General features: G+C 40.6%; 3 protein-coding genes across 4 annotated transcripts in view; 2 read left to right on the forward strand and 1 right to left on the reverse strand.

Moving 5' to 3' along the window:
- Window positions 1-623, forward strand: part of RAG1 (recombination activating 1) — a 3,534-nt gene extending 2,911 nt beyond the window's left edge. Inside the window, exon 1 of the mRNA XM_030332658.1 lies at window positions 1-623. This exon is cut by the window's left edge and continues 2,911 nt beyond it. Coding sequence (XP_030188518.1) covers window positions 1-221 — 221 coding nt within the window. The 3' untranslated portion in view covers window positions 222-623.
- A 10,986-nt stretch (window positions 624-11,609) lies between these two features.
- RAG2 (recombination activating 2) lies at window positions 11,610-13,193 on the reverse strand. The gene has a single exon (XM_030330747.1). It carries the CDS (start codon window positions 13,191-13,193, stop codon window positions 11,610-11,612), a length of 1,584 nt encoding a protein of 527 aa, XP_030186607.1.
- Window positions 13,194-13,560: 367 nt separating this feature from the next.
- On the forward strand, window positions 13,561-79,242 carry IFTAP (intraflagellar transport associated protein). 2 transcript variants are annotated; one of them, XM_030333577.1, is made up of 7 exons: window positions 13,561-13,677; window positions 30,783-30,942; window positions 56,424-56,497; window positions 57,939-58,010; window positions 59,401-59,467; window positions 70,325-70,464; window positions 78,994-79,242. In XM_030333577.1, exons 2-7 carry the CDS (start codon window positions 30,810-30,812, stop codon window positions 79,156-79,158), a joined length of 651 nt encoding a protein of 216 aa, XP_030189437.1. In that variant the 5' UTR covers window positions 13,561-13,677; window positions 30,783-30,809; the 3' UTR covers window positions 79,159-79,242. The 2 variants fall into 2 exon arrangements, with proteins under 2 accessions (XP_030189437.1, XP_030189438.1); XM_030333578.1 differs by having other exon boundaries at window positions 30,787-30,942.
- The last annotated feature ends 64,937 nt before the right edge of the window (window positions 79,243-144,179 follow it).

Genomic DNA, 144,179 nt, shown 5'->3' on the forward strand with positions numbered 1-144,179 from the left:
TCAGGCGCTTCCGAAAAATGAATGCCAGACAGTCCAAGTGCTACGAGATGGAAGATGTCTTGAAACATCACTGGTTGTATACCTCCAAATATCTGCAGAAGTTTATGAACGCTCATAACGCGTATAGAAACTCTGGGTTTACCTTAAACTCGCAGTCAGGCGTGGGGGACCCAATAGGCCTAGAGGACTCTCTGGAAACTCAAGATTCGATGGATTTTTAAGCAGGGCAGCCGCCTTTGTGTTGGTTTTGCAAATAAGTTTTCTTCTGGGTTGCACTGAGACCTTCTCCTGGCACCCTTCACTTCTGTGTGTGGGGCTTCACCACCCGAGCAGTGGTAGATCGGAGAGGCCAGAGGTGCCGAATCCATGTCAGCAATGGATAACTGATGAGCTGAGTGCTTGAGCCATTTAGGGAGTTCAGGAAAGCAACAGGAGAAATCAGTTATTTGGAAGCTCAATAACTCAGAACAGGAGTAACTGCAGGGGCCCAGAGATGAACAAAGATGTGCGTGTGTGACTGAGTGCCGTGGAAAATCAAAGCTAAGGTTGTCAAAGAAATAGCCAGGGAAGTCAGGAAAGGGATTTGTCTTGTGGTTTGCATTCCCCACCCCCTCAATTTATTATTCTTTGTATTGCGATATAAGTGTTTTTTTTTAACTACCATTTCTGTAGAATTCTTTATTTTATAAATTTCACAGATCTTGGCTTATTCCACAGGATTCAAAAATCTTTAAAAGCTTTTCAGATTTCTATGATAATAACATCTTACACTTGTATGGCATGGTGACCTTTACAAAGTGCTCAGTGCATTTTCTCATTTGGTATCTTTATGCAGAAATACCCTACATCCAGAAAATTTTTGGAAAATCAGCCTTCTTCTGAGTCTCAATGATGTCAACGTCGAGTGACCTTAAGGGGCCTAGGGGGTCATCTGCCACCATGAATTTTTCAATAATAAAGTTGAAAGAATAAAACTGTTAGCTACAGTTAGTCATGAAATCTTCTGATAATACATTTTTCTTATCTATCAGTAGCCAAATATGATTTTTATTTTTACTTTTTAATTTCAATTAGAGTCTCCAATGTTTTCCTATATAATCTTGAAGACTTTTAAAATCTGGGTTTACTTACTGTATAAAAACAGATTTAATGTTTTACTGAAAAATTTCTGCCAGATTTTCTCCATGTGAAACCGGGGTCAATTTTACTAAATCCAGATTTCATGGAGTCTTTCCCTCTGCAATGTGTTACTCTTTCTATTAAGACCAGTTTACTTTTTTATCATTTATTTTTGTTTTTATTTTTTGAGAGACAGCACAAACAGTGGAGCGGCAGAGAGAGAGAGAGAGAGAGAGACCCAAGCAAGCTTCACGCCCAGTGCAGAGCCTGACATGAGGCTTGATCTTGCCACTGGGAGATCATAACCGGAGCCAAAATCAAGAGTTGGATGCTTAACTGACTGAGCCACCCAGATACCCCAAGATCAGTTTACTTTTAGTGTATTCAGATTTTCATAGCAGGATACCTTTGTACTTTTCACACCTGCTCTGTTTAGATGAATCCTGCTCGTAGTAAAGAGGAAGAGTTAACTTTGTAGAGTGGGTTTTTTGGGTTTTTTTGTGGGGTTTTTTTTGGCCACTTTTGAATATTTTCACATTCATTTTGCCTCATTTTTCCTCACAACAACCCTGTGTGGATGGATATTGTTATTATTCCCATTTGATGGAGGGTTAAACGATCTGCCTGAAGTTACTGTGATAGTAAATATCTGATCTGGAATTTGAACTCAGGCATTTTGTTTCCAAATTCCATGTTCCTTCCACCACAAAAATTAACCACCATCTTTTTTTTCTTTTTATAAGGCGGTATCATTATTTGTTTAGGATCCAGAACTAATCGCACTACAGTTTATAATTCTTAGGAGCAGAGATGAGTGGGTTTTACAAGTCATTATTGTGCTTTGAGCTCTTTGATAGAAGGGAATGCTAATGCCCCCAAGAGGCCCCCAAATCTCTGGTGGCTCCGGTTATTTGGAAACTATTGTCTTCATCCTTAGGAATTTGAGAATTGCCAATTGCTGGCAATTTAGAGCAGGCATGGGATTTTATATGCTAGTGAGTCATAATGATATGTTAGTGTTAATTAGGTTTTTTCCCTTTCTTTGATTTTATTGGCCATAATTGCCACTCTTCATACACAGTATATCAAAGAGCTGTGTAATTTAGTTGTCAAACGTGTGTCAGTGACATTATCCTAAATGACGTGCATTTAGTGCTTTTGCAGGGTTTGAGCCCTGAATTTTCCACTAAAAAATACAACAGTCTTCCTTGCTTTTTATATATAGCATATATATAAATTGCAAAGATATTCGTAATTTAGTTGTCAAAAATATATACAGATTTTAATTGTTTTTGTTTTTCTGGAGAATGTTGAGTTTTGTATTTTGTAAACTAATGGGCTTCTGAGCCACCCCTACCCTTCATCCCATTTAATCCTTACAGCATGTCTCTGCGCTAATAAACAGCTAAATTTATGTAATCATTCATTTCCTGAGGCATGCTGGTGCTGGTTATTTGCAGATTTTCCCCCCATTTCCACTGTTACTTGATTGGTGGCACTGTAAATACTTTCTGATATTAAATTCTCCTTTCTAGCATTGCAGGATCTATTTTGAATGCATGTGACTAACAGCATGATTTATAGCACAACCTTCCCAATAATCTCTTAATCAGATCACATTTTGATAAACCCCAGGAACATCTGGCCGCAGGAGTTTCAATATGTAGAAATGCTGCCTCTGGTTGTTTGAGCCCTCAGTGTTGAGACTGCAATATCGAAGACCTGGTTTTATACTGGAGTTTTGTTTTTGACAATGCCCATTGTAAATGCACGCACATTCTCCAGGGAAATTCACCACACTGAACAGAGCATTTTGTTTTGTTTTTTTTTTTTTTTTTGGAGTGTAGACTGGGACTTCAGAAGTGCAATGCATTTTTCTCCAGTGAAACCTGATTCTACAAGTTTTCCTGCCAACCCACGGAGGCGCACTGCAGGGACCAGTGGTAATGGCTGATGAAAACTGATGAGTGGTTAGGGTGAGGTCAAAAAGTGCTCTGGGATTAATAAACACGCACTGAGAAGCAAGAGCAGGAGAAAAGATGTGTTTTCCTTCCAGGTGAGCTGGAGTTTAGTTTTGCCTCAATTTGTTTTCACAATATAGAGGCGAAGATAAAGATTTTGTTGGTTGAGTATGTAGGTCTCGCATTACATCAAACAGAATTCAAATTCCGGGGACTAGTAGGGTTTGTAAGCCAGTGGTGTTTGAGAGGAACAAATCACCATTTGGATGCAAATGATTTTTCACTGCAGATGTGTATGTGTCTTCAGTCCTTGACTGGGAGATGGTCTGTTCTTTCGTTGTTAAGAAGTAAGGGTGTTTTAAGTAAGTTTACTTTCATTGTTTTAAGTAAGGGTGGATATTTTATTCTATTTCATTTTTTCTCTTTAACTATAGTAATCTACATAAATATACCTCAGAAATCATTTTTGGTAAGATTTTTGTATGAATGGCACTTCACTTTATTTTCTTGACAAATAATCATAAAGTCTGCTTAATGGCTTCCAAGAGCTTTCCTTTTTGTGTTTTAGGGAAAGTTCAGGTGCCAGGATGCAATGGAATTTTATCTGATGCAGCTTACCTGTGTTTCCCTATCAAATGTTTTCAAATTAAACAAACTATGTATTGCAATACTTACTTTTGGATTTTAATATTTTTACTCCTTATTAATATGAATATTGTTTTTGTGAACAATTTTATGTTTAAGTATTTGAAATAAAGTTTAAAATTTGAAAACAGTGTATTGTGATTTATATTCAAATAATAATATTGAGGGTGACATTTGAAACAATGAAGTAACACATTTTTTCTTGAGGAAAATACAAAATAAATTTGGTGAACTTTAGAATAAAGGGCAACAGAGTAGTGATAACGAGTATGATTTATCCTAATATAGGCTGAGACCATTTGTTTCTAGATATTTGAAGTGAATAGTAAGCCTTTTGAAAATATAGAATTTGAAAATCAGTGGTTTTTGACTCTTTTTGAGAATCAAATAAAATATGGGCCTGTTTCTCAGAAAATTCACATTTTCATACCCTGAAAACTTTGGTCAGAGTGGTCGACTTGTCCAGAGCCACACGGGTAATGGCAGGAATGAGCTAGACCCCGCGTTCTTTTGTCCAGTGTTTTTTCTAATGGTGATATTGATGGTGATGGTGATGATGATGATGATGATACAAACATCAACAACGTCTGCCACTTAGCAAACAGGGTGTGGTAAGCAATGGCACATGGTTTTCTCATTGGATTCTTTCAGAGCGGGTACTGTTACCTCCACGTTGCACATGAGGTCACTGAAGCTTAGCTCAGCCAGAAAAGGGCAGGCCTGCAGCTCCACAAGTTCCCCTCCACCTCTGTCCAGCTTACCTGTACACTACTCAGTCATCTCTTCATCATCCATGGATTTTCAAGCATCTCAGCACATCTTTGCTAGAGACCTCTGAGCTCCCTTCTGCTTAGAACAGAGATTCAGCCTGTCTGCTTCTGTGCAACCGTACCAGCTTTTTAAAAAAATATTTTTAAGGGTATTTATTTATTTTAGAGAGAAAGGGAGAATGAGTGGGGGAGGGGCACAGAGAGAGAGAAAGAATCCCAAGCAGGTTCTGCACTGTCAGCATAGAGCCCAGTGCAGGGCTCAGCCCCACGAACCATGAGATCATGACCTGAGCTGAAATCAAGATTTGGACCGTTAGCCAACTGATTCACCCAGGTGCCCTGTACCAGTTTTTAAAATATTGAAATTTGTTTGTACTTGTAGGCAAACAGCCTGTGTCCCCAAGGCCCCAGTACCCTTCCAACTCTGGCAGCCCTGTCTCATCCTCAAGGAACCCAGATCCAGCAAGTAACGGGTTAATACTAGCACATCAGGGGGCCTTAACAACTGCCTCAGCACCATTTTCTTCCATTGATTTTTTAAAACTCTGCTATCCTTGCTTTGCTTTGTTTTTCCAGTTTTGTTGAAATATAATTGACAAACAAAATTGTATATCAAGCGTACAACATAATAGTTTAATACACATTGCAAAATATTTACCATAATCAAACTAATTAATGCATCTATCATTTCACATTGTTACCTTTTATTTTGGCGTGGTGAGGGTGCTTAAGATCTATTCTCAGAAATTTCAAGTGTACAATATGGTATCATTAACTGCCGTCACCATGCTGTTCACTAGATCTTCAGGACTTACTCATCACAAAATTAAAAGTTTGTACCTTCTGACCAAGTATTTGAATATTACTCCTGCCTTTGAGAATGAAGCATCTCCTTACCCCTTAAGGCCCGGCTAAGTTCTATATTGTTCCTGATACCCTTTCTAACTACTTCAGCCTGTATTTTAAAGAAATATGTATAGGATACCTTCTATGCACATGCAGTGTGTGCCTGGCACTGGAGATACAGTGATGAACAGCGCAGTTTTTGCTCACAAAAAGCTAGGTGGAAGCAGACATGAAGATAAGAGTAAGCCTAATAAATGCATCACCGCACACTCTAGTAGATGTTATGAAGAAAAAGCACTAAGTTCAGTTTGAGTATAGTAAGACAATGGAATTTAAATTGGGGGGTCACAAAAAGCAACTAGGAAGAAGGAACCTTTAAGGAGAGATGGGTAGAATGGGTGATGTGGGGGCAAGTGTGGAGGGTTAGACCAAGAGCAGACTTCACCCGTGGGAAGATTCTGAGGTGGAGAGCAGTTGGTAGAGTCTAGGAACAGAAGAAAGGTCTCTCTGACAGGAGCAGATAGAGTGAATGTGAGGAAGGGGTTGTGTGTATTTGGAGAATCAGGCAGAAGCCTTATTATGCAGGACATGGCGGGTGGGGTAAAGACTTGACTACTACCCCGGTGCAAATGGAAACCTTTGAAGAGTTTTAGGCGGGCAATGGATGCCATCCAAGCCACGCCAGGAGTGGGGCATGACTGAAATGTTTTCAGAAGGTATACATGGGAGGGGATTCATCCAAGATTAAGAAGGGTCACGCATAAATATTTCAATGACGGAGTAGCGATTTCAAACATTTTTTTATGTCAATTATGCATGACCTGCTGATTCATATGTCTCACTACCTCACACAACTGTGTCTAACCCTAGGCAGGAGGATGTGAGGGAGGTTCTGCAGCAGCAACATCTTCTCATGAATTTAGCATTTCTTTCCATGACAGTTTTCCTTCTTTCTTGTGGAAAGTTCTTTTCTCCTTGGCTTCTCTATGATTGTTTTTCCTCTCTTCATGGTGACAATGTATCTCTGCCTTCACAAAATACACAGTGAGTTACTTGTAGGGCAAGTATGTGCATTTAAATTTATTTATTTATTTGAGACTCACACAGAGAGAGAGAGAGAGAGAGAGAGAGCACGAGGAGGGGAAGGGCAGAGCGAGAGGGAGAGAGAATCCTAAGCAGGCTCCACACTGTCAGTGCAGAGCTCTATGTGGGGCTTGAACCCATGAACCGTGAGATCATGACCTGAGTCGAAGCCAGACACTTAACCGACTGAGCCACCCGATGCCCCCAAAGTTTGAAGCTTCTAATTAAGGCTTGCTCTCTCGGGTGACCAGCCCCCATGCTGAAGTCATCCAGGGCTGTCTCAATAGAACAAAAGACTCTCCTAGCACCCTTATCACTCAAGAAATGCCAGGAGTTTTAGGAGCTCTATGCCAGAACCAGGGACAAAGACCAAATATCTTCCTATGACACCACATTCATATTTTTTAATGGTTAAAAATTGATGATTTGGTCATCTTTAATATGTACACCCACACCCCTCCTCTTTTGGTTATCACCATACATTTTGGATGGCACTTCGAGCAGTCTTTTCCACATTTTAGAGTTGTCTTGGACACAACATCTCTTCAGCTAAGGCCAATACAACAAAGGAGACTTAGAGATATTTTAGTCCAATTTTTAAATTTTACCACTATATTCCAGGTTAAAAAAAAGAAAACTGTTATTGCAAGGATAGCTTGCACTATACAATTTCAAATTTGTCACCAACTGCTTCCAGTATACGATTTCACTTTCTGTAACTCTCCTGTCCTGCCCCTTGCCCCGTTCTACAGTAGGACAATAAGTTCCCTAAAGATGGGGCTCTTCTTTTGTTCTTTTTCAGGTCCCATAATATTTATTGTGGATCTTGGATTTTATTTTCTTTTTTGTTTTTTAATTTGAGAGAGAAAGTGCATTTGAGTGGGGAGAGGGGAAGAGAGAGAGAGAGAGAGAGAGAGAGAGAAAATCCCAAGCTGGTTCCACACCGAGCATGGAGCCTGATGCATGGCTTGATCCCACAACCCTGGGACCATGACCTGAGCCAAAATCAAAAGTCAGACATTCAACCAACCGAGTCACCCAGGGACTGCCAAGGATGTTGGATTTTCAATAAACACTTACTGATGGGTCCCCTGAAATGGCCTATTAATAGAGGAATTAAGCCAGAGATTCAAGGGATCTTTACCCTTAAGCTATACATACTCACAAGCCTTTTTTTCCCCATGTTTGTTTATTTTTGAGTAAGAGAGCATGCGTGGGGGAGGGGCAGAGAGAGAGGGACAGAGGATCCAAAGCCACCTCTGCACTGACAGCAGCAAGCTTCATCTAGGGCTCGAACTCATGAACTGTGAGATCATGACTTGAGCCCAAGTCAGACACTCAAGCAACTGAGCCACCGAGGAGCCCCATATCTGCCAGCCTTTTTAAAGGGGTGTTATTGATAACTTTTCTTTCCTATTCTAAAAATAATAATTTAAATGAATATACATTTACTGGATTGATATCTAGAGACAGAATGAGGTATTGGTTCTCTTAGTAATAAACGTGCTGTATTAGATGTTTCTTGACAGAACTAGGTTTGGGAAAATGTAATATCATTTATGGCAAATTCCAAGTCAAAAGGCAATGTTCTATGGTAGAGTAGAATTTGGTGGTGTATAAATCATTTGGAATTCTTGTGACTGTGGGTTAGAATGGCTGCCTATTCAAGCTAAGTTTACCAAGAAATGCCCAAGAGTGGTACAGAAATAGACAAGTCCTAGGTGGTCTCACAGAGAGAACTGTGACCATGCTGAGAGAGGAAGGGCAAAATGATCTCCTCCATCATATGAGCCCAGTAGGGACCCAGGAAGCAGCTGAGAGAAAGCTAGATATAATGATGTCTGGTGGTTAAGGCTGAGATACAACTCAGGAGTCATCATGAAGCTGATAACCTTGGCCCTGTGGGGGTGTGGGTATTGTAGCAGAAGCCAGTGACAAGGAATGGCGACCCTTAAGGATCAAATGCTTCAACCCTACTCATTCCCACTTCTGGAAACCCAGTATTATGTTTCTCCCTGGAACCTGGATAAAAAGCTGGGTAAAGAGGGTAGACCCTAAATTTATTGAAATTTAATTTCCAACGCACAGTGAAGGGGATGCATAATACAATGTGAGTTATAGAAAAATACAGATGGTTTTGTCTCTTGTACTGCTGAGTATATAAGCAGAGATTTGTAAGTGCTATGGCCATCAAGGAGGTAATGGGGTTCAGAACAGCCTTCCTGAGGGAGAAGGTATCTGAACTGAGATGTAGAGTGGATAGGAATGGGCCAGATAGCCTAGGATATTAGCAGGAGTTATAAAGCACCAGAGGAAAGGCATGCCCAGCAGAAGGGATGGGTTGCTCAAAAGCTCAGTTTAGCATTTTTGGAGATTGAATACAAAATGCAAAGAGTAGTGAAACAGGAGGGGGAGGGGACAGGGCAAACAGTATGAATGCAGTTGTATGTGACTTTATTTTACCGATGAAAACCTCAGGGAGCAGGCCCCTTGCTTTAGGGTCATGCCATTCCATACTCCCTTTGTTTACTATGTTTTAACCAGACTGACCTTTCAGTTCCTCAAACGTGATAAGCTTCATCTCACCCCAAGGACTTCAGACTAACTATTCCTTTTCCTTATGCTTCCTCTCTTTCTAAGACATTCAGCCCCTTAAAATGGTCACCTTGGAAAGCCAAATGCTTATTTATTGATATTATTCTATGTAAGCAGTTTCCAGACTTATCTTTAGGACATATTTATGAGCCATATCAGAAAGACCATTTGTACTCAGACTTTCTTTTTCCTTTTTCTTTTTAACCTAAAGTGGTAATACTGAGAGTTATACCCTACTAGGGCTTTGGATGACATTTGTTTCCAGAGATGTTTCCTACTCCATCTCTAATGGTGGAAGAGGGACAGTTGTTAAGTGTCTTCAAAGGAATGAACCATAGGACCCGAAGGTGACTGAAGTGTGAGTTCTATAAATGTTTTAAGCAAAGGCAGTATATCATTAGAATAAGTGAATCCTCTTCTAATGTGGTCCATTTGAATGTTTGCATATGCTTACTTCATCATCTTTAATGTCAGCTGCTGAGTTCACTTAGGACTTAAAAAGACATAATTCTACTAAAAAATATGGTAGTAAAACCAAAGTACTTGCTTTCATGACACATACTCATATAACACACACACACACACACACACACACACACACACACACACTCTAAAAGTAGCTATGCTGTTGGCATCTGAGTTTAACTATAGAACCCAGTGAGTTCAGAATTAAATCATTTAGATTATCATTGACTACAAAATAAATATGGTAATAATTCTTCAGCTACTCAGTCACTATAGATGAGTTAAGGGAATGTATCTACCTCTTGAAGAAATAACCCTTTTGAACCCTGTAAAGGATATTTCAGTTCTAACTTATGACACTTCCTATGAACAACAGAAAAAAGAAATCAAAGTAGAGTGATCCTGAGAAAATTAAATAGTATAATTTTGTCCTTAATTGGGTAACTATGCATATTAATAATGAGAAATCAATATAAACAAAAGACATTTTAATGTTTTATTGGTTTTACATAGATGACAAAAACAACAAAAAATCAAAGCAAAGGTATAGCAAATGGTTCAAAAGGAGTATTCATTAAGCAACATTACTGAAACAAACAACAGGATTTAATTCATCCAAGTTAGTTTTAGTAGCTAAGACATGGAACTGGTAGCAGATGACCTTGTATTCCAAGGATTTATCTCCTGTATGGTCATGTGCCCCCTAAATCTGGCAATAGAACTTCACACACTGTGGACTTTCAATGAATACTGATGAATAGGAAGCTGTGGCTTAAGCTCTTAGGATAAAGTAAGATGCTTTTCTAGAAAAATACTCCAAAAGGAAAGACATTTATTTCTAAGGTCATCTAATTATCAGTTGATGTCTTAAAGCCTCAAAGTGAACAGTCTTTTTTAACTCTCTTTCTAGAAAGTATCTAATTGAACCATAGCAAGTTCATTGATTTTGCAATTTTCATTGGCATCCAACTCCACATGTCAACTAGACACATATACACACAAATTTATTTTTCCCCACTTAAAATCTTATACCTATTAACTTTAGAACATTCTTTAACTTCTTTTATTTGGGGGAAATAATACTATTGTTCTTTATGAGATTTTAACTGGTGGTCTTTTCTTAGCGTGCTCTGACTCATTCCCTTTTCCCAGACTGCTAAGTAGCAGTGGACTTCAGTTTTCATTAAATCTCTCAAAGAATTGGTTCAAGAAATTGGCCTTGGTCCATCATCTGTGCACCAGACAGGGCAGAGAGGGGGAATCCTCTGAAGAAAGTCATGCAGGTAACTTGATAAAATATAACAAACTTGATGTAGAGTCCTTTTCTCCTCCTTCATGTCAATGGAGACTATGTTACAGCTTAAATAAGCTTTATGGAACTTTTTCTGTTCATAGACATAATCAAGAGACCAGTTTAGAGTTAGAGACATGGGGCGCCTGGGTGGCGCAGTCGGTTAAGCGTCCGACTTCAGCCAGGTCACGATCTCGCGGTCCGTGAGTTCGAGCCCCGCGTCCGGCTCTGGGCTGATGGCTCAGAGCCTGGAGCCTGTTTCCGGTTCTGTGTCTCCCTCTCTCTCTGCCCCTCCCCCATTCGTGCTCTGTCTCTCTGTCCCAAAAATAAATAAACGTTGAAAAAAAAATTAAAAAAAAATAGAGTTAGAGACATATAAAGAGTACTAGCATGGGATACAGGTGATCTTGGTTTTAATTTTTGGCCAACCACCAAATTATTATATTGTGCAAAATAATTCATTTAATTCCTTTGGGTGTTATTTTCTTTACTGGCTTAATTTTGTCTTAACTACTGTATAGCTTATTTGTTATGAAAAATTATATGAAGGATATAAACATATCTTGATTATTACTACCGTCTCTGTATTGAAGATTGCTTGAATGAAAAAATTCAGGTCAGAAATTCTCATTTAAGATACCTTTGACTAAAATTTTTTCAAGCATTTAGCATTGTATTATGAGCACTTTCCCCTGGCACTTGATTCATAAGACTAAAAGAAAACACGGACATTTTCAATAAACAAAAATAGAAATATAATTTTCATCATTGTTATGATTCTTTAAAACAAGTTTAAAAATTTGATGCACTTGAATTTGGAAGACATTTGTGAAACTAATCAAACAGCCTTCTAAGAAAAGATTTCTTGGCAGGAGTAAAAATTTTCCCAGAACCTTTTTTGTGGAGGGATTTCAGTGGAGGCTTTTTTAAGGGTAGGACTCTTTTGGGGGTTTGTAGTGCTCTTGCTATCTTCACATGCTCATTGCAGTAATACTTGTTGCTTCCTTCCGATAGATGGATGAGTGTGCGTTCTGCCAGATCCATGCACTGGGCATGGACCCAGTGCCCATCTCCATGAGAGCAGTAGATCATGGCAGGTTTGTTGAGCTCAGTTGAATAAAATGGTACCCAAGTGTTGATATCCACATCACAAGTAGCGCAGCATGTAATCCAGTAGCCTGTCTCAGACTCATCTTCTTCATCGTCTTCGTTATAGGTGTCAAATTCATCATCGCCATCAAAACTATTTGCTTCTGCACTGAAACAAAATTCTTCTGAGTCTTCAAAGGGAGTGGAGTCCCCTGGGTCTTCTGTTGATGTCTGACTATTTGTGAGTGTTTTCTGATCTTCATTCACATCATCTTCAGCACATTTCAACATATAAAAATAGAATGCCTCTGAAGAAGCCTGTTTATTGTCTCCTGGTATGCCAAGGAAAACATTTCCATTTCCCATGTTGCTCCCAAACCAGATCTTGCTGTGCTTAATATCTGGGGTCCAATCTGGGGTCTCCATCTCACGAATTTCTATCTTGTTGTCTACAAAAGAGACAATGTTGCAGACCATTCTCTTTTGATTTTCAAGCTGATAGCCACCAACAATAACAAATTCATCACTGTTTGTTTGAGTCAGGATCGCACTGGAGACAGAGATTCCTCCTGGCAATACTGTGCAATTCACAGCTGGGCTACCCAGTGGGAGATCAACCTTTATGCTGTATAGGTTGGCAGGGCGGATGTTATTGGCAAGTGAGTGTCCTCCTAAAATATAAATGGTATCATTTCTGGCAATGGAGACATGAAAAGATAACCCATCCTGAAGTTCTGGCAGAATGTATGACGTAGAGCACCCAAATTCAAAATCTACCAGGAAAACATGGGGCAGACAGTCAGCTACACTATTCCATTTTTCTGTGATTCTTTGGGCAGAAGGCATGTATGATCGTCCTCCAAAGAGAACACCCATACTTCTCCCTCGACTATACACCACATCAATGGAATGACCATATCTGGCTTCAGGAACATCTCCTACCAAGTCTTTCTCCGTGCAGCAAAAAGTAACTTTTTTGTTGTTCTTGCCAACAACAGACATGACATAAATCTTATCTGAAAGCTCATTATTTGGTGTTTTCCCTCCATGGATGATATATTGATGCTTTTCAGACTCTAAGCTGCCTCTGAAGATGCAAGTGGCTGGGTAACGAAGAGGAGGAAGGTAGCAGGAATCCTTAGAGAAAACTGCAGGCTTCAGTTTGAGATGGTTATGCTTTACATCAAAGTGGAAAACTCCAGTGGGGCAGGATCTCTTGGGCCAGCCTTTTTGGCCAAAGAAGAAAACTTGCCCATCAAAATTCATCAGTGAGAAGCCTGGTTGTATTAAGGCTGTATTATTACTGACTGTTATCATCTGTAGTGACATATTTTCTGATAGTGGATGGATCTTTTATCTGAAAGAATTACACACACAAAATTACTGTATCTCTTCATATAAATCATTATGTTTGCATCACCTTACATGTAAAACGCTTATTTAGAAAAAGTTCTTCCACAAGCTTGTAGAGGGACTGAATTAGCAAAATCCAGGCAGCTAGGTAAGTAATAAAGAGCCACAGAACCTTCCTTCCTAATAGGATCCAAGCAGTTGGGACATGTTTTCGACATGGACCATCCTCCCTTAGATTTCTGGGAATTGTAGTCCTATCCCCCCCACCCTCTTCACAGATTCACCGCTTGTCGGCCGAAAGAACTACATTTCCCAGGAATCCGTTCTCTATGGGATGCGTGGTTGGAGACCGTTTCTGTTGCTCTAGGAGAAGCGACTCCTGGGATGCCCCTCTGAATAAAGACGCTCGAAGTGCGGAGTGACTAGAAGGGAGCCAAGGCGGAAAACTAGGGAACGGGAGGTGAGCGCGGCTGACGCAGACCCAACATCCGGGTTACGGGAAGGCTGCAGCACCAGGAGGGGCGTCAGGCCGACTGCTGCCGAGTGTTCCCGGTGCCTCTCCGGGGACTCTTAAACAAGTGACCCTGTAGGAAGCACAGTTGTTTCTGGCCCTAGTGGGGTTGCCTGGAAACCGCAGCCTAGAAGGAAGCCCCGGATGAGGCGTCCTAGCGGACTCCTGCCTGGATGCTTTCGAGGACTCGAGTCAGTTACACCCCTGAACGTCCTTAGGTTGCTGGGTCGGGGTGGGAGTGTGGGGGACCTGAGGTCACAGAAGCTGTGACTGTTTTACGGAAGCCAAAGACCAGGCTTTGAATACCTGGAGCGCGGGGGAGAAATTACCTGATAATGATTTCGTAGTGGAAACACTAATTAGATTTCAGCGAGTGTCTTGTCAAAAGCCCCTGGTTTTTCCTCAATCGCTCTTGCTCCTGCATTTAGGGTTCTTTCAGGGAAGCAAAGAAGGTTCCTAAATACCCCCCTGCCTCCATTCTCTCTTCCTCTTACCTCTAGGAAAATACAGTTAGTGGCCGTTATTTCAGATCGCTCTTTCCTGCACAAAACATTTGACATAAGTCTTTAGAAACGCTGTCGTAAGCAGGTACTAAGCAAAGAGGTGCCAGAATTATTCAGGATTTAATATTAGTCATAATATTTTTTAAAAATCTATTTATTAGATGAACTCAGCTGGATACATTTTTATTTTATTATTATCACTTACCTTAGGGAGATGCCAGGAGCCTTAATGAGAAATATACTCTGTTTGCAGAGTGAGGTCCTAGGCACCAAAGGTTAAAGGAATCAAAAGGGTACAGATTCCCGCCTGTTCAGAGTAAATTATTACTATGCTTCAAAAACAGGATGAAACAGTGTCTCTGAATATGGCTCTCAGTAGAGTATGGACTCTGAAGGCCGTTGGCTATAATCAAATCCTTTGTCTGACGCCTATTAACTATATGAACTTGGGCAAGTCATTTAACATCGCTCTGTCTCAGTTTCCTCATCTGTAAAATGAGATAATTTACCTACCTCCTTGGTTGATGTAAATTATCATTAGTAAATTACTGCATGTAAATTATTTACAGTAGGGCTTTGCACACTGTGTTAGTTATAATTATGCTTGAACTTATCAAAAGTAGGGTTGTTAGTACACAATTACCTACAAGTCATGGCAGATGATACTTAATGTTGGAGATGGTTAAAAGGAATTTAGGATCTGGGATCTGGTCAGTGGGTATAGATTGATGAATTTTTTAGACTAATAAGAATTGGATAAGCATACACAATGGAGGTGCGGGTGGTGAGTTCAATTTAAATAACGAAATCATTCAGTCATTCTTCTGTTACCCTTTCTCTAACCTCTCCTTAAAAATGCAGACTTTGGGGGTGCCTGGGTGACTCAGTTGGCTAAGTGTCCGACTTCTGCTCAGGTCATGATCTCACGGTTTGTGGGTTCGAGCCCTGCATTGGGCTCTGTGCTGACAGCTTGGAGCCTGGAGCCTGCTTTGGATTCTGTGTCTCCCTCTCTCTGCCCCTCCCTTGCTCATGCCCTGTCTCTCTCTATCTCTCAAACATAAATAAATGTTAAAACATTTAAAAAAAAATGCAGACTTTGCAGCCTGAGTCCAAATCTTGGTCAAGTTATTTTTTCTCTGTTCTTTCTTTTCTGTAAAATGGGAATAGTATTCGTATGTATTCATTGGGTTGTTTTGAAGGATAAATGGGATAACACGTGTAAATCACATAGCACAGTGCCTGGCACATAATAAGCATTTGATAAATGTTGGTCGATACTATAGTTTTTATTTTGCCTGCAAAGATTCCTTGGCCCATTTAGAATCTATGTGTTCAGTGTAGTGAGATTTTGGTAAGGCTTTTTGCCTTGAAGCACTTCTGTAGATCAGATGTAATTAACCACTAAATGTGCTCTTCTATTTAGTTTTAGTTTACTTGGGAGATTCCTCAAGGTGTGATATTTTAAGAGTCACATCTTGTGGGTTATGAAACCAAGTGAGGACATGGTGAATAAGAAGGGTTATTGTTAAAGTCATGAAAGCAAGCCCGCCTCTTCTTCATGATGGTTTGTAGGTTCAGCAACTTGCCCTGCTTATGAAATCACATGGGTGTCTTTTTTATTCATGGCCCATCCAAGTATGCATGAGAGAAGGCCTGGTGCAACTAAGAACATGCTCTCCATAGGGATTAAAAGGAAGTATCGTTCCCTCAATTCAGTAAATGAAAACTGTAAGTGACTCAGCGTGATACATGCTTGTCAGACAGTTGTCCGCTTCTGGGTAGGGGGAGCACTGAAGCCAAAGCCAGTTTGTTTTAAGTATCTCTGAAGACTGTTATTGGGATAAAAAGCAAGCTCTACGGGGGTCATGGAGTCCATATCCCAAGGGGTGAACATATACCAAGAACACTAGCTTTTAAACAGCAGACATTAAAAAAAAAATTAATGTTTATTTATTTTTGAGAGAGACAGAGACAGAATGTGAGTGGGTTAGGGGCAGAGAGAGAGGGAGACACAGAATCGGAAGCAGGCTCCAGGCTCCGAGCTGTCAGCACAGAGCCCAGTGCGGGTCTTGGACCCACGAACCCTGAGGTCATGACCTGAGCTGAAGTCGGATGCTCAACCGCTCAACCAACTGAGCCACCCAGGTGCCCCAACAGCAGGCTTTTTTAAAAATAAGGTCTCATTGTGGCCTTTTGGCTTCATTTTAAGGTTGTCTTAGGGAATTTGGCTTCTCATAAGTGAAAACATGACTACTACAGATGAAACGGATACATTTTCTTAGCCAAGACATAAGGAATACTACCCATTTTTTTACAGCTTAGTTTGGTTCCCTAAAGATTTCTGACCTGTTCTCCTTTTGATGCCCTGCTCTTGATGCACCTCATAATTTCAGGGCCCTAAAAAACAGGAGAGGTTTATTACTGTTAAGGTGAATTTCCTCCTCTTGTAATGCAGTTCAAGTATCTGTGTATTTAATGTTTAGATTACCCATTTAAAACCATGACCAGATGGCACACTTATTTAAAGAATAAACAGGAACACTGAAAGTGTTTTCACATTAATTTGCCATATTTTTTTAGTTTTTGAAATTTGCTTTATTCACTTAAATATGCCCTCACTGGAGTGGACTATTGTATATTTTCCATAGTTTTAACATGACTATATTAGTCACATCTTGGTTTTTAAGAGTTTTTAAAAGGTAATACTAGAACTAAAATAATCTACTTTCTTTAAATAGTCTAGATAAAAAAGGAAGATTTGGAAAAAAAAAGATACTGTTCTTCAACTGAAGGAAGTTTCAAAGTCCATGCATTAAAGATTCTTTTTAAAAGACAGAAATAGAGGACCAATAAATTTATACAATTTTCCCAACCCCATGCTAACATTCCTCAGCAGGGAGGTTTTCATTTATTCACTGTGAAGCTAGGGCACAGTTGAAAATCAAAAGAGGACTAATGGTGTGAGGTCTGGGTTTGTAGTTTCCTGTGTCTGAACTGACTCTTTTTTTCCTTCCAAAGAAAGGTACTGTACTCAGAGGCATTAAATCTTACTGATCAGTGTTGCCCGTGTTTTCTTGATTGCTCCGAAAGAGTAGGTAACCTCATGTAACCACAGTCATTTCGGGCATGAATTAACACTATCTTGCACAGCTAATTGGGTCTGAGATATACGTTATTTGCTTTTTTTTGCTGGCACTGAAGTCAGGATTAGGTCTTTTTTTTTTTTCCTGACACTTATGCCAGAGAAGCATTTATGTACTAAGATGAACACATGGGCTCTGATGCCACAGGAATTGAATCCTTGCAGCAGCCTGACAGCAGAAAGCCCCATAGTTTCCAAATTTTACAGCATCCCTTCCCCATCTGGACACCCAATGCATCTGTAACTCACCCGCTGCTAAAGCGGGGCATCGTCTTTCCCTTCAAGTTGACAAACGTAGGTGCCCGTCTTTTAGCTTTGATAGAAATGAAGGTATCGGACCTACCTGAAGGCCAGAGAGGCTGCTCACCCCTCTCTGAATCTTTGCCGCTAAACCAGGTATTAAATGTCAGCACTTGGGGAAGATTCACTGACTGCCCACTCTGACCGTGGCAAGAGGAAGGCTCACAGTAAAGAGAATGTGTATATGTGCCTGCAGATGTTCCAGTGAACGCTGATCTAACGGGAGTAACTGACTGTGACCTTTTTTTTTTTTTTTTCTTTTCTTTAGATGGTCGAGGGAGATATCCACCGGGGTACATGCTCAAGATTTAACTATTTCCTTACTGGCAAACAATGGAAACACAGTCAGCTATTTGTAAAGACCAAAACAAAACAAAACCTGGCTGAAACCTGACTTATATTTTTATTAAAAACATTTTAGAAAAATATAGAAGAAAATGAATATAATTGCTATGATTTAAATAACACTATTAAGAATCAAATGATAAATTATTTCCTAAAGCAGAGACCACTGATACCAATGTCAGTTATTTTGATCTGAATTGCTCTTCAACAGTCTCGTTTTCTTTAATGCAAAGCTCAGAAGTCATTCTAATTATTGGAGGCCTACTGCCAACTTCATATCATATATCAGGAGATGCTGTGTAATATTACCCAGCAGAATGATTAAGTAAATGGGCTTTGGAGTCAAACTGACCTGGTTTTCTTTACCAGCTCTGCCATTTTCCACTGGAGTCATCCTAATCTCTAAGCCTCTGATTGTCTGTGTCTATAGTGGGAATAATAGAAATAGTCACCCCAAAAGATAGTTGCAAAAAGATTAAATAAGATAATGTCTTTATTTTTTTTTAATTACAATTTAAAAAAAAATGTTTATTATTTTGAGAGAGAGACAGACAGACAGATAGACAGAGCGCCAGCAGGGGAGGGGTAGAGAGATACAGAACTCGAAGCAGGTCCCAGGCTCTGAGCTGTCAGCACAGAGCCTGATGGGGAGCTCAAACTCGCAGACTGCGAGATTGTGACCTGAGCCAAAGTCAGATACTTAGCCGACTGAGCCACCCAAGTGCCCCTCAGTATCTTTAAAGTGCTCAGTGCCCAGTAGCAACAAATGAACGTTCCTATAGCTGCACATCCTCACCAGCATTTGGTGTTGTCAGTGTTCTGGATTCTGGTCTTTCTAATAGCTGTGTAGTAGGATTTCATTGTTGTTTTAGTTTGTATTTCCCAGATCACATATGATGTGGAGCATCTCTTCAGGTTTTTTGTTTGTTTGTTTGTTTTTGTCATCTGTATGTCTTTGTCAGGTATCTCTGAGCTTTTTTTTTTTTTTAGCCAGGTTGTTTGTTTTCTTATTGTTGACTTTAAGAGTTCTTTGTATATTTTGGATAACAGTCCTTTGTCAGATGTGTTTCTGGCAAATATCTTCTCCCAGTCTGTGGCTTTTCTTTCTATTCTCTTGTCAGTGTCTTTAGCATAGCAGAAGTTTTTAACTTTAATAAGTTATTATCAATTATTTCTTTCCTAGATTGTACCTTTGGTATTATATCTAAAAAGTGGTTGCCAGACCCATGAGCTATGAACTTTATGGTTTTGCATTTTTTTTGTTTAGGTCTGTGATCCATTTGAGTTAATTCTTGTGAAGGGTGTAAGGTCTGTGGCTAGATTAATTTTTCACATGTGGAGATGCAGTTCTAGAATCTTTGTTGAAAAGACTGTGTGTATGTCTACTCTATTGCCTTTGTTTCTTTGTTAAAGATCAGTTGATTGTGTTTATGTGGGTCTATTTCAGTGCTCTCGGCTCTGTTTGATTGATCTGTTTGTCTGTTTCACCAATACCACACTGTCTTGATTACTATAGCTGACTTAATTTTAAAGCAACTCATTAAAAACAGTTCCATCAGGAGAAATATATACCACTCATTAGCTTATTGCCTAATCATAAAATTTTTTATTTGTGCTCTATTACAATGTTTATCCAAATGTATATACATTCTACCTGATTATAAGAATGCATTTAAATTTTATTTTCTCTTTTTAATATAACATTATTTCATATACACTATGAAATGTATATTTTATTTCCACCTTTATGATTTTTAATAACTTTCTAAAATTCCATTCAGTAAATGTAAGATAATTTTTCTGACTAACCACCCTTGTTGGTTATTTAATCAGTTTCCGTGTGGCTTAGATGATAGAATGCATGATCAGAAGTAGACAGATCTGGATTTGAGTCTCAGTTTTGCCACTTACTAGCTAAATTCTCCTTTTGAGCTTCAGTTTCCTTATCTCTAAAACAGGAATGATCCCTGCCTTGTTGTAAGAATTCATGGATACAAAGTGTCTGATATAAAAGAGTGTACTAGTAAATCTTGTCTGATGATGTTGACAATGCTATAAATATATTTGTACAAGTGACTGAGTTTTTGCAAAATTTTAGTATATATATGTTCAGGGTTGATTTTTTAAAAAACTAATGAGTAGCTCAGTTGTTTGGCTGATTTTCATCATTTGAAGTGTTGGTCCATCCTTTAAAAAGGCATCATCATCTCTTCTAGTTACTTCCATGATGATTTTTTTCTTTGTCTGCAAAAGAGTATTGGATTATTTCCCTAATCTGTTTATGGTGTTATATGATGATTATAGTACTTGAAATTCCAGCATCAATGACAGCTCTCATAAAGTTGATGTATTGGGTATCTCCACAGTAAATACAAAATAAGAAATGCAACATAGAAACCATGGGTAGGTTTAGGCAAATATTTTAGCCTTTCTGTGTTACTAACATCAGAAAACAGGCAGTTTGTTGCTGAATGGGTTAGTTGTTTTCTGAAGCAGCTGGAATTAGCAATACATTTGGAAATGGATTTTAAAACCTTTAGCCTTTGCCACACCATTAGGAGAGCATTAGATCTGCAGTGATCTCAGTCAAGATCCCAATCTACTGAAGTGCTCAGCATAGAAACTAAATGTGAAATAGTAAACCGTATTTATTGTGCATCCACTATGTATAGGGGCATGTGGAGAATTAGAAAAATTATCACAGACACAAATCTTGTCTTTAAGAGACATACATAGTAATAGGACGAAGCAACTTTACATCCTTCCTTACACTTACCCTTAGAAGGTCTTAAAAGTTCACCAGGAAATTGTAATTATAGGTTACTCAGCCCATTCTTAAACCCCTTTGGCACAATCAAATTCAAACTTCTGCTGAGGGGCACCTGCATGGCTCAGTCGGTTAAGCATCTGATTTTGGCTCAGGTCATGATCTCCCGATTTGTGGGTTCGAGCCCTGCATCGGGTTCTGTGCTGACAGCTCAGAGCCTATAAAGCCTGCTTCGGATTCTGTGTCTCCCTCTCTCCCTGCCCCTCCCCCACTCACTCTCTGTCTCAAAAATAAACATTTTTTAAAAATTTAAAACAAAACTGCTGAAATATATTAATTTCTCCTACCTTAATCCAAAACACAGTGGATAATTAAAGAATGAGAGTCAGTACAATTACAGGATAAAATAATTTTTCTTTCACAGTGGGGAGATAAAAGTAAGAGGATATACTGACATAGTAATTGAACAATTAGGAAGCATAATTGGAGAAAAATAGAATGCCAGAGATGGAGGACAGCTTCAAGTCCAGTGCCTTTATTTTCACATTCAAACTACTTTAAGGTCAGAGAAGTTAAATAACAGAACAAGGGTAGCAGAGTTGCAGGGGTGTGCATCCATGGTGGGTTGAGGGGAGGCAGGGGAGGGGCACTCTTCTGTGAACTCATGATTGGTTTTCAAGAAGTACAGAGTGCCTCTCAAGCATTTCCATCCCCATTTTGCAAATGGAGAAAAAATTACATTGCTGCTCAACGAATTAATAAGTTTGAGTCAAGGACGACTTTTCATAGCATTCGGATAGGAATAGACAATTTTTACTTTTTAAATAAGTGGCTGATGTTTAAGGAGATAATATAAACAGCCTAGGAAAAGGAGATAGTTGACTTGTTGAGTGAATCCCGTAATGGGAGCCACAGTGGAAACTGGCAGAGAGGAGAAAAGAGGCAGGAAAAGGAAGTCTATGGAAGGAAGCAAACTACAGTTAGTATGATGGATTGTCAAAAGAAGGACGTGACAAGTGACCTGTCACTTTTTATTTAGGACAATTAATTAAATATGGCCACCTGACTGGAATGACTGGTATTTTCCTCTTCATTGTTCTGTGATTTAAGGTGGACTCTGCTGTAAAATAAAATGGAGAAAAATTGCAGAGGTGATTTACAATGTTGTACTAAAAAAAAAAAAAATTCACTTCAAAATTTTATTTTTAGAGAAGGAGGGATTTTGTGTTTCTTAGTTACTGTCTTTGGATATAGAAACCACATTTGTGTATGTGTGTTACGTTGTGTACATTGAGGCAAAATTGCAATTAAAATGCTGAGATTAATTGGAAGCTGGGGAAGTACTGTACTCCCTGTTAAAGCTCATTTATTATTCCACAGTCATAGTCATAGGAATTTAGAATAAAAAATAGTTGGGAAATGCATCTTTAAAATCTTATTTCTTTCAAGAAATGTCAAATGAAAAGGTCGATTTTATTTGCAAGATCTGGCATTTTGAAGCACTTAGAAATGAATTTCTGCAAGCAGAGTTGGTTTAGTTGGGTTTGTCTACACCTGTTTCTAACTGGCTGTGTGGATTTTGCTTTAAAGCAGGGTTTCTGGTATTGTAACAGTACTGTGCACTGTGCAGGTGGCTTACAGGCTCAGGACGCTGGAGAGAAGGGGATAGCTTTAATTAAGAGTGGATACCTTTGTGCTACAATTATTATGCAATACAGGTAACATAAGCATTAATGGGGCATTGCATCCCCTGTGAAGGTGGGATTACAACTGAGCTAAAAAAAATTCTCTTATGATTGAAATATTATTGCATGGTTTTAGAGCTATAAAGTTGACTCAGAAACTCTACTGCCTCTACTGGATTCACAGCTTTATCAGGCACCTTGAAAAAATGTTCGATGAAAGACTCGTCACCATTCATAACACACTGATGTAGTTGATCACATTTCTGAAGATAGGAGATCAGTTTTGAAAGTGGTTGAAGGACATGTGTGGCACAGTTTTCTTGATAAATGGACTAGCCTAGAGTTAATGTACTTGTTGGAGTTTTACTAGGGGGTGAAGATAGTGTATTTACTTGTGATTATCCATAATGAAATTTTTCAACAAAGCAAATAATCAAAAGTGGTAGTGAAAAAGTAGTCTTTCTGATTTCCCAAACAGTGGATTTTCTGAAATTTGTCTTATGGGTATATCCTTCAGATTCCATATCCACTGGTAATCTGCTTTTTAAAAAAATTATAGGAAACAAGTGGGGGGAGGAAGTTTGAATGCTTAACTGTGTGCATTTTTCTTTGCTTAATGGAATTAATAACTGTGTAATTGAAAACAGTCTAATACTCAGTTGACCTGCCTCAGTGAGTCAATGCAGACATTTCTGGATTGACTTAAACAGCTTGAAGGAAGAGTAAATTTTGGGGACATAAAATTGATTTTATACAATCTGCTGATGAACAGTAAGGCTTAATGAATGATAGCCTCAAGAAACCTCATTACAGTAGCTTGGATGGATGAGTAGGAAAGGGAAGCAAATTTTTCAACAGGAAAGTTTCTGCTTAAACATGTAAGTTTATAGATTAGTGTTATTCCCATTCCCCCAGAGCTTTCTGCAGGGGAAAAACAATCAACATGCATAATTTTATTTTCTTAAATCTTTTCTTTTACCTTACTTGCCTTAGCCTTCTTCTCTTGCTCCCCTTTTCCCCTTTTAAACTTTTAACTTTGAAATAATTACAGATCACGGAACGGATTCATGTGAGGTTGCAAAAAAATGTATAGGGAGGGAGATTTTGCGCACTCTTGTTGCAGCCTTTTGCAATGTTAACATCTTGTGTATCTGTGTACATTATAAAAGTCAGGAAATTGATATTGGTACAATCCATAGAACATATCCCGGTTTTACCAGTTACATATGCACAATTTGTGTGTGTAGTTCAGCTGTCTGACATGTGTAGCCACATGTCAAGATACGACAGTCAAGATACCCAGCTCTATCACCACTGCCAGACTAATGTTACCCCACTTATATCCACAACACAAAATTGGTGTTCTCACAATTTTTCTGATGATTTGTCTCACCCATTCTGATGAGTGTGTAGGGGTATCTCATTGTGGCTTTAATTTACATTCCTTTAATGGCTAATGATATTAACATCTTTTCATTAGATTATTTACAATTTATATATCCTCTTTGGTGAAATGTCTGTGCATGTCTTTAGTTTTTTTTTTTTAATTGGACTTTTCTTTAATGTTGGGTTTTGAGAGTTCTTTATATGTTCCGTGTGCTAGTCCTGTGTTGGATGTGTAATTTATAAATGTTTTCTCCCAGCCTGTGATTCTTTTTTATCTTCTTAACAGGTTCTTTCCCAGGGCAAAGTTTTGAATTTTGATGAGGTTTAACTTATCACGTTTTCTTCTTTTTTTATTTCAAGTTTTTATTTAAATTCTTTTTTTTTTTTAATTTTTAATTAATTATTTATTTATTTATTTTGAGACAGAGAGAGACAGCGTTAGCCGGGGAGGGGCAGAGAGATAGGGAGACACAGAAGCAGGCTCCAGGCTCTGAGCTGTCAGCACAGAGCCTGATGCGGGGCTCGAACTCACAAACCGTGAGATCATGACCTGAGCCGAGGTCGGACACTCGACCGACTGAGCCACCCAGGCACCCTGTTAAATTCTACTTAACATATATTGTAAAATTGGTTTCAGGTGTAGAATTTAGTGATTCATCACTTATATATAACACCCAGTGCTCAGCACAAGTGACCTCCTTAATACCCATTACCCATTTAGCCCATCCCCCACCCACCTTCCTCCATCAACCTTCAGTTTGTTCTCTACAGTTAAAAGTCTCTTATGGATTGCTTCTCTCTTTTTTTCCCTCCTTCCCCTATGTTCACCTGTATACATCACCTGTATACACACACACACACACACACACACACACACACACACACATACATATACACCACATCTTTATTTGTTCCTTAGTCAATGGACATTTGGGCCCTTTCCATAATTTGACTATTGTTGATACTGCTGCTATAAACGTTGAGGTGCATGTGCCCCTTTGGATCTGTATTTTTGTATCCTTTGGGTAAATACCTAGTAGTGCAGTTGCTGGTTATAGGGTATATCACTTTTTCTTCTTAGAGACATGCTTTTGGTGTCAGTTCTAAGAACTCTTTGCCTAGTCCTATGTCCTAAAGATTGTCTATATATTTTTTTCCTGCTTCTTTTATAAAATCCACTGTTTTGTCTTGATATGTTTTTATTGTTCTTACTATTACAGCCTTCATTAAAAAATACTTTCACTCCATTCCATATTGCTCTAATTTAAAAATAATCACCAAAAATACAAAAAATAAAAATAATCACCATACATATGGATCATCAGAGTCATTCTTGTTACAAAAATGGAGTCCTGTATAGAGTGCATAGATTATAATCCTCTTTAGGAAAGGAACTAGATCTGTTTCTCTTAAGGCACCTCTTGTATCTGTGTTCATGGTGAGCATGTACTTAGCTCGCATGTTTTATTAGATGCAGCTTTTAGTATGGGTGTCTCTTTTTTCTCTTTTCCTCACGGTGAGATTTTGTCAAGGAAAAAATAAGCTGCGAAATTCCTATTACTAAGACCTTTGCATGGATGACAATACAACTTCTCTCTTCTGAAGCTCTGTAGTCGGCAGTAATCCCCAAGCTTTTTTCACCTCCCTCTAAGTGCTGCCCTTAAAGCTCAATGCAGAAGTGTGCCTAGGGAAGTCTTTATATAGACATGTAGATGCTTATGCCATCAACATTTTGGTGATAATAAAGAATTCCGTGCCTTTAAGTATTAGGAAAGTCTCGTTGGGAGAAGCTTATAACTTGATGTGCAGTGTATTCTTTGATGCTAGAATTGTATGTTTTTATCTCATTCTGATAAAACACAGCAGAGGAGTTACTGTGCACACACGTATACACATATGCTTTGCCTTGCTTTGCCTCAAGGTTTTTGTATGTTGTTGAGGTACAGGATGTAGTTGGGGGCATGGTTATAACAATCCTGATGAGATTGCTGCCTTTTCCTTAATTTCCTGCTGCCTTCATGTTTGCCTTGAAATTCATAGTCATAAGCATGTTGTCATTACTGTTTTGATATGCAAACCATAGTACTGCTCCTCATCAGTAGTCCTTACTTGACAAAAACCCTACCTAAAGTTTCTTTGCCAGATTTATTCATTTATTCTCTGTCATTGGACTAGACCTCCAGGTTTCTCTCAACCCTGAGAATCTGTGACAATTTCAATCACTGGATTTCTTTCTCTCTTTAATATGATCTAAAAGACGTAAAAAATATTAGAGGATGCAAAATAGGTATAGTTCAGTCAAGGCAGAAGAAATCAGTTCATACCAGGTCTCTTCTATCATCTAAATAAGTCAGTACACTTGCAATGTAATTTTGGTCTTTTTGAAATTTGCCCATTTTCCAAAAAATAAAAGAAGACCCATCCTGTGAAGTACCCAGGTTGATAGTTTCATCTCTGTAGGCAAGGTGAATTCTTTTGATAATATTCCATCTTACCATTCGGCACAGCAGGAGATTCTTGTTGAGCAGAACTATGAACATTTGAGAAAGTGGATTTTGACAGCCTCTGCACAACTCTTTAAAAATGTGTTGTTATTTATTATTTTAAAATATCAGCAGTAAACCTCACAGTTTAAAAAAGACAACCCCATTTTTGTCAACGTACAATTCTTTATGCTGTTAAAAGCAGGTTATACACTTTGAGGGGAGACCAGCTCATGGCGACTTGTTTCCGAAGACTTACACTCTTGCCTCTGAAGGTTGCAATTTGTTTAGGTAGGTTGCATTAGGCAGAGGTCTGCAGATAAACATCAAAGATGTGTTAAGTCAATGGTGATAATTCCACATGCCATGTTTCATAATTATGCTTTTCAGAGACCACAGAGCACTAATTGGCTTGGGTGGTTGTTAGTTTCATTATTTGGTAGTAGAAAACAGGACCCCAGGAAGGTTCTGTGATTTTCTCTCCATCTCTCAGTGACTGGATAGGAAGAGAACCAAGCCTGTGGTCTTCCTGTGAAATTTAGTAGTCCAAGCAGAGCAAAATATCCTCCCTGTGTTTCCCTCTGGAGGCTGTGATTGTGAAAGTGTTGTGTGTGATTTTCCAGTCAATATTTCTACACATTTACTTATCATCACAAAAGTTCTGGGTCTTTCATGTGGAGCTCTAAGCCTTAAAATATAAAATCCATGCCAAAATAAAGGATCCTATTATAGGCAAGTCGCTCTCGCTCTCGCTCTCTCTCCCCCTTTTTCCTTTTTAGAAATAATACTTCACGATAAAAACAAATAAACGTGAATGGCAACTGAAAAAGCATTGCTTCCTTCTAGAAAACCACTAGGATTTGCATAAACCACTTGACTGTCTGGTAAATGATTACCTGCTCTGTCAGTCCCTGGGGACTTTTAACATTAGGCTATTTGCATTTTTAGAGATAAGGAAAGTTCTAAATTTGAAGGTGGGTATTTGTTACACTCTTCAGATGATGACAGTTTACAAAACTCTTTATAAAGTCAGTAAAAACATTACCTCTTCTGTATTGGGATAACCACATGAATTAAATTAAAGGCCTTGAAGGAGTTTGAATGTGTCCTGTGCATAGCCTGTTAATTATGTCCTTTTGGTAAAACTGAAATGTGTTAAGGCTAAAATCTCAGAATATTACCACTTTGAGAATTGGAAAGGAAGTTTAAAAGATTTTCTATTGTCACTCTTAAAGCATCCACAAGGAGACATTTACAGCAATGTAAAACAGCCTGGCCGTCTCTGTTCGGTATTTATCGGCTGAAGTAGATTTGAGGAAGAGATTGATTTCATACGGAGCTGGAATTTCACTGGGGTTCCATTCTGGAAAAGCAGATTGACGTTAACATTCTTGTAACTAAGTCCATGTCCTACTGACAGTGAAATAATAGCCACCTTTGAATTTATTATTTTTTATCTGGCAACTGCAAGCATAGTTTATTAAACTTCGAATTGCTGAAGCCTGGCAGTGTTACGGGTGAATTTGCATAAACTCTAACTGATACTTTTTCCTGTATTTAATTTTCAGGTTACAAATAGTTTGAAACAGTTTCTTTCATTTTGAGTTCATATATAGTTACATTAAAATTTTTCCTTTTCGGGGCGCCTGGGTGGCGCAGTCGGTTAAGCGTCCGACTTCAGCCAGGTCACGATCTCACGGTCCGTGAGTTCGAGCCCCGCGTCGGGCTCTGTGCTGACGGCTCAGAGCCTGGAGCCTGTTTCCGATTCTGTGTCTCCCTCTCTCTCTGCCCCTCCCCCGTTCATGCTCTGTCTCTCCCTGTCCCAAAAATAAATAAACGTTGAAAAAAAAAATTAAAAAAAATTTTTTTTCCTTTTATTTTTATTTTATTTTTTGTGGTTTTCAGACTTCGATAGCACCATATTTTGTCTAGGGTTGTAAAGCATGCGGTCTTATCTTGATTTATCTTGAGGTGACATCAATGTCTTCAAAGTCAGAGGGGGCCACACACAGTCAAGGCAGGTCTTTGTGGAGGCAGTGGACAGAATACCAAGGCTGATCCATTATCATCATGATCATCATGGCTAACATTGTTTGAGGGTTCATTTATATCCATTTAATTCTCACCGCAATCCTGTGGAGTATGTGAAACTTAACAATTCCTTATTTAAAACCCTTACGGTCAGATGTGTTTCAGAATTTAGAGTTTTTTGGAGTTTAGAAAGGTAATCAGGGGTAATACCATGTGTTACACAAAATCTTCAGTGGGGTCCGGGAAAACACCTCAAAAGCATCCCCCTTAGAATTTCTTCAGGGAAACGTCTGAGTGGTCACACTGAGTAGAATTAATAAAAACCATAGATGCTTTCGTGCTAATTCAGATCAGGTCTTGCCACCAAATGAGGTTGGCCATCATCTTATGAAAACATTTCTGTGTCTTTCTGAACTTCTGGTAGATACCAAATAAATTTAATAACATAACAAAATTTTGTGCTTGTTTTGGAAAACTAGAAGAAGCTTGGTGCTTTCTCTCCCTCCTGTACACTGTCGGAGAACACCCTCCTTTTTATTATCCCCCACGAATTATACTTCTTAGGCAGTAATTACTCTTCTGCTTTCTGTAGAGAGTAAATTTCTCAAAGCTATGATATTTCATACCGAATGAATGGAACTTAACAAGGTGAAAGATCACAAGGAAAAACGAAGTTAGACTGCAAGGATTGAGGCATTGTGTCCTAGCCGACAGGCGTTTAGCGGTATGTTAAGTAACTGACAATGTGAAGAGGCCACCAGCAATGTGAACACACTTCAGCGTATAGTAGGAGTGCAGTATTCAGAACGTGGGAGTTAGTCAGACCTCACTGGATCCAGAGCATATCGGGAGTCTTGTCTTCATTTCTGGTTGGCATACTTTAAAGGGATGCAGGCAGTGTGAAATCTCTTCCGGGTAGACTGCTCAGGAGAGCGGAACCGCTTGAAGCTGTGTCGTGTTAAGGCACAGGTGAAATAGTTGGGCAAGTTTAGTTGAGCTTTGCCGGTTTCTAGCAGTATTTGACTACGCTACCTGCTCAAATGAGTAACGTTAGCTTCATATTGATGGGTGCCAGCTGTATGCCATGTCCTACGCTATTTAACACTTGGGATACAAAGAAGGAAAGACATGGGCCCTGCCTGTCACAGGCTTCATGTCTAATGGGACACAGAAATCTATACAGCTATTTCCAATACAGTATGTTAAGTGTAACCATAGACACAGTATGAGGCCGCACAGAGAAACTGTGATTAGCTCTCTGTGGTGATGGGGTTGGAAGGCTAAAGCCTCCGGAGAGAAACTGAATTCTTTTTTTTTTTTTTTTTTCATCCAGAGAGAGTGGGGGTGGGGGAGAGGGAGAGAAACTTTTTTGTAATTTTAAATGTTTATTTTGAGACAGAGAGAGGGAGAGTGTACACGTGCAAGTGGGGGAGGGGCAGAGAGAGAGAGGGAGGGAGAAAATCCCAAGCAGACTCTGAGCTGTCAGCATAGAGCCTGACATGGGGCTTGAACTCACTAACCATGAGATCATGATGACCTGAGCCGAAATCAAGAGTCAGACAAGTGTCTGACTGAACCACTCAGGTGTCCTGAAAGAGACAGACAGACAGACAGTGACAGAGAGAATCTTCAGCAGGCTCCACGCTCAGCATGGGGCTTGACGCAGGGCTCAATCCCACGACCCCGGGATCCTGACCTGAGCTGAAATCAAGAGTTGGATACTCAACTGACTGAGCCACCCAGGCACCCTGAGAAACTGAATTCTGAGCTTGGTTTTGGAAAAAAAAAAAAATTGAGTGAGATAAAATTGAGAAAGGACAGCATAGGCTTGTTCAAATATTTGGAAGGATGTTATTTATAAGAAGGATTGAAATTGTGCAATATGATCCCCAGGGGCTCAGGGCCCCGTTGGGGAAATGTGCAGGGAGAGAGATTTTGAAGGAGTCTTTGATAGTGCGGTCCAAAGGCTTCTTTGGAATGTTCGGAGTTCCCAGTCCTTGGATGTGTTAAAGCACAGACGAGTCAGTTGTTTGGTGGCAACAGTACAGTAGCAAGTGGTGGGGGCAGGGGTATCACACAATGGCTAGAGGTGAAGCACAGTGAAGTGCTTAAGGGCATGGGTTCTAGATCTGACTCCTGGAACTGGTCCTTCTAACTACTGGCTCTGTGACCTGAGCTAGGATTTTTCGGAAGTTAACATCGAAGGGCTCAGAACTGCACCCGGTACACAGTAAGTGCTAAATAAGTAGCTAATGAATATTAGCTGTTATTGTTGTCGTTGGATGGGTGGTCGACATACCCTTTGAAGTACCTCTCACGTTGAAAGACTGAATTTCTGCAAATTTCTACAACATTTTCAAGAGAGGCTGGTACCCCAACTCTCTCTAGCTCATGCTTTTCTTTGTCCCATAGATAGATAAAGTGGCCTCGTGAATAGGAATGCCTGCCCGAATATCAGAATTGGAGATCATGGATGAAGATCGATTAACCGAAGAAGTCTTGGATAAGTTTGTTAATTGTCATGAACAAACATATGAAGAATTTCTGAGCACTTTTACTCATCTTTCAAAAGGTAAAATGGGGAAGTCAACTCTCTAGAGCAGTAGAGATAAAGAATTTTATTATAATTTTATGTCTTTGCTGTTTTTTCAAAAAGACTATTTAATAAGCATTCATTCATTCCTTTCCTTTGATCAGCTAATGCATATCAGGGATTTGAGACTGATGCATGCAAATTCCAACATTTTTCTACAACCAAGAGTTGTATTATGGAGTCAGAGCCATCGAATTTGAGAACTAAAAGGGACCCGAGAAATCATTTCGTATAATTCATTTGCTTTTGAAGAGATATAAGCATAAAGAGTAGAGGTTTTTAAAAGCGTGTTTAAAATGTTTAAGAAATATAGCGTAATATAGGCTATGGAGTTACACTGTATCCCTTTGGGTCCTGGCATTGCCACTTTCTAGGTATGTGACCTTGGGAGAGGCGGTTGAGTAAGGGGGGTGGGTAATAATGGTGCCTTAAAGGTTTATGAAGGTTAATTGAGAGACTCCAAGTAAAACCCTGAGCAGAGTGGCTAACACAAGAACTACTCAATGCTAGGCATTGTTGGTTGTTGTCACTGGGATGATAATGATGCTATGGTCACTGGAGAATGGAAACACCCCTCCAGACTGGAAGTGATAAACCGAAGCCTAAAGTCCAAGCCCATGTTGTGTGTTTCATTACGTGTCTTGCTCACCTCATACAGTGGTGTTGTGTTTTTTTCGATTGAGTCAACCTTTAAAAGTTGGGAAATGTTACATAGAAAATCTTTATTTATGGTCTTCTTCTCTGATCAAGAGGGAAGACCTGTTACCTCTGATTTCCCTGATGGCAAGATCAGCTAGAGCTGGGGAGCCCTTGCCCTGTGAGCGCCCTGCCCTGTTTGTCATACCCTCTGGCATTCGCACGTTGTGAAGAAGTGTGTATGCGTTGCCTGCTTCATTCACCGAAGTGGCTCCTGTAGGCATTTGAGTTTGTAGTCTTTGTTCTGGGTTCTGCCTCAGATGGCCTGCCATTGGCTCAGTCTCAACTTTGGTCCTTTCTGGGTCCCTGATCCACATTTGTGAGACAATTGGTTCTCCCCCTTGCTGCACATCGGACTCACCTGAGGGGTTTTTTAGAGCATGGTGATACCAGGGCCCACTCTAAATCTTAGCTGGGGCCCAGAAATTGGTATTTTGTAAAAATTCCCCTGGTGATTCCAATGTGTACCTGATTGAGAATAGGGAGTTTCATAATCTCCGGGGTGATCACACTTTCAAGATACTTCATGATTTTAAGTCATGATTCATGTGCCCTTAACAAATGTAAAAGAGGGGTATTTATAATGAAGAAAAGGAAAAGTGATTCTAACTGGTTACTTTGTGCAAGATAGTGGGAATATTGATATTTGTTTTGTTTACGCTTGAAAACTGTGGGCGATGTGTTTATTTACACTTAATGGAGAAATTAGGAAATATCTTGTTTACTTTGAGGCTGTGAACGATCTGTTTTGACATGATATGTCGATCAAATTAATCTTGCTTAAGGCCAAATCATCTTTTGGTCTATAAACTTGGGTTTGGGAAGATGTTTGCTTTCTCAGAGCCTAATGATTTAGTTCCATCCTTTCTGTACCTAACAAAGCAGTAGGAATGGTTGGGGTGGGGTGTGGAAACAAGGGCAAAACTAGCAGAATTAATACATTTTGTATGACAATTGCATTTTGTGTGTGTGTGTTTTTTTTGTTTTTTTTTGGAAAGAGTGTGTATGCAAGTGGGGGTGGAGTGAGGTGGGGGCAGAAGGCTGGAGGGAGAGAGAATCTTAAACAGGCTCCATGCTCAGTTAGAGCCCAATGAGGGGCTCGATCCCACAACGGTGAGATCATGACCTGAGCCAAAATCAAGAGTCGAATACTTAACTGACTGAGCCACCCAGGCACCCCACCAATGGCATTTTGATAATCCAAATTATTTTGGAAGTTGCAAAGCTGACTTTATTTTCATACTCTGGAAAAGTAAGAACTTCTTGCAAGGACTTGAATGTTTTAAAGGGGTTATGATGTTTTTTGTTTTGGGGGTAAGGGGCATATTGTGTTTTCAGATTTCTGTAAGATCATTGCATGCTGAGAAAGAAATTGTTGCAGATGTGGTGACTTCATTCTGAGTTCAGTTTTGTGCCCCAAATTGAGCTGAAATAAATGATGATGCAAGTTACATTAACTGCATCTCCAAGCACACTCTTTTTTTTTTCCCTTTCAAAATATCCCTAGGCACCAGTTCACATTATAAACTAATGACCTGAAAAAATTCCTCTTAAAGCACAAAGAATTGTGAGTGCAAAAATGTGTCTTAAATCAGTAAGCATCCTTCCCCTCCCCACCCCCGAAACATTTAAGTACCTTCTGAAAAACCAAATAGTACTCAGGGACAGGCCTAGGAGTCTGCAGAATTGATCGAACTGAATGCGGTTAGTTTTGTTTTAAGGAAGAGATGAAAGCTGTTTGTTCAAAGTTTTCCCGTTCTTTCCAGCCCTTCATTTGTCTTGGTGTGCTCGCTTGTTTTGCTGGTGTGTAGAATCTTCTCTCTGTGAAAGTGGTAATCACCACACAGGCTCATGTACATTTCTTGAGTAAGTTTGGTTTCTCAAGTCTATTACAATTTCCTCTGATTGACTGTTCTATTTATTTTTATAATAGTTATATGCCAGAATGCTTATAAGATTCATTTTCTTTCCAAGACTGTTAAAAGGGTCAGTAATCCTATTAAAAATATTTCCCTGGAAAAAGATTAAACTATAGCCTGATTGAAAGAAATTCACATCACTGTTTCAGACTGTTGGAAAATCATTGGAAACTGTGAATATTGTAGCAAAAGTCTCACTCCAATACATTGATGTTGATCCTATTTTGCAAGGGTTTTGTTTTGTTTTTTAAAGCAACTCTGTTTTTTTTTTAACTATGGTACATACTTGATAATAAATACAATGTTCTATCAAAATGTTTATAGAGACACATTAATTATGTGTTTCAAACAGACAGTTGTAATTGAATTCTCAATAGTATCATCAGTTCAAGAGAGTAAGACAAAATTGTGAGATTTGTATTAGAAAATCAGTGTGCAGACTTTGGTTTCATTCATTATTGTTGAGATGTTTATTATATTGTTGATATTATTGAGGGTAAAGATAAGAGGCTAAGTTTCAATCCTTGGCATCTCAATTTCTTTGTGAATGTAATTCTTTTATCCATATAAAGGAAAAAAGCGCCTTTTCCTTCTTGTCTGTCATATTTCTATCATTTGCTTAGGTTAGGAAAACATAGATGTGAAAACTTATATTTGATTTTCTGCTAATGCATTTATTCATTTATTCATTCATTAATTCTGTACCTCCTAATGGTCTAGGTATTGTTTTAGGTGCTAAGGATCCCAAAATAAATTAAGATATACTTTGTGTTTTCAAGCATACATAGTCCAGGATGAGAGATACATAAGTAAACAAAAAAATTACACTATTGTATGATAAATACCATAATAGAGAAAAGCAGGAAGTTCCGTGAGAGCTCACAGGAAGGCCATCCAGCCCCTGCCTGGGTGGGGAGGGCAGTAAAATCTACTCATTGGAGACAATGTCCACGGTGAGCCTGCGGTAACCACTGAACCAGTGGTTCAGTGCAGGAGGTTTTGACAGATAAGAGCCAAATTGAACGATGTTAAAAATGCCTCCATTGTTGGTTGTCCTTTGGATCATATTTCCCTTTGTGTTGGTACTAATATATATATTTTTTAAATAATAGGTTTTTAAGGTAGAGATGTAGCCTTATCTTAATGAGGGTGAGAGTTGTTTCTAATTTCCTTCCACACCAAGATCAACCACCACACGAGTTGATAGGGGAGGCATTTGCTCCCTTTTTTTTTTAATTTTATTTTTTTTTAATTTACATCCAAATTAGTTAGCATATAGTGCAACAATGATTTCAGCTGTAGATTCCTTAATGCCCCTTACCCATTTAGCCCATCCCCCCTCCCATACCCCCTCCAGTAACCCTCTGTTTGTTCTCCATATTTATGAGTCTCTTCTGTTTTGTCCCCTTCGCCGTTTTTATATTATTTTTGTTTCCCTTCCCTTATGTTCATCTGTTTTGTCTCTTAAAGTCCTTGTTTGAGTGAAGTCATATGATATTTGTCTTTCTCTGACTGACTAATTTCACTTAGCGTAATACCTTCCAGTTCCATCCACGTAGTTGCAAATGGCAAGATTTCATTCTTTTTGATTGCCGAGTAATACTCCATTGTATATACATACCACATCTTCTTTATCCATTCATCCATCGATGGACATTTGGGCTCCTTCCATACTTTGGCTATTGTTGATAGTGCTGTTATAAACATTGGGGTGCATGTGTCCCTTCGAAACAGCACACCTGTATCCCTTGGATAAATACCTAGTAGTGCAATTGCTGGGTCGTAGGGTGGTTCTATTTTTAGTTTTTTGAGGAACCTCCATACTGTTTTCCAGAGTGGCTGCACCAGCTTGTGTTCCCACCAACAATGCAAAAGAGATCCTCTTTCTCTGCATCCTCGCCAACATCTGTTGTTATCCGAGTTGTTAATGTTAGCCATTCTGACAGGTGTGAGGTGGTATCTCATTGTGGTGTTGATTTGTATTTCCCTGATGATGAGTGATGTTGAGCATTTTTTCATGTGTCTGTTAGCCATCTGGATGTCTTCTTTGCAGAAGTGTCTATTCATATCTTTTGCTCATTTCTTCACTGGATTATTTGTTTTTTGTATGTTGACTTTGATAAGCTCTTTATAGATTTTGGATACTAACCCTTTATCTGATATGTCATTTGCAAATATCTTCTCCCATTCTGTCGGTTGCCTTTTAGTTTTGCTGCTTGTTTCCTTTGCTGTGCAGAAGCTTTTTATTTTGATGAGGTCCCAGTAGTTCATTTTTGCTTTTGTTTCCCTTGCCTCTGGAGACATGTTGAGTAAGAAGTTGCTGTGGCCAAGATCAGAGAGGTTTTTGCCTGCTTTCTCCTCGAGGATTTTGATGGCTTCCTGTTTTACTTTTAGGTCTTTCATCCATTTTGAGTTTATTTCTGTGTATGGTGTAAGAAAGTGGTCCAGGTTCATTGTTTTGCATGTCGCTGTCCAGTTTTCCCAGCACCACGTGCTGAAGAGACTGTCTTTATTCCATTGGATAGTCTTTCCTGCTTTGTCAAAGATTGGTTGGCCATATGTTTGTGGGTCCATTTCTGGGTTCTCTATTCTGTTCCGTTGATCTGAGCATCTGTTTTTGTGCACTCCCATTTTTTAAAGTGTTAGTTACTACTCATATTGCGGTCACACAGAAATTATATATGTAGGAAGCCAGCGACTTAGAAATTGACATTCAGTCTTTTCAACTCCATTTTGTTACATATGGTAGTAACTTTGGTGGGGGGAGGGTTATAGTGGTTACATCCAGTTCTCAATCTCTCTCTATCATACACATACCCCGTCATTGTTCTGGTTTTGTTCTTCAGGCTGCATGATTAGTTTTCATTAAAGTTATGTACTTTACCAACTGTTTAACTTAAAATAGTTTGGAAGTTGAAATGAATACACTGTGATTTTATTAAAACAATTTTTTTAACATTATTTATTTTTTGAGAGACAGAGACAGAGCGTGAGTGGGGGAGGGGCAGAGAGAGAGGGAGTCAAAGAATCTGAAGCAGGCTCCAGACTCTGAGCTGTCAGCACAGACCCTGATGTGGGGCTCGAACTCATGAACCGCAAGATCATGACCTTAGTCGAAGTTGGACACTTAACTGACTAGCCACCCAGGCACCCCTATAGTGTGATTTTATGATTAACTCTTAAATAAGTCTTTGGTTTTCATTCTCTCCTTTCAATCTTAAAACACATAGGATCCAGTTCCCAAGTGATTTTACCAGTTTTTATGATTACCATATAACAGCTTTCTATTCACTGCTATATTTATCTAGTTTAGCTTGTTTTCTTATGTCTAGATCAAAGATTTTATTTCTGATTTTGATGTGTAATTTCGTTTCTAGTTTTCCTTATGCTACTCTCATTTTACTAATAATACTTTGTGCTTTCAGCATTTTATTATTCTTTCAATATATCTTTGAAAAAACGCCCATCAACTCAACTGCCCTTCTCCCTTCATACTTGTTAATATTTGAATTACATTCCCCCTGAGGTAGAACATTCAGAACAAATGGCCATCCATGTGGCTTTATAAGCTGGTGGTGTTCTGGCCTTTGTTCCAAACTCTTAAGAGTTTCAAAACCTCTGAATAGGTTTCAAGTTTTCTTAGATTTTAGTAATCTTATATAATCATAAGAGAGCTTATTCTATATTTTTCACTTTATTCACATTTAGTTCTTTAAGGAGCTGTGCCAGTGCTCTGTCACCATTACAAATTTCAGGAATGTACAGTTACCATAAGATTTGTGATCATTCGGCCTGCAGTGTCCAGCACGAGAAACACATATGGTGGTTGAGCACTTGAAACGTGGCTAGTGCTGCCCACTTGAGTTTTAAATTTCACTTAATTTTAATTAGTTTAAGTTTAAATAAAAATGCTCATATTCAGCTCAGTTATTGGAAAACTTTTAAATATGTTTAGGACAACTTGGGTATGTGAATTAATTTTTTCAAATGTAAATTTTATGAAATATTGAGGAGTCCCCTTCTGTGGTTTCAATTACCTGTGGTCAACGAGGATCTGCAAGAAGATGGTCCTCCTTCTGAATAATCGTTAGAAGGTCATAGTAGCCTAATACTACATCATAGTGCCTGCCTCATTCACATCATTCCATCTCATCAGATAGGCATTTTATTGTCTCATCATCACAAGAAGAAGTGAATATGGTATAGTAAGATATTTTAAAGAGAGAGTGACCGACAATTCACACTTTTATTATAGTTACTGTTGTAATTATTCTACTTTATTATTATTGTTGTTAATCTCTTACTGTACCTAATTTATAAATCAAAGTTTACCATAGGTATGTATGTACTGGAAAAAACAGTTTATATAGGGTTTGTTGGTACTGATTGGGGTTTCAGGCATCCATTGGGGGTCTTGGAACAAATTCTTCATGGAAAAGCGGGGAACTACTATAAACACAGATCAAGTATTTCTGATGAAAAATTTTCACCTGGGGGCACCTGGGTGGCTCAGTCAGTTGAGTGTCCGACTTTGGCTCAGGTCATGATCTCTTGGTTTGTGAGTTCGAGGCCCACGTCGGGCTCTGTGCTGACAGGTTAGAGCCTGGAGCGTGCTTCAGATTCTGTGTCTCCCTCTCTCTCTGCCCCTCCCCTGCTCATGCTCTGTCTGTCTCTGTCTCTCAAAACTAAGTAAACATTAAAAAATTTTTTAAAAAGTTAAAAAAATTTTTCTTCATCTGAATTGAGATAAGGTATAAATGCAAAATATGCAAGGTTTTTGAAGAATTTGTATAAAAATAGAATATAAAATATCTCAGTAATATTTTCATTTTAACTGCATTTAAAATGACAATATTTTAGAAAATTGACTTAAATAAGATATGCTATTAAAATTAACTTCACTTTCTAAAACTTTAAAAAATGTGGTTGCTTGAAAATTTAAAACCACGCATGTGGCTTACATTATATTTCTACTGAGCATCACTGCTCTAGATCAGTAGTTCTCAAACTTGGCTAAATATCAGAAAAACTTTTATAATGTCAAACTTGTATAAGAATAAAGATTTCCAGGACCACCTGGGTCACTCAGTCAGTTAAGTATCCAACTCTTCATTTTGGCTCAGGTCATGATCTCACAGATCAAGCTCCACATCAGGCTCTGTGCTGACAGCCTAGAGCCTGCTTGGGATTCTCTCCATCTCTCTCTGCCCCTACTCCACTCACACACTCTCTCTCACAAAATAAATAAATAAATAAATAAATAAATAAATAAATAAATAAGCTTAGAAAAAAAAAAAGAATAAAGATTTCCAGATGCTTTCTGGGCTTATTAAATTAGAGGCTCTATAGTGAAGGGTCCAGGAATTTTTACATTCCTAACCCTAACCCTAACCCTAACCCTAACCCTAACCTCTGGTTTAGACTACAATTATGATAATGCAGTCCCTTAAAAGGCAGGACTATCTAAATATCTTTTTTAAGGTATTTAGATTTTTTAAACAATACTTATTTAAGTAATCTTTATAGCCAACGTGGGACTCGAATTCACGATCCCAAGATCTAGAGTCACATGCTCTTATGACTGAGCCAGCCAGGCACCCCCTTGTTTCTGTTTAAACTATAATGTTAGAAGAGACATTCCAGTGCTCTTAATTTTAGCTTAATTCACTGATGTATTCACTAAGCATTTGTCTTGAGTAACTTTAATTGTGACAATGATGCAAAGAAGAGCCATTACTTACCCTTTTTATAGCTCAGAGAACTGAAAGCCATTGTAAATTAACACCTTGCCTGAGGACCAGTTAGGGGTTCAGACCCCAGACATCTGACCCTCCTCTGTATCACTATACTCCCACAGAAACATCTGGGAAGGTGAGATTGTAGGAAAACTAGTCTAATATTATTATTGATAAGCAGCTAGCATTTAGTAGGCACTAGATATTGTGCTAAGCACTTTACCTGGGTCATCTCATTTCTTACAATAGCCTAGTGAATTTTTTCTTATGTTTTGATTTTTACGATTGCCAACTTTTAAACAGGTGAGGACATGAAGGCTTAAGGTTAATAAACACCTTACTATCGTGGACTGAACTGTGTCCTGCCAAAATTTATACAATGAAAACTGAACCACCAACGTGAGTGTATTTAGAGATAGGGTCTATAACGAGGAGATTGAGGCTAAGGGTGGAGTCCTAACCCAATATGATGTGTGTCCTTATGAGAGAGACACCTCAGGGATGTGCACACACAGAGAAAGGCCCCAGGAGGACTCAGCAAGAGGGTGGCCATCTGCAAGCCAAGGAGAGAGGCTCAGGAGAAACTGAACCTTGCTAACACCTTGATCTTGGACTTCTAGTCTCCTGAATTGTGAGAAAATATATTTGCGTTGTTTAAGCCACCCAGTCTGTGATATTTTGTTATGGCATCCCTAACAGACTTTCCAAGGTTATGTAGCTAGTTATTGGTGGAATTAGATTATGGACCGAGTCAGTGTAGCTCCAAAGCCCATAATCAACCACTTTGCTTTTTCTGTCTTCCTCGTAGCATCGGGCAGTTCTTCTCAAGATCTGGGAGTCACTGGCATGCAGATACTGTGGACCACGGGAATAGTTGCACTTCCTCAAAAGATAATTATTTCAATGTTCTTTAGAGTGTAAGCTTCATGAAGGCTGGATTTTGTTCACCGATGTTATTCTAGTGCCTGAAGCAATGCCTGGCAATATAGAATAAATAGATACTTAATAATATTTGTTGAGGGTCACCTGGGTGGTGGCTCAATCAGTTAAGTGTCTGACTCTTGATCTCAGCTCAGGTCTTGATCTTAGGGTATGAGTTCAAGCCTTGCCTTGGGCTCTGCACTGGGTGTGAAGCCTACTTGAAAACAAATATTTGTTGAATAGATGAAAAAAAAATGTACAATGCCAAACAGGAGGGCCTCTGAGATCCAAAGAACATCCACATTTAATGGACGGGTACAAGAAGAAGAAGAAGCCCATGAAGAAGACCCTGTCAGATGCCCCCTGTTTGGATTCAGTATACTAGCTAACTGGGAGCCATAGTAGAATTCACACACACGTAGACACACACACATACACAGGGAGAGAGACAGAAACAGAGACAGAGAGACAGACATTGCAAGTGATTTTGAAAGGCAGAAGCAAAGAAGGAGAGAAACAGTTGGAGTCAGGGAGACCAGCAAGGACCCTGAGCAGAAATACGTCCTTGGAGGTACGGAGGAGGGCAGTGGAGGGGGATACGGGAAGCGGGGAAGCCTATAATGAGACCCTGACAGCACCTGGCACAAGGTGAGTGCCAGAGGAATAGGGAGAGGCGTCAAAGATGAGTCACAAGTGTCTTGCCTGGAGAGGCTGAGGCCCACGGAGGCCGAGTGACTGGTTTGAAGGCACACAAGTCTCATTTCAGGAGGCTTTTGTTTCTTTCCTTTGGGCGTCTGCTCTGTCAAGAGCTTAGAATCTTGGGCTGGGATTTGCTTTACGCTTCCGGACTGATAAGTTTTGAGCTGTCAGTTCAGCCAAAGGAATATCACTACTCATACTTGACAACTTCTAAAAACTGTAATTAAAGAGGAAAGTGGTGACAGTGCGTAAAACAACACGTTTCCAAAGTTGACACATCATTTTGGTCCCCAAAGCTGTTTTGAATTTGAACGCTAGAAATGCATCTTTCAACTTCCATAGGGTTCCAAAGAGTCTCTTCCCAGTCTGAAGAATGAATTTAAAATCTGCGATAGAAAAATACCACAGAGAAAAATAGAGAAAGCAGCTGGCACTCTTACCCACTTCAGAGCAGGAAAGGAATTTCAGCGGAGCATGAAAACAGCTTTCTCTCATGAAAGAAAACACAACAACAAAAAATAATCCCTGCTGTGTAGGCTTTTGCAGTTGTTTCCTGTCGAGTATTAGACAGAGACCGGCGGGCTTAACATTGTTTTGATACCCCTGCAACCCGCAGACAGCGGAGGAAGTTGGAAACGAACCGCCCAGCTTCATGCTTCCAGGTGGCACGTTCGCCACATTTTCTGCGCTGTTGTTATCAGTCACTTAATTCCCTACTGAATATTGAGTGGTGTTTTTAGTTCACAGGCCATTTGCAGTGTCTTTCTGTTTCTCCTTTTTTTCTGTTAGCCACGTGAGAAAAAAAAAAGGCAGCTTGGGAGGCGCTTTTGCGTGAAGTGCACGATGGAAAACAGCACAGCAAATAGCAGTAAACTTGCCTTGACCTAAGACATAGGCCACTGGGATGTTAACCTCAAGAGGAAGTTGTAGGAAGCATAGTATGAGGACTTGCTAATAAAAGCCACTAGGCAATTAAAAATCCCTGCTAATTAGTCTGGCATCCCCAGGGAGAGAATAAGGAAGCGGTGTTATTTTTGAAGATTTCTATTGATTTTTTGTTTGTTTGCTTTTTGGTATTGCTGAAAGAATTTTTTTAAAAAGTTCATGATTTTATATTGACTTATATTAGTTTTATATCAGTAGTTATATGTATGTGACCTCTTTATCAAAACATAGTACCGAGCGGGGGGAAGGGGGGCACCCGGGTAGCTAAATCGGTTAGGCGTGGGACTCTTGATCTCAGCTCAGGTCTTGGATCTCAGGGTCATGAGTTCCAGCCCCGCATTGGGGTCCATGCTGGGCATCAACCAAACAAAACAGAAAAACATAGTACCAAGCATCACATAGAACCCTCAAGGAGGAAGAAAGTGTTGAATAAAGGGAACTCATTTGTAGCAGAGCCCCATGGAAGAAACAGCACCAGCAGCATTAACCTATTCTTTCTCTTTGAGGGAACATCTGCAAACTGTAATTAAGCAATTTTCATTTTTTTCTCTATTTCTTTTGTCATCACTAAATCACTACATTTAGGGAGCAAATTGACAAATTAGATAACACAAAATGGCTGGTTCAGTGGTGGAAGGAAATCTCCCCTCCCTCAAATTATGATGCATTTTGAACTGATTAAGCCATTTTGTTTTAGATACATTAGCGTAAATCTTCAGCTGTGGTTGTTACAATTCATTTTCTACACATGAATATTTGGTCCATAGATAATCATTTGTTTTCTGTGTCTGCTATAAACTCAGGTGCAATTGGGTAAGGAAAGAAAATGTATTGGAGTATTTACAATGTTTTGAATTATAATCATTAAACTTATTTTTGGCAATGTTGTTAACACATAGTATTTTGTTGCAATAAATTTCTAGTGTGTTTTCTCAGTGAAGTAAGATATTATGAGCTTTTAAATTGGGTTTGTGTGTAAATAAAGGATCATTTTCTTTGATTCTCCTTATATGTTTTTAGTGTATATATATTGTATATATTTTGTGTGTGTATATAAATGAGAGAGGTGAATTTTCTTCAGCAAACGGAATCTTGAACTTTTACAAACTAAAGCAGAAAATTGCTAGTGGCCAAATAAACTTTTAAGATGGTCACGGTCAGCCTTTAAGTGGCTGATTAAAACAATATTAAGTGAGTCCGCAGTTGTTTTGTATGCGTTTGTCTTTAACTTGAGACGTTATTTTTACTTATCGTTGTTAAATGTATTATTATACTTGAAGAGAAAGAGTAAATTACTTAACTTGAAACCGAGTTGGTTTTAAGACTGTGTCCTTTGATTCAGTTGAACGGGCCCGTATTCAAATGTGAGTGGTTTTCAAATCTGGAATCTTTCAGCTGTAGAACAATAATATTTTCTTTGAAATGGTCAGCTAAACCCAACGGGATACAAACAGGAAACTTTATGGTAACCAAACTCATATCTTCTTTGTATGAAAATCAAACCACAGTCTGTCTAGTTTGAGATTGTTAGTGTCTTTTTTCTCCTCTACTTGGATTGCCTCCAGATGAGATGGATTTATGTGACACCACTTAGCTCAGTGTTCTTGGAGCCCATTGTTTTTTTAGCACAGAGAAGAATCATTGTACCATTTTTGTGAGTTTTCTGGACTTAACCTGCCTTTGCATTAGCTATTACAGCGTACGGGTTGCTGATTAGAAAAAAGGGATTGTGAATCAAGTACCCTATTTCCTGCCTCTTCTCTATAAATTATACTTTGTGTGACTTGCAGCCCATCATCTAATTTCAGGGTATAAGGCTTAGTCCCCAATTAAAGTGTCAATGCAGTTCTTGCAAATGTTGAGATCATTTCAGTATTGACTGTATTCCTGCTATGTTTAGGCATTGAGCTAAAATCTGGGAATAGAAGATGAATGAGACACAGTCCCTACTCTGATATATCGTTCTTCCTTATTTCTGTGTGCCCTGTGCTCCACACGCTCTAGATGTGTGAAGGCACATTAGCAGTCACAGGCTGCATGGTTAGGGGCTGATTGGTAAGGTAATACTAACTATTCTTTACATAGTGCTGATAAAACACTACCCAGAATATTGCGCTTGGTCTGGGGGACTCAGTTTTAGATTGAATAAACACTCTATCTGAGTTTTAAAAAGAGCAATTAGAATGATTAGAACAGTGGATTCTTCAGAATTTTTCTCCTTTTTTTTCTTTCAAGCTTTTTAAATTTAATTTTATTTTTTATGAAAGATGCCCTGAATTACCCTGAAAAATGAGGGAATGTGAGAGACATGTATAATTTAAGTGTATTCTTCCATTGCCCTAATGCTGTATGCCAATGAATGGGTCTTGGATTATTACAGATTTGTGCAGAAGATGTTATTCCACCTCATAAAGTTTGAAAACTCCTAAAAAGCATCTATTTGTAAAAGAGATGGAAAAAAATTACTTTCTCTAAGTTTCTCCAACCTGTGTGAATAAAAGAGGTTGTTCTTAAGTTGATACATCGTTGTGCAGGTAGGCAGAAGGGCATGATCTCAGGGTGAAGGAAAGTTTTTTCGGTCGATGGGATTTTGTTTTATGAAGAGTTGGGTATACTGCCCTTGTACTTCTCATTTTGTTGCAGGCAGGGCCAGTGTATGGAAAGGATTCTATTCCAGCTTAGGATTCAGAAGACCTGGTCTAGGCATTTATTACTTCTTTGACACTACAGGCCTACCACTTAATCTCTCTGAATTGGTAAATCAGGGATAATTCTGCCTTCTCAGTGTGTCTCATATGGTTGTGATATGAATCAGCTGAAATATACATGAAGGTACTTGGTAGGTTTTAAAGATGTACACCAGTGTAGTTTTATTTATGGGGCCTATTTAGGATTTCAAAGAGAAACATCAAGGTTAAATATTAAAGAAATCTTGAATCTACAATACAGAAAAAAGAAAATATTGTTTACAGTGTTAGTGGTCCACATCCCATTCCTTGATGGAGTCACAACCAATTCTGTATAGTATATATTGTGTAGAGTCTATGTACAGTGTCTATTGTGTAGTGTAAGACTATACAATTCAGGGAATAATCCTACACTGGCCTCTGGTGGATAGAATAAATAGTATGTTTACACATAACCTTCAGGCAAAGGTATTTATCTCCTTTGACAAAGATATCAGATACTACATCTTTATATGATTTTTTTTTAATTTTTATTTTGAGAGACAGAGACTGAGTGTGAACAGGGGAGGGGCAGAGAGAGAGGGAGACACAGAATCCAAAGCAGGCTCCAGGCTCTGAGCAGTTGACACAAAGCCAGACACTGGGCTCGGACTCAGGGGCCACGAGATCATGACCTGAGCTGAAGTCGGACGCTCAACTGACTGAGCCATCCAGGTGCCCCTTTAATTGAAGTATAATTGACACACAATGTTACATGAGCTTCAGGTAGACAACATAGTGATTCAACAAGTGTGCATTATCGTGTGCTCACCACAAGTGTAGCTACCATCTGTCACCATACAACACGATTAAAATTCCTTTGACTATGTTCCTTGTGCTGTACCTTCCATCCATGTGACTTATTCATTCTATAACTAGAAGCCTGTACCACCCTCTGTTTTTAATTCTCAATTTTTACATCCTACTCCCAAGGAATCTTTACTTGGGAGTCTTAAGTATCACCTGGGAGATGCTTATTAAAATGCAGATTCTTGGGGAATCACTCCCCAAATTTTGGTTCAGCAGTGCTAGTGCACAGACTTTTGGATCAGCTTTCAGAAATATGCCCTATATGAGATCAGGGAGAGATATAGGAAGATGTGTTCATTCCATAAAATTCTCTGCTTTTGTATATTGTGTTTTCCTGGGGATAAGATCCACAGCTTTCATGAATCTGTACGGTTATTTCACTTGAACCATTTTTTTTTTTTTGTGCTTAATGTTACCCTATTTATATTATTTAAAAGGAACTTGGACAGTAAAAAGTGTGATGGGTTACAGGAGCAATTTTACTGTGATCTTGCTAATTGTTAGGACATACTGACTCACAGGATTTTAGGGTGGGCTTTGGTTTGGCATACGTTCTGTCCCAGGTCTGAGGGATTATAGAGCATGTGCACACAGGGTTACTCTAGCACAGGGAAATCTCCTGGATATTTGTGTTGCCAGAAGAACTGTGTTCCCTATGAGCATTTTTCCATTCGAAGTGTGCAGGCAAGAGTCTTGGGAGACCACAGGGATAGAGAGGCATCTTTCGTGTACGTTAAGGAGATGCTCCTCCAATAATTTTGGTGCTTTTGGTACATTTTTTGCTGTGTATTTTACACATGAAGGTACTTTTAAAGACTCACTCAAGTGTAAAATTTTATGATTAGGTAACTATGATTTAAAAGAGGGACATCAAAATTGAATATTAAAAGAATCTTGGACCTATAATATAAAAAATGTAATTGTGAAATATTATGTATGTATATGTATTTTTTTTCTTCAGTATTTCCAGGAAGGGCTTAAAAATATTTTTTAATGTTTATTTATTTTTGAGAGAGAGAGAGAGAGACAGAATGTGAGCAGGGGAGGGGCAGAGAGAGAGGGAGACACAGAATCTGAAGCAGGCTCCAGGCTCTGAGCTGTCAGCACAGAGCCCAGCATGGTGCTCAAACTCATGAACCATGAGATCATGACCTGAGCTGAAGTCAGATGCCCAACCGATTGAGTCAGTCAGATGCTCCTTCAGGAAGGACTTTTTAAGAAGGAAGGAAATCTATATAGGTATCCTCCCTAGAAGAAGAGACTTGGTTAGGTAAAATGCTTTTCGCCTATAAATAGGTTTATTTTTTTGTTCATGGTAGGAAAGTTAGAAAATACGGAGGTATGAACACACACATACTCTCTCTCTCTCTCTCTCTCTCACACACACACACACACACACACACATACAAGAAAATAGAAAACATATCCTTTCTATAGCAATAACATTTTTAGCTGCTCCACAGTCACTCAGAATAAAAATGACATCTCATTCTCCCTGCAGCTGGGTATAGCTGTTTGACTAAGTTTGTGCCATTAAAAAGTGAGGGGAACTGATACGTGTAACTTCTGGGTGATACCCTTAAGACACGTGCCCAAGTCTCTTCTAATCCTTTCCCCCTGTCTGGAAATAGGCAATCGTGGAGCAGTCCTTAGACACAGAGGTGGAAGCCATGTGCTGAGGATGGCAGGACATCCTGCCAGCCCAGCTCCCTGGACCATCTCATGGAACAGGGCCTGCCCACTTGTCTAAACTGTTACATAACAAAGAAATAAAATTATGGGGCTCGAACTCACAAACTGTGAGATCATGACCTGAGCTAAAGTCAGACACTTAACTGACTGAGCCACCCAGGCTCCCCTATGAATACCTAAATTATAGTAAGGGCTCAACTTACTATATATATATATATATATATATATATATATATATATACACACACACACACACATATATATGTATATATATGTGTTATATATTTTTTCATTCATTTATATATTCAAATTTATTATGATTATTTTATAAAAGTGATACCATACTATACATACTTTTGTAACTTGCTTTTTCACATAATAAACTTCCCAATTAATAAATATTATTTAACAGAATTTTTAAAGACTGCATAGTATTCAATTGTGTGCCCTAATTTACTTAACCATTCTCTTTTTTGTTGGACACGTAGTTATTTCCAATTTTTGGCTATTAAAAACGATGCTACATTGCACATCCTCATTCATTCAGTAAATGTTTATTGAACATCTGTGTGCCAAGTACTGCTCACATAACTGACCAAAAGAGACAAAGGTCATTACTTTCAGGGAATTTGCATCCTAGAAGGGAGAGAGAGCAATGAATGGTAAACATGATGAGTAAGAAAAATATTTGTGTTAGAAGATAGTAACTGCTCTGGTAAAGAAAAAAATATACAGAACAAGAGGTGGGATCATGAGTGCCGGTAGGGGGTAGAGGGTTGCATTTTTATGTAGAGTGATCTGGTTAGGCCTCCTTGGGAAAGTGAAATGTGAATGAAGTTTGGTAGGAAGCGATGGAGTAAAGCCTATGCATTCTTGAAGAAAAAGCATTTGAGCCCAAGGGAACAACCAGTGTGGAGGCCTGGGGACAACAGCGCCCCTGCCTGGTTGAAGAGCAATGAAGAGGTCACTGAGGCCAGAATGGCATGAGCAAAGTTGAGCAAGGGAGCTGAGACCACAGGGTATGGAGGTGGTGGGGCACGGACAGCCTTGCTGGCCCTAATAATGCCTCGCTCCTTATTTATCTCTTTGGTAGCTCCAGCTTTGCACCCTTCTTTTTTATTTTATTTTTTAATTTTTTTTACGTTTGTTTATTGTTGAGACAGAGAGAGACAGAGCATGAACGGGGGAGGGGCAGAGAGAGAGGGAGACACAGAATCGGAAGCAGGCTCCAGGCTCCGAGCCATCAGCCCAGAGCCCGACGCGGGGCTCGAACCCACGGACCGGGAGATCTTGACCTGAGCTGAAGTGGACGCTCAACCGACTGAGCCACCCAGGCGCCCAGCTTTGCTCCCTTCTTATTCATGGCCTTTGGATAAATTTTTACACATGGAAATGCTGGTTCAAAGACATGCAAAAATTTAAGGCCTTGATTAAGTAAAAATTTTCAAGGGAATAGATTAGATATTTTCTTGTGGATAAATTCTTAGACATGGAAATGCTGGCTGAAAGATATGCAAAATGTTATGTCTTTGAGTGAGTAGAAGTTTTGTTTTTTTTTTTTTTTAATGTTTATTTATTATTGAGAGACAGAGACAGAGTGTGAGCAGGGGAGGGGCAGAGAGAGAAGGACACAGAATCTGAATGAAGCAGGCTCCAGGCTCCGAGCTGTCAGCACAGAGCCCGACACGGAGCTTGAACTTACAACTCACAAACCATGAGATCGTGACCTGAGTCGAAGTCTGATGCTTAACGGACTGAGCCACCCAGGCTCCCCGAGTGAGTAGAAGTTTTAAGAGAATAATTATATGTGTCTCACAGGCAGAGGCCAAGTCTTAATAACTTTCTTATCTCCTCCTCCAGTCTTTCAGCTTAGCACTCAGTGAACTCACTGGTTGAAGGGTTGAGTATCAATCTACATTCAGTCTTAAATGTTACATGTCCTTTGGACTGGAGAATGAATGTTTTCCCTTTTAAGAACTGTAAGTACTTTCCTGACAGAGAGGTTCCTGCTTTCTTTAGGCTTACATTTTAGTGGGAAGAGATAGGCCATGAAGACTTAAGAAAGGTAATTTGAGATGATTTCAGATACATTTGAAGAAAATGGGAACATATACTAGAGTGGCCTCATGCTAAGTCTAGACCATGTGAGGAGATAAGATGATCAGAGAGTTTTAGCTCCAATGACTACTGCATTCCTTCCATTGTCTGGGTGTGGAGGGAAGTTGAAACTATAGTTGTCTTCTGTTTTGGTTTCATCATGTTGTGGCACTGCATGGAACTGGGTTAGCAATGGCGTTCCTGGGATCAAACTCAACATCAGAATCAAGGGGGAGCAAAATGTGGAAACTACCCAAATGTCCATTCACTGGTAAATGGAAAAAACAAAATGTGATCTATCCATACAATAGATAAAAAGGAGCAAAGTGCTAATACATGCTGAACCTCAAAGATGTTATGCTGAGTAAAGAAGTCAGGCACAAAGACCACATATTGTTTGATTACATTTATGTTGTCTAGAAAAGGCAAATCCATAGCTATAAAAAAGTAGATTAGTGGTTGCCTGCCGTTGGAAGTAGGAACAGAGAGGGACTCCAGATGAGCACCAGAGACCTTTTTGGGGTGATGGAAAAGACGTAAAATTTAATTGTGGTGATGGTTGCACAACCCTGTGTTTACTAAAAATCATTGAATTATATATTTAAAATAAGGAATTTTGTAAATTATACCTCAATAAAGCTATGGAGAGGTGGAGCTACTATTCATGGGTACTTAGATCCTTACTGTGAGTTCTTCACTGGATGACTATATGACCTTGTGACTCTGGATTTGGCTCGAGAAGAGGAGCATCCCATTTGTCTGTAAATATTTCCGATTAAGAAAATGAGTTGTTTGTGCACAGACTTGAAAGTTCTAAGTAGGTAAACTTGTGATACAAAAAGAAAGGAACTTTTGGATGCAGCAAGATCCTGCCTTGTGTAGGCAATGTCAGCAGCAACTGTCACCCTGTTATGGACTCTGGGAGGTAAGGGAGGCTGTGCTCACGCATGAGGTATCTGCTGCTAAGGCAGGCCACCTCCCTTCTGTGGCCTTGGCTAAATCAGTTGGGAAGGTGAGCTTATCTTATGGGATGATATGTGTAGCCTTTTTGCACCAAAGTGTAATCCATTTCACAGGTTGCAAGCATGCCGTATTATCTACTTCCATCATCACAGAGCTTGTTAAGAAAAAAGAAGTTACTTAGGGTGTACCAAATTAAATTAAAAGAATAGTACAGGTTGCAGTGGAGAGATAAGGTGAATATTTGGAGATATCTAGAGGGAGGAAATATAACCACCTGGAGATAGTGTCTTCATTTCTGTTTTGGAGAAAAAAATAAAAATAAATAAATAAAACAAAAGAACTCCCTTTGTGAGCTCTTTTTTTCCTTTCTGAAATCCTTTGCTGAGGGTCCCTTTAGCTCTTACCTGGATTACTTCCTGTACTTTCTACTTTTCGCTCCAGTGTCTGATCTCCTCTGCTCCGTTCTCTCCATCATCTCCTTAGAGCACAGCTCTGATTGTGACTCCCAAGGGCCTAGGTTAAACTACAGAGTTTTTGTTTGGCCCTCCGAGTATCACCCCTTCCACCTGTCACTGAAGGTGTGCTCCCACCTTCCTGGAATACTCTGTGATTCTTCCTCAGGCCCCCTGTTTTCCCACCTTGGGAGCTCTGCTCATGCAGTTTTCCCTTTTTGTGGGATAACCTCAGCAGCGCTCCGCTGTTGAAATTGTAGCTGTAGTCTTCCAAAGCCCAGCTCAGATGCTCCACGCCTGTGTGAAGCCTTTTGTGATTCTTCCAAACCTGTTGTGATTTCGCCATTCTCTTACTTTGTACTCCCTTACATCGTCCGCTGTAGTTGTGTTCTGTTTTGGTCGTTGACATATCCAGCTTAACTTCTCTGGAGACTCTGTAAGCGTGGGGACGGGGTCTTGCCCATTTTTGTCACCTTGCATATAGCCGATGCCCACAATATAACTTTCAGATCGAATGGATTGCACGGCTCAGCTGCCACTCGGATTTTCTTCCTGTAAATCACCTTTCGGCTACTTTACACTCCCTTCACAGTTTTCTCTCTGTAAGTACCTAATGCTGGACATTTCAAAAATTTCAACTTATTCCTGTTGTGTCCCGCATCTTGGTCTTTTGACACATGTTTTTCCAGGCCAGGGTTGTACATTTGTGTCTTGGCAGCTTGAGAGCTGACTGTGAATAATGAGTCAATTATCATCCAGCCTCAGGGAAAGCACAATTATTCCTGACTGGCCTGGCTGAGGTAATCCTCTCCTCCCTGTGCCCTTTCAAATGAAGAACATAAAGCAGTTGGAATTCAGAGCACTGCAAAGGGAATTTAGACAAAACCTTTGTCTGCTGAATTTAGCTTCTTTGGATTTATTCTGATTTATGATTGATTGGTTTTTAAATTGCTTATTTAATCCTAACGACTATCGCTCCAGGGGAGGCCGGATACGAAGGAGCATGTGACCAAGAAGCAGTGGAGTGAAGTAGTTTGGCTGGACAAATCAAGAGCAAATATTATTGTCCAGAGAAACATTGCTCTAGGCTAGGAATATAAAGTGAAAATCACCCCCTGACTTTCAAAGTACCCAACCTTGTTATAAGCATGATTGCTTATCCCCTATTCTTTTTGCAGAAGGCTTTTTGCAACTGCCCAGTGTTGCACAGAATTTCCCCCCACGTATTTTTCTTTCCTTCCAGCAACATAGCCAATATCTCTTCGTGACTGAGCACACGCTCTTGATTTATATTGCCGTTGATCGTGGGGCAGAAGGACAGACTCTCGAGGTTGCCGTCAGGAATCAATGGGTCATGAATTCTGATGTCGGTTGTGTTGATCTGTGAAAACTCTCCCACGAGCGTGGTGATGCTGTTCTCAGCACATGGGGTCTAGTCTAGTCTGGCTTTTGTATGGGCAGAATTTGAATTTTTAAAAAGCTTTTTTACAAAATTGAGTTCTCTGAAAGCGATCACTTTCATCTGGAAGATACACAACCAATATGTGGTTAATGTTTAACTTATCAAGGCATCTGTGGTTTCCACCTTTTCAAAGAGTGAAATCTTTTTCCTTGGCCTGAAATTAGACATGGTAGGTATAGTTGGTGGTCTTGTAAAGGACATCTGTTAGAAGCTTATCTGTTTGGTACCAAAAGAAAATTGAAATTCCATTGCTGCAGAATAATGAAACCTTAAAAAACCTTTAGGAAAAAACAAACAAACAGACAAACAAACGAAAAAACCCTTTGTTTCATCCATATTGAAGTTTTGACCCAGAAACACCGCAAGAAACTGTCTTTCAGGTCTCAATAACCTACTTGCATTCTGAAATATTGCTGCTAGATTTCTAAAGTGTATTATATCTGATACTTATTTCTTTTTAAAAAATTTTTTTTTCAACGTTTTATTTATTTTTGGGACAGAGAGAGACAGAGCATGAACGGGGGAGGGGCAGAGAGAGAGGGAGACACAGAATCGGAAACAGGCTCCAGGCTCTGAGCCATCAGCCCAGAGCCTGACGCGGGGCTCGAACTCACGGACCGCGAGATCGTGACCTGGCTGAAGTCGGACGCTTAACCGACTGCGCCACCCAGGCGCCCCACTGATACTTATTTCAAAGCAAGAAACATTACGGATGAGATGAAAGGGGTAAAAGGACCCCGATGGAGCACAGAAGCAGATGAGACGGGCGCTTGGGTGGCACGTTTGGATTGCCACCAGGATAACTCTAGGAAGCAGCAGCTGGCTCTCTGATCAGGCTTTAGGCCACTTTGGATTCTGGGCTGTGCCAACATCTGCCAATTTGACATTATCATATCGAAAAAGAACTTTTTTTCCTATCTTACTCTGCCAAGAGATATATTATTTGCTGTTTTTTTCAAAAAATGATAAAAGCTTTCATAAGAAGCATTCTGGGTCTTTGGAGTGATAGAATATACATTCTTATGAAACTACTTTCAAGGTTCAGGAAGGAGGCTTAAAACTGTAGGTTCCGTCAGAAAGAGAACAAGTTCTTTTCTGAATCTTCTGGTATTTTTTCTTTCTTTTTCTTTTCCCTTTTCTTTTTCTTTTTCTTTTTCTTTTTTTCTTTTCTTTTCTCTTTTCTTTTCTTTTTTTATTCTTAAGTTTATTTATTTATTTTAAAAGGAGGGGGGCGCAGAGAGAGAGGAAGATAGAGAATCCCAAGCAGGCTTGGTGCTGTCAGCACAGAGCCCAACGCAGGGCTCGAACCGACAAACCATGAGATTAAGAGATGATGTTTAAATGACTGAGCCACCAGGCATTCCTCTTCTGGTATTGTTTTTAGTGAAAGCTTTATGTTTACAAAAGGAAGTTTTAAAAGAATGAAGAAGATGTTTTGTTAGATCTGAGATCCCTGCAATAGCTCAACATCAGCATCAGACGATGGGACTTTGTTATGTATTGCTCATTATTTTGAAGGAGTCTCATTTGGTTATCTGTCAAATAACCTGAGCGTTTCATTGGAAATGGCAGAGGAGTGCATTGAGTGATTATGGGAACAATCAGAACTTGTCCTTACAGAGCATCTGTTCTTCTCAGACATCACTGCTTCTCAGGTATTTAAGTCAATAGACTATTACAACAGTGTGTTGGGACGTAGTATGTTCTTAGTAAATACTAGCTTTAGGTTGTGCTGGATTTAAAGGAAAAGCAGGGAGAAGAGAAACTATTCCACCTCCTATTAGGACAGGGCACTGAAGGGGGTGCCTGGGTGGGTTAGCTGGTTAGGCGTCCGACTTCGGCTCAGCTCATGATCTCATAGTTTGTGGGTTTGAGCCCCATGTCGGGCTCTGTGCTGACAGCTCAGAGCCTGGATCCTGCTTCAGAGTCTGTGTCTCCCTCTCTCTCTGCCCCTTCCCCACTTGCACTCTGTCTCTCTGTCTCTCTCTCTCTCAAAAATAAGTAAACATTAAAAAAATAAAAACAAAAACAGTGCGCTTAGGAATGACCGGTAGCCACAGGAAGTCTTCTTGTCTCTAACTTTGATGAAGTTTGAGGAGCCCTTCCGTTCCTCAGGTGAATCCTCCTGTCTCCAGGCATTTCTGTTCAGATCTTGCTCTACCCTGCTACCTTTGCTTATCTTTCCCCCAGGACCGATTTAGGACAGCTCTGGTTGTAAAAGGGGAAGAAATCGGGGAGGTAAGTCCTAAGACCATCACTTCCTCACCTATCTGATCTTTTCTAGTGCTGGTTGCTTACTCCAGCAGTATTATTGGCAACATTCCTATTACCTTACTCACTCAGCACTCCACCCCCTGACCCCCACCCCTCCATGCCAGCTGCCAAGGCTAGTGCTTCCCATCAGAATTTCTGCCTTCCCAGTGGAAGCTACTTAGGAGTCGTGGATGCTGGTGTAGGAGTAAGGAGAGAGAACTGACCTCAGCTTGTGTTATTTATTAATAGAGACTTTTTAAGGAAAAAATGATGCATTCAGTATTTGCATTTTCCCTCTCTTGTTTATTGAGTGTTAATAACGTATTACAGACTAGGTTACCTTACCTCTGTGCCCCAACAGTATTCCAGCGTTAATGTCCTGTAGATACCCCTGCAAGTCTTAATTCTGCCAATGATGGGGTAGACGGAAGCCAACAAAGGACTCTGACTGAACTTGCACTAGGCTGTAAACAACAAGAATCTCACTGCTTTTGATGCCATGCAAGTCACAGCTCCAGAGAAACAAACATGGCCACTCTGCTGGGTTAGGCTGTCTCCTACCGCTTTGGTTAGATACACGCCTAGGAAGCACACAGATCAAAGTTCTCCTGGCTCTACGACTACCATTGGTTCTTCTTGTGCTGTTGTAAACTTTTCTTTGTCTCCTTTCTGGGATTTTTTTTTTTTCTGTTTCATTCTTCTGTACTCTAAACACCCTTTCCCTTCATTTGCTATATCACTCTAAGTGGCATAGCACTGTGATTGGGAGTGTGGATTCTGAGTCAAAAGGCCTGGGTTCAAATCCCCTCTCTGTGATTTGCCAGCTGTGTGACTTTGAACGGGTTACTTGATCTCTCTAGTAGGTCTTGGTTTCCTTGTCTGTAAAATGGGGATAACAGATAGTACCTACCTCTAGGGTTTCTGTGTGCCTTAAATGAGATGTATGAGGCCCTCGTACAAGAGGATTTGACACTCAATCCATGTTAACCCTCATTATTAGTTCTAATATTGAAAATAATTTTATGGCTTAAACCCCTATCCCAGTGTAATTTTGACCAGATATTTACCTCTAGCTATGATACAGCCTATGCCTATGCTGCCTCTGGGATGTTTCCCTCACTATTTCTACTGGCACCTCAAATGAGCATGATCAAAGCTTAATTCATTACCTCTCATCCAAATTTATCCCCCACATTTCTGTTAATGGCATCATGTTATCATAATCTTTTCAGTCTCTTAATTTAGGATTACTCTTAGACCCTTTCCTTATCCTAAGGAGATAATCACAAATGTGAACAGATTTAGCACAAAGATACTATAATTATAAATAGTCAAGAATGGTCAAACATTGCTCTTTAGAATTACATACGTGGACGCACAGATAAAATATGAGAAAAATAGCCATTGGGAAAAAATTTTGTTACAGCTTTTCTGTTTTGTAAGATTAGGAGTGATTTTCTAATTTTAATTTTTTTCTCTTGCAAATTTTCCAAAATCATCCATACATTGTTTCCACATAAGGAAAACCTAACCTCAATTTTAGAAAAAAAAAAAAAAAAGAGAGAAATATAATATCTAAGAGTTTTGCAAATACTGTACTTTACTGACCTTGTAATGGTGGCTGAGAACAGTGTTGGATATATAGTAAGCACTTAATAAGTATTTATTGAAAAGTGAATGAAATAGTGTTATCTTTCTATGCATTTTTAGAAATAATTTTATAAGTTTTTTTTTTAAATAAAAGTTTATTTATTTCTTTTTGAGTGGGGGAGAGGCAGAGAGAGAGGGAGAGAGACAGAATCCCAAGCAGGCTCCATGTTCAGCATGGAGCTCAATGTGGGGCTCGATCCCATGACTGTGAGATCATGACTGGAGCTGAAATCAAGAGTCAGGTGCTCAACCAACTGAGCCACCCAGGCACCCCAGAAATAATTTTGTAAAGTTAAGAGTGCTCAATCCCTCAAGCATTCAGCTTGTAGATTTCTTTGAAAAACATTTTTTTTTTTTGGTTGTTGTTTGGAAGAAAGATTCTCAATAAATGTAAAATTAACTAGACTCCGTGTGGTGGATGTTTTATAATATCATTTCAGAGGATAACGTGACCAAAAGAGGAGCATTTGGAACTGATTCTTCAGAAAACGTATTTCCTTCAGAAGAGGAACAGGTAATACCCCACATTTATAGAAACAGGAAAAAAAAAAACATTTTTTATGAATTAGAAGAAGAGAGAAAGTGTAAGAACATAAGAAACATTGGACAGTACTGGATCAGTAACTCAGACTCTTAATTCTAGGCATGGCATTGGGATACTTCATTGAAAATCATCATTACATTTCATGATTTCAGCAGCCAAAGTTTATGATGGTAACATAGTTATCCCCCAATTTTTAAGTTCCCTTAAGGAACTGCCATCTAAAAATTCTTATCATTGTTTACATATTTTAGCTTGTCCTCTACTTGGAAAAAAAAAAAAGAGTTCCTTTTTATAATTATCTGTGTAAAATAGGAATTTCTTTTACCTGCTCTGGATTCATCTTTTTTTTATTGATTTTTTTTTTTTAATGTCTAGTTTTGAGAGAGACAGACAGACAGACAGATGGCAAGCAGGGGCGGGCAGAGAGTGAGAGGGAGACACAGAGCCCAAAGCAGGCTCCAGGCTCTGAGCTGTCAGCATAGAGCCTGAAGCGGGGCTTGAACTCACAAACCACGAGATCATGACTTGAGCTGAAGTTGGACGCTTAACCAACTGAGCCACCCAGGTGCCCTTGGGTTCATCTCTTAAAGTGAAATCTATTATCCTGGTTTTTCCAAGATGTGGTCAATAAATATTGGATGCTCTCTTCCCAATTTTAAAGACTTAATAGACTATATTCATATTCTCCTTGGCTATGGTTCTTAACTATCAAGGAATCCTAGTGGAAGCTAGTGTACTTTTTACACCATTTGAGTTTCTACTTTCTAGTTCATCACGTCTTCCTTGTGGTATTGTGGAAAAAAGTGTACATGAGATTGTGGTTTCATACAAGGGAACAAAGGTCTCTGTGTTATTAAAGTGTTTATACATAGCAGAGTCCTACAATTCTTTAATTCCAGAACTTGCTCCCAATGAGATGATTATGGGACGTAACCATTTTTTCCCCTGTAAAGGATTCACTTTCTACTGGCAATCACTGTCAATTGGTATATTTTCTATCGAGTCTTTAACCAGCACGTGAGAGGCAAAGAATTGTCCAATGATATTGTTTCCTAATAACTTGAAAATGTTGTACTAGCATTCTCTGGTTTGTCCTTCAGAGGTTCAATGGGATGGAATGGGAGGTGGGGTAATGAGGCGGGGAGTGTTCCTACTTTACACATGAGAAAACTGAGGTTAAGTAATTTACTCTAGGTTATACTGTGGATGAGTGTAGAAGCAGAAGTAGAAGTCAGACCTCCTGAAAACTATTCCCTGACCACTACTATGACTTAGTGGATCTGGTCCATCATGCATAGCTAATTAACAAAAACTGGAAGGGGAGTTTTATTGCCCGAGGGGCTACAATGTCAGCTCCTTTATTTTTGGTTGTTTCATTTTCCCATCAATGTGTCCTCACTGTTTTTTTCAGATAGTGATAGATGAAGGCCAAAAAGTTGGCAGTACCTTTCAAGGTGATCTGAATCGGGCAGGAAAGGTGAAGGTAAGGCTTGATTCAATTTTCTTCCTTGGTTAAAAAAAACAAAACAAAACAAAACAAAAAAACAAAAAACAACCAACAAGAAAAAGAAAAAGTCAAAACAAAACAAAACAAAAAAACCCCACAGGACTTGTTTGCTATCTCTCATACAAAATTGGATAATTCAGCACATTTTACTGGTGTTTAAATATCTTTGAAGTATGCTTGGTCGGTGGGGTTCCAGATCTTTTCCCCTGGAAGCTTAGCAAATGGAAGGGGTGCTTCAGTAGAGAAACATGACTCTAGTCACCCTGAACATACACCATTATTAAGAGAAATGGCAGTCTAACAGTTTTAGTACTGAAACCATCATGGTGAAGATAAATTCTTGCTGTCACTTGGATGCCAGGAAATAACTACAGTTATGTACTTACAAGCAATGGAAGCTTCCATTTTTAATTCATATGCCAGAGCCACGGTCTGGGAAGTAGAGCTGGGGGAAGAAAAACCCAGGCTGTGTTTTGAATTCCATTTACGAGATCTGAATTTCTAACTTTATGATATTTCGTTATGAGCATGTTTTAGGTCACGAGCATTTCGACATTGTGCCTTTAATCTACTAGGTCTCCTTTATGCCGGTGGTGAAATCATTTTCTTATTTACACTCTGGTATTCACCTGAGATGAATTAGTTCGTGTCTGAAATGTTACCGTTTTGTTAATCTAAAATGTCTCATTGTCAGCTTGCTGTGGAGAGCAGGATTCCACGAGGACTAGTCTTTCATTGAAATGCTGCTATTGTGTCTGTAAAGGTCATTTGCTCTGCTTTTTACCTTTGAAGTAATTTTCAGTTTTATTTGTTCGAAAGAGAGAACACTTGATTTTTGGCCCTGCTCACCTCTCTTGTGATTTACCTGGGGCAGGATGATTTATTTCCAATGAACCTTTCTCTTCTGCTTTCTTTAGTTTCTTCTCTCTGACTCTAGAGTGAAAAGCCCATTATGGTAATAGCCAGACCCAACACCATCATTTGGTTGAGAAGCAAAAGCAATAAAACAAAAACAAAAAACCAGAGTCACTGTTTTGGACTGTCTTGGTAGTAGTATATATCCTGGGAGGGAATCTGGGAACAAAGTCCCTTTTCAAAAACTCCTCAGACCATCCTTTCCCTTTCAGTATAGAGATCTTACTATCGTGCCTATAAAACCCAGGCTAACTTCCAAATTTACTGCTTCTTTCAGATGTCTTTGGGAAAGCACAGTGAACACAAAGACAGTTAGTTGAGACTCAGAAGTTAATGAGAAAAGTGGATTCAGTTGCTTACTTTGAATGCTGTGGAAGGGGGTTCATTGATTCTTAATTGTATTTTTTCAGTGGGTCTCATATACATAACAATGATGTTAATCCTTTTTTAGGTGGACAATTTCCTAGATTTAGAAGATTTGGACATAGATGAAGAGACTCAGCCCCAAATGAGCAAGGGTATGCTTTCTGTTTCCTCTCTCTACTGCTTGACCTCTTTCCAGAAACTACAAATAAGACTTTAGACAGGTTTTTCTTTTCTTTTTTTTCTTTTTTTGGCAATCCCTACCTGCACTTACCCTGACGTAGGGAAAACTACAGTCCTGCAATTTCTTTTTCAATAACAAAGATTTCAGCTGAAAGGTCAAAGCCTGTTGAAGGTTGTAAACTCTTTGGTAAAATGAAATAAAGATGCCCCTACCTGCCCCCACCCCATATGGTTGAGTTTCAGATAATTTTAAGCCATTTGAGTCAAACCCTTATTTCTTAGAAGTACCGTGTAAATTGAATTATTTTTGAGTGATACCAAAGGATCAATTGATCGTAGAAATCATAAAAATAGCGGAATTCATCGTAAAATAAAAACATAAAATCAAAATCTTCACTTTTATAAGTATTTATTAAATATATAAGCCAAACATTTACGACTAAAGATATATTGTAAGTGTTTCTTTCAGGGCGTTTTCCCATTTGGGCTGGGCTGGGAGAGGCTTAATGCTAGTCCATTGATGTTTATGTAGATGAGGCCTTTTTCCTTTCCTGCTTAACATTACTGTGTAAACATAGGTGTCCTTTGTTGCTCAAAAAACCTTCGAAATACATTCAAAATTGGAGTCGTTTGGTTTGGAAATTCCTGTTCCTAATTTAATATGCAAGAATATCTTAAAGTTAATGTTGAATGTTAGGGAAGGGGCAGTTTCTCTGGGGGTTTGGTTGCTGGTGTTGAATTGTTGTTTACAGTCTTTAGGTAATTATAAACATGGATGACAGTGATTATTGTTGGGGAGGGTGATTAATTTATAATCACCTACACATTACAGTGTGGGTGTTGTTAGTTCCGGGGATGGTGACTCTGTGTAAACTGGTTGTATGAAAGTCCCTGCTCTGGCTTCTCTGGTTGCCCAAAATTGAGAGGCTTTGGTAATTGGGAATAATGAACATTTTTATTCTGCTCTGAAACATCATACTACTCCACGGAAGGGAGTGTTTCTCATGCACTCTGTTAACCAGTAGACTTTACAGATTTTTTTCCTTACTTACTTGGTTCAAGTGAGATCAGAGATCTAAAGGAATCATGCTCCAGAGAGAGGTTCTTTTAACTTTAATACCCCAGGCAGCTCTGAATGTCTCTATATAAGCAGCTTAAGGGGTCCGATTGGATCAGAAGGGGTAACTAAGGACTTATCAGGAAGCCAAGTTTGTAGAGAAAACACACTGTTTGGGGGAAGAAGAGATGTTAAAAACGCAGATTCCTGGGTCCTATTCCCAAGACAGAGTCTAATTCAGAAGGTCTTTGGTGATAGCTAGTGCTCTACATTTTAATCATTATCCCAGGGGATTCTGATTCAGTTGTCTGTGGATGACACTTGGGGACAAATGGTTCTAGTTCGCATGTACTACATTTGCAATATAAACTTAATATTCTAGGAAGGCACAAAAGTAGACAGGTTGTGCATTTTTTCCATGCCTCAGATGTCTTGCTTCCTGCCATTAACAAGAATGTATGTATACTGGCATAAACCCACTTAGTCCACACATCTGATTTTGGTGATAGCAGTCTTTCAGATTAGCCTTTTTACCTTTCCCATTATTTTTACATTGTTTTCTTTAAACATTTCTTCAAGTTGTGTTTTTTTCTTTTTATTACCAGAGCTATTTCTTTAAAGAAAATAGCATATAAACATCTCCCTGGTATAGCAGATTTTTCCAGAAATCAGATAACAGGCAGTATTGCATTTGTGTATAAAAGGTTGCTGAGGCTAAACCAGGTCTCAGTGGACTTGAAGGAACTAGTCCCCCCGTCCCATGTGGAAAACAATGTGCAAAGGCCAGACAGAACAGCAACCCAGGCTTCGGTGATCGATTCCAATTTCTGAAAAGACCACCAGGACTTCACAATTTTCATAATGCACAATCTGGGTCATTTGAAAGGAAAAAAAAAAAGTTAGTTTGTGCCAAGGTGAATTTTCGTTTGGGCCTAATTTGTATTACACTTCAGGAATGTGAGCAGAAGGCAGATATTTATATCAGATGGGAAATGTGACATTTGAAATAGGCAAGTTGCTTGTATAATCTTGGCAGCTGAGAGGTTTACTGATTAGATTCTGTTGTTATTGTTTAAGCAACAGATTTGCCCAGGGCAACAAGGAAGAGTTGCGTATTGTTTTTCTACCATTGATTTTATTTGCTCACCTTATTTGCTTTCATAAATATTCTCCAAGATTCAGGAGCATGATTCTTTCCCGGGATTTGGCCTATCATTTTGGCTGCTTGGGAGGAGACGGTGTTTCCGAGGAGCCAACTCGGCGCAGCGGTCTCGAGCTGTTGTCTGAGGGACACATTGGCCACCAAACTTGGTGGCCAGTGTGTCTTTGACATCAAATTAACCCCTTTGCCTCCTTTGAATTTGAGATAGGTGGTTAGTCCTGATGGTTACTGTCACACCCGACTCTTATCCAGAAAAATCGTTATTTGGCACAGGTGTTATTGTGCTGAAGCCTTAAAGCAGGAAGAATCTTTTGGTCTTCTTTCTTTATTTTTTCCCCTCATTTGGTCCAGCCTGTGTTCTGGCTGAGTGCAAGTCGACTGAAGAGAGTCTTTCGAGGTTTTATTCTCAGCATGATGCCGTCTTACACAGGTCTCTTGACCGGTGGGTGTGCTTATGCCAGTGGTTATGTGGGTGAAAAAGGGCAAGTGATTCTTGCTCAAGCATTGGCAGCCTTATCTGATTTTCATTTTCAAGCTCTCTGGTACTCCCAATTCTAAGGAAGGCAGTAGTACCTCTTGAGGCGCGTGTGTGTCTCAGTCAGTTAAACTCTTGCTTTCGTTTATAACTCTTGATTCGTACACTCTGTTTCGGCTCAGGTCATGATCTCCACGGTTCATGGGATCCAGCCCTGCCTTGGGCTCTGTGCTGTCAGTGCGGAGCCTGGTTGGGATTCTCTCTCCTCTCTGCCCCTCCCTGCTCATCGCTCTCTCTCTCTCTTAAAAGTAAATAAACATAAAAAAAAATTCTTCCTTCGCTGCAACTTCAAGCGCTTGTGCAGTCTGTGAATGGCCCTGGGACTCATTCCACAGACATATAACAACTATGACTGGAGCCTGGAATATACATGAAGAAATAAGCAGATCCAGTCTGTCCTCATGTAATTCATTACCAGATGTTAACCAGATAATCACAATGTAGGATTACAAGTTGTTTTAGATCTCATGGGAACATATGGTGGGGTAACTTAAATTTGTCTGTGGGATCAGAGAAAGCTCTCCCAGAGCCTGAGATCTAAAGGATTTGTACCTGTAACTAGATGAGAGGGGTGGGGGGTCAGGATGAGGGGAGGGTGGAAGAGTATAGGAACAGCATAAGGAACAGCATGTGTAAAGGTCCTGAGCTCAGAAAGACATATTTCAGCCAACTTTATAGCTTAGGCATTTTGTTTCTTTATACTTAGGACTGTTAATATCATTCTTTTATTGTTAGAAGACTACTAAAAACACTGAGAGAGAAAAATCCTTGCTTCAAAATGTCTCTCTATCCCTGTTCCTCCAGTTTTTTTTTTCCTGTTCTTCCGATTTTTATATGTGCAAACTTACCTACCTATGAAGGCCCAGCTTGAAAGCCACATCAGCCACAGGGGCAAATCTGCCACCCGATCCTCATGATTGTATGAAGAAACTTCCACTCCATTCCTGAGAAGAGAACAGAATTGGGAAGACATTTCTGCCCTTTCAACATCCTCTACCTTTTTCTCTCCAAGGGAAATGTAAGGCTGTATCTACTTAGAGAGATTGGGAAAACAAACTGTGTATATATGGTTCAGTCCCTTTGTTTCTTCTTTTGGGTTCATGATCTTTGGAAGATGTATGTCTTCTTGTCTGGGTCTTTGCCGTCTTTCTTATAATAGACACAGTAATTTGATGGGGCCCATGCCTATCTTATCCAGTGGTTTTCAGCCTTAGAGACACAATGGAATCACTTTAAAAAAAAAAAAAAGATACTTGGATCCTACCTTTGCAGATTCCTTTTCAGTGGTTTGGTGCATGTCCATTTTAAAGCTTCTCAGTGATTCTCCTGTGCAGTTGAGGCTGACAATTGAGATCCTCCTGTGCATCTCTAGACCTCTGGAGGCACTGCTCTCTGAGGTCCTACTTGAAGGGCTCTAGGGATGTGAAGCCGTTCTTATACTTGGATAGATATGTGTCCGCTGTGTGGACTTTCTGTCAGGTGGAATAGCCTAACGTCTAGACTTGTAGGGAAGCTTGATACATAAGAAGCCCACTTTGTGACTACAGGACAAACGCTATTTTCAAATTCAGCTCTATTGGTTGTAAAGCTCCTATTTTAATCCCCATCTTTTGACTTCTGTATGTATTTCTCTTTTGTTTCTGTACTTAAAGATAGAGGGATATGACCTATTATAACTGTCAAATCCAACCCCACCACAGTGAAATGAGTCTTCCTTCATTGTCCCCACCTTGTCCTTGGATGGGCAGTAATCTTCCTCCTTTTGCACTTCCATTTTATTTATTCTGCATTTTTTTCTCAAAGCAAGTGTTAATGTGTCTCTTGAAAGCAGCGTATGGTTTATATGTATGCATCTACATACATACTATAATTTTGAATTTTAATTGGAAGTGTTTATTTCATTTATACTTAATGTAGTAACTGATATATTTGGCTTTAAATCTAGTACCTTACTATTTTACTTTCTATTTGTCCTGCCAGTTTTATGCATTTTTCCCCTCTCATTTCTGGCCTATTTTGGATTAATCAACTATTATTGTATTATTTCATTGCCCACTATTTTTGCTGGGTTGAAAATTCTAGGGTTGTAATTATTTTCTTTCATTATTTTACAGATGATATTCTATTCTTTTCTGGTGTTAATTGTTGAAACTGTTGAAATCCAGATGTCAATCTTACTGTTGTTCCTTTGAAGATTATGTTTTTCCCCTCATCTAGCTGCTTTTATATTTCTTTCTTTTGTTTTTCAGTAATTTCACTACGACTTGGCATTGTTTTATTTGAATGTATTTTGCTTGGGGTTTGTAGAGATTTTTGTTAAGTACTGGGAAATTCTCAGCTCTTGTCTCTTCAGATATTACTTATGCCTTGAACTTTCCACCGTGTCCCATATATCTGTCTCTTATGGGTTTTTTTCCTGCATTTTCCATCCTTTTTAATTTCCTTTCTTGCTTCAGTTAGAATATTTTCAACTATCTATATTCTAGGTCACTAATTCTTTTTCAAATTGTGTCTATCTTCTGTTAAAGCCATCAATATTTCAGTTATTTTAGGTTAAAAAAAATTTTTTTAAGTTTATTTGTTTTGGGGGAGGGACAGAGAGAGGGGGAGAGAGAGAGAATCCCAAGCAGTCTCCACACCATCAGCACAGAGCCTGATGCAGGGCTCAAACTCATGAACCATGAGATCATGACCTGAGCCAAAACCAAGAGTCAGAGGCTTAACCAACAGAGCCACCCAGGTGCCCCTCAGTTATTTTAGCTTTTAAAAGAGATTTGGAATATCTGTTCTTATAGATTTCAGTTTTGTACTGAAATTCTCCATTTTTGTAATGTATTTGGGGGGAACATAATCAATTGTTTTAAAGTTCGTGTCTTATAAATGCCAATACCTGGAATCTCCTGTGGGTCTGTTTATTTTACTCATTTTCCCTTTTGATCTGGTATCTTTGTATATCTGGTAATTTTTGTTTGAATGCTGAATATTGTATATAAAATATTATGTAGGGTCTGGATGATGTTATCTTTTTCTAGCATAGCTTTTCTTCAACATCTTGCTAGCAATTAGAGTAGTAATAGATTACCTTAATCCAATCTAGGGATAGGATGATATAGGATTGGGTTTAAGGCCTTGTGGGGGCTGCTTTACTTCCAGTGCTTGCTTATTCCTAGGGTGTAGCCCTACAAATAAATCACAGCCCCTCCTGTTTGGAGGCCCTAAACTCTAATTTTATCTTCATTGCACTGTGACTCTGTTGGTAAATTCTGCTAAGCTTCTCAGCATCTTAGCCTCTCTCTCCTTTGCTTTTTGGCTTCTCAGCTTCTGCTTGCAAATCAGTAGAAATGCCATCAGTTGAAAAGCATTTTGGACTGTTGGACTCATTTCTCAGTATGTTCCATCTCTCTAGGATCTTGGCACCTCAAGTCCCAGGCTGCCCTGGTAGCTTGCCAATGCCTTTAAGTAGTTGATTTTTTGGTAACTTATCCAGCTTTTCCAGTGTTATTGGTGGGAGAGTTGGACAGACATTCGTTAGACCAGCAGACCCCTAGGGATGTGGTCTGGGAACTCCTAGGGAAATCCCAAGGTCTGAAGGGCAAATGTGTTGATGTTTGCATGGATGTAGCAAAAGCAGTGTGGGTAAAGATTCTGGTAGCTTATTGAAAGTCAAGGTAGTGGCACAAAACTATACTAGTAGTCATTGTAATCTTCACTGCCATGGATTTGTAGTTCAAATAAATGCTAGTTTCCATTGACAATGTTTTTGATGAAGTGGTAAAAATGATTAGTTTTGCTAAATCTTGATCCTTGACTACACCTTTTTTAGTGTTTTGTGTGCTGAAATAGCAAGTATGCAAAGAGCACTTCTGCATTCTGAAATACAGTCGTTGTCTCATGGAAAAATGCTTGTGTGATTGAGTGTATGCTGAACTAGTTTTTCTCTTTCTTTCATGGAACAACATTTTTACTTCAAAGAATGACAGACAAACTATAGTTCTCAAAAATGAATGAAGTGAGCCTTCAAGAAAAACAACTGGTAGTGTTCATGGCCAATGATAAAATTGGCAATGGATCCAGTGAAAATTCATTTTTGGAAAACTTGTAGCTAGTACTGTGAGCTTGACAGCTTCCCAATATCTAAAGGCTTTTCTGATAAAGTTTGTAATGCTAACTAATGTGATTTTTATACTGTATAATGAAATGTGTCAACATTTGGAAGATCTACATAAACAGTGAACCAATATTTTCCAAATGACCAATTTATGATGTTATAAAATTATGCATAGGAGAAAGATCCATTCAGTGTGTAAGATAGACCAATGAATTTTAATGTAACAGTATGAAAAATTCACTGAAATAGTTTCAGATTGCACACTGAAACTATTTTTAAAAACGTTATCATTTGTCAAGATCTGGTATAGTATCAAAGAAGAATATCCACAATTATATAAAAAGGCTATTAAAGTACTCCTCTCTTTTCCAACTACATATCTGCATGAGACTAGATTTTCTTCATTTACTTCAACAGAAAGAGTGTATTCCAAAATTGAATGCAGAAGCGAATATAAAAAACGTAGTTTTTTTTTTCTCTTAAGACAGACATTTACAAATTTTGAAATTGTAAAACAATGCTTTCTTTCCCACTATTTTCCTTATTTTTGGAAAAGAGATTTTTCATAAAAATATTTATTTTACTATGTAATAGTATTATTGTTACTAATTCAATAAGTATGTATAAATTTGTCAGTTTTAATTTCTAATATGGTGAATGTTGATAAGATCTAACCCACATAAACAAAACAGCTCTTTGGGGTCTTCAAAAATGTTTAAGAACAAGAACCAGTGAGATGGACTATCATAGCCGAAAACTATGTGCTGAAAGCAGTTCTTATCTATATTCTCTTTGATCTGGGGGTTGCCCAAATTTTCAGAAAATTTTGGCCATTTCTACATGGCAACAAAGGAACAAATTGGTTAATTCTTATGAATATGCCAGGCAGGGGAGCCTGGGTGGCTCAGTCAGTTAAGCGTCCACTCTCTCTCCAAAAACAAATAAATAACTTAAAAAATATATATATGCCAGGCAGATTGAAAATTATCTAAATGATCAGATGTCAGGTAAATTGCTTAATTTTAAAAAAAAATTTTAAGTTATTTATTTATTTTGAGAGAGAGATAGAGAGAGAGTGAGCATGAGTGGGGGCAGGGGCAGAGAGAGAGGGAGAGAATTTGTCAGTGTAGAGCCTAACGTGGGGCTTTGAACCCATGAACTGTGAGATCATGACCTGAGCTGAAATCAAGAGTCAGATGCTTAACTGAGCCACTTAGGTGTCCCTAGATTGCTTACTTTTTAATGTTGTACTAGACTATGTGATTATAGTTTTTGAATTGTGATTATTGGCTTAATATGGAAGGACACATGGCATCAACACACAGTTTGTACATGTTGAAATTCTTATCATTTAGTTGAGAAAGAAGATATTGGAATGTTTTCAACCCGTCTTGCCCTATGACATCGAGATTTGCTTTTGAGAGATGCCTTGATTCTACAATGCACGTGAGCCAAGATGGTGGTATTTAGTGAAGATGAAAACAAGGCCTTTGGTTGTTTCAGAAACAACCATTAATAAGATCAGATTAAGTTTCACGAAGCATTTCAGTTTTAGAGAGTGAGAACTTCAGAAATTCCATTTCCTCCCATCAATGAATACAATCATTTTCCCCCCAAGAGAATGTAACTTACCTATGATTTTAAAATGGCTGAAAGATAAGATAGCCTTCTTAAAATATGCCTTACCAGACTATTTCTGTATGTATTAGTTTCATTCTTCTATAAATCTGTCCTCTTTAGGGTTAAAGCTGTTCAATTTTGTCCTTAATTATTCTCGGATTGATTTATGTATGAAAATCTTACCCCTCTAATAAAATTTATTTTTTGTGGGGAAGGATTATATACAGTTTACATCATCCACAGTGTCCTATTGGTAGACAGACTCTTGATATTTTCTGTTCAGTTTAAAAGTCGAGATGCAGGGAATTCATTTCCTATCTCAAGTATTTGTTGAGAATTTGCTATGTGTAAGGTGCTGTGTTAGGCATCAGTGAATATGCATTTGTGCATTTTCGGAGGAAACCGAACCTTATTGTTTTGAGAGAATTGTTTCCATGGCAGTAGAATCTTTATGAAAGAAACCATTTTTGTTGAAATCCTATTTTCTCTGCGAACATATTAGGAAGGCAAAGAGTTTCAGCATAGGAATTAGAGAGTTGTCTTCCTTGGCGCATAATATTGTCAATCAGATTTTAAATAGCTCCGAAAACAGAATTGATTTTGATTCACATTTGAACTGATGTTTGCGCTGGCAGCCAGTGGGTCTGGTAGTTACTGGTTTTCACATTAAGAGGCCTGAACCTTTCTCTGCTTGCCTTTGTTGTTGGCAGGCCCTGACCAGCCTTGTATCCATCGTAGGCAGTTCCACCAGGGAGATCAATGCGGGGAGCTGGCTTTGAGCTCATAAATGGATATATTAGAAAGCCAATCTTTCCATCAACCTGATTGAGTTTAAAAATGCTTCTTCTCCGGGTATAAAATGTTTCAATGTAACCATGCTAATGTGCTATAGTAGTGACATTTCTTGGCTCTGAGTTTGGACGTATCATCTGATAGACTTAAATAATTTATGTAATGAAAATGCTTGCTTAGAAGAAGTTCACCATGTGACATAGCGGGCTAAGAGTCTGGGCTGTGCTGCCAGACTGTCCAGCTCTGACACTTTCTAGCTGTGGCACCTTGAATGAGGTTACTCTCAGTGCTTGAAGCCCATTGCCTGGAAAACAGGAAGTAATAGCACTGTTGGGAAGATTAGCTGAATTAATGCATATGAAATGTCACTTCATATAAGTGTTGGCTATTACTGTTGTTTTTATTTCTGCTAATTAATTAGGTCCTATTTTAAGGTTCCCGTAATTCATCATAGCAAAGCTACCTTCTTCACCATACCCCTACCCACACGCGTTCAGTTTCTAGGCTGTGTTCTGTTGCTGGAGTCCTAAGAACTTTGTAGTTACACGTTTTGTGAAGGTGATATCTGCAGTGGTGAGAGATGTATTTCAAATAAGTTTCGGTTTTTGAATATTAATACCTGCTTGATTGTCTCCCTATACGTGCTGCCATTGGCAACAGCCACGGCATGCCTGTTGTTAATTAATCACTTCCACTGAGAACTTAATTAGTGTCTTCATTAGGATCATCATGGAGTAGCAGGCAGCGTCATCCTGAGCCAGCTGCAAGTTATTGGCTAGCTCCAGCAGCCCTTCTGGTCCTATGAAAGCTTACACTGACCAGGAGGCCTGGTGTGCTTCCCTTTTGTGTGTGTGTGTGTCCTCTTTAGAGAAAGTTGTGGAAGATCTGACCATGATGCATCCATGTTCTGTCACACATGCAAAAATAAGGCAACATACCCACTTACAACGTATAGATCAAAAAACCCAGATTGGTTATTGAATTCTTGTCATGGTGCTGAACAAGCTGGAAACAAGTTGTTGTTGTTTGCAATGTCGAAAATCAGACCATGAATCCTGTCTATGACAGAGTGTTTCATTTTTCTGCTGAAAGTCAAAACTCTTTCCTTCTGGCATCATTGTTTTTTTTAATACACACAGAGTCTGAAATATTGCCAGAGTGTTATGGGATGAAATCAGCCCTCCCATTTCCTGTCTCTCCATCCCTTAGGAAAATACAGGGAAATGAGGCAAAGGTAGGCATCTTCTTGCCTTACTTTTCTGCAGAGATAGAGTCTGGGTTGGGGGTGAGAGGCATGAATAAGTCACCCTATAAACGATACTTCTCCCAGAACTTTCGGATGGAATGTAACTTTGGGACAATAAGATAAAAATAAATGCACCAATGACTCCTATTTAATGGAAAACAGAATCCCTTGGGTCAGTCCCCAAATGAGCACAAGCATTGTGAAATGAATGACTTTACTTGAGCATTTCTGCTTCATTCTTTGGCTATTGTAGGCTTCTAGGTAATTTAGGTCAATTGTAAACGTGGTGAAATATTTTGTATCTCACAGATTTGCTGCTGCTTCCAGGAGAAGTGGAGGAGGACGTCCACACACCTGTTCCACCTTACATTCCTTCCGTGGCCCAGCCCTTCACCCCTGAGGTCGAGCTGGTGCCCACTGGGAGAGGGGCACACAAAGAAATGGAAGAGGTACCCCACGGGGAGTTCAATCGGTTTTGAAATTGCCTTGAGTTTGTAACTCGTCCTTTCAGAGAAATACTGCTATATCTGTGTGCCTTTTAATTTTCTTAGATTTGGAAAAATTTTAAATTCAAGTTGCTTAATTGCAATCACTCTGAGTGCCATCTGTTTCTAATGGGTGTATTTCTTTTTAAACATGGGAGCAGAGTGCCTGGGTGGCTCAGTAGGTTGATCCTCCGACTTCAGCTCAGGTGGTGATCTAGAGGCTCGTGGGTTTGAGTCCTGCATTGGGCTGTGTGCTGACAGCTCAGAGCCTGGATCCTGCTTTGGATTCTATGTCTCCCTCTCTGTCCTTCCCCTGTTTGCATTCTGTCTGTCTCTCTCTTACAAATAAATAAACATTAGAAAAAATTAAAAATTACTGAGAGCTATTATGTTTTATGTGGAAACTATTTTTATTTCATGATGTGTGTCGTGCTGTAGGACAGTGTTACCTGGGGGAGGCGGTTATGCAATAGATTCTCTCTTTTTTGTTCTGGACTGGCCATTTTCTTTTTATTCTTGTTTCCAACGTCCTGTAAACATCTGGTGGTCATTAAGGTAAGGCCAAGCTGTTGTCACAGAGAATCCCAACAATAATGCAGTGGCTGAAAAGAGATAGAACTTTGTCTCTCATACAACAGCCTATGGAAAACCTTTAAAGTGAGCATTTGGCACTGTTCCCTGGGGCCATCAGGGGCCCAGTTTCCTTCTCTCTGGATCCCCACTATGCCTTAGGACATTGTCATATTCCCCTGGCCACCGTTAGTTACATGTTCCTATCGAGCACAGGGGGTGTTGGGAAGGGTCATCCAGTCATGTCCTTCACAATCAGGGAGAATGACGTCCCTGCCACATGTCTCTCCCACTTGTACATCTAGAAAGTCGTCTTTTGTCATCCTTTGCAACTCTTCTGTATATACGTTACAAACATGCACTAACCAAGGCTGCCGGTGATGTTGGGTAAGGACCTTTATCACCCTGTTTACTCCAGCATCAAAGAGTATCAGGTACAAGAAGCTGTGAGGGCTCTTTATTATTGCTTCCTAATAAAACCCCTAGGGATTGATTATTTGATCATTCAGTTACTACTAGTCTTGTCACCTGAAGATATTCTGTTATGGAAGCAGTCGTTCAGTCAAAGGTAGTCCACACATTTCAATTTTAAATTGCCTCTTTCTCATGGAACTTTAGTTTACTGACAGCACAAAAGTGTGTCTAGGATGCTTGCAGGCTTATATTAAACCCCCAAATTGGTACCAGATAAACTGGTAGGAACAGCCACTTTTCAATGTGCTTTTTGGATTACAGATTGCTTTCTCTGAGTAATAAGAAATAAAATTGCAATGTTATTTCTGGCAGGAATCAGTTTCTTTTAAAGACTTGTTCACACTCTTGACTTCAGTTGTGACCATACAAATGACTGGACCAGCCAGTGGTCACGGCACCTAGTGCCGTAGAGGAATTGTTATAAAATTGTTTCAGTTGATAGGTTACAGAAACGGAATGATTCCTAGAATCTATCAAATAGCCAGTAAAAATGCAAGTTAAAACCTTGTACATGATTGTATCTTTAAAAGGAATATAGATTTCTTCCCAGAAAATGTGAACATTTTTTAAATGTTGGAATCAAAATGCTGTGAACAATTTCTGTGTGGCAAACTTCTGAAACGTAGATGAAGAACTTTTGCTGTTTTTCAAATATCTGGAATATCTTGGTTGGGATTTTTATTTCTAACCACTATTTGTTAGAGAAACTTTTCAGAACTGTCTAGAATCATAATGCTGTATCAACTGTACCTTGGTTTAACAGTCTTAATCTTATTTTAAGGCACCTACTTCCAGAAAAGATCATAAGAATCATTTTCTAGCAAATATGTCTTGTAAGGACCTACCAAGGGACTACTGTGGGCCCGAGATGATAGCTGCTTTCTGTAACTTCAGTCTCAAAAGACGGAAGTGTAGCCTGGATGTCTTGACTTCCTCTTAGTTGCCGAAGAAGAGGCCACAAATTACCAGGTTTTACACATACGCATCTCCCCCTTCGAGTCAAACATTTTCCAAGAACCTTCTATATTCTATTTGTGAATACCTTCTTGCCTTAGTTATTCTGTTTTGATGAATTTTGGACAGCTTTATAGATGAAAAAAAAATCCACATTAGGAAGATGAAAAATTGTGTATTGTTCCTCATAGAAGAAACTTTTGTAGTATTTCAACGGGAGATCTCCTGTTTTTCTAGTGCATAATGAGACTCTAAATTTTTTCACCTATAAAGACGGTTTATTTACTATATTACTTCGTAAGATAGCCTACAGCTAAATGCTGCTCTTATTGATTTGAGCATTAGTCCTGTTTTCTTTAATTTGCCTGTGTGGTAATCTGAATGAAAATGATTCCTCCTATAACAGGGTCTCTCTTAGAATAAGTCACATGAGCAATTGTAAGGAAACTAGCTGTTTTCTAACAGTGTGCAAATTCTATTCCCTGAGAGGCTACAAAAAAGATTTCAATTAGATTTGAAATGAGACCCCTCAAATCCACATATTTCTCTCAGCTCCTTAGGCAAAAATAACAAGTTAATAACTTAATTCGCAGTTGTTTTCTTTTTAGTAGCAGGGGATTTGGTTTTCCATTGCACAAATTATTCTCTTTGAAATAAATCAGAATTTCAGTTTGTAATCCAAAAACCATGGAGTCTTACAGCTTAGAACCCTGAAATGAACCTAACCTGAAGGAAGAGAATTCCCAGTGTGTGCCACAGTAGCCAAGAGCTGAAATACATAAATAGAATTGCAACCTTTACTGTATTAGAAAAAAAATTTTTTTTAATGTTTATTTTTGAGACAGAGAGAGACAGTATGAACAGGGAGGGGCAGAGAGGAGAGGGAGACACAGAACCCCAAAGCAGCCTCCAGGCTCCCAGCTGTCAGCACAGACAGCACAGACAGCCCCCGACGGGGGCTCGAACTCACAGACCGTGAGATCGTGACCTGAGCCGAAGTCGGACGCTTAACCGACTGAGCCACCCAGGCGCCCCCCTACTGTATTTTAAAAGCTGCCATTTAGAAGATCACAGTGATGTCTTCTGAATTGCAGTATACATCTGCTTTGAATTACATATGTGACCCTCGTCCTGGAGAACTTTGAATTCACTGATGTGTGTCTTCGTAAGCTTACTTTCATTAAAAAGCAAAAAGGTAGAAACTAGTGCCGAGTTCAGTGCTATGCATACGGTAGACACGCAATAAGTGTTGAATGAACAAATAAATAAACAAAAAACCTCACTACCTACCGAGAGTGTTTTTTTCTGGTGTGGTAACATGGTAGGGCCCTTCTCTCTTTTCTTCTCTATTGGTTCATTCTCCTCAACATGTAAACGTGTTCAAGTCTCTCGCATCCTTAATGGAATGAAATGAAACAAAGGAAAAGAAAAAACAGCCTTCTCTTTACCTCAGGCCCTCTTTGGCTACGGTCTGTTCTCCCATTCTCACCTAGACTTGAGAAACTATTAGCCTAGCCGCTTCCTTTCCCGTCATGCCTCATTCAGTCTACCACAGAGTGTCCTTGCTCCAGCACCTGCTGGAGTGTATTCAGAATAAAGGTCCCAATTACTCTCTAACTGCCAGATCCCAATGGACACTTCCCAGCTTTATTTTAATCGACCTCTCTACTGGGCTTCTCACTCCACTGTGCTGGGCCCTTGTGGTCCTTCTGGTTCTCCCCTCACTGCTCTCCGCAGATGCTCTGTGCATTTCTGTTTGTTCTTTCCCCGCCTCCATTGGGGGTTTCCCTGCATCCATCCCTGATGAGTTGGTGTTGCTCAGGGTTCTGTGCCAAACCTCTTCCCACTTACATACTTGAATCCATTTATCTCTAGGCTACTACCTTCTATGCTTGTGTCTCCAAATGTGTATCTCCAGCCTCAGACCTTTTTCTGAGCTTCAGGTTTCTGTTTTCAGTTGCCTGTTGTTATCTCTATCTGGATTCCTTTAGGTGCCTTCAAATCAGCACGTTAGAACAGCTTACCTTTCTTACCTGCTTTCTCCTTGCGTTCATCCCCTCCTTCCCTTTCCCTATCCAGATCAGTTATCAAGTGCTGCCAGTTTTACTTTCTGATATTTTCACATCTCGCTCTCAGCTTCCTGTTCTCATTATCTCTTGCCTGGACTGCTTCAGCAGGCTCCTAACTGGCCTCCTTGACTCCAGATCTACCCTTTGTAATTTCAAAGTAACCTATCTAGATATAACCTCCCAAGAGGGCCGGGCATCTTTCTGTTTTGTGCAGACCTATCTGTCCAGCACTGTCTCATTATAGGTGCTCAGTTAAAATTTGAATGCATGAAGGAATTTATCTGAAATGCATAGATGACCAAGTATCTACTTTGCTTCCAAAAAGTCCTTCAGTGACTTCATCATCTCTAGGATAAACAGCATATTAGACCATCATGATCTGGCACCACCTTTGTCGCTCGCTTCTCTCTACCTTAACATTAACACTTAACTACTTGCAGAGCCTCACATGTGAAACTTTGTATCTTATTTCCTTGGCCTGTTCCCTAGAACTCTCCTTATCTGCAAAGTTCTTCCCTCAACCTTGTTAACTGATAATGACGCTTTAAGATTCTGTTTAGATATCACCTCTGCCAGGAAGCCGTCTCTGATTCTTTCCCGTTGCCTTCCAGTCTGCACTGGGTTAGGTATCCCTTCTCTGTTCCCAATACTCCCTAACTATGTGATTTGTACTTACTGTATTTTACTGTACTAACTTGTTCATATGTCTATCTCCTTTCTCTGTGCTTTCGTACAAGTCTTCATCTTTGTATCCTCAGCACCGAGCACAAAGCCTAGAATTTAATAGGAACATAGTGTTTGTGGAAAGAATGGAAAATATCTGAATGACTACGGGAGGCTCATCCTCTGACGTTTTTGAATCAGGGATATACTGGCCACATTACAGTGATATCCCCAAATCGTTTAAAATGTCTGGAGTATCATCACATTTTGGCATTGCAAATATGAAATTATTCTATTCTTTTTTAAAACAATTATTGATATTCTTGGTTTCTTGCTTTTGTATTTCAGCATTTAACTGATTGCCTAGGGAATTAATCTAACAACAGCTACCATTAATAATTCAGCTTCCAGGTGAAGAAATTTATATTTTTAAGTATGCTTTTATAGCTTTAAGCGTATTATGAATGAATAATTCTTGCCTTGGCATCAAATTTATTGACTAGCTAAAAACTTTATTCTTTGTTCTTGTTTTGGCTAGTACCAAATGATTGATGAAAAGACTCATGCTCCATGACAGAAAAAAATTTGTGTATTAAAAAAAAAAAAAAAACAAACCTTAAAGGAAAATAAGATTTTCCCACTTAAGGATAAACTTCTACATCTCCAGTACTGTAATGTTGGATATTACGGCTGTAAGATATGTTGGGACCTTAGGGAATAGGGAGGTGATGGGTTAGACCATATGTAGATCTAAGTTGGCTATGGGAGTGAGCCCTTATCAGAGTCTAGATGTCCACCATGTGAACTTACTCTGTCTGGGTTGCTAATACAAGGTGGGTCATGAGTGGGGTGATGAGTAGGGAGGCAAGTAGGATTTTTCAGAGAGTGGCAATACTCAGCTGAGGGTAAGGTAAGCTTCAGCACTTCCCCTCTGTGCTTCTCTAACCTTTTTTGCATTGCTCTGTTGGAGAGCATGGCACATGATGTTGAAATCATTCATTTACTTCTGTCTTCTCCCTGAAGTTAGGAAACTTTGTGGACACAGGTTTTGCTGTTTTCATCCTGTGTTCTCCATATCTAATACATATTACACATTCAATAAATGTTTATGGAGTGAGCAACTCAAGGGGAGTGGGGTGGGAACATGAGAGTTGTTTATGTGTTATGTAGGGGGAATGTGAGGAGTGTGGTCCGGCATCACTGGGATTTTAGCACGGCAAAAGGATTTGTCTTCTTTGAAACCGCATTCCAGCCTCGAGGGGAGGTGGGTGAAGACAAAGCAACCTTTAATCTAGTGAGAGTGGCCAGTAAGGTCTAGGTAGGTTTTAGAGACCAGAGTGGGGGTGGAGGTTTCAAATTCCCAGAGGTGTAGGCCCATATGGGTACTTGCAGCCTGAAACTTGGTGGACAAGTAGGTGCCAGGGCTTTAACCGGGCATGAAAGGGCAGCAAGAATCCCGTCAGACTGGATACATGGTAGAGATGGGGTTCCTCCTCGTCCTCTCCCAGGATCTTTTGGAATCAGCTCAGGACGCAATGTGGCCAGGCCTGCCAGCCCCAGTGCTCACTGCTGAGTAGAAGTAGAAATGACAGGGATGCTGATGTTCAGGAAATGAACATATTGTAGCATTGTTTGTTCATACGTTTCCTCATTTGAGATGTTCTTAACAATATTATCACTCTGTCGCTTTAACTTAACCTTAGAAACTGACCAAAATGGACAGATCCACTTACGCCGCAGACTCACGGGTTTCCTGTGTACAGCCACTCTCTTAAAGGCAGTCATGGTGTTACATGGAGCCTTGAATGTGTTTTTGATGATAAGCTCTGAGAATTGCTTAGCTTATTTAGAAAACTTCTTTTCTTCCAAAGAGCTATGTATGACTTGGCTTAGTGAAAAGCTCAAGGTTAATTCTTGCTGGTATTTTTGTTGAAAAGGTAAAGATTTAGCGAAAGCAGATTGCCCTGGATTCAAATCTTGCTTCTCTCCCTTACTAATTGTGTAGCCTTGGGCAAGTGGCTTAATCTTTTAGAGCTTCAGAAGATGGCTTATTTGAAGATTACTGCTAATGCCCACACCGTTCCTGGTACTGGGGCTGGCACGTGGTGGGAACTCACTCAGCAGCAGCTCCCATCATTACTTTTGTCAGGAGAGCATGCAGACACTTTGAAATGAGGAGGAAGTGAACAAGCCTCTGAAATTTGTTCTCTTGCTGGTTTTACTGAGAAAGGATGGTAGATGGCTATGTGATTGCTGTGAGCACCGCACCCCTAACCCCGAGACGCAGCTTGCCAAATAGATGGGGGATGGCCACTTTTCATGCTTTTTATTTCACCTTTAATAACAGCACATAGCTTCTCAGCTACGTGCTCTATTTTCAAGAACATTGCAAAATCCACTCAATGAGATAATTTTGAATGCAAGAATATTTAAAGCTGATTATAGCTTCAGGGCATTTTTTTTTTCATTCTTCCATAAACCATGGTTTTCAATTATTTTAGTATCACCATACATATTACACCACAGAGGTGCTAGATAATTTCATTGTATCACACACCATTTGCTTTTGGAGAGTCTCTTTAAGGGGTGATACAATGTGATTTAAGGTATTCTCTTTTTGTTTATTGGAAAATATGCTTCTTTATCTACCTTCCTCTAGGAAGTCTTTAAAACTCACAGATTATGAATAAATAGGTGCAAAATTATTACATCGCTTTGCAGCTACTCTGACTTGTAGATAAATTATGCAAAAGTTTAAAAATTCTTAGTAGGAAATTGGGGCGCCTGGGTGGCTCAGTCGGTTAAGCGTCTGACTTTGGCTCAGGTCATGATCTCCCAATTTGTGAATTCGAGCCCCACATCGGGCTCTGTGCCGACAGCTCAGAGCCTGGAGTCTGCTTTGGATTCTGTGCCTCCCTCCCTCTCTCTCTCTCTCTTTCTCTCTCTCAAAAATAAATAAACATTAAAACAATTTTTAAAAATTCTTGGTAGGAAAAAGGGATCCTGGACTTTTAAAGGTGATACTAATCCCACTGTTATTGGCCCAAGAATTATAGGTAGTTTCTGAAGAAGTAAGTTTATTGAGTGTAGAGTATTTTTATCTTTGAAAATAGTTTTTTTGAGGGTTGCCTGGGTGGCTCAGTTGATTAAGTGTCTGGCTAGCCATTTTGGCTTGGGTCATGATCTCATAGTTTTGTGAGTTGGAGCCCCGTGTCAGGCTCTGCACTGACAGTGCGGAGGCTGCTTGGGATTCTTCCTCTGTCACTCTCTCTCTGCCCCTCCCCTGTTCATGCTGTCTCTTTCTCCAAAATAAATAAACTTGAAAATTACTGATACAAGGGTTTTTTGTTTTTGTTTTTGTTTTTAGTAAATGGTGAAGGTGTATTTAAGGTTGATCAAAATCTTAAGGTGTATCTTCTCTAATGTAACTCTTAGTTTTTCCATATGCCTCTAGCCCTAACACTACAAGTGGTAAAAATGTAATGAATGTGTGCAAGAGAGACTTTCTGATTCTTGCCGTGGGTGGAATTAGTTAATGATATTCATTCAGATTCAGGATGGTACAAATGGGGCATATCAAGAGACTTAAATTAGGTCAAATTGAATAATTGAATGTATTCCTTTACTTAAAAACATCTTAATCAGCAGAGAGTGCTGAAGTCTGAAAAAAAGTTGAATTAAATATTAATAGGGAGTTTATGTTTTCAACTTTTTCTTTGTTTACAGTGATTGTAAGATTTTTCTCCTTTGTTACCTTTTACAGGTACTTGGAGATGAAGTTCAGCCCTTCTCACTTGATGAAGAATTTGATTATGATGCTGTGACGCTAACCCCCAAGTTCACGCCTGCCGAGAGAGAGGCGATCACGGAGCTATCCAAGCAACAGAGGCAGATCACCAACACAGGTTTAGAGGAACCCCACGCCTGATTTCACCAAGACACCTTTGTGTTAATGTTTACTGTGTTGTTATGCAAGCAGCATCGGAATAAAAGGTAGACCTACCAGAACTCCCTTTGTGGAAATTTACTTGTGCGTTGATCAATCAGGGTTTTTGTCTGTAGGGAGATGTAACTAAGAAGACCAAAGAGATCTCTGCACTTACAGGGTTCTCTTCTGTCATGTGTTGCTGACTCCCATGGCAGGTAGGGGGAGATGGAGGTGGCAGATGGGGGCAGGAAGTGACGCCTACAGAGGGCTTCTTTTTTTTTTTTTTAACTAAAAATTTTTTTATTTGAGTATAGTTGACGCACAACGTTACATTAGTTTCAGGTGTACAGCATAGTGATTGGACAAGTTTGTACATGATGCTACGCTCACCACAAGTGTAGCTACCATTTGTCGCCATGCGATGCTGCTACACCGTCTGCCTTGACTGTATTCCCTATGCTGCGCCTTTTGTTGCTGTCACTGGAAGCCGGTATCTCCCGGTCTCCTTTGCCTGTTTTGCCCATCCCCTCAGCCCCCTCCCCTCCGGCAACCCGCTTTAGTTCCAGCCTGACCCGCCAGGGTACCCTCTGCTCAGAGAGCTCAGGGACTTCCTGGCCCACACCTGCCTCAGCTCCAGCCGCCCTGCCAGGGGACCACCTGTGCAGAGTGCCCCGGGACACCCTGGCCGTCCCATTTCAGCTTCAGCTGTCCTGCCAGGGTGCCCACGGTGCACAGAACAGAAGCGTCCATTTTGATGAGAGCACAGCAACTAAGTAATATACCGGCTATTCCAAGATTGGAAACCACATCCCACCTCCTTGGGGGTGAAGCATCAAAACACACTGTAGCACATAGACAGGAACCGGTGGGGTCGGGAGGTCCCTGGTCCCGGCCAGGCAGACAGTCGTGTGAATGTGAGTGCCGAGAGGCTGGGCTTCTAGGATTGATCGGGAAAGGCTTTGCCAAGAAAGAAGGCATCTGAAAATTGATTATGTGTCATATGTTTATTTCTTGTCCTTTATTATTGCCGTTAAGCCGTGTGTGTGATGATGGTTACAAAGTACAAGGAATGATGTCTGTCTATCTCCAGAAGCTTAACATATAATTTCAGAAGGCAAGACCTAGACAGAGAAGGTAACTGGAGAATGTGGAAACATATTATGAACTGCTAATTGTGAGGAATACGCATAAATGCGTAGGAAGGAGAAAAGAACAGTGAGGGCACAAAAAGGGGGAATAGCATGTCAAAGTAATTTTTACTATTAAAGGGATCAGTGACAAATCAAATGTACGAAGGTTTAATGAGTTTTCACGCAGGCTTGTACTTGTGGGTGCCTCTTACATTCCTCATAGAGAATGTTCTTGATTTAATGTTGGGATAGAGTCAAGTGACTCCCACTTCTCTTTATCTAGTCAACAAGCTTTCATAAAACACCATTTACATGCCAAACCTTAAGCTAGGCGCAGGGGACGATATAGTAAATTGGACATGGTCTGATTTAGTGGGGAAGACAGACCCACACACTAATTATAGCAGAGTTACACTGTCCAATATAATAGCCAAGAGCTGCACGTTGGGCTATGGGGCATTTGAAACATAGCTAGTATGACTGAGGGACTGATTTTTAAATGTTAATTTTACTTTAAATTAAAAAGTAGATGTAATGTACACCATGGGGCATGTAGTCAATAACATTGTATTAACTTTGTAAGGGGACAAATGGTAGGTAATTAGACTTACAGTGGTAACCATTTCACGGTGTATACAAATATCCAATCCTTATTTTGTACACTTGAAAGCAATATACTGTAGGCCAATGACAAAGGAAGAAAGGGCACAAGTCTTTTTTTGTTTTGTTTTTAATTTGAGAGAGAGAGTATATAAGCGGGGGGGGGGGGTTTGAGAGAGAGAGAGAGAGAGAGAGAGAGAGAGAGAGAGAGAGAGAGAGAATCTTAAGCAGACTCCATGCTCAGCAAGGAGCCTGATGGGGTCTCGATCTCATGACTGCAAGATTTTGACCTGAGCTGAAATCAAGAATTGGACACTTAACCCTCTGAGCTACCCAGGAGCCCCACAAGTCTTTTTTTTTTAAAAGTTGCTACTTGATGCAGTTACTGTAATACTTTTGAGTAGGTTTGGAACAATGTGGGTGCATGACTGTACGTTTTCATCTGTAAGTTTTATGACAGGTAAATACAGATCAATTATTTTTTATGACAACTTAGTACCTAATTTAAAAATGCTATAGGGGCGCCTGGGTGGCTCAGTTGGTTAAGCATCCGACTTCAGCTCAGGTCATGATCTTGTGGTCTGTGAGTTCAAGCCCCGCGTCGGGCTCTGTGCTGACAGCTCAGAGCCTGGAGCCTGTTTCAGAGTCTGTGTCTCCCTCTCTCTCTGATCCTCCCCGCGTTCATGCTCTGTCTCTCTCTGTCTCAAAAGTAAATAAATGTTAAAAACAATTTTTTTAAATGCTATAAATGTAAGACACACATTGGATTTTGAAGAATTAAAATGAAAAATTATAGACTATTGTATGCTTTATATTGATTACATGTGGAAGTGATAATATTTTGGATATACCAGATTAAATAAAATGGATTATTAAAATGCATCAATTTCTTTTTACCTTTTTAATGAGGCTACTAGCACATTTAAATTTGCACACATGGCTTGCATATTTTTGACAGCACTGCAGGAGGGAGAAATCTGTGTTGTAGGAGCGGTGTGTACCAAAGGTTACCCGGGCAAAGCAAGTGGAGTTGTTTAATCATGGATGGAGAGCTGGGGAATCTTCACAGGGGAGGTGACATTTGAGCCTGCTCAGGACCATCAGTAGGAGTTTTTGCCTGGAGGCTCTTGGAATAGTTTGTATGGGAGATAAGAGCTCGAATCAAGGCGGTGGAGGTGGAGGGATTTGATTAGAGATTTTGAGGTAGGACAAGCAATAACAAGCAAGGATTATTGATTGATACAGTGTGGGAAAGGAAGAGCAACTGTGAGATGAAGACAAGATTTTAGCACACAATCTGTCTACACACTGACTTGAGGAGTCAACACATTGTGATATAATTGTTCACAAGACCAGAAACTCACTTGACTCAGAATATATATGCAGTATTTTGGTATTTTGAATAAAAAAAAAAGACGTCACCATTTTTAAGACACCTCAATGTTATGGACTTAAATGTTTTGTAATAGAAAAAAACACTATCTTTCTACGTGTTTAAGAACTGCATTTTAGTGGAGTATTTTAGTAAGCAGCCAGGCTAAATGCAGGCGGACAGTACCACAGAGCATCTGTCTGGGTAGCCAGTGCACTAGGTTTCGGCTTTATTCCTTTTGGCAATTTTTGATTCCTGTATTACTTGGGGCAATTGTGTGTTACAGCAAAAGCGACACTGGAAAATGGGTTCCTTAAAGCCTTTGCGTGAAATAGTTGCACTGTGACTCTTGCCCTAACTAGCAAATGCTCCTCCATGACTTTCGGCTTTAGGTATCCCTTGAATTGATGTAAATGGTTCGTTTTACGTCGGCTGGCAAACCCCTAACCAAGCACCTTTAGAAGAAGCCTGCACTTGTATCGATGGATAATGCACACCTCGATTAGGGAGTGGCATCAGAGGTAAGATTAATAAAGAGCAAAAGATAGAAGGGAACACCTGCATATATATATGTGTGTGTGTGTGTGTGTGTGTGTGTGTGTGTGTGTGTGTATATGTCCGTGTGTGTGTGTATGTGTATATACCAAAATGGGAGGGAAGAACACGAACAGTTTAAAAGCGTCTTGAAATAACGCAGGAGTTGCAACACAAGCTGGCTTGAATAGAGACCATTTCGCCTCAAGCCTGCAGCGCCCGTCCTGCCTGCTCCGTGTGGTGGCCCGTGCGTTGAGCGATCCTACGCTTTCAGGTTCCACCTCAAGTGGATCAGCACAAGAAAGTGGATAAGATCTTTGGATCTGATACTGAATTCCCTTGATTCCTCCATCAAGGATTCTCTTTTCTTTTGCCATGAACGTGATGGAACTGTAGCCTCATTTCAAAAAGAAACAAGAAAAAGTTTCTTTAGTCAGAGAAAGACAAATATCATGACTTCACTCATATGAGGAGTTTAAGAGACAAAACAGATGAACATAAGGGAAGGGAAGCAAAAATAATATAAAAACAGGCAGGGGGACAAAGCATAAGAGACTCTTAAATACAGAGAACAAACTGAGGGTTTTTGGAGGGGTTGTGGAAGGGGGGATGGGCTAAACAGGTCAGGGGCATTAAGGAGGGCACTTGTTGAGATGAGCACGGGGTGTTATACATAGGGGATGAATCACTCACTGGGTTCTACTCCTAAAATCATTTTTGCACTATCTGCTAACTAACTTGGATCTAAATTAAAAAATAAATGCGTAAATAAGCAAAATTTTAAAAATTTCAAAAATTTTTTAAAAAAGAAAATTTCCTTAGTGCTCAGCAACCGTATAGTTGAAATAAAATGTGAAAACAACAGTTGAAAAAAACTTCATTTGCTTGTTTCTTGGCAGTTGATGGTGAGTGAATACAATAGTATAGTCAGTCTTATTATGAATTTTCTAGAAAAATATTTCTCCATATGTGAAGAGAAATCCATACTCTTGACCATGGCCTACCCAGCCCTTAAATATTATGGCCCTTGCTTACCTCTCCAATCTTATCTTGAATTGTCTTCCTCATTTTTTGTTACGTTCCCATCAGTTCCTATTCTTTTTTATTCTTCTCTTTTTTTAAATGTTTATTTATTTTTGAGAGAGAGAGAGAAACAGAGTGTGAATGGGGGAGGGGTAAAAGGAGAGGGAGACACAGAATCGGAAGCAGGCTCCAGGCTCTGAGCTGTCAGCACAGACCATGATGTGGGACTCAAACTCATGAACTGCGAGATCATGACCTGAGCCGAAGTCAGATGCTTAATGGACTGGGCCACCCAGGTGCCCCTCATTGTTTATTTTTTAAACACACCACTTCCACTTATCTTTACTTTTGTTATTTTTTCTGCCTGGTCTTCCCTGGTCTTCATATGGCTGGATTCTATCACAATTCAGGTCTCCGGTGAAATGTATCTCCCCAAAATGTGTCTCTGACCACCTATCCAAAGCAATTTCTTTCTCACAACCTTCACCCTGTCACTACGCATCCCTACCCTACCTTGCCTCGTTTATTATCAGACGCTCCCATGAGAACATAAGCTACAAGAGGGCATGGGCTTACTCTGCCTTTTTATTGACAAAAAGGGCCCGGAGAAAAGTAGGGGTTCAATAAGAATTTACTGAATGAACCGAACCTGAAAGTGTAAGCTTATCAGTTTGAATAATCCGGAGATCCATTTCATCTAGTCAGTTTGGTTAGACATATATTGGGCACTTTTTGTATTCACCTTATCAACTTCTGTATAGGAATATGTAAGTTCTTACTTCCTAGACTCATGATAGTCTGATGGCCAATGCAAATGTGGAACACCTAACCTAATCGAATAGAATGGTTCCATGTTCCACATTGCCTTCTTTTCCTCACCATAGCCCCATGGAGAGTTGAGAGAATCTTGGAAGCTTCACCTACTTCTCAACTGCTCTTTTGAAATTTTGTTATGACTTCTTCCACTAAAGATCTCATTCTGGAGCCATTCATACAATCCTGGTATGACCAACAATCCGCATTAAAAGAGTGCATTGATGACTGAAGTCAAACTGAAAGGGAAAAGAACACAAGCCTCGAGGAGAGAGGTAGGAAGAAGAAAAGCTCCATTTTGGTAGCTGTCTGTAGAGCAGAATCCTTTATCCATTCATTCAAAAATGTTAATGCTCATGAGAGTCATCCGACTTTAGAAGTGGTCTTAAAGTCCAATTCCCCTGTTTTCTTTATATTTTTATTTTTTCTGAGAGCACAGAAGGTTTGAAACAGAGGAGGGACCTGGTCTGACTTCTATTTGGGGGGAGATGGGTGGGAAGGGGGCTGGGCTGGATTGTGCTGGGGAGAGGTGACCCTGGAGGGGGTGGTATGCATGGCTGGATTGTGAAGGAAATGTATGCAAGTTCGTTATCCTCAGCATTCTGAAAATGTATGATGATGTGTGTTGACATAAGACTGTTTTTGTCTTTTGATACTGGGCATTTCAGTAGCCTTTTAGTTTGGAAAACTATGTCCAGAGTTCTGAGAAATTGTCTTGAATTATTTTTTGATTATTCTCTTCCTTCAATTCTCTTCCTCTTTCCTTTCTTCCTAGAATGTCCACTTTTCAGATGTTGAATTTCTTTGATCTCTGATCCTTTCTCTCCTATTTTACATTCCCTTCTCTCCTATTTTCCTCTCTTTTTGCTCTATTTTTCTGAGATTGTGTTCAACTTTATCATCCACATTTTTTAAAAATAAGGGCTTTAAAAATTTTTTTTAACGTTTATTCATTTTTGAGACACAGAGTGTGAGCAGAGGAGGGGCAGAGAGAGAGGGAGACACAGAATCTGAAAGAGGCTCCAGGCTCTGAGCCGTCAGAACAAAGCCCGATGAGGGGCTCGAACTCAGGATCTGTGAGATCATGACCTGAACCAAAGTCAGACACTCAACCGACTGGAATCCCCCAGGTGCCCCAAATAAAAACTTTTTTAAAAGTTTATTTATTTATTTGAGAGAGAGAGGAAGAGAGAGAGAGAGAATCCCAAACAGGCCCCACACTGTCGGTGCAGAGCCAACACGGGGCTCAAACCCATGAGCCGTGACATCATGACCGGCACCGAAGTTGGACGCTTAACCAACTGAGCCACCCCGGCTCCCCTATCATCCATATTTTTTGTTGCAATATGTGTATTGTTTTCTTTTTGAATTTTATATTCCTTTTAAATCCATAAAACAGCAAAACCATTTCCGTGAACAACAAAGGACAAACAGCAAGAAAACACATCCTCCTCGGCCAAGTGCTGCAGCAGGACAAGACTGTCAGAACTGTGAAGGTGAAGACAGCATGTCTTGTCCTCAGTCGTGTTGAGAAAGGTGCCTGTTGATGGGAAAGCTCTTGTGTTTGCTCTGTTGAAATGACTGGGCAATAGGAAATGGAGTGAGATGTCGAGAGGTTAGTAGATATCCCTGCATGGGGTAGAAAGCCTCAGGTGTGCACGTGTGGAAGCTTGGATCCCTGTTCTGGGATCCTTGATGCTGACGGAGGGGACGGGTGCTTTAGGGTGGTGGATCTCCGGGTGCTTGCCGTTAGTATGTCCCAGGCATTCGTGCGGTAGGCGCCCCATCCTCTAAAGCAGCTCCTTTTTCTCTTCCTGATGCTCCTGTTTGTGGCACCACATTGGTTGCCAGAGTTTGGTGTTTTTGCCTCTGTGCTACCTTTTGATCCCATTCCCTCCCCTGTATCCCCCTTGCTGTTATTCAAGCCTTCATTTTTTATTTATCTTCTCCCAGAAGCCTCCTTACTTCCCAATTAGACTCTAAATGCCTCTGTTCTCTCAATTCTGGGTTGTTTTCCACGTTGCTGGCATACTAATCTTCATTGTCGCTTATCTTGTTTCGAAACTACCACAGCTGCTCATTGTCTACTTATTCCAGAACTCCTCAACCTAGCACTCAATGCCGTATACCCACGTACCCCCACGATACAGATGAAGCGGACTAGATGGGGCTGCCAGATGTTTCCTTCCATCTTCACACTTTCCTTCTTATGGTTCTTTCTTTCTGGATGGTCACCCTTCATTTCTGCCCAGTGAGTTTCTACTCTGCCTTTCAGATGTCCCCCAGTGGTCACCTCCTTCATGAAGACTTCCTCATTCTCCCACCCAGGTATAATTTCATCTTCCCCAGAACCTCGGTATTTGTCACTTGGTTAGTACTTGTCACATTCTGCCTTGTATTGTCTGTGTACACGTTTTCCTCCCGGGCCCAAGGGTAGGCACCAAATCTCATCCATTCTTGCATCTTGAGTAAGCACTGTCTCGTGAACATCATGGCTCTGGTCACTGGCATTACTTACTTAGAAAATCCAGGTCGAGTGCTATAAAAATGGACCAGTTAAGATCTATTCATTCAACTAATACTTATCTAGTGTCTGCTTTGTTTGTTAGAGTTTGCTATAGAAACAAATAATTAATGTTACAGTTTATTAACTCATTGAACTTACGGTAAAGAAACTAATGCAAAATATCTGTACAAGCTATGCCAGAATGTTGATGTACTGAGGTAACAATTAGAAAAAATAATTCCATCCAGTAAAAAAAGTTGGAGGGGAAGAAAAAGCAACAATGTAATTCCAATGTAAGTAAGTTTTGCATGAACAGATATAGGAGGACATTTTAGTATCAACATAATGGCAAGTCAGTAATCATGGTTATGTACATGATGTATAATTACAATTTTTCATGTCTATAAAAATGTGCATTCTTTCCAAAGAGTTTTGTCGTTGCTGGTTCCACTTCAGATGGCAGTAGATTATCTTCATTTCGTGCACTTAGAATATTGACATCCCTGTTAAGATTAAAAAAGTAAATCCAATAACTCTCCAAATTGTGTTAATATTGGCAATATTCTCAGAAGAAATTAGCATCAATTTTAGTTTAGACTGAAAAGTATTTTCAGAGGACGGCTTATGTGCAAGTGGCAGTAATGACGCTTGAAGTAATTAGGGTGTTTAACAACCAGGCAGAAAAAAACCCCACTAATTATTCTCTTCTTCTTCCCCTCCAGCCCCACCCCCACAAGGATGGGGAAACCTGGAAAGGATTTCAATCATACACAGATTGGGGCATTTTTATTTTAAACCAGGATATCAGATGCCTTTGCAAAAATGATTTCCAAAGTCCTTGGGTTTAAGAAGGTTGGTGTCACGGACCTGCAGAGGACTTAGCTTTGGAAAATAAAGTCAACTGATCCCTGAAGAGGCTTTAGTTCTTACAGAATAGTTTATGCCTTTCTTAAATGATTTGGCTATAGGGTCATCCCATAATTGATGCATATTCATATGTATATGATATATATTTTATATGTACATGCATGAAAATGATTGTTTTTCAGTGAATCCAACTTACTTCCACATGTCAATAAGTTCCGCAGATTAGTTCATTTGTCGTGCCTTTTTGTTTTGCTGAAATTGAGTTTGTTAACCTTTTTCGGGGAAAAACGAGCAGCATCGGTCTTTATTCAACTCTGTTCCTTTTTATTGTTTTGACCTGTGTCTTTGCCTATAGCATCTGTGTCTGCTTCCCCCAATCCATCAGTGTAAGCATAACATAGAGAGATGTGTGTTGCTTGTTGTTTTGTATTTAAACAGCTGAACACCTGTCTGCTCATGTGCAGGTGCACAGAACTCGGGAGAAGGGTTTTTAATTTAAGACAAACAAACAGAGGAATATATGCAACTTGCAGATGGGGTCTGGGGTGTTGGACTTGAGATGCTTCTGTGTTCAAAAACACTAAGGACATGTGACTTTCTTATATGTCGGTGACCATGTAAAATACTGGTCATTGTATCTCTGGAACATTTGTTCCCTTACATCATGGTTTCCATAGTTGTCAGCCTGAACAGGTCTATTATATCTTATTTAGTCATCGTCTTCAATTTACAAGGATCACAGAGAGTTTTACACAGATGGCACCCAAAGCGATCACTCATCATGCTGAAATTAAACTCTAATATGCTGTGTATCAAATAAATAACCAGTCCCACGCCATCACAATAGTTCAGAATGAGAAATGAAATGCATTTTGCAAAAAGTGTGCTCACATGTTCATTTCCCCAAAATTGGACAGTTATCACATGTTACCCCATTTAGACAATAATCAAAAGAGAAAGTGTTAAGAACATAGTATCACTTGGGTGTCTACCGAACATCCAGCATCATCTTAGGCGAGATGTGGGAGAAGAAGAAAAGAATGAATATACACTTTGGAACACGACACAGTGGCAAATTTTGACCCAGGAAAGAGAAGTCGACGCAACACCCCAGGCAAGCCAGTGGTGAACCAGTGCCATGCTGGCTGGACTCATTGCTGCAAATACTGACTTTTTGTAGCTAAGAGAAGTAAATCGACTTTCTTTATAACTTTCTAGAAGTTGAGCTCAGTGTTCTTTTGGGCAGAGATGGCTCCTCTAGATTATGTAGCATCAAAGGCAAATACCATGTGTGTGATGTATTGGGCAGGTATTGTGAGATTGTATTTTCTTAGCCTGTCCTGCTCCCCTGTGAGACGCTTCGCTGCACCACAGCTGGCACATGCTTATCCTGTGGTAGCGAAGGGTTGACATCAAAGGCAAAGAAACCCTTGAAATCCGTCCCTCTCTGCCCACAAGAGCAGCTTCTCTCTACCACAGCGATGAAAGCCCACGATAGCAGGGGCATTCCCACCGCTGCGCCCTCTCTTGTGGGCAGCTGACAGTTGACACAGGTGGGCGTAAGGTGCTGCCCGTCTTTTGAAGGTTGTCTGTTGAAGGGAATGCCACCTCTTTGGGATCGGTGCCCTGCTTTGGCACGTGGAGCTGCTTCTGAGAAGTGACCAGGTGGTGAATACCTGCCTGGCTTTTCAGAAAAGCACAGGTGGCTGTCAAAAGACCCAATATCCGTTCAAAGGCCGTCAGGCAAAGTGGTGAGTCTTTGACAAGTGGCTGTTGGAGGGGCCACCTTGATTCTTGCATTTTTCCGAGGTCAAATTCGATTGCTCAGCAGCTGGCTCATCTACTGCCTCCCCTGAGTAGATGGGAGAGAGGCCGGGTCTGTTCGACTTGGGGAGTACACGGCTAAAGTGCATTAGGAAGGAAGCAAATGTTAAATGAGTGTGCCGTTCACCAAGCAAACATCATTTCGTTTAAATTACACTGTGCTATTTTATCTTGACCCACAACCCAGTGGAGCTCATTGTAATACATTATCACATATAAGATAGTGGCTCATTAATAAAACCCTAGGAAGAAGTCAGGGGTAAACAATGAAAACTCCCACACATTAGCACCATAATGTACTACAATATTTTTCCTTCTTTTCATCAAAATCCTCCACGTAATTAAATCTCAAGTAAGTCAGCAAACAAATCCCTCAGCTTCCATTACTACACTTTTTTTTAAATAAGTGATTAGTTATTTTTCATGCTAAATAGCAACTCAGACAATAAATATTTCTTGAGTGCTCATTATATGCAAGGCACCGGCACTCCGGACTTAAAGCAGGGAATAAGACAGAACGCATATTACCAACAGATGCTGGGATGGACATCCGTTTGGGTGAAGTGATGGCGAGCATTGAGGTGGGAAGGGCACACCTCATGAAGGAGGTTTCAGGTAAGCAGGGTGTGGAATGGCGAGACGGAGCCAGGCTCGCAGTGACCTGACGAAAGCCAGCTTCCCGGGTGAGCCAATAGTCAGGCTAAAACCCTAAAGTGGGAACAAACTTGGCGGCCAGAGGAGAATGAGGAAAGCCTGTGTGGCCGGAGTGCAACGAGGGAAGGCAGAGGTTGTGGGAGATGAAGTCAGACAGGTAGGGGAGATCCAGAGACAGTAGATCATGCTGGAGAGTTGGATTTTAATCTCAGTGCCATGGGAAGCCATTGGGTTGCTTGCTCAGTCTTTGATGGGCTTTGTAGTTCAAGACGTCGGTTCTGCTTGATGAGGTTGTATGAAGTGGGGAGAGGAGGCAGGGAGGCCAGCTGGTGTTGCAGGAATTTGGGTATGAGAAGGTGGCGGCAGGGGTGTTAATGGCGGAGGTGGAGCCAGGTGGATTCAGGACGTGTTTTGGAGGTAGAGTTGATGAGGGCTTCTTGAGGGGTTAGGTATGGACAGGGTGAGCCGACTCCTGAGTTCTTGCCTCACAGGTTTCTTTCTCAACCTCTGAGGGTTAAAGCCAAGATCAAGAAAAACGTGTGGCCAGGGGGTTGGGATTTGTCTAGAACTTGCAAGTGTAGCACTGCATGATGATACAGGAGGTTTCATTCTCGATTACACATCATCTTCTCCGGCTTGGATGTGCTATTTCTCAAGCCACATGCAATCTGCCCTGTTTTCAAGTTAAAACCTGTGGATTATTTAATGATAGTCTCACTTTGAATTGGCCTAGCCTCATTCTGGATTCATCGCGGCATCTGAAAGAGGCTTCAAGCCAGCCGTCTAAATATCATTGGTGCCCACAGCTCCTAGCACACACATAGAAATTGCCTAATCGATGCCTGGAATTGAATTGGAAAGGGATTTGGGGCAATCCCGCTCGGTGTGGTCTGCCATCCTGCGTGGTTCTGTGAACTGTTTGTTCTGAGTGGTTTGCCACGGGTCCGTGGCAAGACAAACTTGGAAATGAAGAGTGAACATTTAGAAACTTTTATTGCCGTTTGAATGGCACAGCACTTTTATTGCTATGACATCTAGGCAACACTTTTTTTTCCCTGTAATTTACTTTTATTCTATTTTATAAAATATCCATCTGAGATGGATTGGAAGTTAAACAAACAAACAAACAAAACTGTGTTTTTACCCCAGATAGTTGAAGAAGCAGTGGCTGAGGCCAATAGACAGCGTCATTGTGTCTCCAGGCAAGAAAAGCAAAGTGCAGGTGGCGACCTGACGTGACAGGTGGAAGGCATTGTGGGAAACAGAGCTGGTTCTTGCGTGTTCCAATTCCACGTGGGTTGTGGGGAGTCTAGGACTCTTGCGGCACGTGTTACCCCTGTGGGTACCCGAAAAGCGGAAACAAGAAATGAATGGGAATCCCAGAAGTCCAGATTACAGGGAAGCATGAAACTGAGCTTGAATAGGTGATTGAAAGCCCATGTGTGGACTGGACCTATTTTACCTACATCTCCTTCCAAGAAAGGTTCTATCAGCCGCTCCCAGTGGGTGATATGAAATTGGTTTTGCCATTTCAGAGAGACATAAAATTTGGAGTTAGAAGGCACCCGGAGACTGTTCACTTCCATTCTCTCCTTTTACAGATGAAGTAACAGATATCCTAAGAATATCTTTTGAGAGGAGAAAGGTCCGTAGGGTCCAGAAGCCCAGGATCAAGGACCCTTGCTGGTCTCTGTCACCACAAACTGGGCGGAGGCTGTGCGTGCTTTTTCACCGTCCTCATTTCTTAATGTTGTGATTCGATGAGCTTTCTTTACAAGTCCTCATCTCTGTGAAATTGGGGCGTGGGCACCCATTTTTAGCCTCTTGTTTTGACATAAGCCAAAGTTCGGTTCAGTCGTAAATTCGGGCCGGAAAAACACAATCGTGTGCCACAGCAGCCTTCCTCGGTTTGCACATCTGCGGTTGGAAGTGTTCGCAGAGAAAACTTCACGAGGTGCCTTTCACGAAGGGAGCAACACCGTCGATCTGTCTGTGCCTGCTCTTTCATCCACTTCCAGTAGGACTCGCCAAGCATTTCACTGCTTTCTTGAGGGTCTTCAGGGCTCAGTGGGTCAAGAGGATGAGTTTTGGGGTCAGGAAGAGCAGAGTTTGAGTTCGGCACATATTAGTTAGGTGATTGTGTGAATGATGTACCCGCGATGGGCTTAATTTTTCATCTTCAAGTGGGGGTAATATTATTTACTTCACAGGGCTGTTAGGGTTAAAAGGGAGGGAACGTGTAAGCACTTGGCACGGTGCCTAGCACAGAATAATCGCTCAATAGTGGGATGTTGTAGGCAGATTATCTGATAAGGGGAGGGGTACTGAATGCAGAGAGGATCAAGTGACAAGGTAAGCTGCCCACTCAAGTCCAGTGTGGGGACCACCTGTCGCTCTAATGTGACAACAGAGGCCAAATCTCCAGAGTTTACTAGGTGCTGAATGGGGGGGAGGGGACACACCCCAGACAGGAGCTGTCCATCCGGCAATGCCTTCATCTGCTAGGTGGCTGTCCTCCTAAGCAGAACATTAGAGGTGGTGACATAATCCACCTGGGAGATCTGAGGGTGAGCCTGAGCTCCAGGCTGTGGATCTCCACCCCAGGGGCTCGTCTGGGGGAAGGAGGGAGATGGGCGAGCCTGTGAAAGGATAAGGGAGATGCGGGTTAGACATCTAGACAGAGGCCAGGCCCTTTGCTACCAAAGACGAAATCAGGTCTTCAAGGAGGACAGACGTCTACAACCAGGATTTGAATACAGTGGGAGGCTCTTGGGTTTTTACCCCCTTGCCACAGAACACAACGTTCCGGCAAATGGACCTAGGTGAGCACATCAGGCTTCACTAGGGTGTGTGGATCTGAGCAATTTTCTCAGTGTCTCCATGTCTCACTTTTCCTACGGTGTAAATTGAGTTACTTCCTGCTTGGCTGAGTTGTTGTGGGGACCGGAGAAAATGCACATTGGGTGTCCAGCACAGCGTCTGGAGTGTCCTTGATAAAAATGGTAGCTGCTACTAGTGTGTCTTCTGGTTCCTAAGGGGTTCAAAGTCCCTAGGAGCTGAGTGGTCCAGGAAGGTAGCATGACAGTTCTTTCCAAGATCCGGTAAATGGGATGGTTGGCTTAGACCAGCACTTCCAAAGGTGGGTTCCTCAAGGCCTTGAGATACTCTATAATAAAAACTTCTATGGTCAAACGTTGACATTCAAACTGAATTTCAAATTGCGCATCAGAACATTAAAGACACTGTGAAGTCCTGCAGTAAAGAAAACTCTTTTTGTTGAATCTTGTGTGGGGCATTTCCCAAACCATGAGGTCTCTTTTTTCTTTTTCCTTCCTCCTTTCTTTCTTCTTCTCTCTGTTCCTACCTTTTCTCTTCATCTTTCTTTTTCTCCTCTTCCTCCCTCCTTCTTTCCTTTATTTTCTCCTTCCTCCCTTCTTTCTTATTTTCCCTCTTCCCTTCCCTGCCTCTCTCTCTCCTTCTCTCCCCTCCCAACTTCCCAGGACACCTCTACAATCTGGGGGAGCTTTGACTAAGACCTACTCTGAATGTCTGAATAACCCAACACAGTGACTCATCTAATGAAATTCCTGCAGTTCTCCATCATATTTAAATGAAAAAAAAAATTGCCTAGAGAATAGTGTTCAATCTTAATCTTTGTCCATATGTCAGCTTTCTCTTTTGTGGATGAACACAAATCTGATTGGACTTTGTGGATGAGCACGAATCTGATCGGGCTTTTTAGAGCAATGTTTCTCAAACTCTCTCGTTCATGCAAGCTCCCCAAAGAAACTGTCATAATACAGGTGCTGACCCAACAGATCTGTGGTGGAGCCGGAGATTATTCTACAAGCTCTCTGGTGATGCTTGTCACAAAAACAGACTCCCAGGCCTCACCCTAGATCTCTAGAGTCAAAATATCCATTTTCATGAGATCTCCAGGTGATTCATATGCACAGAAAAGTTTGAGAAGCATTGGTCCAGATCAGGGCTTCTCAAATCTTAGCTCTAGTGACATTTTGGGGCTGTCCTGCACATTGTAGGATATCTAGTGGCATCACTGGCTTATACCCACCAGATGCCAGTCACACTCCCCTTCCAATGATGACAAGCGAAATTCCTCCAGAAATTGACAAGAGTGCTCTGTTTTTGTTGTTGTTGTTGTTGTTGTTGTTTTTTTTTGGAAGGGCTTATGTGGCAAAATTAATCCCAGTTGAGAACTGGTGGTCTAGATCCATCAAACTGTCTCATATTTCTGTTTCTGGGGCATCTGGAGATAATTTGTTTCTTCTTCCTGTGAAGTGTCTTGTTTCTTAAAAAATTTTTTTTTAATTGAGGTATAATTGACATATATCATTAGTTTCAGGTGTACAACATAATGATTTGATATCTGTATGTATTGTGAAATGACACAATAAGTCTAGGCAACATACATCACCGATACAGAGAGAGTTACAGTTTTTTTTCTTGCGACTAAGATCTCGGCAACTTTCAAATACGCAACACAGTATTATTTAACTACAGTCGCCATGCTGTACGTGGCAGCCCCAGGACTTATTTATCTTAGGAAGTTTGTAACTTTTGACCCATTTGGAGATGAGATAACCAAATGATAATCTTCCTTAAAGCTGGGTTGCCTGGGTGACTCAGTCGGTTAAGCGCCCAACTTTGGCTCGGGTCATGATCTCGTAGTATGAGTTTGAGTCCCGTGTCAGGCTCTGTGCTGACAGCCTACTTTGGATTCTGTGTCTCCCTCTCTCTCTGCCCCTCCCGTGCTCACACTCTGTGTCTCTCTCTTTCTCAAAAAATAAACATTATATATATATATATATATATATATATATATATATTTAAATAAGAGAGTTGCCCATCTGTAGTTCCCAAAGCTGCCTAACGTCAGAATCACCTGAGGAGGCTTGCAGATTCAGATTCACTAGAACTGGGGAGGAGCTTAGGAATCTGTATTTTTTAAAAAAAATAAATGTAACAGTTTAGACTTATGTAACACTTAATCTGTGTCAGGTGCTGTTGTAGAAGTTTTACATCCATTAACTCATTCAATCCTGGCCCCTATAAGGTAGGTACAGGTATTGCCTCTACTTTACAAAAAAGGAAATTAAGCCACAGAGTGGCTTCTTAAGATTTCAGAGCCAGTATTGGAAACTGATGGGGGCAGGGAGGTGTCTGTCCACAGAATCTGTTCCCACGTGCTGGGGACCCTGGAGATGGCTGGTATGGGGACTGCATAGCCCAGCTGACTTACCCTCTTGGTAATTACCCATTTCAGCACTTGGAAAGATGGGACCACTATCATTTTCAAAGTTGTTCTTTACACCAAGGTAACTGGTATCTTCACTTCATCTGGGCATAGTAACACAGTTTACCATTTAGGGCATTTTGATCGATTTCCCCCAGAAATCTGACAGAAGCAACAGACTTTTCTTGCCTTTCTTTTACTGCCCCCTTTCCCCACTGCTTTTGTTCTATTAGACAAAAGCTTATATCTTGAGTTTCCAAATAAAACAGGGGAAATACAAACAATGGGTATATCCTAGTAACTCTTTATGAAAGAAGAAATAGTTATTTAAAAAGATCTAGAGTTTAAATGATTAACAGTGTGACTGACACAGTCTGTTATGGATAACCTTTATTTATTTTCACCTCACCTGGGGCAGAATGATGGTATTGAAGCTGTGATTAATCACAGTGGTGAGAGTCACATGAAAACAAGATTAATTTTTAAAAGGCCTTAATGTCAAGTCCTTCACCCAAGTCCTAACATCCAGGAACACAAGTTTCTAGGACTATGTCCTGGAGTTATTTCTAGAACTAAAGTTGTTTAAAAAAAGTTAGAGCTTGCATAAATTAGCATTTAGCATATTTCAGTATTATAAGTTCTTTAACACATTTAGTCTCTCCGACAATCCTATTGGTTGGTGCTATAATTACTAGCGGCTTACAGATGAGACGATTGAGGCACAGAGGGGTTGTGTAACTTGCCCAAAGTCACACAGCTGGCAAGTGGCAGAGCTGGGAATCTAACTGGGTTGCTCTGGCTCCAGAGTCTGGGCTCTGAACTACTTTTACTAGATTTTGGTTAGGATTATGTCAACTCACTGTAGTGACGTTGGTAGCCCTGTGCTGACGACAGCTTACATTGTCATTCTCTTTGTCCTTCATTAATTAAAAAAATGGGGAACAAAGGAACATTAGTCAATACTATTTGTTTGATTGGCAATATATATCAAGACACAGATTCCGTGGAGGAAGGTAGAAGGCTATGATAAAAACCATCCTTAATTGTGAAGATATTGGGCAAACGTGCATGACGACTGCTCATGGGACCATAATGTTGCCCTTCCTGCAATATTTCTGTGTCAGAGGGAGCTTAGCTGGAGTGACTCAGGAGTACATTTAAGGGGCTGTGGAAATGCTAGCATAGAGATTTGGGATCAGGGAGACGTTTTAGAATCGCCATTTGCAGTGGAGATGGCCGTGTCTACTGTCTAAATAAGGCTCTCAACAGAGGGTATCAGTACTCCTGATGGAACTGAGTATTTCAGGTGAACAGTTTTTTTGTTTGGGGGTTTTCGCCCGAGAGAATCAGAGATGAGCAAACACGGCTAGCAGTTTCCCCCATCCCTTGCTACTCTCTCTAAAGCTAATGGTCTCTCACCAACCTGAACTGTTAAAACACATAGCTCCAAGCTTTCCTGAAAGGACGTGTTTTCATCATTCTTTCTGCCCCTTTCAAAGCATGCAGAAGGCATTCTGACCCAGAGTTCCAGGACCCTTGGATTCAGCTGCTGCAGGCCTGTGACAGATGCACCAAGTGCCCCTGTGTCCCCCATAGCCTGGGAGCTCCTTTTTGGTGGAAAGGGTGAATCTCCTTTGAAGTATTTCAACTCTGCTGAGCTATTTTAGAAAACCCAGTCTTTCAGAGTCCTTATTTGAAACATTAAAAAAAGATGAAAATCAATTAACTTCACACATGAAAAAATTCTTCATAGGGTTAATCTTCCTTTACATAATTTCTTGATTATGTTTGGAAGGAAATTGCCTTGATTATACCTTGGAATGGAAAGGAATGTCTTTTAATTAATTTGGAACATGCGATCGTGATGCTGATTTGTACCCCGGAATGATACATTGGGTTGGGAGCAATAAGTCTGTCTGATAAGGAGTGAGCTGCAGTTTTTATTTTATTTTTGGCTGAGTGGTGATCCAGAGTTCTGCTTTCTTAAAGGGAAAAAGCAAAGGATCTGTTTTCTTATTTGGAAGCCAGGCTGAGTTCTATTGGCTTTTGGTTGCAGGATCATTTGCGAGAGCGTTTTGGCAACGCCTGCTTTCTTTCTTTAAAACAACAAATTACAGGGGTGCCTGGGTGGCTCAGTCAGTTAGGCGGCCGACTTCGGCTCAGGTCATGATCTTGCGGTCCGTGAGTTCGAGCCCAGCGTCGGGCTCTGTGCTGACCGCTCAGAGCCTGGAGCCTGTTTCAGATTCTGTGTCTCCCTCTCTCTGACCCTCCCCTGTTCCTGCTCTGTCTCTCCCTGTCTAGAAAATCAATAAACATTAAAAAAAAATAAAAAAAATAAATAAATAAAACAAATTACTGGGGTTATAAACTGAGACACTGGCAACCACAAAGCTAAGAACTCTGATATCTTTGAATGACAGAGCTGGATGGGGCAATTATATGACAGTATCTAGTGGCTACTCTTTATTGAGGGCATTATCTCATTTGATTTTAACTCCCTTTCACTTGAGGAAATTCTGAAGCGAGATCAAATACCCTGACCATGTTCCCACTGTTAGCTAATGGTTAACCCTGGTTTTAAAACCAGATCTGTTTATTCCAAATCTACTGTCTTTTATTTTATTTTATTTTATTTTATTTTTTCAAGTTTTTATTTAAATTCCAGTTAATTGACATACAGTGTATTATTAGTTTCAGGTGTACAATATAGTAATTCAACACATCCATACAGCACCCAGTGCTCATCACGAGTGCCCTCCTTAATTCTCATTATGCATTTAACACATCTCCCCGCCCATTTCCCCTCCAGTAATCATCAGTTTGTTCTCTATCATTAAGAGTCTGTTGGTTTGCCTCTCTTTTTTTGTCCCTTATGGTCAAGGCTATGGTTAATTGTTCAGGCATTACAATGTTAGGAATCTGGGGGCTTCTTATGTGACTAGTGGTAGATACTAAATTGCTAAAATTAATCTCAGTTTAAGTGGGTATAAATAACAAAATATACCTTGTAAAGTCTATCTGATGATTAGTCGAATAATGTATCCATGACTTTCAATGTAGGGACTCATTTACCAGATAGCCTATTGTTTCTTTTGCTGATAGCATGACTGTGTTTGAATTTAGGGTTGATAAAAGGTTTAATGGAATAGAAAGTATTATTGATCTTTATTATGAGGCCATTATTCATTGCTGTGGCATTCCTTAAATGTAGGTAAAGTATAAGAAGTATTTATCTCTAGGATTTTAGAATACATTGTTTAATTAAAAAATAAACTGAATATTCCCAATGAGCAAATATCTGAGTATATTGCTGATAAAAATACAATAGATAATGTGATGAGGTAGAGTGCTGTCTTATACCAATGTCAAAGTGACCCATTTATTTACTTTTTGTATCCTGACTACTTGCAAATCACTGGATAATTCTTGCACCGTTCTGGTTTTTTTTTTTTTTGTTTTTTGTTTTTCTCCCCCCCTTAACAGAAGAGACATAGTTTCAAAAGAAGATGTCCTCCATCTGAGAAAAACTTTATAGTTGGTGTGTGATTAAGCCAGATGTTTACTGTACTTTGGGACATATTGAGAAGGTGTTTAAACATCTTCTAAAACCTGTAATTGATAGGGGTACCTGGGCGGCTCAGTTGGTTAAATATCCAACTTCAGCTCAGGTCATGATTCCATGGTTCGTGGGTTTGAGCCCCACATCAGGCTCTGGGCTCACAGCTCAGAGCCTGGAGCCTGCTTTGGATTCTTTCTCCCTCTCTCTCTGCCTCTCCCCTGCTTGTGCTCTCTCCCTCTGTCTCTCAAAAATAAGAAAATAATAAAAAAAAAATTTTTAAGTTATTAAAACCTGTAATTGATTAATGTGGGTTACATAATCTTCATCTTTCTGATGGAGAAACCAAGGTCTATAATAGCTAATTGTGTTCAAGATTATCCAGAGTATTTCAGAATGATCCCTCCTTCCTGATATTTAATTCCTACTTGTTTGTTAATCCAAGACAACCAAATAGCATTCAGATATGTTTAGTTTTTATATTAATTCCATGACATAATATTAAAATATTTTTAAAATCACAGGCATGGTAAATATTTGATATAGAAAGTTTGGAGCATAAAAAAAAAAGAAAAAGGAAAAACAAACCTCCTGGCAACTCAGAAAACCTCTCCACAAAGGTAGAGGAGAAAGAAAACAGTTTTTTGTTTTTTTGTTTTTTTTTAATAAGTGTTAAACTAGAATGCGTGGGCATCACAGGTAATCTGCCAAGAGATTACAAAGACAGAAAGAAATCTCACCCTTTAATCTAGCCAAGCAGATACAACCCATTTTATACATGTTCTTAAGATAAAGGATAACTAGTCCTCAAGTTAGGGGACATGACAGCACTATTTGCTACACATAGTTCATCCCAAGTTCACCTGATAATTGGGATGGCCATCTGTGTTTGCGAGGTGACTTTATCCAAAGGAAGAGTAAGTTTCTAATATCTTTACGACAGGAGGTATGTTTGTAATAGGGATCCAGAAAGTGAGGCTCCTATCCTTCCAGGAAGCTGAGAGGCAGCCTATCTTTCTTGATGATTACATTTCAGAGAAATGACTCCTTGGTCCTGGAGGAAACATTTCTAGATTGTAAAATTGGCAAGAGGCTTACTTAGCTTTTAAAAAGATTTACAAGGGCACCTGGGTGGCTCAGTCAGTTAAGCATCCTACTCTTGAACTCAGGTCATGATCCCATGCTTTGTGAATTCAAGCCCAGAGCCAAGCTCTGTGCTGAGTGTGGAACCTGCTTGTGACTCTCTCTCTCTCTCTCTCTCTCTCTCTCTCTCTCTCTTCCTCTTCCTCTCTCTTCTGTCTCTGTCCCTCCCCTGCTCTCTCAAAATAAATTTAAAAACAGCACACACAAAAAAAGATTTACGTACATTTCAAACAGGCAAAGAGCTTATAATGACTACTTTTTCAAGGTAAAATCTCAAAGAACAAGGCAGCAGGAGATGGTCTTTTTCCATTTTCTTTACCTCAAGGAGAATTACTTTTTTTCAATTTCTAATTCATATTGACCCTTATCACAAAAGCATCAGCGTCACCTAGGAAATTTAGTTAGAGATGCAAATTCTCAGATCCCAACCCAGACCTACTGAACCAGGAACTCTGGGGATGGACGCAGCAATCTGTTTTCATAAGTTCCTGATGTTCCCTGAAGCCCAAGCATCTTCACTGAGAAATGTTGACAGCAGGTCATAGGAAAAGGATGTGGGGATGGTGAAGGATTGTATTTTACTTGATTTAAGAGTTAGCTGCATTTGGCATTAGACAGTCACCTGTTTGGCTAGCATGTTACCCTTAGTTAATTGACAAGAAATTAAGATATCTGACTTAAAGATACTAGGTAAGCTTCAGCCAAGATCACCAACTCTCAATGACTTGGGTAATGGAGGAGAGCAAAGCAAAAACATTATTAAAAAATACTAATAACGAATGTTTACGTTCTTTTGTCTGTAGAGTGCATTCTCTGATTTGAAGAGTTGCCTGATTTTCCAGCAAATCACAAAATACTTAAATTAAGCAAAGCCATAAAAGCCAAACTCAAGAGAAATGAGACATCTGTGTGATTTTCTCACATACACCCCTTCTTAAATCCACCTGGCTCTCCCCTGGGTACCAAATCTATTCTTCACTAGTCTTCACAATGTTGGATGCAAAATAGAATCACCTGAAGATTATTTAAAACCAAAACAGCAGCAGAGGCTAGAAGGGGGGAGGGACAGGAAGTAAGCATGCTCCTCACTTCTCAGCAAGGACCAGAACCTCCATGGACCTTCAAGACAAAACATTCAGAGACATTGTTGGTGTTCTAGGCACAGGACGGAGGAGGGTTATTTGGAGTAGTTTGGAACTGTCTCATTTAATGAGTGTGTCCTGAGCAGTTTTTATACTTCAAATCTGACCCATTCCTGAAAGACAGCCCTAATACCTTGGCCCCGTTCATGTGGACCTCACCCTCACGACCACATCTAATCCTCATCACCTCCCAAATGTCCTACTTCCCAATACCAGGACATCGTGGGGTAGGGACACGGACGTTCAGGTCATTACAGGATCCGCTTGCTGGAGAAGGTCGTGAAGAAGAAGGTTAAAGAAAACCAGGAGATTCTGTGGTGACCTGAGTTTGGAGGTACAGAACCTTCTGTGGAAGTCCCTGATCAGTGACCTTCTCCTCCTCCTATCTGTCCATCTGTCCGTGTGAACCTGTTAGCAGACAGGAGTGTTCTGGTCATTTTTTTTCTTTTGGTGGAAATCTAAGTGATCCTCAAAAAAGTTATAGAAAATTCAGCATAAGATATTTTGACTTCCGAATGTTACTTTTCATGCTCTATTTGGCTTGTCACGCGTTGATGCTAATCTTAAAAAAGGCACAAAGGGGGAAAACACACACACGATCCAGAGTAACTCCTGGCAATATTTCCTTCTGTCCTTTTAAGGTTTCTATCCATGAGAGTTGACTTAAAAAAATCGACCTCTACCATTCTCCTAGGGGGTCTTTCTGGAATTAAAGCAGCCAGGTTAAAAAAATCACTTGATATAAAACTCAACTTTTAGTGGACTGTATTTCACATATAGAAGACTGCACAGGAATGAGACATTTTGCATAATATTTAATTAGTGGCTGTTTGCTTGGTAAATCCTTATGTGACCCGTGAAGCAATCACAATAATTGTGGGCACAAATTGCATATGCAAAATTGAGCCCCGGTGGGTGTCCTCATCCCCTATGCTTATACCCCAGGGAATTACTGGTTCCTGACAATAGGGTTGTCTGCAGAAAGTTGCTGGTTTTCTCTTTGCTTCAGTGCTTTGCTGTGAAGCAGCTGAGAGATTAAAAAAAATAAAGAACTTCACAATAGCAGAAAAGGAGGGGAAATCAGGGGTCGGGAGAGTGCCTTTTGAACTGCCAGTTAGAGCTTTTATTGACTTCAATTCATTCAGAGGAGTGAGGTCTTACCTTTCATTATTATTCAAGAGGCTTTCTTACTATCAGACGGTAGTTTCCTTGGGGTTGTGGCCATGTCCCCTGTTTCTTCTGTACCCCCTGTAGTACTTTTTCTAGCGTTGGGGAAGTGGCTCAGGAACGACCTGGAGAATTTAACTGAAGACCTGGGGTAGTATCACACGGTGATATTTTGATATTTTTGTCTTAACTGAATTTTGCATTTTTCTGTGCATAATCTTCCCCCCGGATTACCAAGGCCTCTTCCTACCTCTTAGAGTGCTTACTGGAGGCATGCAAAGGGAAAAAGTTAATATTCCAGGTTTGGTATTTAAAGTTATGTTTTTTGATTCTGCAGTAAGATAAGGCCTTTGTCAAGAGAGGACAAGGTTTTCAGAGCCCCTGTTACTGCCCACCCCCGCCACGTGAAGAGAAGTCCCCAGTGGATTAATACACAGAGATTTCCATGTGCAGAGTCTCCTCCCCGTGCCTAGGACAGGTAGGGCAAAGACTTGATGTCCGGAAGGAGGACAAATTTGCAGAGCCAGGGAACGTGTGTGTAACACCTGCAGTGAGTTGGGGATTCTGGGTGTGGATGTGTTTCACAGGCTGCCTTTGCTGTAACCTGTGGGCGTCTTCATTAGAGGACGCTGCTCAGCACATCCTGGGTAGGTGGCGGAGGGCCTGGCTTTTCTCAACCAGCCTGAATTCTCAAGTGACTAAAAAAGGGGCCTAAGAGTTCCTCATGCCCTCAGGGAGAGCCACTGAGTAGGCCCTGAATTGCAGAGCCTGACTGGGGAGCTTGGCAGAAAGGGGTTGCTCCAGTGAGTAGGGGAGCTACTGTTGCTGAGGATGGCCGGTCAGGGATCCCTGGCCACGCCTCAGAGGTTGTCCACTGTGCCGCAGGAACTGAGGTCAGGCTAGTCTACAGATGTCATGTGAGGCCAGCCATAGCCTTCAGGGGCACCAGCAGAATGTCCAGGGCACAGGGTCATCATGCTGCTCTGGTCTGCAGTTCAGGGGTCAGCCCAGCCTGAACCCTCTGCAGCAGAGGCCAAATGACCACCTAAAGGAGCCCAGCCATCTCCCTTCTGTCCCTGTCAGGTCACATAAGCCACATTGGTCTTCCCATCCTCCAAGGTGCCATCTTAGGAGGCAAACGCAGGTCAGACTCAGAAACACTGAGCATTAACCAAGCCATCCAAGCAGAGATGTGATACCAACAAAACCCGAATTAGTAGGCTGGACAAACATTTCATTGTTCCCTCCTGCCATCAACCGGGTGGAGAGGCCTGTGAGGGAAACCAGATCAATTACAGAGGAATAAAAAGGCTATTTGTTTTTGTACATCTGAGTATAGTGTAAGTGAATATTGATCCTGCTACAGTGTGTTTTATGTTTCCTAAAATTCTGTAGGAATGAATATTTCCCAGCTTTCTCTGTAAGCTCCCAAGTTAGATCTCTGTTTATAAAGGCGTCAGCAGGAGGCAGTGCCTCCCAAGGTGGAGGTTACGTGGGACAAAAGCTTCCTGGCTGCTTCCGAGGGTCTGGGAGCCTGGGACAGCTGGCATGAGTGGACAAAGCTTCTGGCAAGCAGATTCCAGCAAAGAAATATGCTTATTCTCCTAGAGGGATCCCCTACCCTGCCTTCTCCCAGTCAGCCCAAATGTCTCAATTTGCATTCAATGCTAACTCATCTCCAGGGATAAGGATAAAAACCACTTTGAATTTAACTATTTAAACTAGGAAACAATAAAGCGGTCAGCTTCTAAGGGAGTGAAAGAGATTCTCTGTCTCCCACTGCAAATAATGCATTTTTTCCAGATACTGACTGGAGGGTATGTGTGTGTATGTGTGTGACAGTCGCATAAAAAAGCCAAGTGTTTTGAGAATTAGAAACAGCACGGACTGTAGGACCTAGCCAGACCCTGGCATGCAATGAGGTTATTAGTAATATGGAGATAACTGTAAAAATATGGGGTGACCAGAATTTTCTTGGGTGGATATTCAGTCAGCCTTCAGTCTTTAAGTTCACACCAGCTGCAAGGTGAGGCTGTGAGAGAGAGTGCTATCAAGTGATTCTGGTCATCAGAAGGGTGCTGGTTGAAGTGGGGAAGGGAGCTACCATTTATTATCCCGGGCCAAGAACTTGTGCATATTTTCATGCAATATCACATTTAATCCTCTTAATATCATGAAGTAGAGATTTAAGTACTGATTCTATTCATAAGAAAACAGGCTTCAGTGGTTTAAATGACCTGCCCAGATCCCCTGCTGATGGGTGGGAAGGTTTGAATTCAAATCTAAATCTGAATTAAAAGACTCTTTTGCTATCCTACACTGCCTCCTCTTGGGAGAGATGAGAAAATCTCCCAGAGGGATCTAACCGTCGTCTTCCTTACTTCTCCTTTGTAGAACAGGTCTCATCTATACTTTTTTTTTTTTTTTTTTTAAATGTCTGTCTTTCCTTCTGGATGGTGAGCAATGTGAGACCTGGGGCCATGTCTGTTTCGCTTACTAGAACACACGACACGTGCTTGGCACGTAGTCTGTGCCCAAGTTTCATTGGCTGACTGTAAGTAATCATATGATATTGGAGCCCTGAAGGTACACTAATGCAAATTTTGGGGATTGTTCTTTGTGGATAAATAAGTCTCCTGATCTATGCCTTTGATTAATTTAACAAAATAATTCTTTTTCTCCTAAGGTTATAGGTGGCTGGTGAGATTCTTTGATATTTATACTAACTCAAAAGTCCCACAAGATTGATAAAGAGGTAAGAAATGTCAAAGAACAGGCAGGTCATCTGCTGGAGGGATCGCTGTGAAAGTTTTATGAGTTTTCCTGCCTTTTCTCTCCTCCTCCCCCCCCCCCCCCCCCAACCTCTGGCTCCTTGTCCTCCTCTTTTCCTTCTTACAGATCAGGGTGAGATTTGTCTCCTAATGATTGGGCATGGACTTTGTGATCAGAATGGTTGTGGGGCTTATGATTTGAGGTCGGGAAAGGGGAGCCTTAAATAACCAGCCGTGGAGATTCAGAAATGGCTTGGAGGTCCATTAAGCTGATAGCTACTAACCAGAAAGCAACAGGGTAGGGAGAGAACAGACTATACTGAACAAGAGGTGAAAACGAGTTCCTAAGGGTAAGCTGATTACCCAGTATTGTTGCCCTGACGAATGTCTTGTGTCCATATGGAAATAAGTCTAGTCACTCCTTGCCCAGGTGATTTCTGAGCTGAACGCGCAAAGGTTAAGCACGTAGGGAGGGCTGGGAAAGCAGTGCGTCTGTTTTAGTGGGGGTGGATATTATTTCCGCCTAAGCCATTTTTAGCTGGGGACCACATGGTGGCAATGTTGCATCATTCCTTGGGAAACCTTACCCCACAGCCTGACTCCAGGTAAATTCAATTGCTAAGCAATAAATTGGGAGATGCAGGACGGTGTTGGTTTAACCAGTGAACATTATACTTGTATTTGGTACCAATGATTGTGTTTTCCATGACAAAATATAGCATACTCCAGGAAAAGTAATGCATTTTCACCCCTTGTTAGAACACTCGTGTAATTCAAGCCAATAACAAATGCAGACAACAGTCTGAATTCCAGTCTTATAGGCTCCGTTTTCCCCAAGATCAAACTAATTAGTTTTGTTCTATCCAGTCAACACCTGTTTGAGAAGAACATTTAGTGTCATAAAACAAACCACCCACCAAGAAATAAGGAGACTGTGAAAGGCCCACATACCAACATCATGTTGCCAAGCTCAGCTCTTAAACAAAGCCTTACAACCTACCCTGGTGGTTCTCTTGGAGAAAACTCTATTTTCTAACATAAACTTCTCCATAAAAAAAAAAGTGTGGAGTTGTGAAATGTTTCTAAGCAAATGATTTTGTTGGGAATCTTTTCCCTCCTCGCTAAGAAGCAATCTCTCAGGACGTGTTTGGGGCTGAGTTCTTTGAGCAAGTCTTGAGTCCTCTGATTTCTGAATGTGTTTGGCGGGGGGAAGGGACTAAAATGAAATTATGCGGCATGATCAAATGCCACAAGGTTTGGAATCCTGCAAAGATTGAGGGACTTAGAGAGAATGCTGAATACTTTTTGATGGTTCCGAAGGTAAGGTTACAGGTGTTGGAATTGTTCTAGTAAAGGATGAAGTATGAATAAGTTTCTTTTATGGAGGGGGGTGAAGGGAAAGTATGCGGCTAGATCAGCGGTTCTCAAATCAACCTGGTGGACTTGTTAAAACAGTACTGGATCCTATTCCCCCAGAGTTTCTGATTCAGTTGGCCTGAGGAATTGCCATTCTAACAAATTCCCAGGTGGAGTGAATGCTGTTGGTCTCTTGGAGAACCTGTACTCAAGACCTGTTTTTCTTAATACATGGGCAGCTGGGTGAGTCTCATTTAGATGCTCTGCATGTTATGTCGAGAAACATGGACTCCATAGAATTAACAGCTTACTGTAGGATATAAAGATGTGAGTTCAAATACAGGATCTATAATTCGGGAGCTGCGTGAATGAGGGCAGTAAATCAACTTCCTGGAACTTCCATCTGTCATCTGCAAAACAAGGTTTTACTCAGATATCAGGATTTGAATCCTGGATCTGCTAATTACTCTGTGGTCTTGTACAAATTACTTAACTACTGAGTCTGCTTCCTCATGGATTAAAAAGGGAGGTCTTTATTCAGAGTTATTTCGGAAATAAAACATTTAATGTTCAGGATTTACTCCTCCTTCCTTCCCTTCTATTTTTCCTTCCTCAGTTTTGTGTACCTGAAAGCTCTTTATGACCTATAAAACCTCATAGACACATTAGTTAATATTTTACAGAGAAATGGCTTTAGGAGAAGCCTTTCTGGGTTCCTTAGATGGTCAGTTTTCATGGCCCAGACTAGTTCAGAAAAATTTGCTATTTTCTTTCCTTAATCTCATATTTGTTTGACTGAAATCACTGGGCAAGCCAGAAGTTTGCATAACATAGTTTGGGTTGCAGGAGGAAGCTCTGATAATTCCTGGATTCTTCTCCAGCTTGGGTTGGCCAGCTCTGCTTCTGTCCTTCAGCTCCCATTTTTAAAAATATGAATGAAGACTCAAGAATTAGATGACTAAGTGCAGCATGGTTTAGAGAATGGGGGTTGGCTGGGTGAGGAGATCTTTCCAGATCCCTTTTCCGGGTTCCAGGATAGGCTGGGGCCCAAGCAGAATGTACTGACTGGTTTCTGCCTCTGGCTGTTTCTCCTAGATATCAACATGACCTGTTATAAAGTGAAAAAATAGTTGGTCATAGGAACGTTGATTTGAAGATGTTAAGACCTCATTCTGTTTCTGCCTGTACTAGAAGTATAATCCTTGAGTTAGTCATTTCCCCTCACCAGGCCTCAGTTTCCCCATTAATGAACTGAGGGGTTTGTGTGAGATCAGGCTTCTTAAGCAGCAGTCTATAGATGGGTTTAGTGGACCACCCCAAACTCCAAATCTTGTGGTTGTGCAATTTAGTGGAGAGAGGGCCCATAGCTTTTATCAGATTCTTAAAGGAGTCTGTGGCACTGAAAAAGTTTAAGCTTTGGTGTTATTGAAAATCATGAAGTCTAGTCTTGTATCTCTGCCTGTGCTGCTAAATAACCATTTTGAATGGGCTTTTAATCACACAATTAAAAGGGATGAACTAGCTCTTTGGTATTGTATAGATACTGCCTATGAGTCCTACCATTAAAGGAAATTAGCCTTTTAAACAACAGTGCAAGAATGGAAAAAGATCAATGGCAAAGGAAAGGATAGAGTCATAGAAAGTCTCCTTGGTAAAATACAGCAGCAGCTTTGTAAATGTACCACTGTCCATGGACTATAGAAACTGGGCTTTATCAGTATACTTAGAATTGATCAGATTCAAAGCAGTAAATACTCACTAGTCAATTCACATGAGATTAGTGGACAAACTAGAAGGCCAATGTGACTGTTTACAACAAGAGAGGACCCCTTGTGTGTGCCTGGGTGGCCCTTGTTCTAGGCATCGAGCTATATTATTAATCAGTAGATGATTGAATAAAGATTCAAAGCAAAAGGATGAAGATTCCTTTTCAAGGAACATTTATTTGGAGTCAAATTGAGGTCCCAATGTGCCAACATCATTGATTATGTTTCAGAAAAACCCTGGTAGATTTTTTGCTTCCTTCTATTCAGGGATAAGTTTATTTGGTTTGTCTGTCAGTGGCCACCCTTGTTTCCAAGTTCTTTGGGGGGAAAATTCCCTTTGCTCCCAAGTACTGCCTTAAGCTGATTATTTAAAAAAATTTTTTTTAATGTTTATTTATTTTTAAGACAGAGAGAGGCAGAGTGAGAGAGGTAGAGGGGCAGAGAGAGAGAGTGGGAGACACAGAATCTGAAGCAGGGTCCAAGTTCTGAGCTGTCAGCACAGAGCCTGACACGGGGCTCAAACCCATGAACTGTGAAATCATGACCTGAGATGAAGTCAGACGCTTAACCAACTGAGCTGCCCAGGTGCCCTGCTGATTATTTTTGTTATTGAAAATATTCTTAAGGATCATCATATGCAAACCCAGTTATGTTGATGAGATATAAGGTATGCTTTTGTATTAACAACACCCTTTGGATTATTGACCTGTGTTGGAAGAAACTTGAGTGTCTAACCTTATGTAACACAATGGTAAATATCATTATTCTTGAGTTTCCATTAACTATTTCAATGAAACTGGGGCATTTGTTCAAATACCTTTTTATCAGTTACTCTTACAATAAGAGCCTATAGCCATAAGAAGTGTCTTATCTTGTTCCTGGTATCCTCTGTGTTTCCAAAGAGCTTGACTGCTTGGTCCTCTACAACTTGTCAGATGAGTGAATCTCTTACCAGCTGGGGATGATCATATTTATCCTATGCATTCCATACAGGCATATGAGATCATCAGGACTCAGTGCAGAACCTTGCCCACCTGAGCAGGCATTTTGTAAATTAAATCAGCAGTTGTCATAGAGTTCTAAATATTCTGCCTTCCAGAGAGAGATGCAGGGCACATTGTAAGTATACCTCACAAACCTCATGTAAAAAAAGCATGCCCTTATCCAAACTAGTCAAGACATTTTCACTGTTCAAGATGATCTCACAAGTTTTCTCCTGGAGTACCTATGCTGTGATTTGACTTACAAGAAATTATTTACCCAGAGCTTGTCAGAAACATATATACTGTAGAAAGTGAAATACTGAGCTGGAATCATAATGCTGATGCAATATTAGAGGCAGAAGATTTTAGTAACACAATCCTGCAGAATAGGATGCGAGCTACAGTTAGATACCTCAACCTCTTTTTTCCATATATTGGTCTACATGCAATTTTATCAAGGCCAAGCAGGAAGTACATACATGAAACGAGTGAGGCTTGCTCTCTCGGACCCTCATTCCTCTTTAGCCTTGCTTTTGATGTGTGGTGATGGAGCTGCCCCAACTATTCAGGTCACCACCTCCACGTATTCTTTCCAGTGCCCTAGAAAAATGGCTAAATTTATTCAGATCTATCTAAGGCGTAAATGATTGACCAAGGCTTGATATGTGCTTTACCTATATGGTATTTGCATTTTAACAGAAAAAAAAAACCCTAAAGGAATACATTTCTGGTTCTAGAATTTCATACCATAGCAAAATGGTAGGTTAAATTTGGGGGAGCTGTAGTGAGGCAAACAGCACATCGCATTAAATCAGACTTCGTGCCATATTTCTAGACCTGAATTCTCTGTACTCATTATTAACTGTGCAATTGATATTAATAACATAATGGTTACGGCCACTCCTTTAAGATCAAGCATGCATTAACCTGTGGGGTTGTTTTATAGTAATTAAGTGATAAAACCTTTCTGAGGTTGGTGTGTGTGTATCGAAAGCTTTTGTAGTTGATTAGCAAGGAAGGAAGATGAAGGGTTTAATCAACCACCAGAATTGGTATGTTCAAGTTTATACCAGCACATTTCCTATTCTCTATTAAAGGAAGGCAGGCAGAAAGGTATGCGGGAAGGGAGGAAGGGAGGCAGACTTGCATCCACTGACATGCAGCACACATACTTTTTGTCGTTTTGTCACAGGTTGGAGAAGATCCGTCCTTATGTTTCTCAACCCCACTGCCAGACTATGTGTAAGCTAAAGAGCCTGGGTTCAGCTGAGGAGGGAGTGATGCTGATGAGGAGGCCAAAATCAGAATTTTCTTCAAGGGTAGAGCCAGCTGGCTTTGTCCCTAGGCTGATACTGCTGAGGGCTCTCAGTCAGCCATTCTGTAATCATTGCGCCCAGGGTAACAAGGATGAGGAAATATGGTCGTCTCCATATAATCCATCTTGATGTTGGGAAACATACAAAAGTGAAATCTGTTGGTAGGATTGTAGTGATGTAATCTTTGTATGTAAAGAATAGCACCTTCCTTCTCCCTCATTCATTCATTCATCAAAGGTTCCTTACAGCTCATATTTTCCTCTGGGCTTGGTGCTGAGAGAAGTGCAAAGATTGATAAAACATGATTCCTGACCTCAAATAGCTTACAGTAAAGTCGGGGAGGAAACTCCATACTGTTTCCCATACTGAATGTACCAATTTACATTTCCACTAATGCAGTACCTGGGTTCCCTTTCTTCCCACATCCTCGTCAACACTTGTTATCTTTGGTTGTTTTGCATAACAGGCATCCTAACGGGTGTGAGGCGGTAGCTCATTGTGACTTTGATTTCCATCTTCCCGATGGTTAGTGATGTTAAATATCTTTTCATGTACCTGTTGGCCATTTTTATGTCTTCCTTGAAGAAAGATCTATTCAGGACCTCTGCTGATTTTTTTTAGATGGGCTCTTTTTTTTTTTTTTTGCTTTGTTTTTTTTTTTTGCTATTGAGTTGTAAGAATTCTTCATACTTTTTATATGTCAGTCATTTCAATAGAGTGGTTTTTTTTAAAGGTGGGAGAAAGTCTAGAAAACTAATATATAGAACACTTTGTCATATATATTGTATTAAGTGAATAGAGAGGAGGATATAATTGATTATTTCTGGGAGGACCCATAGAAGGCTTTTAGAGGACATGTCTGCTTACAACAATGGGTAAGAGTTAGCAAGGTGGAGGAATGGGAAGTTTGAATATTCCTGTTGGAAGAAACATACAATACAGAGAATGGGAATGGTTCCTGATTTTCTGTGGCTACAGTGTAGGGTAGTGGGTAAGTGGAATGGTAGCAGATGAGACTGAAAATGTAAGTAGGGGCTAGAGGTGAGTTTCTGGGCCATGCCAAGAATTTTAGAATACACCTGTTAGGATTCTCTAAATATTTGTTATCTGGAAAAATGTTTAATTTGTGATTAAATATTTAGAAAGAGCCTATGTCAGCACTGTGGGCAGTAGGTTGGATAAAGTATTGACTGTGTGACCAAGTAGGAAAGCTGATGTCATGGTCCAGTGAGAGATGAAGGGGTCTAAATTCAGTTGCAGTGAGTATGGAGGGCAGTGACAGCTTTAGGAGATTGGCATCTCACTACTCCTTAGTATAATTGACATACTCCATTGGCTATCAATGTATGAATGCTATTGGAGTAAAAGTAGAAAACTCTAAAAAAAAAAAAGAAAGAAACAGAAGATAGTGAAGGTTTTTTTTGTTTGTTTTTTTCTCAGAGAAAATGGAACAGCCTCTCAGGTAAGCACTCTCAGAGAGTGCTGCTACCTTGGAGTGAGTTCTGGGTAGGTGTTGATGGGGAAGTTTGCAGGAAGCTCCCAGATGCTTGGGTGCTGGGGAGGATGCAAAATTTAAAAAAGGAGGCAGGAGAGAAGAGCAGAGTGGAGATGAACCCCTGTGTTTTGTCAGAGACCAACCCTATTAAGCCCTTCAAGCAGGATTTCATATTGTAACAGTAGAGGTAATGATAGCAGTAAATTACATAACTCTAAGCATTTTGGGTATAGTAGCTCATTTAATGATCACAACAACTCTGTAAGGAAAGGGAAGCTCAGAGAGGTCAATGACACCTAAGGCAGGGCTAATAAGCAGGAGAGCTGGGCTTTGCACCCAGACAGCCTTGCCCACGATCCATGTGCTCATGGCTGAGCTGTCTCCCAAACCATTGGTAAGAGAGGACCTCCGCTCTAAACTCTGGGTTATGTCTGTTTCTTTATCTCAACGATTCCAAAGGGAGCCATTCCAATTCTATATTTAGGTTAGAATGGAGAAAGACAGGGAAGGATATTATCCTTCCGTCTGTGAATTCCAGGTGATAGCCAATTAAGGAAGAGGACATAATCCCACGCTCTGGGATGCCTAACAGGCTGGCTGGCCCTTTGGGGGACCAACTGACCACATTTGAAAGAATGTTGTCTTTTTAGATCTAAGAGTGATGTTATTAAACCTGGGTCATTCCCCGTCAGCCCGCTTCTGGAAATGGTGGGCAGCTGAAGCCAAGATAACAAAGAAGATTAGAGGCAACTGAGACCTAACCAAGTCACAGACCTGGAAGATGAAAAGGTGAGTCTTGTTTGAAATTGCATCTCCTGGGTCCACTTCGATGCCTGCGCTTTCAGACAGAATTGTGGCACACACGCTTTTCTTTATTTTTAAAAGGTAAAACATTGATTGTTCCAGAGACAAGAAACTCACCTTAGCTGTGAACTAATGCCCTGGTGGAATGTGGGGATCAGTCTCTCCACGGCTTTCTAACCCCTGGGCAATGTTTTATAGCAATTACCTGTACAACCAGTTGCTATAGTTACCTATTGTCTACACTTCAAGAGGAGAAATATCTAGCTAGGCTAGTTAGCAGGAGACAAATATGCACTGGGGTGTGACAAAAAAGAGTGGGACATGCAGAAAAATATCCTTACCCACACAGGGACAAGTGTTAGAGCATCTACCCTATTCATAGGCCCATGATCATGCATCTCTACCCCCCCTCCCCTTTTCCTGTAGGAAGCACCCCAGAACAGCCATGTTTGAAGCAGGTGACCACATCACCTGGTTGTATTGGACCATGGTGAACACCTGACCCAAGCTGGCGCAATCAGATACTCTCCTCTGGAGATTGGGGCTGAAGTTTTCTTAGCCGATCTGTCTGCATAAATGGTAAAACCTGTCCTGTGTACACTTGGAAGCCTAGGGACCATTTTCTATCCTGTGGAATGAGAAGGAAAAGGAGGCATGTGGATAAAGAAGAAGCCTGTTGGCAGGAGGAGTAGAAAGGGAGAAGATTTTGGGTGTTTTTCAGTTCCTGGTTCCTCTCCCTTTTTGAGTCATGATTATTTTCTTGCCTTTGAGTTTTTTTCTTTCTTTTGCTTCTGCTGCTGCTGCTTTGCACTTACTGGCAGGAATTGGTTTCTACTGTCACTAAACACTTATAATCTGTTCTAACATAGGTTATCCTCAAGATCACCATTATGGGTTGAATTCCCCAATTCATATGTTGAATGAAGTCCTAATACTCAGTATCCCCATGTGACAGTATTTGGAGATAGGGTCCTTAAAGAGAATTCGGTTAAAATGAAATCATTTGGGTGGGTGCTACTCCAATATGTCCTTGTAGGTAGAAGATATTAGGACCCAGATGTACACAGAGGGAAGACCATGTGAAGACATGGGAAGAAGGCAGCCATCTATGAGCCAAAGAGAAAAACCCTCAGGAGAAACTAAATCTTCTGATATTTTGGCCTTGAACTTCTAGCCCCCAGAATTGTGAGAAAATAAACTTTTGTTGTTTAAGACACTCAATTTGTGATACTGTAGTATGGCAGCCCTAGCGAACTACTACAACTACAATCCAAGATATGAGACTATAATTCCTGCTCCCTCTTCCTCCCACAAAGACAACTCAATACTTGGCTAACTGCTGCTTCTTTTCTTAATGGTGATCCTTAAAGACAGCAGCAAAAAGCTCTTTTGCTTTGGCTAAAAAGTAAGCCAATAACTGTCACTCAAGGACCCTGAAGGAGCACAGCTCTAGAGAAATACATCTTCTTAATGCTCTTGTTTGGCTTAAATTAAAAGTGTTCAGCTTCATGTCTTCCTGAAGAGAGGTGCCTGCTAAGCTTTAATTTTACATGGGAAAATGATTATTTTTTTTACTAATTGGAACGAAGGGGAACTCTTTCTTCAATTTATTTAAACTCAGGTGAAGACAAAGTGAGTTGCTTTGCAGGAAGTACAAGGGCCTTGCAGATTCTTGCCATTGTACTTGAGTTCTGAGGTCAGTGTATGAAAAGGCTTTTCCACCAATCATGATCACATTAGAGAATTATGCAGAGTAAAGTGTCCAGGTCTTGCTTTTCATCAAGACCAGGTGTTTAGGGAAGTGCTGTAGAGATTTCAAAAAAAAAAAAAAAAAGTTTCAAGGAGAGGTGAAGGCCAAGAGTGAATAGAAAAAGAAAAAGATGTTGACTTACCTGGACTACAGTGGCGTTTCAAAGGTCACTGGATAGAGACAGGCTGTAAAAGAAATGGGAATACATGGTTTGTAGACTCAGGGAACACAATATGCACTAATAGAAACAGGCACCAAAAGAATTCTGGCATTTGTATGTGTGTGCCCCAAGGCAATTTCTCTTGAAGAAAGCAGAGGAGAGGGGCTTTGGGGACACTTTGTGATATCTTCATGGTTCTGCGCAGCAGCATTGGTTACTGCTAGAATAGACATGGCAGGTAAGTTTCAACTCCTGCAGCTCTGAATACTTTGGAACATGATCTCCCTTGGAGGATTGTGTTGAGATAGGTTCTGAGGATGCATTCAGACTCAGTGAAAGGATATCAGTTAGGGATGATTAATGCATTAATACATAAATGCTGTACATGGCCACCCCTGAGATAAAAATTACAAACTTGTGGCCCATGGGACAAGTGGAAGCTGTGAGAGATTTCGTTTGGCCCAGATGGTCTTCTAAAAAAAAAAATAGCAGTGAAACATGTAAAAATAGAGATTTAATTAAAAAAACACCTCACATTTTTAGCTTCTCTTAAAAAATTGTAAATTCCAGTAATACTAATTATTTCCACATAACAGGATAGAGTTGGGTAGTGGTTCAGCTCAAGCCTGACTCCCGTGGACTTTGGAGTATGTCATCCAGGATAGGCAAGTGTGGTAGAGGCAGACAGTTATTTGGCAGAGTGTGTGAGGACTTGACCATGTTCACAGCATTTCCAAAGTAAGTATTTTTTTTTAATTTTAATATTTGTTTTTGAGAGAGAGAGACAGAGCTTAAGAGGAGGAGGGGCAGAGAGAGAGAGGGAGAGCCAGGCTCCAGGCTCTGAGCTGTCAACACAGAGCCTGATGTGGGGCTTGAACTCACGAGCCATGAGATCATGACCTGAGCCGAAGTCAGACACTTCACTGACTGAGCCACCAGGCACCCCTCCAAAATAAGTTTTGAGTGCAGTCTTTTCTGGAGGAGTTGGCAGCCTGAAGTTCTACAGGAATGAAATCCTCCTTGGTCTACTTATGTACATATGCTACTTCTGGGCATCATCTTTTGTAGTTGAAAAAGGAGACATTTGGGAGCACCTGCATGGCTCAGTTGGTTAATGGTCTCTTTCCGCTCGGTTCATGATCTCACAGTTTGTGAGATAGCTGTGCCAATAACACGGACCGCACTTGGGCTTCTCTCTCTCCCCTCCCTCTGCCCCTCCTCTGCTCATGCACATGCTCTCTCTCTCTCTCAAAATAAATAAACATTTCAAAAAAGGAAAAATGAGACTTTCATCAAACTACTAGTTTATCTTTTTCTTAAAAAAATGGAATTAATGGTATCGACTAAACCGCTCCTTTGAGCTCTAAAGTCACGTGTCCACCTATCCACTTGCCATCCTCATTGTGTCAAAGACACTGCAAATATAAGTCTCCAAAATGAAGCTTATGTCCTACCTCATTTCAGTCCTTTCTGATGTCTATCTCAAGGAATAAGTCCTCTCTGCATTCAGCTATGAAGATCGAAACCTCTTGCTCATCACCTGCTGCCTCTTTACCCATTACTGATCATTGTGAAGCCCCGGTAATTTTGCTCTTAAATATCTGTTGACTCTGCCCCCTTCTCTTTGGCTCTGCTGCCCAGAGTCCTCATCTCCACTCACTTTTTGCCATAACAGTGACCAAGACCTCCTAACTGGTCTCTCACATGTCCTTTTGCTCCACTCCAAACGTTTTTTCACATGTCAGCCACCCACAGCCATCTTTACAAATCCCAGAATTGATCATGTCTCCTCCCTGCTCCAAATAGTTTACTGGCTTCCTGTTGCTGTCGAGAAATAACTCCTTTGCACGCACTCGCCTTCTCACAAAGGCTTGGCGTTTGCTTTTTATGTGCCTTGTGTAGCTTCCTCTCTTCCTTAGCAAACTGATCTTCATGGGAAAGCAAATCATTCCAGTCCTCAGGCCAAAGCATGACTGGGGATACATTTATGTGAGGGATAAAGAACAGAGACAAATGGGGGCGCCTGGGTGGTTTAGTCGGTTGAGCATCCGACTGTTGGTTTTGGCTCAGGTCATGATCCCAGGGTCATGGGATCGAGCCCCACGGTTGGGCTTTGCCCTGAGCATGGAGCCTGCTTAAGACTCTCTTTCTCTTTCCCCTCTTCCTCTGCCCCTCTCCCTCTCTCTCTCTCTCTCAAATAAATAGTAAAAAAAAAAAAAATAGAGACAAATAATTCTTCTTTTCTTGGGGTGATACTTGATTTTTAATTTCTTCTTTCAGGACTTGCTGTGACTGCAGCAGTTAGTTCTGGACTTTTCCTGCCACTGAAATGTTCATCTTCCCATAAAACTGATAAAGAATAACTATTTTACATGCCTGAACTGAATAATGATAAGTCGGCACAGGGCCAATTTGAGAGTCAGACTTCTAGTTCTTCTGAAAGCAAATTTGGTTTGGGAACATAGCTCTATATGTACTCTTGTCTTCAGAGGACTAGCCTCCTCTAAGTTGACATTTTTTTTTTTTGTCTTAGGAGGTCAGATCCTGAATTTTGAGTAGCCATACCACACTGATTACTTGAAGTGGATAATAGTCTATGGAGTTGCTCTGCCCAATATGGTAGTCACTCCCTATATGTGACTATTTACATTTATTAAAAATAAATGAAGTTAAAAATCTCATTCCTGGGCACCTGGGTGGTTCAGATGGTTAAGTGTATGACTTCAGCTCAGGTCATGACCTCATGGTTCATGGGTTCAAGCCCCATGTCAGGGTCTGTATTGACAACTTGGAGTCTGGAGTCTGCTTCAGATTCTATGTCTCCCCCCCTCCCCCCCACCCTGCTGCTTGTGCTCTGTTTCTCTCTCTCAAAAAAATGAATAAATATTTTAAAAAATTAAAAAAAGAGATCTTTAAAAAAATCTCATTTCTTAGTTGCAGTAGCAATATGCACATGTGACGAGTGGCTGTCATACTGGACAGTGAAGATAAAGAACATACTGCAGAAAGTTCTATTGGACAGCATGCCATAGAGCTGCTGTCCAGAAAGGGATCTTCACTTGACATATATGATATGTCTGAAGGAACAAGTTTTTCTTTTGATTAGAAGTAATTAATCTGTTAGTTTAAGTGACAATTGTTGTTAATTTGCTTTCTGTAAAACCATAAGGAAGGAAAATGAATCCACCTGGTCTGGAGGGGAGGAAATAAGTGAAATAGCAAAACATGGAAGGCTGTTGAATTTGGAAAGAGAGCCCACTTTGGAGGTTCTAGGGGGATGAAGTGAGGAAGGCTGGGTTTGGGAGGGTTTCTCTGTGTCATGCTGGCTCCCATTGGACACAGACAAGATTATCACATGATCTATGTGTCCACAGGAGAACCCAATCTAGGGTACTTTCCACTTTTCCATAGGATTGGGCTAATTGTTAGGGAAGAAACTGAGCAGTCCCCATACTGGGAACAGGACGATTAAATGCCGGTGATGTGACACCCTTCCAAAAATTCGTATCTCTGTCATGGCACCTCCATTCATTTTCTGACGTACCCTTTACTTCTAAGTTGCCTTCATACCTATACTCTTACTTTCTTTCTACTTCCCCTCCTTGCTTCGTTTACCTTATGAAGTGAAAAAGTGGATAATTCTATTTTGGTGCTTGGTGTGGGCAGGTGATTAGAGTACATTACAGTTCAAGTGAATGATTGCTATTGTCTTCCTAACTAATAGTAATGGGAATAGGAACAGCCAATGTGTATTAAGGATTTACTATGTACCAGGATTTGTACTGAGGGCTACATATGGTTGATGTCTTTTAGTACTTAAGAAATTCTTTGAGGTGGTTTCCATAGTGGGTAAGAGTACAGGTCCCCATCCTGGCCTTACCAATTGTTAGCTGTGCTTCAGTTTCCTAATTAAAGGAAGTTCCTAGTATTTCCTTCATTTATTATAGGATGAAATGAATTTTATGGAAGTCACTTAGAATTGTGTTTGCATATAAGAAACACAATGAGACATCTCACTCTTCTTAGAGTGAGTCATCTCACACTTCTTAGAGTGCCTGTTATCAAAAAGACAAAAGATAAGTGTTGGTGAGGAGACGGAGTAAGGAAGCCCTTAAACACTGTTGGTGGGAATGTAGATTGGTACAGCCAGTATGGAAAACAGAATGGAAGTTCCTCAAAAAAATTGAAACAGAGCTTATTGTATGACCCAGAAATCCCACTTCTGGGTAAACGTCCAAAAGAGTTAAAATCAGGATCTTGAAGAGATACTTGCACTGCAGCATTATTCACAGTAGCACAGACGTGGGAACAATCAAGGTGTCCATTGATGGATGAGTGGATAAAGGAGATGTGGTGTATATACAATGAAATATGATTTAGCTTTAGCAAAGAAGGAAAGCCACCATTTGTGACAATGTGGATGAGCCTGGGGGACATTATGCAAAGTGAAATAAGCCAGACACAGAAAGGCAAATACTGCCTGATCTCACCTATATGTGTAATCTAAAAGTCACTCATGTAATATTGTGTTTCAACTATTATTCAGTTAAAAAAATTATAAATTAAGAAACAGTTCTTTGACAAAAATGGCCAAACTCATAGAAGCAGAGAGTAGACTGATGATTGTCTGGGGTTGGGGGTAGGGAGAAAAGGGGACATGTCAGCCAAAGGGCACAAAGTTTCAGTTATACAAGATAAGTAAGTTCTGGAGATCTAATGAACCACATGGTAACCAGAGTCAACAATACTGTATTGTATACTTGAAATTTGCTAAGTGGTTAGACCTTAAGTATTCTCTCTCTCCACACACACACACACACACACACACACACACACGCAAATGGTAACCATGTGAGGGGATGGATATGGTAATTAGGTTTACTGTGGTGATTATTTCACAATGTATATGTACATCAAAACACCAGGTTGTACATCTTAATTATATACAATTTTTATTTGTCATAAAACAAAACTTCCTTGAAGAAACAATAACAATAATTATTCTGTCACTATCTCTATTTTTATTGGTGAGAAAATGTGGCTTGAAGGAGACTTAAGGAGGTTAAGTAGTGTTCTCAAGGCCAAATATTTAGTAGGAGGAGGTGCTGGGGCTGGATTTTGTCATTTTGATGCCAAAGTCCAAATGACTCCTTGCTACTGAATATGACTATTATCCAATATGTTGACTATTATGTCAATATGTTATCAAGTAAGATAATGTATATGTAAGTGGTTTAAAAAATATTTAGTCAAGATGAGATTATCATAGTCATCTTCAACCAAAAGGATTATGTGCTAACATTTTCTCAGATTTATAACATCAGCTATTTTTTTTAAATAAGTAAATTCACTTTCTTCAGCTACTTAAAAAGGGATATTATCATGTCTGTGACTTTGAGCAGAGGTCCTGGAGGGTTTCCAATTTGTACTAAAATAACACATTTGGGGAGTCATTCTGAAGAGCAGGAATCCAGCCTTTACAGAAGTGAAGATACCAATTAGGATTTCAGAATACTAAAGAATCCTGGATACTGGTTGGCAATTATTCTTCACAAAGATTTGTTGATGCTGATGTGTCAGAAACTGTATTAGGCACCAGGAGTATAATAATACATTAGACATGGTTTCTACCTTTGAGAGGCACAAAATTTAGCAGAGAAGAGGCTCCCTAAGCATTGATGGATGAGTAGGAGTTTTCTGAGGAGGGTAGAAAAGGCATTTTAAATGGGAAAGGAGAAAAAAAAAAAACACAGGGCCCTAAAGGAGTATTTCTTGATTAAATGATTGTTTGGAATGGCTAGAGCTTAGGACATACAAGGGAAAGTTTCTGGAAATGAACTTGGGCAGGAGAGCTGCTGAGAATTATGCTAAGAAATTTGGTAGGTATTAGACAAAAGATAATGTGATTAGACTTTTGAGAATGGTAACTTGGCACCTGTATGGGAGGGAAGGTGGAGAAGAGGGTGAGCCTTGAGTCAGAGAGGATAGTCAATGGAAGATTTTGGATAGTTCAAGTGAAAGTGACAAGGGTGCAGATGTTGAGGGAGAGTATGGATTCAGGAGACATTTCAGAGAGAAAAATGAGCAGGACTTGCTGACCAGAAACAAAGAGCTAGGGAAGAGGAAGAATTAAAATTCATTTACCTGGTGCTTACTCTGTGTGAGCACCAATGTAAGCACTAGAGATCCAAAACACAAGTAGGGAAGGTGTTTAAGTAGCTGGAAGGAGAGGCAAAGATAATAATAAACATACACAGTACAGTGCCACGTATGCAATGATATGGGCGTTGAAATTGTACACAAGAGGCTGCCAAGAATGATTCGTAAGTTTTTTAGCTCCAGTGACTTGGTGAATGTTGATGTGTCCTTGAATAAGAGAGGAAAAATGGAAGAGGAGTAGGTGTCTGGAGGTCTTTAATGCATTGGTTTTGATGTTCATGAGGTGGTTGGAACTTAAGATTTTCCAGCAATAGTTACAGTCTAGCCCATCCTGGATTTGCAAGAGTTACAGAAAAAGAAAAAAAAAAAACCTACTGGCAAAGCACTTTTCCTTTTAAATGTTTTTGTTATGAATATAAGGAGAGAGAGAGGGAGAGAGAGACAAAAAAGAGAAAGAGACAGACTATTAATTGCCTCTTTACCTCCCACAGTCCTGGCTCGGGTTTAAAAAATTCTTCCTGCATTAATTAAGGGTTCTGTCTATTCACCCTGAAAACTTCTGGTTCAATTATTTAAAAATATTAGAAATAGCACTGAAGGCGAAATTTGCTTTTATGTTGCAGGCGAGAGGATGATATCCTAAGAGGGCCTCATAATCAGTGTTGCCTTCTAAAGGCCAGATGACCTATATCTTTACAGTGATCTTACCTAATATGGATTCTATAGTAATTGATGGGTAGGTGGAGATTTATGCAAAACATTCCATAGTTTGTAAAGATTAAAGAAAGAGTCAAGTGTAAATACATTAACTTAACCAACTATCTGGAAAGCAAGTTTAACAAACGGTAGAGATGAGTATAATATCAAAACTAACTTAGAGACTGTTCTAAACTCTGTATTCTTCTTTTTTTTTTTTTTTTTTTTTTTTAAATTTTTTTTTCAACGTTTATTTATTTTTGGGACAGAGAGACAGAGCATGAACGGGGGAGGGGCAGACAGAGAGGGAGACACAGAATCGGAAACAGGCTCCAGGCTCCGAGCCGTCAGCCCAGAGCCCGACGCGGGGCTCGTACTCACGGACCGCAAGATCGTGACCTGGCTGAAGTCGGACACTTAACCGACTGCGCCACCCAGGCGCCCCTCTTCTTTTTTTTTAAATAGAAAGTTTCTTCTATGGAGCTCAAAGAATTTGGCCAATGCTGCCCCAGGTTCAATACTCACCTGGAACCTCTAATATGCTAGTTCACTAAAGAACAATTATTACCCTGATGTTAGGAACCAAGGATGATGTATGATTGTAGTCTTTCCTTGCAAGAGTGGAGAGAAGTTTTACGCATCACTGTGTTCAGGAAGAAAGAGGACAACTTGGAAACCAACGTTAACGAATCCAGGACCTCACTCTATGTGAGCATAGAGAAGTCATCTGAGAGCAGCTGTTTTCACAGAAGGGTAGTTTTCAACCTTTTCGATTTCACTGACCTACTGAGTCCTGGGGTTTGTGGGACAAGCAACTTTTTATTTTGCCAATATGGAAACTTATCATCTACTATCACCCTAATTCACGAAAGGAGGTTTTAACACCAAGTGTAGGAAGGACATTGCCGCAGGGATTGCCGCGCAGTCCACAGAAGCCGGACTACATTTCCCAGCTGCCCTGCAGGTAGACCACGGCGTGAGGCGGAAGTGAGGTTCAGCACTTGCTGTCCTGGCCCGGAAACCCCCCGCCGTCCTCCGCACGTGTGGGGCAGATGCTGAGCGTCCCACAGAGGCCCCGAAGCCCTAGTAGTGGCTGAGTCTCAGGGTGGTGGGAGCCCGTGTGCCCAAGAGGCCACTGCCAACGCAGAACATCCTCCCTGGACTCCAAACGAGCAAGCGAGCAAGCGCGGAGCTGAACCTCAGCCTCTAAGGAGGGGACATTGGCCGGCGGTGCGCACGTCTCTGGGAGCTTGGTGAAGCTCATTCTGGGAAACAGGAAAAAAACTGGAGACCGGAACCAGCTGCTTCCAGAATCAACTGCCGCCTCCAGGTAAGGAATTGGTGCTCAAATGACATCGACAGGTATAGATAGCAAAAAACCAAAACAACCCACAAAAACACAAACAAAAAACCAAAACAAATCTAGGAGAGAGCTTGTCCCTTATCCCTCCTCCAGTCTTGTAATCACCTTTGGCCCTTCCTACTGGCAAAACCTCCAGGAAACAGCTGTAAAAAGGAGAATGTGGTTTGCTGAATTCCAGCCACGGCATCCTAAAGCTGAGTACGGAAAGGCGGGTTTTAAGAAGAAAGACAATAGTTTAATTGCCAGCAGAGTAGGAAATATATTTTTATTGTATTAAGTCACCAAGATATTTGGTATTTGTTACAATAGCTAGTCAAAACAAATCCCCAAACTTAACTTAGATTGAATAAATGTAATTTCATGAAAACCCATTATACTTCACTTTTCCCCCCTTTATTTTGCTAAGGATTTAGTGAAAATTCACCTCCTGGCACTGTTCATGGGGAGGTGTGTGAAAACCAATGGTGCAGATAATTCCACACTTTCTTCTAAGTATTTGTTTGTGTATTCAGACATTTATAGACTCCTGCGTTTACTGTGTGGGTGTGGGAAAGGAAGGAAGAATTTTGGTTGGGCCTGGGAAAAACAGGGAGAATGGAAAATGAAATGATGGTTTAGTACCTGTTTCCTTTGAACTCCTTGGACTGGCTTTGAATTCCTCTGATTAGTGGAGTATGAATGAAAACTGACTTGTCTGTTGTGGGGAGTTAGGTGGAGGGTCTGTGGTCAGCAGCTGGCAGAACTGTTCAAGAGAAACTTTGGATCCAGGAAGAGCTGCTTTGGGGTCCAAAGTGTGGCATAGAGATGGGGAAGAGTTTATATTCTGGTAACTTCTTCATGGGCGTTAGCAATGCTCTGACCCCCTAAGAATTGAGGGTTTTGAGTATTTCCCAAGAAGTCACATGAGCTGGCCTCTCTGGCATAAGCTCTGCACCTTCTCCCTCTCTTCCACTGCTCCAACTGTACTAGTCTCCTAACTGTTTCTGGGACAGGCCTGTTCCTACCTCAGGACCTTTGCACTTGCAATTCTCTTTCCTGGGGTGGTCTGGCCTCAGATTCTACCAGTCCATTCCTCACTTCCTTTATGTCTCTGTTCAAATGTCATTTTATTAGCAAGTTCTTTGTATAACCTACCCACCCACACTCGTCCTGGACTCTAGTTGCCATCTGACGTATTATATATTTCTTGATTTAAGGACTGCATCTCCCCATTAAAATACAGGTGCTGTGAAAACAGGGTGGGGTTTTTTGTTCATTTGTTTGTTTTTTGTTTTTTCTTTGTCTGTTTTGTTCACTTCTATATCCCTGGTACCTAGAACAGTTCCTGGCCTATAATGAGCCCTTAATAAACATTAGTTGAATTAATATGTTTGCTGTTGCTGAAGGCACCCCTGATGTGGACACTCTGCTTATTCCCATGAACTTTGTAAAATATACTTCGTATTTTGTTAGTCCTTTGTTTAGAACTCCTCAGGTGGTTTCTTTTTGCTTTCAAAATAAATTTCACATTTCTTTACATGACCTGAAAGGCCTTCTAAGGTGATCCCTGCTAATATCTTGAGTCCCACCTTTGGCCATTCAATTCTTTCTACTCTATTCTTCTTCCATATTGAAGCAGGTGCAGTGCCCAGTGAAGCCATGGTCTTTCTCACCCTCTGAGTTTTGCACATGCCCACTTCTCCTTTGAAGATACTTTCTGTTCCTTTCGTCCTTTAGGATTTAGCTTTAGATATCATTTCTTCTGAGAAGATTTCCTACCCTCAAGGCTGGGTTAGTCCATTGTTGCATGATATTCACCTGCATCATAGTACATATCATGGTGTAATTTGTTAGCCTAATTTATTATAATTTAGGAAAAGACTGTCTTAGGCAGCTTGGGCTACCATAATAGATGACTGGGTGGTTCAAACCACAGAAATTTATTTTGCACAGTTCTGCAGGCTGGAAGTGTGAGATCAGAGTGCCCTCCTGGCTGAGTTCTGGTGAGAGCTGTCTTACTGGCTTGCAGTTGGCTGCCTACCCTCTGTGCACTTACATGGCCTTTCCTAGCTGCGTGTCCCTGGAGAGACAGAGAAGAGACATATCTTCCTCTTATAAGGCCACCAATCTTACTGGATTAGGATGTCACCCTATGACCTTATTTAGCCTTAGGAATATTAACCTTAAACCTTAGGAAGTTTAACCTTTAACCTCCTAAAAGCCTTGTCTCCAAATACAGTCACATTGGAGGTTAGAGCTTCAACATACAGACTTTGTTGGGGTGGGGGGGCGCCGTTCTGTTCATAACAAAGATCCTACTTTGAATTCTGTTAGTAAAATGTCAAACGTTTATTGGATAGGGATTAATATAAATATTTCTGGCAAAGGCCAGTGAGGATGAAATGGGGAAGAAAGATGAAACTGAGTTATCAGGAACCCAGGGGAGAAAGAGGAGAGTCTGGGCATATGTGCCCGCTGGAATGCTGGAGTCCTATGGGACTCTCCACCAAGGCCGCACTGAGTGAGGATAAGGCTCCTTATCCTCACTGTGTGAAGGCTGTAGCCATCTTTGGCACGTTTCAGGCAGTGTTTGGTAATGGGAAGACCAGTATAGATCAGTGATATTCCAGGATGCCATCAATTAAAAATGAACAGATGAACAAGACCAGTACTGGAGATCTGCAAGGAGGCATAAGGTCCAACCCTCAGAGGCTTGAACCGGGTGGGGATCAGGACTGTGTAACCAACCTTATACTAAAGGGTTTGGTGGGGAAACAGGGAATCTGGGTGTTTTGTACCAAATATTTTGTTCCAAAGGTACTTGGTTTGGTAATGGGGCATAGGGGAGCTCAGCTGGGAGGGGCCCAGGGGTATTTCGGGGTTCTGAGGGCACTCCTGGGAATTTGGCAGTGTGGGAATCTCAAGGGGCTCCGAAGGAGTGTAGCAGCTATGACTAGATCCTGGATCCCCAGATTGGAAACCTTAGTTAATGTCTCATGATGATTCCCGTAGTCCCAAGAGCCATCTTCTCACAGTCATGGCCTGCTGGAGTTTCAGAGTAACCTCAAACATACAAAGAAAAAGCCATTTCATAATAACTGGCAATTTCATTATCAGAATGTCAAGAGCCTTCAGGGGAGAGAGCAGTGTAATGTTTTGAGTTTTGGACCCAGGTTTATAGCAATCACAAAAGTATCTTCTCCCCAGGAGAAACCTTTCTACCGTGATAGGAGGGAAGAGTTTTGAGGTGAAAACATACTATAACCAAAGCAAATAGTTCCTCCAGATTCCTACTGCCTCAAGCCTTCTGTAGTCAAGGCCTGTATCAGGTTTATGCATATCCAAATTGTCTAACTTTTAGATACATAGGGGAACACGGAGGATTGTCAGGATGTCTTAACAGAGCTGTCTTTCCTAACAAAAGGAATCAAGCATTTATCTGCAGATTTGTAGGGAAATGAAATAATTCTGCCTTCTAACTACCAAATCCCAAGCAGTGGAAGAGATATGGATGATTTCAAGATTGTTCCAAAATCATTTTATGGTTTAAATTGTTCCTTCTCACTTTACGGTTTCTGCCATTCTGATTTACTCTTCAGGCCTCACACCCAAGGTGCCTGTAAATCGTGACCAGCTTTCATTATTCTTCAGGATGTGGGACAGTACAGAGGTTAGGAGTCTCGGGTTATTGACACTGGGGCATCAGCTTGTTAAGCCTTAACTTTCTTGCCTGGAGAATGAGTTTAATAAGAGTCTGTCTCTTATAAGATTGTTAATGAAACGCTGCATGTAGATGGCCACATAGTAAGCATCCAATAAATGGGAGCTCTTCTCACATTTACATTTCCCCTACTGGAGCTTATACTCCATGAGGACAGGAGATGCTCTTAATTATCTCCAGGTCTTCACACAGTCAGTAGCACATGACCAGTGGCCAGTGGTAGTTCGGTGCATAAGGAAATAAATTATTGCAGCTATCTGAACCACATCAGGCCACACCTGTCCCTTAGCTCCGTGAAAAGGTGGAGATTCAGGGTCCTCTCATCAATGACAATAATATGCCTTATAAAATATCTTATAAGTTGTGAAAATGCAACCTGAAATTTTAGTACCAACATAATATTTCTTTGCATGTACTACTAGTCTGTGTGCACTGAAATGCTGTTTTCAATGATCTCAAACATTTTTAGTCTGAGCAATAATATAATTGTTTTATGTTTCTTTTTTTAATGTTTATCTGTTTTGAGAGAGAGAGAGAGAGAGAGAGAGAGAGAGAGAGCAAGCTAGCAGGGGAGAGGGGCAGAGACAGGGAAAGAGAGAATCCCAAGCAGGTTCCTTGTTCAGCGTGGAGCCTGATGTGGGGCTTGATCCCATGACTGTGAGATCATAACTTGAGCCAAAATCAAGAGTTGGATGCTTAACCCAATAATAAGTGTTTTAAGTTGTAGGTGCTCAAGAGCCACCGGGCATCCTTGTTAAAATGCAGAATCCTGGGCCTCATTACTGCGATTTTGAATCATAGGTCTAAAGGAGAGCCCAGGAAAATAGAAATTTTTGAAAATACAAATTAAAAGAAATTTTTTTAATGTTTATTTCTGAGACAGAGAGAGAGCATGAGTGGGGGAGGGGAAGAGAGAGAGGGGGCATACAGAATCCAAAGCAGGCTCCAGGCTCTGAGCTGTCAGCACAGAGCCCGAAGCGGGGCTTGAACTCACAGTCCGTGAGATCATGACCTGAGCCAAAGCCGGACGCTCAACCGACTGAGCCACCCAGGCACCCCCAAAATACAAATTTTTAAAAAGCTCTTCAGGTATTTCTGATGACATTTTGAATTTTCAAAAATATTAGTTGGTTCATTACCTTACAGACTGAATTGTACTTGGGAAAAGTCATCTCCTGTAGATCAGTTGGGCCACTAAAAGTGTTGTGGGAACAGGGCTTGACCATAGTAATTGGAGCTCACACAGTGTTGGAGGAGCTAAGGAAGTGAGTGTTGAAATGGGGGTTGGAGAGCCAGATAAACAGTCATGAGACATAGAGACAGATGAGCAGGTCCCAGCTTGCAGTAAATCACACAACCTGTATGTGTTGGCTACTGCTGTGGACCTGTTTAGACTTGTTGAAGATGTTCCCTTGCTACTCAGAAAACAACTCAGATACCTTGCCATGGTTGGCAAGGCCTTCCTGATCTGTCCCTGCCCTCTTGCCACTCTAATCTTTAGCTCTGGTGCCTGGCACCTGGCTCAGTCAGTTAAGTGTCTGATTCTTGATTTTGGCTCAGGTTGTGATCTCATGGTTCATGAGATCAAGCTGTCATGCTGACAGCACAGAACCTGCTTGGGATTCTCTCTCCCCCTCTCTTTCTGCTCCTCTCTTCTTTCCTGTGCTTTCACTCTCTCTCTCTCTCTTGCTCTTTCTCAAAATAAATAAATAAACTTTAAAAAATAATAATGATGCATTATTATCCAATAATGGATTGGAGAGGGTTATAAGAGCAAATGAAGGGAGACCAATTGGGAAGCCATGCAATGGCTTGGCTGGAGGTGGAGAGAAGGGGGAAGTGTTGAGAAATAGCCAGAGGTAGAAGAAGTAAGACTCAAGTTCACACTCCAAGATGTGTCAGTTGCATGACCTTGAGCAAATCAAACTCCCTGAGCTTCCAATTCTTCACCTGTGAAAACGTCTCAATATAAATTCTCTAATTCACACTGGTAGTAAAAGAATCTCATGAAAAAATATTTTAAAAAGCACCTTGTCAAACTCTGTGTTGCAAACTCACGTGAAGAGGCATGACTGTTACGATTGCATTTTTTCCCCAATGGCCTGATGGGTTCTCAGAAACACAGTCACTGGTTTTCACCGCGTCTCCTAGGTTTCTAGGGTAGTGAGTATGTGAGCGCAATCCCTTTGGTCTCTGAGACTGGCACCATGATGTCATGAGCCATTCTACCTCTTGAAGCTCCTTGCTAGAGTCATGAGAAGCCCCTTTCTGTTTAGAGCAACAGTTCTCAAATTTGAACACATATCAGAAGCTCCTGGAAGGCTTGTTGATCTAGACTTGGAAGATAATATATATCATAAATCCAACATTAAAGCACAGACCACAGTAGACACCAAAATCTCAGACAATGCCTCTCTGCAAAATCAAATCCATTCTTTTTTTTCATGTGTGAGGGCTCGAGGCAAGTGCCTCTTTAGGCCTTAGGTCTTAACAGTCCTTGCTGTCTTGATGAACTCCATGGAAAGTGCTGATTTTGAACCTTACATAAAACTGCTAGCTGTGTGGGGCCCACTGGTCTCCTGAGGGCCAGTACTGTAATTTGCTACAGTTGTCAGCCTCCAAAGGCTCTACGGGTCATTATCGCAGGCTGCTTACTCAGCCTTTCCTCAACCCATGCTTCCATGGAAGGAATGCTGCCTAGTTCTGCCACCTAACCTGCCTCCCCAGCAGCCCTGCCCTCTCTCTTCTCACTAATTATATTTCCCTGTCTAGTGTTACTTTTTTGCGTTACTGGGTCCAATGATCCCTCAAACCTTTATCGCTCCAACTGTCGTTCATTTTACCCTGCAGAAAAGCAGCATAATAGGGAGAGATTCAGGGTGCAGACCTTGAGGTTAGCCTCCCTGAGTGCGAAGTCTGCCTCTGCCTCCCTCTGCCTGTTACACTACAACCTTGTAGTCTCCAGGCTTCTATTTCCTCAGCTACAAAGTGAGGGAAATGGCAGTGCTTGCTTCAAGGGTCAGTGTGAGGATAAAAGAGAGCATTCATGGGAAATGCACAGAATAGTGCCTGGCATGTAGCAAGCGTTCATTAAGTGTTGCTGACGTTTATATTCATAGCAGGTACCTTGCGGTAGGGTAATAGCCTACCCGTTTATGGGTCTGTTCATTAGATTCTGAATTCCTTGAGGACAGATAGGGTCTTAAGCTCTGTTACCTGCCTTATGCCCTGTGCAATGTGTGACACGTATTAGATGCTCAACTGCTTCTTGAATGAGTGTCACAAAAACAACTGGAAGACTGTGTTCTATCAATGGTAGGTCAATCATGTCTTCATAAGAGAAAGGCAGCAAATGCTGGATAGCATACTCTCCATTCTAAGAGTCAAAATGACAGAAAGTTGGTCAGGAGGATAAGTGTAACACAACTGTATTCCTATGTGCACTTGTTGTATATGTTTTATTACTGTGTGCTTAAGGTCCTGGAACATGTAAAGCAGTAATGACCAGGTTCCTGAAGAAGTTGGGGTGTAGGGATCTTGAACCTGAAACACCTTGACCATTCATGAAGAAGCTGCATAAATGAATGGAGAACCATTTGTTTTTGCATAGGACTCGCTTTGTTTAAGAAAGTGGCATAGAGAGAATCATATAGTAATTCAATAAGACAGACTGAAGAGAGGGAACAGAGTCCTAAGGAAAATGTAGGTTAAAAGCAAGATGGAGCTGGGAGTGAGGTTTGTCCCTGAAATGCTTGCCGTCCAGTCCTATGCATTTTTCAGAGGTGGATCACACATTTGAAACAGAGTTTTCTATCGGTTTTTGTGTGAAAACCATAAAACAACCAATTACATGAGTCGTAACATTGGAATAATAATGCTAACAGCTAGCATCTATCAAGTGCTTACTCGGTGCCAGCTTTGACTCCAAGTGCTTTGCATGTATTAATTCTTAGTCCTTGCACTGATCCTAGGAGGTAGGAGTGGGCCAAGGTCATGCAGCTGGTACACAGTTTTGAAACCAAGTATGTTGGCTTCATGCTTTTAAAGTATACCAGTTGTTTTAAACACGAACAACTAGATCTCATATAAAAAGATATGGAGGAAGCTTTGGATGACATTTTTTCTTTTGGTTCTTGAATTTTCCTGGGGATCGTATCTGAGAAGTATAGGAGACCCTCCAATTAGAAAAGGCAGTTGAATGTATGCTCACCTAAGGCAGTTCTCAAAGTTGACTGCACATTAGTAGCACTGAGCACCTTGTTAGAAATGCAAATTCTTGCTTCTTTTTCCAGGCTGACTGAATCAGAAGCTCTAGATTTGGAGCTCAACAGTCTGCATTTTAACAAGCCTTCCAGGAGCTTCTGATATGTGTTCAAATTTGAGAACTGTTGCTTTAAACGGAAAGGGGCTTCTCATGACTCTAGCAAGGAGCTTCAAGAGGTAGAATGGCTCATGACATCATGGTGCCAGTCTCAGAGACCAAAGGGATTGCGCTCACATACTCACTACCCTAGAAACCTAGGAGACGCGGTGAAAACCAGTGACTGTGTTTCTGAGAACCCATCAGGCCATTGGGGAAAAAATGCAATCGTAACAGTCATGCCTCTTCATGTGAGTTTGCAACACAGAGTTTGACAAGGTGCTTTTTAAAATATTTTTTCATGAGATTCTTTTACTACCAGTGTGAATTAGAGAATTTATATTGAGACGTTTTCACAGGTGAAGAATTGGAAGCTCAGGGAGTTTGATTTGCTCAAGGTCATGCAACTGACACATCTTGGAGTGTGAACTTGAGTCTTACTTCTTCTACCTCTGGCTATTTCTTAACACTTCCTTCTTCTCTCCACCTCCAGCCAAGCCATTGCATGGCTTCCCAATTGGTCTCCCTTCATTTACTCTTATAACCCTCTCCAATCCATTATTGGATAATAATGCATTATTATTATTTTTTAAAGTTTATTTATTTTTAGAGAGAGAGCGCAAGAGAGAGAGAGCGAGAGAGCACATGAATGTGGAGAAGGGCAGAAAGAGAGAGGGAGAATCCCAAGCAGGCTCCATGTTGTCAGCATAGAACCAGGTGTGGGGTTCCATCTCATGAACCATGACATCATGACCAGAACCAAAATCAAGAGTCAGATACTTAAATGACTGAGCCAGGCCCCCCTCCAATCCATTCTTATTATTTGTTTTTTGAATACCTTCTCAATATGCCAGGTACTTTTCTCAGCGCTGAGCAACAGCAGTGACTTAATATAGATCATGTTGCTTTTGTTTTTAGAATTCTTGAAGGTGTACCCTTTCTACTTAGAACACAGCTTAGATATGTTGCCTTGGCTGACAAGGCCTTCTTGATCTGTCCTTGTCCTCTTGCCAGTCTAATCTTTAGCTCTTGACCTTGCTCCCGATGCTTCTGCCCTACTGGGTGAATCTCAGCTCCTTGAACATCTCAAGAACTGTATCTTTGGATCTCAGACATTTCTTTCCACTGCCTGCAATGCTGTTCCTCTTGGTGCTTGTGTGTCAAAATCCTTCTCATCCCTTGGGTCTCAAACTAAATGCCATGTCTTCAGAGAGGCCCTTTACATCTGTTTGAGTCAATTTTGGATTCTATAACAAAATACCACAGACTGGTTAGCTTATAAACAGATTCACTTTTCATAGTTCTGGAGGCTGGAGGTCCAAGATCAGGGTTCTAGCATGGTCCAGAGAAAGGTCTTCCTCTGGGGTCATAGCTGGTTTCTTCTTGCTGTGTCCTGACTTGGTGGAAAGAGCTAGGGAGCTTTGTGAATTCTTTTTGATAAGAATGCTAATTTCATATATGAGGGCTCCACCCTTATAACCTAAGCACCACCCAAAGGCCCACTACCTAATGCATCACATTGGGCATGAGGATTTCAAAACATGAATTTTAGGGAGAGACAAACATTCAGACCAAAGCGCCATCCAACATGAAATATCCAAGATGGCTTTTTCACCTAAGTGTTGCCACCTGGCTGGAACAGCTGACGAATCAGGACTCGCTGGGCCTCTCTCCCCACAGCCTCTCTACACAGCTAGCTTGGGCTTCATACACGGAAGCTAGCTTCAGGCCCATTACATTGGCATTGCCATTACAATGGCATTACATTACATTGGCCCATTACTGGCTTCCCCTAGAGCAAGCGTTGCAAGAGAGGATCCTGCCACTACTTTAAAGCCTCAGTGAAACATCACTTCTGCCATATTCTAGAGGTCAACAGAATCCCAGAACCAGGCCAGATTCAAGGAGAAGGGACATAACTACCCACCCCCCACACACACACTGAGGGGGTTTGCAATATCAAAAAGTTTGTGGACAAACTAATTCTATCACAGGGCCCTTCCTACAACTACTGGCACACCGTGTTTACTTCACCATTACATTTAAGCTTAATTATAACTACCCAATTCTAGTCAACATTGTAACCCTAGAGACCAGCACAGCACCCTCAATAAATCTTTGCTGAATGAATGAATGAAAATGAGGAAGGAACAAGAATTTTCTGTACTTTAGGTATCCCTGTGGGTCTGGGAAATAGGAAACAAGACACGAAGCTCCAGGAGAGACCATGTCTGTCTTGTTTACTATTACTTCTGCTACAGGAGGCATAGAACCTGGCACATATTTTAGCTACTAAATAGCTATTTATTGAATGAATGAGTGAATGCATGCATGCATGTATGAGCCTAGTTCCACTGTACTTTAAATGGCATGAAGTCAAGCCTCTTTTTTCTGCACTGGTTACAGAGCCACCCCCATCTCTGCCCTGCCTGGTGTTCTTCAAACTGTAGCCCCTGGGGGACTTGATATGCACTCACATCCTCAGCACCTTATAACCAGCCTCCTTCATGCATGTATTCTCAGATTCTTGAAGCAGGAGTAGGAGTGGAACATTGTGAGTTTTAAAATTCACTCAGCTCAGAAAAAAAAAAAACTACCTTCAAAGCTAAGAGGTCTCTCAGCGGTAATATTTAGACTCCTGGAGCTTATTCAGCTTTCTTACAGGGGCACATTGGAAAATAGGAAATCGGAGAAAGCCTTCGAGAAAGATGTAGAAAAGCCTAAGTGCGTGAAACTCTTTTCTCTGTGCCTGGAGGAAATGCAAAGGAGGACTATGGGAACATTTGCAGGAGTTACTGAGTGGCTCACCATTGGAGTCAATTCTGCAATGGTGGTTTGCTTTTCGACTCAATAAGATGATTTCTTGTTGGGGCTTTTTACTCTGGTGAGTTTACTTTGAGTACTTTGGATTCAGGGTTTGCTTGTAAGTGACCAGGACAATTGCTTTTAAGGTAAGGGATTCCTGTTTATCTTTGGTTTAAACTTCCCTTTTGAGGGGCACCTGAGTGGCTCAGTCAGTTAAACATCCGACTTCAGCTCAGGTCATGTTCTTATGGTTTGGGGCTCAAGCCCTGCATCAGGCTCAGTGCTGATGGCATGGAGCCTAGAACCTGCTTCGGATTCTGTCTCCTCTCTCTGCCTCTCCCAGCCTTGTGCTTTCTCTCACTCTCCCTCTCTCGAAAATAAATAAGTAAACTTAAAAAACATAAAAAAAAAACTTCCCTTTTGAGCTGGAGACCTTTATATCAGACTTCTTACCTGATCTCACCTGGATATCCCAAAGTTATTTCAAACTGCAGTTGCCCAAAGTAGGATTTATTCTCAGTTTCCAGAAACGAATTTCTCCTTCTGTAGATCCTATCAGGATCAAAGGCACCAGCCTCCAAGCAGTCAATCTCGTGAGCAGAAGTGTGGACATCACCGTCCGAGCTTCCCTCGTATTGGTGGTATTATGATACTAGTATTGATAACTTCCTTTTGCTAGGTACTGTGCACCGTGTTTTGCATGCATTAACTTCCTTAGTCATCACCGTAGCTTAGCTGCTGACCAGGATGATGTTGTTATGTCCATTTACAGATGAGCAAACTAGATGCCTCTTTACCCGCAATCCCTCCCCACCACACGGCAGCCTGACTTCTCTTTTAACCATGCAGATGTGATTATGTCGTTCTCAGAATACAGCCCTCACCCTTGGCCAGGAGTACAGGGCTTTTCATGATCTGGTCACTGAGCACCTATCCATTTCTGGCTGTTCCTATCTGCTGCTTTCCCCGCCCCTACACTAGTCATGCTGGATACTTGCAACCTCTTGAAATATACACATTTTCCCTAGCCTCATTCAATTGTTTATTCATTCTACAAATCCTTTTGGGGAGCCTGCCTTGTGACAGCCCTCTTCTAGGCACCGGTGACAATAACTGTGGAGAAAACAGACCAAGCTCCTGCCCTCATGGTGCTTAAATTCTAAGGGAGAAATCAGATAGTACACAAGTGACTAGCTACATACGTGATGTGATATCATAGTCCTGATTGTTGTGCAGAGAAATCAAGCAGGACCGGGGGACAGAATGATAGGAGAGTTCTGCTTTATGTAGGATTGCCAAAGGAGGCGTAGCAAAGACCCTGAGATAGGAGCGTGCGTGGAATGTTTGAAGACCATCAAGGAGGCCACTGTGGTTGCAATGGTGAGCCAGGGGAGTGTGGAAGGAAGGGAGGAGGTCTCTGGTATAACAATGTGCCATCATGTAAGGTTGAGGACTTTGGATTTTATTCCAGGTGTGTTCAGAAGCTATTGGAAGTTTGAGATCAGGGAGTGATGGACTCTGATTGACATTTTACAAGGATCATGCCAACGGCTGTGTGACTGGCAAACAAACCACAGTGGGGCCAAAGTGGAAGTGGCGAGACCACATAGGAGACTTTGTCTCTTGTAATGATAGCAGCGGTGTCCATTCTCTACCCCCTTCTTCACTTTTTTCTGGCCACAGCTCTCCAGCTTTCTACACCCATCTCGAGGGTATCTTTATGCAAAAACCTTTCTCAGTTCTCTTCTCCGTCTTCCTGACAGAATTGTCTTGCACTGAATCTCACTGGCAGTAATTTATGTGTACATCTGACTTTCCTAACTGGTTGTGAGCTCCTGTGGGAAGATCTATTCTTATTTTTCCTCATGTTTCTAGCTCCCTAGCTTGGCACCTGACATTTGATAGCACCCAGTGAGGGTTTGATGAATAAATGAATGAATGAAGGAACAAAGGGACAGCTTGTTTGGCCAACACCAAACATTCAAATGCTTATTTGATTGAACAAAGGGAGGCTTTAAATAATTCACTTCGGTCAAAATAGGCGATGTACCTATAGACCAGCTTTAGAGTATAATGGACAGATGTAAAGGCATCAGATTTCAGAAATCCTTGTGGAAATCTGATTTGTGGCATTACGGAGCAGTCCTTTTGATTACAGTCCCATCTGTTGGAAAAGAGCTTAAGGCTGTTAGCTCTCTTACCAACCTTTGTTCGTGATTTCCATCACCACTCGCAGCACGCCGGAGGACCAGCCCACTTCATTGCCGCCAGTAGCAGCCAAAGAGAACCAGAAATCACACCTTTTTGCTTCAGGTGGTCTAGGACTTTTGTAAAACTCACTTCAGCTTCAGGAGGGTGGAGGATGTGACTGAAGGCTTCTCAGGTTACTCACTTGCCAGATGGCCTTCATTTGGTTTTTGTAGGTCTTTGCTTTGCCTAAACCTGATAGAAGAATTTTTTTTTTACACAAATGACTGAAAGGTGATTTATTTGATAAATGAGTTAAATCACAGTAGGATTCCTCTAACTAACAAGGTTCTTTAATGAATTTAAAATGATAGGATCTGTTAAAGAAAGCATTGACATGCAGCTTCCAAGAGTCCTTCCGCAATTAGCCTTGAGCAGTCCTAACTTGGACAGTTCCCATCCCCAAAGCTTGTTGAGCATACCTGCCAGGAACTTCTGTGCCGGCTGTGGGGGGCGCAAAGAACATAAGAGACCTGGTTCTGGCTCTCAGTCTACACCTGCTGTGTCTGAAATGCGGCTCCCACTCATGTGTGGCTACTGAACACTTGAGATGTGGCTAATGCAGCTGAAAAACTGAAATTTTAATTTAATTTAATTTTGTTACAATTAATTAAGCATTTCAAACTGATATTTGATTCCACTCCCAGGGAAGTTCTGAGTGTGTTGGGAACAACTTGGGTATACAGGTTTGCTTTTTCAGTTATAAATTTTGTGAGCTCTTAAATGCAGGTCAGGTACTTCTGATGAAAATTTTAGTGTACCGCTGAAGACGTATTTTATACACACTGATTTTGAGGACTGTAGTACAAAAGGATGTAAAATTTCTCATTATTGTGTTTTTTTGTACTGATTACATGTTGAGATAATATTTTGGATATGTCGGGTTAAAATATGTTAAAGTTAATTTCACTAGTTTATTTTTACTTAAAAAAAATTTTTTTTTCAACGTTTATTTATTTTTGGGACAGAGAGAGACAGTGTATGAACGGGGGAGGGGCAGAGAGAGAGGGAGACACAGAATCGGAAACAGGCTCTAGGCTCCGAGCCATCAGCCCAGAGCCTGACGCGGGGCTCGAACTCCCGGACCGCGAGATCATGACCTGGCTGAAGTCGGATGCTTAACCGACTGCGCCACCCAGGCGCCCCTGTTTTTTTTTTTTTACTTTTTAAATGTGACCGTTAAAAGTTTCTGAACATGATATCATGTGATATTTCTACTGAACGGCACTGGTGGTCTGTGCTGGGGATGCCCACTACCTCTCCACCACGCATACTGTGTTCCGTGTGAGACCCTACAACCCGAACAGGACAGCCCAGTACACCAATAACTCTGGTCTGTGATCTTCTGTAATTAGATCACCTTTGAACAACAGGATGGAGAACCAGTGTTACATAATATTTGGTGGCTTGTGTGGTCCCTGATGGGGGCTTTGTCTCTGTGGATATAAATAGAACATCAGAAATGCTCTACCACCCTTCCTGGGAACTTCTTCATGCTGGACCAACCAGATTTTCTCAGCTAGGATTTTAAAACACAGACTTGCCATTAAGTTGTTGGACATGGAACTCTAAGGTTCATCAGAGATACCTTCGTGGTAACCCAAAGCCTACCCTGAGAGGGTGAGAGCCTCGCTGAGGACCTCTATGGAGCGTGAGCCGAGAGCCATGAGGGCTGGGAAGAAACACAGTGGGGACCTTGCTGCACCTCCCATGTGGAGTTTTGTGAAATTTCCCTGTTTCTTCACCACCTAAATCTTCCTTGGTTTAACCTAGCTTGAGTGGATTTCTATTCCTTAAAGCTAATGATTGCACACACACACCACACACACACACACACGATTAGGGAAACAAGTCAAACATTTGTAAAAATTAAAAAGGGATCAGAATGCACAATCGCTGAAATTAGAAAAGTGAGCATGTGTGTGAAGGCAGAGAGGATGTAGTGTGAGGGATGGACTAGAACAGGGGTCTTCACGGTGTGATGTGGGGACTACTGGGGGATGCTGAAGACCTTTCCAAAGGGTCTTCATAAGGTCAAACTTATTTCCCTAATAATACTAAACCATTATTTGCTTTTATTGCTCTCATTTTCTCATGAGCGTCCAGTATAGTTTTCCAGAGGCAGCATGATGTGTGATACAGCCACAGATTAAATGTAAAAGCAAATCTAAGAAGCTGGCTGTCTTCTATTAAGCCACATGTTAAAGAGATACCTAAAAATGTCAAACAGCATCACTCTTCTCACTGTTTTTTTTTTTAATTATGAGAAGTACAGTTTTTTAATTTTGTATTTTTATTTATTTTAAAATTTATATCCAAGTTATTTAGTATATAGTACAAAAATGATTTCAGGAGTAGATTCCAGTGATTCGTCCCCTATGCATAACACCCAGTGCTCATCCCAACAAGTGTCCTCCCTAATGCCCCTTTGCCCATTTAGCCCATCTCCACCCCCCAACCCTCTAGCAACCCTCTGTTTGTTCTCCATATTTAAGAGTCTCTTATGTTTTCATTCCCCTCCCTGTTTTTGTATTATTTTTGCTTCCCTTCCCTTATGTTCATCTGTTTTTTATCTTAAAGTCCTCATATGAATGAAGTCATATGATATTTGTCTTTCTCTGACTGACTAATTTCACTTAGTATAATACCCTCTATTTCCATCCACGTACTTGCAAATGGCAAGATTTCATTCTTTTTGATTGCTGAGTAATACTCCATTGTATATATATACCACATCTTCTTCATCCATTCATCCATCAATGGACATTTGGGCACTTTCCCTACTTTGGTTATTGTTGATAGGGCTGCTATAGACATGGGGGTGCATGTGCTCCTTCAAAACAGCATACCTGCATCCTTTGGATAAATACCGAGTAGTGCAATTGCTGGGTTGTAGGGTAGTTCTATTTTTAATTTTTTGAGGAACCTCCATGCTGTTTTCCAGAATGGATGCACCAGTTTGCATTCCCACCAACAGTGTAAAAGAGACCTTCTTTCTCCTCATCCTCGCCAATATCTGTTGTTGCCTGAGTTGTTAATTTTAGCCACTCTGACTGGTGTGAGGTAGTATCTCATTGTGATTTTAATTTGTATTTCCCTGATGATGAGTGATGTTGAACATTTTTTCATGTGTCTGTTAGCCATCTGGATGTCTTCTTTGGAGAAGTGTCTATTCATATATTTTGCCCATTTCTTCACTGGATTATTTAAGTGCAGTTTTTTTTTTTAAATAAAAGTATATTATGTTAACATGTAAAGAGTTTATTAGATATTTTAAAGCTTTTCCATATTAATTGCTAACATGTTACACATCAGTAGGTATAACCCACATAAACAAAAGCACTGTTACTCAGTTACTCAGTTACTGTTGTTTTCAGTAGGTTGCAAGGATATAAGTGGTCCTGAGCAGAAAATAGTAATATAAATCAGCAAAGAGTTCCTGGAGGGAGACCTGGTGTCAAGTTGCTCTGAGGTTTTATTTTCTGTTCATGATGCCTGAGTCTCAAACACGGGCCAAAGGTGTGATCACAGTGGTTCTCAGCCTTGGCATCAACATCAACTTACAGGACTAAACGTAAATACAGATTCCCAGTCCTCTGCCCCTAGTTATTTGTATGATGAGGTCTGAGAAGAGCCCCAGGAATCTGTATTTTTAAAAAAGTGCTTTACGTATTTCCTTACACAACTTGCCAAGAGGAGCAAAGACCAGACACTATTTAACTGCAAAGAGATGGGCTGCAGATGAGAAGCAAATGAGGGTGCCTGCCCCCCGCCTGACTACTGACCTCTTCCTGGCAGCTCTGTGGGTGGACTGGGAGGGGGTGGTGGTGCGGGAGGGGCTGGTTGTTCAGGTCAGAGGGAGCGACATGCACCAAGGTGGCCCGTACTCACTTGGCTGCCTCCCCAGTGGCCTGCCAGCGAGTCCCTGGAGCTAGTGGCATGGGGTAATTCACAGGTTCTCAGGGGCACATCATGAATCCAGGAATCCATCAGAGTTGAGAGTTGGAAGAGATGAGATGTTGCAAACATGAGCTGGTCCTTGTGCCTTGCTTCTAGAGTTTTAGCTCTTTACAAAAAAAAAGGGGGGTGGTTTTCTCAGGACCAAAAGTGGCTTCTTAAGCAGACACTAGCTATATTTTAAGAGGTGGGCTGGACTTTGTTGTTTGTATCATAAGTCAGCGTTTTTTCCCGTGTGTGTGTGTGTGTGTGTGTGTGTGTGTGTGTGCGCACGCGCATGTGTGTGTGTGCACGTGCGCCTGCACACATGTGTTGGTGTTCTTGTTTCCTTAAAGGAGAGGAGACTCCTCACTGCAATATCTTGCAGACACAGTGATTTCTTCTGAGGGTTGAAAGAGTTCTGTATTTGCCTCTGGTTCCCCCATTCTACTCACATACACAGAGAAGGCATAGGGAGGGTTGGTGTGGAATTTTCTTTTTATTTCTTCTTACTCTGGGGTTATTTATTAAGGTGGATTTTCGGTTTATTTTGGCTCTCCACATATTTTCCCATCATTTGCTTTCTTTTGGAAACATACACTGCCCTCCTGGATACAGGGGTACTGTATGCTACAGGCCTGTCTGTTCTGAATATCCTGTCTTTGGGAACAGGGTCACCATGTAGCACAACTGTAGTAACTCCAAATGCCACCCCTGCTGTGAACTTGGATGTGAATGGTGTTCCCTGGTGTTGTGTGATAGGATAGCCATGCCCTGGAAATTAAGTGGTCCTAGTGTGGGGGCATGAGATCATAGGACCAATCAGACTTTATACCTAGAATTAATCTATGGAAATTAGGAGAGAAAAATCTCTCTTTCCACTGGGATTGCTAAACAGGGATGCTGGATCTGGCGATTATCCTCTTGACTGCATATAGGAAGATCATTGTTGGAGAAAGTGATCCAATATGTGCAGCAGGAAACAGATGAAAGATTGGTAAGAAAAGCCTTGATGACATAGTTTGAGCCTCTGGATCCAAATGAACCTGAAGTGAGACCCATTTTTGGACTCATCAACTCCATGAGTCCAAAAAATGTACTATTTTTCTCAACCAAGTTCAAGTACTGATTAATACTATGTTCTCATAGACAAGTGGGTATGTGCAGCCTGGATGGGATGTGGATTTCCAGAGAAAAAGAAAAAAAAACCAACATAGCTGAACATTCATACATGTTAACTATCTCACATTCTCTTTAAGAAACTTTAAGAGGTTCTTTTTTTTTTTTTTTCAACGTTTATTTATTTTTGGGACAGAGAGAGACAGAGCATGAACGGGGGAGGGGCAGAGAGAGAGGGAGACACAGAATCGGAAACAGGCTCCAGGCTCTGAGCCATCAGCCCAGAGCCCAACGCGGGGCTCGAACTCACGGACCGCGAGATTGTGACCTGGCTGAAGTCGGACGCTTAACCGACTGCGCCACCCAGGCGCCCCTTTAAGAGGTTCTTTAAACAGCATGGCAGACTGGTTCCTTCTGATTTTGTTGGCTTTAGAGAAGAGATTTCGTACAGAAATAATATTGATGATAAAGGAAAATAAAGCATGGTCATCATTTGAAAGCATGATAAGAAAATTTGTAAAACACTTTAAACCTTTGTTTTTGGGAAAAAATGTCAGTTTCTAAATCTATCTCCCATTTTTTGTTTATGATCACATATAAATATATATGACTTGTAAAAATGTCAGCACCTGGTAAAACACCTTCTGTAACTTGTTGGTTTCATTTAATTTATCTCATTGCTTTTCATGTTTTAAAGCATTGATATGCTGATGATTGTCTCATGAATTTTGCTGTCATTTTAATTTCTTTACTTCAATTATCTATTGTTATGCTTTGTCTAGTACTTAGGTTAATTTATGAAGCATAATAACAATTTTTTGGTAATCTACTTTGTAGATGATATTTTCTCCTAAAATTTCGCTTCCCTTTTAATAACATTTCATGTTTTGTCTTGGGAGTGCCTTCCTTATTTTCTACCGATTTTTCTTTATTTTTTAAAATTTTTAATGTTTATTTTTGAGAGAGAAAGACAGAACATGAGTGGGGGAGGGGCAGAGAGAGAGCAAGAGAGGGAGACACAGAATCTGAAGCAGGCTTCAGGCTCTGAGCTGTCAGCACTGAGCCTGACACGAGGCTCGAACCCACAAACCCCGACATCATGACCTGAGCTGAAGTCGGACGCTTAACTGACTGAGCCACCCAGGCGCTCCTACTGATTTTTGTAATAAAAACATAATGTAGCTCATTGTAAAGCAGTGGAATGATATATGTGGCACATTCAACCTCTACTTGATGGTCTAGATCAGCACTGCCCAGGGACTAACCACATATGGCTGTTGAGCTGTACCACTGAGAAAATAGCTAATTTTATTCAATCTAAATAGCCACTCATGGCTAATGGCCACTGTATTTTTATATTATTCTATTTTGCCTTCTGGCTTAACTGGGAAACAGTTTCTTATTAAGCCTGAGAAGAAATAGATAAGACAGAGGAGCAAGGTCAGAGCAGGACGCGCAGGGAGTGTAAGGAAACCCTGGTCCCAGGCCAGACTCCTCACCCTACCCCTTCTCACTGAAACGGAATTATATCCTCTCATGGAGGTTGGGGCACATACATATTTTGGTGTCAGAGAGGCTTGGCTTAAGAGCTGGTTTCACTAGGAAGTAGAATCATGGGGTCACAAATTTACTTCTTGTGATCCACTGTCCAGTGACCTCGTTGCTCTTTTACTTTTCCATGGTTTAATAGTGGACTGCCCTCTTCCTAGATTGAGAGGGATGTTAAAATGCACTTTGGCCCCATCCCTTCTCTCTGATGCCATAAGACAAATCCTTAACGGGCTTTTTGGAGGAATGCGCTGGTGTCTACCTGGACAGTGACTGTTGAAATGCAGTTGGTTTCTCTGGCTTAGTGAGGGGTTGGAGGGGACATACTTCTTCCTTGCGCCCTTGTGTCATCAGGGCCATTAGAAGTCTTGATTTGTAACATATTATCGTATTGGAGTCTTGAAGGAACTATGTGAGATAAACAGCAAAGTTATTACGGTATGAATTTTGTTATTCCCATTTTTTCAGGTGAGAAAATATCTAGAAGCCACATGGTGAGTCAGTGGGAGAGCTGAGCCTAGAAACTGGCCCCACTCGGTCCGCCATATCATGGATGATTTCCCACCACATCATGTGGCCACATGCTGTGCATGTGTACACCATTCTATCTCTCTTATTGCTGAGGCTCCTGTGTGTGTGTGTGTGTGTGTGTGTGTGTGTGTGTGTGTGTGTATTTGGGGAGAATGCAAAGTAGTGGATGAAGGCTGGGTTTGGAGCTATAAAATGAGTGATCAATATAATGAATGAAATTGGGATTATGACATATAAAGCCCTCATCAATTCAGCCTAAATCAGTATAAAAACCAATGAAATATTCAAGACCAATTTAGCACTAGTAGTCAAAACACTCATTCCAGCAGATTCAAAATGTCTACCCTGGTTGTTGTTGTTTCTGGAGTCTCATTTCCCTGTTAGCACCAGGCTGTGAGGCGATGATGTACTTCTATGAAGGGATCGATGTGTCTATTCAGCAATCACAGAAGCTAAGAAACGGGAAAGTGAGTGAGTTTTTGTCTTAAGTACCAACTCTAATTGATTCGCAGTGGCTTTTTGGAGAACTGGATTGCATTGAGGACTTGAAGGGGCTTTGGGGCTCACAAGG

This window comes from Lynx canadensis, chromosome D1 (genome assembly GCF_007474595.2).
Source record: "Lynx canadensis isolate LIC74 chromosome D1, mLynCan4.pri.v2, whole genome shotgun sequence".
In the NCBI taxonomy this organism is placed as follows: Eukaryota; Metazoa; Chordata; class Mammalia; order Carnivora; family Felidae; genus Lynx; species Lynx canadensis.

What these genes read in the sequence shown, in the direction of transcription:
- RAG2 (XM_030330747.1), bottom strand. Translation starts at nt 13,193, where the DNA reads ATGTCACTACAGATGATAACAGTCAGTAATAATACAGCCTTAATACAA.
- IFTAP (XM_030333577.1), top strand. Translation starts at nt 30,810, where the DNA reads ATGCCTGCCCGAATATCAGAATTGGAGATCATGGATGAAGATCGATTA. An exon ending in ATCGGGCAGGAAAGGTGAAG is followed by an intron (nt 58,011 to 59,400) that starts GTAAGGCTTGAT and finishes ATCCTTTTTTAG; the next exon opens with GTGGACAATTTCCTAGATTT. An exon ending in TCAGCCCCAAATGAGCAAGG is followed by an intron (nt 59,468 to 70,324) that starts GTATGCTTTCTG and finishes TGTATCTCACAG; the next exon opens with ATTTGCTGCTGCTTCCAGGA.